This window comes from Apodemus sylvaticus, chromosome 10 (genome assembly GCF_947179515.1).
Source record: "Apodemus sylvaticus chromosome 10, mApoSyl1.1, whole genome shotgun sequence".
Classification (NCBI taxonomy): Eukaryota; Metazoa; Chordata; class Mammalia; order Rodentia; family Muridae; genus Apodemus; species Apodemus sylvaticus.
In genome coordinates, this window is record NC_067481.1 from 56,668,252 (window position 1) to 56,790,978 (window position 122,727).

Consider the following 122,727-nt stretch of genomic DNA (forward strand, 5'->3'; position numbering starts at 1 on the left):
GATTAACAGCAGCATGCAAGTGTAAGCTCAATAAACCCTTTCCTCCCCAACTTGCTTCTTGGTCATGATGTTTGTGCAGGAATAGAAACCCCCGACTAAGACAAATTGGTACCAGCGTAGTGGGTTATTCCTGTGACAACCTGACTTGTTTTGGGAGGACTGTGGAAGGACTTTGGAACTTTGAGCTAGAAAAGCCATTAGGATATTAAGAGCCCTGTGTAAAGTTCTGTAGGACCTTGGAAGACAATGTTAAGAACAGTGTAGAAGATGGAGGCCTGGCTTGTGAAATTTCAGAGGGAAGATTAAAGACTCTTAAAGGGGCCATGTTTTGATTGTGAAGATTCTGTGGTTTTGGTTAGCTGGGGCTGAAGAATCAGCTGTAAGTAACAAGATACCAGAACCACTAAAGCAAACCTTTGTGTTACTGGGACTATTGATGCTGGTTAGCTGGAGCTAAAATATTAGCGGTGATTAAGAAGAGACCAGCATCAATGAGGTGAACTCTTCTGGGAAGTGTTTTCTGAGAGCACAGAGAGTGTGTTCCAGAGATAGCCACAGTTGTATTTTGTGCTGTGGCTGGACTTGGTACTGTGTAAGAGTCACCCAGATGGTACTGGTTTTGAAGGTATGAAGGGATCATGAAGAGCAACTGAGGCTCTTGGCACAGTGAGAGGCCTCGGAAGGCCATTGGTGAAGGTGCCGCCTCAGTTGCAATTGATGGCCCAGGACTTGAATGGGTCATGCATAGGAGCAGAGGCTTGTCACCATGAAGAAAGCCTATGAGAGGCTATTGGTGAAGCTAATTACAGTGGAAGATAGCAGTGTTTTGGAGATGACAGTACCATGTGATGACCACCAAGAACAGTAGCAGCAGTGGAGTACAGGCAGCTGGAGCCTAGAAGACAAGCTGTGTGCTACAAAGGGCAGAGCTGGAAAAGTGACCCAAGTCCTTGGAGGAGCCCAGAAGATTGTGAGTTGGATCCCAGACATTGAACCATTGGAGTTTGAGTTTTGCTTTTGGTTGTGACTGTGCCCTGATATGTTTCCCTCTTGAAGGAAGAAAGTATTTTAGTGGAGCCCACAGTTAAGAGGCTTTGAATTTTTAGAAGATTTTGAATTTTAAAGATATTGGACATTTTAAAGGGATTGAACTTTTAATATATAAAGACTGTGGAACTTTTAAAGTTATTTAGATCTTGGGGATGAATAAGAAAGTAAGGTTTGAGGCTTAATAGTGATGTGTTTGTGTGTCAAGTTGACAAGGGGTCAATTGTACTGGCTGGTTTTGTGTATCAACTTGACACAGGCTGGAGCTATCACAGAGAAAGGAGCTTCAGTTGGGGAAGTGCCTCCATGAGATCCAACTGTGAGGCATTTTCTCAATTAGTGATCAAGGGGGAAGGCCCCTTGTGAGTGGTACCATCCCTGGGCTGGTATTCTTGGGTTCTATAAGAGAGCAGGCTAAGCAAGCCAGTAAGAAACATCCCTCCATGGCCTCTGCATCAGCTCCTGCTTTCTGACCTGCTTGAGTTCCAGTCCTAACTTCCTTTAGTGATGAACAGCAGCATGGAAGTGTAAGCTCAATAAACCCCTTCCTCCCCAAGTTGCTTCTTGGTCATGATGTTTGTGCAGGAATAGAAGAAACCTTGACTAAGACAGCAATCATTAAGAATGTCTTCGTAGACAAAGCTGTAGGATTGCTTATTCCAGTACCATGGCCAATAGTAAAACCCTGGAAACAATTGCAAATGCTGCATATAATAGGAGGTTGGTTAAGTCAGTTAGAGTACACCAAGAACAACTATTTTCAAGCTGCTAAAACTGATTTCACAAAAATGAATCTGTTGGTGTGAAATTCATATGTTTTAAAAAAAGCAAGTTTAAAACATGAGAGTTTTAGAAATAGCCTCTCACGGGCTGGAGAGAGAGCTCAGTGGTTAAGGGTACTTGCTACACTTTCGGAAGGCTTGAACTTCAGTTCCCAGTACCCATTTTGGGGGTGGCTTATAAGTGCCTGAACCTGCAGCTTCAGGGGATCTGATACCCTATTCTGGCCTCCTTGGATATCTGTACTCATGTGCAGGCACACCCCTCCCCCACAAATACACATAAATAAATATTATTTTCAAAGTGTGGCGAATCAAAGCTATAATTTGAATGTATATATCTGTGCCTAAAGCAGAGTAGTACTGTGTGTATACACTGTTACTAGGGAATTAAGTGGGTAATTTCAGAGGCACTAAGATGAAATAGATATAAAATTTCAGAGTTAGTTGCTAGTCCAAAATGCATGCTTCCAAAGGAAATAACTGCTTTATGAAGTCATTCCTTTTGTCTTAAAATAAGACACAATGGATTAAAAGGGAGGAGGGACAGAGGGAGGAGGGAGGAAGGAAGGAAGGAAGAAGGGGGATTGAGAGGCTGGTTTCTCAGGAGAGGACAGCATGAACATTTTTTTTTTTTTTTTTTTTTTTTTTTTTTTTTTTTGCTCATGGCCAGGGTTAGGATATGCTTCCTCCCCGTCATCTCCTGGAGAAAAAAAAATGTGTCCTTTGAGCAGCTTGCTAAGAGTCCACTGCATGTGGGAACCCAGACCAGAAGGTTCTCTATGGCTTTGCCTATCCCCAAACCAGGGCTCAAGGGAAGTAACATTGTGGGAGAAGTGTACATGCCCCACTTCCCAGAGGTGCAGCTGGAGGCTTCAACGGAAGCCTCTGAGGGACATAAAGGTACCATAATAGAAAGAAAACACCTGAGTGCAGCAGTGGCTGGTCCAGCTGAAGGGCCATCAGCAGTGGAACCAAGGCGACACAGGGTCCAGTTAGGCCCTGCGCCCATGACCACTGACCTCCGCTGACCAGCCGGGCTGCAAGCAGCTGTGGTTTTGCGGCACCTTTCACTGCACGGAAGCCACTTCAGAACTCGGCCTCCCGCCAGTCAGGAGAGGCTCATCTCCATCTTGGTTTCAGACTTCAGAGAGATCGGACAGACTGAGGTACACAAACATAATCCGAGGCCAACACCACGGGGGTCTGAGCCCGACGGGCGTTGGCCTGCACCCAGGCCCTGGGCTGTTCGGGGGGCCATCCGGGCGCCAACCCAGCCAGGAGGTTTTTTTGCCCTGGCTGGCGCGTGCTGCCATTTTACCTACAGGATGCCAGAGAGCTCTGGCCAGCAGAACTGGCTAACAGGCATAGCCTGAGGCTAACAAAGCGGGGGTCTAGGCCCCAACAGGCTCTGGACTGACCCCAAGAACTAGGCGGCTTGGTGGGCCATCTGTGTGTCAACCCGCCCAGGAGGTTGTTAGCACAGCAGACTCTCCCAGCGCTTTCGGGGAGCGTGAGCACGCACGCCCGCCATCCTGGTCACCTGGCAGACCCAATTAACAGTCATAGCCCCAGGGGAACTTTGCTCGGACCTTGGCCTTCCAGGCTTTTGCCTGGACTCAGGGCCTGGGCGGCCAGGCTAACCTTGTGTGCGCCAGCCAGGTTGGGGGATCGGCTGCCCAGCGGAGTGATCAGCATGCAGGGGAGGTCCCTGCAGCGTACACCATCGGCACTCCCTGGGGGTGCACATGGGCTCCATCTGGTCCACAGACACAATCTGGGGCAAAGCACACTAGACCTGCAAGGGCACCCAAGAGGAGGACAGCACAGCAGCAATCTGCGACAGGGGAAACCCAGCCATATAGTGTTGCAGTAATAGCCCCAGAGCCCCTCAGGAGGCCCAAACACCAGCCAGGGACAAGACCAACTAAATCCAGAGAACAAGATGGCAAAGGGCAAACGCAGGAATGCTACTAACAGAAATCTAGGCAATATGGCAGCATCTGAACCAAACTCTCCAACATCAGCAAGTCCTGGTTATACCAACACACCAGAGAAACAAGATTTGGATTTAAAATCACTGATCATGATGCTGCTAGAAGAACACAAAAAGGACATAAATGAATCTCTTAAAGAAATACAGGGGAACATGAATAAGCTAGAAACCCGTATAATGGAAACAGAAAAATCACTTAAAGAAATGCAGGAGAATAAGGCTCAAGAGATAGAAGCCAATAAAGAAGAAAGGAAAAAAAAACTTAAAGAAATGCAGGAGAACTTGAGTCAAGAGGCAGAAGTCATGAAAGAGGTAACACAAAAATCTCTTAAAGAATTACAGGAAAACACAAACAAACAAATGATGGAAATGAGCAAAGCCATCCTGGATCTAAAAACAGAAGTAGAAACAACTAAGAAATTACAAAGGGAGACAACTTTGGAGATAGAAAACCTTGAGAAGAAATCAGGGGCCATAGATGCAAATTTAAACAACAGAATACAAGAGATGGAAGAGAGAATTTCAGATGCCGAAGATACCATAGAAACCATTGACTCAACAGTCAAAGAAAAGGCAAAATGCAAAAAGCTTGTATCCCAGAACATCCAGGAATTCCAGGATACAATGAGAAGACCAAACCTAAGGATTATAGGTATAGATGAGAGTGAAGATTTACAACTGAAAGGGCCAGCAAATATCTTTAACAAAATTATGGAAGAAAACTTTTCCAACTTAAAGAGAGAGATGCCTATGAATATACAAGAAGCCTACAGAACTCCAAACAGACTGGATCTGAGCAGAAATACCTCTCGCCACATAATAATTAAAACCCCAAATACACTAAACAAAGAAAGAATATTAAAGGCAGTAAGAGAAAAAGGCCAAGTAACATATAAAGGAAGACCTATCAGAATCACACCAGACTTCTCACCAGAGACCATGAAAGCTAGAAGATCCTGGGCAGATCTCATGCAGACTCTAAGAGAACACAAATGTCAGCCAAGACTACTATACCCAGCAAAACTCTCAATCACAATAGATGGAGAAACCAAGACATTCCATGACAAAACCAAATTTACACAATATCTTTCCACAAACCCAGCTCTGCAAAGAATAATAGGAGGAAAACTCCAATACAAGGAGGGAAACTACACCCTGGAAAAAGTAAGATAGTAACCTTCCTTCTTCAAACCCAAAAGAAGATAATCACTCAAATATAAAAATAACATCAAAAATGACAGGAAGTAATAATCTCTATTCCTTAATATCTCTTAACATCAATGGACTCAGTTCCCCAATAAAAAGACATAGGCTAACAGACTGGATAAGGAAACAAGACCCTACATTTTGCTGCATACAGGAAACACACCTAAATGTCAAAGACAAAAACTACCTTAGAGTAAAAGGCTGGAAGACAACTTTACAAGCCAATGGTCTCGGGAAACGAGCTGGAGTAGCCATTCTAATACCAGATAAAATTGACTTTCAACCTAAAGTCATCAAAAGAGACACTGAGGGACACTTCTTGCTGGTCAAAGGAAAAATCCACCAAGAAGAACTTTCAATTCTGAACATCTATGCGCCAAATCCAAGGGCACCCTCATTCGTGAAAGAAACTTTACTAAAGCTCAAAGCACACATTGCACCTAACACAATAATTGTGGGGACTTCAACACTCCACTCTCCTCAATGGACCGATCAGGAAAACAGAAACTAAACAGGGACACAGTAAAACTAATTGAAGCTTTGGACCAATTGGATTTGACTGATATCTATAGAACATTTCACCCTAAAGCAAAAGAATATACCTTTTTCTCAGCACCTCATGGTACCTTCTCCAAAATCGACCATATAATTGGTCACAAGACAGACCTCAACAAATACAAGAAGATCGAACTACTCCTATGCCTCCTATCAGATCACTATGGTGTAAGAGTGGTTTTCAATAGCAACAAAAACAACAGAAAGCCCACATACACATGGAGGCTGAACAATACTCTACTCAATGACACCTTGGCCAAAGAAGAAATAAGGAAAGAAATCAGAGACTTTTTAGAATTTAATGAAAATGAAGGCACAACATACCAAAATCTTTGGGACACAATGAAAGCAGTGCTAAGAGGAAAACTCATAGCCCTGAGTGCCTCCAAAAAGAAAATGGAGAGAGCATATACCAGCAGCTTAATGACACACCTGAAAGCCCTGGAACAAAAAGAAGCTATTTCACCCAGGAGGAGTAGAAGACAGGAAATCATCAAACTCAGGGCTGAAATCAATCAAGTGGAAACAAAGAGAACCATACAAAGAATCAACGAGTCCAGGAGCTGGTTCTTTGAGAAAATCAACAAGATAGATAAACCCTTAGCCAGACTGACCAAAAGGCACAGAGAAAGTATCCAAATTAACAAAATTAGAAATGAAAAGGGAGATATTACAAAAGAAACTGAGGAAATCCAAAAAATCATCAGATCCTACTACAAAAGCCTATACTCAACACAACTGGAGAATCTGGAGGAAATGGACAATTTCCTAGACAGATACCAAATACCAAAATTAAATCAGGACCAAATAGATCATCTAAACAGTCCCATAACCCCTAAAGAAATAGAAGGGGTCATAGAAAGTCTTCCAACCAAAAAAAGCACAGGATCAGATGGCTTCAGTGCAGAATTCTATCAGACCTTCAAAGAAGACCTAACACCAATACTCTTCAAATTATTTCACAAAATAAAAACAGAAGGAACCCTACCCAATTCCTTCTACGAAGCCACAATTACGCTGATAACCAAAACCACACAAAGATCCAACAAAGAAAGAAAACTTCAGACCAATCTCCCTTATGAACATCGATGCAAAAATACTCAATAAAATTCTTGCCAACCGAATCCAAGAACACATCAAAACGATCATCCACCATGATCAAGTAGGCTTTATCCTAGGGATGCAGGGTTGGTTCAATATACGGAAATCCATCAATGCAATCCACTACATAAACAAACTCAAAGAAAAAAAAAACACATGGTCATTTCATTGGATGCTGAAAAAGCATTTGACAAAATTCAGCATCCTTTCATGCTTAAAGTCTTGGAAAGAACAGGAATTCAAGGCCCATACCTAAACATCGTTAAAGCAATATACAGCAAACCAGTAGCCAGCATCAAACTAAATGGAGAGAAACTTGAAGCAATCCCACTAAAATCAGGGACTAGACAGGGCTGCCCCCTTTCTCCTTATCTTTTCAATATTGTACTTGAGGTACTAGCTCAGGCAATTAGACAACATAAGGAGGTCAAAGGGATACAAATTGGAAAGGAAGAAGTCAAACTATCATTATTTGCAGTTGACATGATAGTCTACCTAAGTGACCCAAAAAACTCCACTAGAGAACTCCTACAGCTGATAAACAACTTCAGCAAAGTAGCAGGTTATAAAATCAACTCAAGCAAATCAGTGGCCTTCCTATACTCAAAGGATAAGCAGGCTGAGAAAGAAATTAGGGAAATGACCCCCTTCACAATAGCCACAAACAGTATAAAGTACCTTGGGGTGACTCTTACCAAACAAGTGAAAGATCTGTATGTCAAGAACTTCAAGACTCTGAAGAAGGAAATGGAAGAAGACCTCAAAAAATGGGAAAACCTCCCATGCTCATGAATCGGCAGGATCAATATAGTTAAAATGGCCATTTTGCCAAAAGCAATATACAGATTCAATGCAATACCCATCAAAATCCCAACTCAATTCTTCACAGAGCTAGAAAGAGCAATTCTCAAATTCATCTGGAATAACAAAAAACCCAGGATAGCTAAAACTATTCTCAGCAACAAAAGAAATTCTGGGGGAATCAGTATCCCTGACCTCAAGCAATACTACAGAGCAATAGTGTTAAAAACTGCATGGTATTGGTACAGTGACCGGCAGGCAGATCAATGGAACAGGATTGAAGATCCAGAAATGAACCCACACACCTATGGCCACTTGATCCTCGACAAAGGGGCTGAAAAATCCAATGGAAGAAAAATAGCCTTTTCAACAAATGGTACTGGTTCAACTGGAGGTCAGCATGCATAAGAATGCGAATTGATCCATCCTTGTCTCCTTGTACTAAGCTCAAATCCAAATGGATCAAGGACCTCCACATAAAGCCAGACACTCTGAAGCTAATAGAAAAGAAACTGGGGAAGACCCTTGAGGACATCGGTATAGGGAGAAAGTTTCTGAACAGAACACCAATAGCATATTCTCTAAGATCAAGAATTGACAAATGGGACCTCATAAAATTACAAAGTTTCTGTACGGCAAAGGACACCATCAAAAGGACAAATCGGCAACCAACAAATTGGGAAAAGATCTTCACCAATCCTACATCAGATAGAGGGCTAATATCCAATATATATAAAGAACTCAAGAAGTTAGACTCCAGAAAACCAAACAACCCTATTAAAAAATGGGGTACAGAGTTAAACAAAGAATTCTCACCTGAAGAACTTCGGATGGCGGAGAAGCATCTTAAAAAATGCTCCACTTCATTAGTCATTAGGGAAATGCAAATCAAAACAACCCTAAGATTTCATCTTACACCAGTCAGAATGGCTAAGATTAAAAATTCAGGAGACAGCAGGTGTTGGAGAGGGTGCGGAGAAAGAGGAACACTCCTCCACTGCTGGTGGGGTTGCAAATTGGTACAACCACTCTGGAAAGCAGTCTGGCGGTTCCTCCGAAAACTGGGCACCTCACTTCCAGAAGATCCTGCTATACCACTCCTGGGCATATACCCAGAGGATTCCCCACCATGTAATAAGGATACATGCTCTACTATGTTCATAGCAGCCCTATTTATAATTGCCAGATGCTGGAAAGAACCCAGGTATCCCTCAACAGAAGAGTGGATACAAAAAATGTGGTATATCTACACAATGGAGTACTATTCAGCCATTAGAAACAATGAATTCATGAAATTCTTAGGCAAATGGATGGAGCTAGAGAACATCATACTAAGTGAGGTAACCCAGACTCAAAAGGTGAATCATGGTATGCACTCACTAATAAGTGGTTATTAACCTAGAAAACTGGAATACCCAAAACATAATCCACACATCAAATGAGATACAAGAAGAAAGCAGGAGTGGTCCCTGGTTCTGGAAAGACTCAGTGAAACAGTATTTGGCAAAACCAGAACGGGGAACTGGGAAGGGGTGGGAGGGAGGACAGGGGAAGAGAAGGGGGCTTACGGGACTTTCGGGGAGTGGGGGGGGGGCTAGAAAAGGGGAAATCATTTGAAATGTAAATAAATTATATCAAATAAAAAAAAAGACAAAAAAAAAAAAGAAAAAAGAAAAAAAAATGCTCAACTTCATTAGTCATTAGGGAAATGCAAATCAAAACAATCCTGAGATTTCACCTTACACCAGTCAGAATGGCTAAGATTAAAAATTCAGGAGACAGCAGGTGTTGGCGAGGATGTGGAGAAAGAGGAACACTCCTCCACTGCTGGTGGTGTTGCAAATTGGTACAACCACTCTGGAAATCAGTCTGGCAGTTCCTCTGAAAACTGGGCACCTCACTTCCAGAAGATTCTGCTATACCACTCCTGGGCGTATACCCAGAGGATTCCCCACCATGTAATAAGGATACATACTCTACTATGTTCATAGCAGCCCTATTTATAATTGCCAGATGCTAGAAAGAACCCAGGTATCCCTCAACAGAAGAGTGGATGCAAAAAATGTGGTATATATACACAATGGAGTACTATTCAACCATTAGAAACAATGAATTAATGAAATTCTTAAGCAAATGGATGGAGCTAGAGAACATCATACTAAGTGAGGTAACCCAGACTCAAAAGGTGAATCATGGTATGCACTCACTAATAAGTGGATATTAACCTAGAAAACTGGAATACCCAAAACATAATCCACACATCAAATGAGGTACAAGAAGAACGGAGGAGTGGCCCCTTGTTCTGAAAAGACTCAGTGAAGCAATATAGAGCAAAATCAGAACAGGTAAGTGGGAAGGGTTGGGTGGGAAAACAGGGGGAGGGAAGGGGACTGATGGGACTTTCAGGGAGTGGGGGTCCAAAAAGGGGAAATCATTTGACATGTAAATAAATATATCAATAAATTTAAAAAAAAGAAAAAAGAAAGAAAGAAAGAAAACACCTACATGCCTACCTTGCCCCAGTGCTGGGGTTGAACCCAGAGACCTGTGTGCCAAGCGAATACACTCTCCCTGAGCTACGCCACCAGCCATGTGCCCTGCCCATGCAGCTTAGAGCCATCTTTAATGTGTCCCTCAGGTAAACATGTCTCTTGCTTTCCTCTGTGTCCCCCTTTCTGCTTCTTTTTCCCTAGAAAGGTCAGACATGACAGAAAGCTCAGGCCATGGAGAATGGAGGTGGGGAAAGAAAACAAGGAAAATGAGCACATTGGTTATGAATCAGGTCTACTGGGGTCTTGTCACAACAGAAGGAGTGTGTCTTTAACGTCAGAAGACACCTGGCCTTTTCCTTTCAGAGTTCCCCCTCTGGGCTGAATTGAACAGGGTTGGACTGTCCCACTGCACTCTTGGTCCCTCCCTCTTGGTGACTGAGCAGTTAGCCTCACCAAGGAGCAGAGAGGACACAAAGCCAACATCCGCACAGGATGCTTCCCAGTGAAGCAGTTCTATGTGCGTTTTATGTTTTATTACTTAAAAAATTCATTCATTTTTCAGAGTTACGGTCTTGACAATGATGGAATTTTTTGTCACTTGGTTTGGAGGGACAAGGCCCAGCTGTGGCTGTGAGTGACTGGAGGGGGTGAGGCAGCCGTGATGGCTACATTTCTCACATCAGTACTGTGGGGTTCAAAGAGTTTGAAGGAGTTTCCCACATTTCCACCTCCACTGTGGGGTGGGAGGAATAAAGATGTGACACAAGAAGTCTGATGTCCAGGTCTGGGGTTATGGTTCTGCACATGAGGCTGCATTTGGCCAATCCCCACTGTGGAGAGGGGAACAGGCTGGGCCTCTCTGCCCCTTAGGGTCTCATCCACTCCCTAATAGTGGGGCGTATCTACAAGGTCTCACTAAGTTGTCCAGGTTGATTTTGAACTTGCAATCCTCCTGCATCAGCCTTCCCAGTATCTGGGCTTACAGATCTATACCAACAGGCCTACTTTGAAATTCTTATTTTTATTCTCATATTGTTTTTGTCAGTTTTGAGTCTGAGTCTTGCTGCTTAGCCTAGGTTGACTCCCAACTGAGTGATCCTCCTGCTTCAGTCTCCTGAGTGCTGAGATCATGGGGTCGATGGTTAATTTTTTGTCGGTTTGACTAGGTTTGGAATCATCTTTAGGTGTCTTTCTACGGTGTTTGTAAGAGGGATAACTAGGGTGACAGTCACCATGAGTGTGGGTGGCAGCACCTCACGGGCTGGAGGCTTGGAGTGAAGATATGAGGGAATCCAGTAAAGTATCTTCATGTGCTGTCTCTGCTTCCTCCTAGGTGATGATGTGAATTTGGCTCTCGTCCCTTGTCCTCTCTGTCGCAATAACCCAAATCCTTCGAAGCTGTTGTTTCTATCCGGCTGGGAATTTTGTAGCAGAGTCTCCACACTCCTATCCATTTATTGATTGATTGATTGGACACAATAACTCTGGTAGCTGAGGCTGATATCAAAAAAGCCCGCTCTGTAGCTGAGGGTGACCTTGAGTTCCTCATCCTCCTGCCTCCTCCCGATACAGTTACTGGTGACCACAGCCAGCTTTGGTTTTGTTATCAACTTAGGTCAACATTTATCTCCTGTCAAGCATTTCAACCCTGGTTGTGCCTTTCTCAACTAATAAACACAATTTGGGAGCGTCTTTATATATTTCCTCAGTTCTAAGATGCCAAGGAGTGTGAGGTGATTGCTGATTCCAGAGATTGCGTGGTGAGAAAGGCCTCTGTAGGGGCTGAGATGCTGTTGCATATGGTCCTGTTTCAGCAGTGTTTAAGACTCTTGGGAGCTGTGGGAACACTAGCATCCAGTAGTATCTGGTAGGCTCTCCCTGAAAGCCAAGTCCAGTGTCAGATGTTTTAATGGTTACTTTTGTTGCAGACCCAGTGGGTACAAGGTAACATAGCCACTGAATTGATTGATTGGTGATGGTCTGGAGTGAGGGCTACATGTCTGGACTTGGAATGTGCAGTGGTTCTCAACCTTCCTAATGCTGAGACCCATTAATACAGTTCCTCATGCTGTGGTGATCGCCCCCAACCATACAATTATTTTCATTGCCACTTCATAGCTATAACTTGGCTACTGTTTGAACCATAGCATAAGTATCTGTGTTTTCCGATGGTCTTAGGTGACCTCTGTGAAAGGGTCATTTGAGCCAAGAGGTCTCTACCCACAGGTTGAGAACCACCACCTTAGTGGTTCTACCTACAGGGTTCATCCTGGCTCTAGGGTACCTGGGCACAATATAGACCACGTGGAAGTCACTCCGTGCTCCTTACTTTTTCTTGACTTGAAACTGAAATGGAGCAGCTGGTGCCTGCGCTTGCTGTCATCAGCACCACACGGAAAGCAGGCGTCACACCCAGCTTCTCATGTTACTTCTAAATACTTGGACTTTATTCCTTTCTGCTTTGCATTTCGGCAGGGTTGGGGGCAGGGTTGGGGAGGGTGAGAGGCACACGCTGTCAGTGAGTTGCAGTAAAAGAGAACAGTGACCGGAACCTTGACAGTTCAGGCTACATTCTTCTGCAAACACCTGTGGTGCATTTCCCCAGGGTCCTGACTTCCGTGTGACTATAACCCGATGATCTTAAAAAAGTAATAAATGAGACGTTTGAAATAAATACACGGCTCTTACCAAAGGGAGAACAGTGGTCCCATGCAGGGACAGAGGATCTGAATAGCATCTTCAATGACAAGGTGCATCTAATATTTGTAGGACCATCTATCCAACCACAGCAGTGGGCACATTCTTTCCCACACTCCCACCTCACCCCCAGGATCAGACTGCATAACAGAGCACAGAGCAAACCTTGACAATCTCAAATGAACTGAATCATACAGGGTTCCTTCTCTGATCAACTTAGAACAGAGGTGGAAATCAATTAAACCAATATTCACAAACATACTTAACTGGGTGCCTTCCCAGATGAAATGGCTTCCAAGTGCTGGTCATTAAACAGGCTAGTCAATTTATCATGGTTGTGAACAAATCCTGTCAGGGGCAATTTATTGGAGGAAAGGTTTATTTAGGTCCAGCTTTGGGAGGATTCATTCTGGCCAGGAAGGCATGGGACAACAGCTGGGTCTGTGGTGATGGAAGTGGGAGGGGGCAAGAAGCTATGGAGGTGGAGTCAAATGTGTGTGTGTGTGTGTGTGTGTGTGTGTGTGTGTGTGAGAGAGAGAGAGAGAGAGAGAGACTAGAAGTTATAACCCTCACATGCTAGTACCTCATGACCTTCTTCTCCCATTTAGGCCCTTCCTCCTAGACCAGTGGTTCTCAAGCCTTTTAATGTTATGACCCTTTAATATAGTTCTATGTTGTGGTGACCCCAACAACAGAATTATTTTTGTTGCTACTTTATAGCTGTATTTTCCTACTGTTACAAAACATAATGTAAATATCTATGTTTTCCGATGGCCTCTTGGGGGTTGTGACCCACACAGGTTGAGAAAAACTGTGACATAGACCTAAATACCCCCACAGCTTCCAAAATAACATTCAAATCATGAGTCTGTGGAGGACATTACAGGTTCAAAACAAAATTAAACAAAAACTTTGTTGAGTAGACGAGAAGCATTGAGGTGCGTGTAGGGTACCAGGGCGAAGGACGCTAGTCTTAGGTTGTGAGAATGCAGATCTCTTGCGGGGGTCACTTGAAGGGATGGAACAGATACAGTGGCCGGGAAGGCTCCAAGAACCTGGCCTGCATCTAGACAAACATTCTACTTGTTCCTTGACTGTCCCATGACTGATAAGCTTCAGGAGGGCAGCTCTCATCTCTTTTCCAACAACACTGTGGTCTTTCAACTGGTCTGATGGGCAAACTAGAGTGTCCTGGCTAGCCCTGGGAAAGACTGAGTTATGGGTTTATGCATCTGTTCATCTTTTGAAAGCTGACCCTAACAAGTCAGGATAGTCTAGTAGGAAATAACTCCAGAGGACACACACACTAAGCTTAATGTCTTCACCTGCCAAGGCTGACCCAAGGCAGACACTCACTGTAACTTCACCCCACCTGTAAGCAGGGAGACGTGCTTCCTCTGATGATTTCCATGAGAAGAAGCAACAGTCTCTGGGAGAAACCTCAGAGACAGGGCACAGAAATTCTCCCAATGGCCACACCATCAGAGAAAGTGCCCCCTCCTCCAAGACTCTAGAAGGTGAGTATGACAATGTGGATCTATTGACACCTGAGTATCAATTGAGTGGCTAGTGGATGGTTAGCTGTGTGAAGTCTATGCTGGATTAAATAACAAAAATAACAGCAGAAAGTGTCATGAATTTGTATAGTAGGGCTCTACACTGCCATCATTAGGAATAACAGAATCCCACTAAACACAAAGGACAATCCAGTCACAAATGCAACAGGAAGGGCCCAGAAGGCTGTCTGACCTAGAGATTGTGAGTGAAAATGCATTCAAGACCAGGAGGTGAGATGGCGGGAAGCAGTGGCCGTGTGTGATGGAGGGTGTGACACATGGAGACGGGCCGGACGAACTCTGACAAGACACATTCAACCTGATCTGATCTCTAACAACACGTGAATGGTGGCCACAGCTGCTCCAACTCCCACCCATGTGCAAATTTATGTTTCTCACAGCTGCACTCCAAAGTGGAGGCTGCCATCACCCTTGATCTATATACCTGGGACATTCAACTCCTATAGCTGAAGCCACCTGTTAGTTAAGTGTTGCAACCAGAACTAGAATCTAGCAGCCTACTCTGGCCTCATATGCTCCAGTATGCAGCATCAACTAAGGGTTTAGCATCTCAAGATTTCTGGAAACCCCTGAAGCAGTCAAACCCAGTATTTTCTAACATCAGGTGGTAAGTCAGCAACCCCTGCCATTCTAACCCTGCCATTCACCTGGCAAGAAAGCTTCTGACTCCTAACGAGAAGTTGACTCCTCTCTATCAACAGATCTACCCCTCCCCATCCTGCCTCCAGGTCGCTTGAGGGCAGAAATGGGCACAGGTCCGGGGAAAAGCTGGCTTACCCTTTCCCAGTCCTGAGATGGCATCTGTGATGACCACCACTTTGTTCTGCACGGCAGACTTTGACCACAGCCTGGATGCCTCCTGGTAAATGAAGAGGAGGCCACTGATCCCCAGCAGCAGCAGGGGTAGCATCAGGACAGCCATGATCCCCATCTTGCTCTGCAGGACAGCAGGATGACAAAGGGTTGGCTTTGCAGAGCTCCCATTGCAATCCCCAGGGCATGGGGGGGGGGTTCAAGCCCACAGCATCCATTCCCTCCCGGGAGGTCCTTCCCAGCTGATAGCAAGGAGCCTGCGATTTTCCCAAATGCTCAACAAGTAGAAATTACTCACCGTGTTTCCACACTGAAGGAGTCCAGGGGGCTTGCCCTCCTCTAAGGCTAATTACAAATTTAATTAAAATGGGTCTGCATTTTTTGGAAGGAAATCCGTGTGTTGAGGCCACTCGCTTGGGCTCTAATGGTTATTTATAGCTCTCAGTTGTACTAAAGGGCTTTTCAGGGTAAATATAGTGCCTATTCTGATATTCAGGGACACATGCTGGCCGGGTCTGATTTCAGGGTTCTTGCCAGGACTTTTAAAGCTCTGCTGGCTGGTGGGACTGTTAGAGTTTCCTCTACAGTTTGGGCTGGGAGTCAATCCCAGGAACTCCTGGGATTGTCAGCACAAATGCCTGGGCCTTTCTTTCCTGTGTGGGGTCCCTGCAGGTGGTTCAGACCTAGGTGGGCATCAAGCCATCTGGCTTTCCCTTCCCGTGTGGGGATGTGGAGGAGAAGCAAGGGAACGCTGGTCCATGGAACGGAACCTACAAAAAGCCAGCTGTGGCACGAAAGAGAACTTTTTAGAGCAGTGGTTCTCAGCCTTCCTAACATTGTGGCCCTCACTACAGTTCCTCATATCCCTCATATCGTGGTGACCCCAACCATAAAATCACTTTCATTGCTACTTCATAACTGTAATTTTGCTACTGTTTTGAATCATAATATAAATATCTGTGGTTTCCGATGGGCTTAGGCTGCCCCTGTGAAAGGGTCATCTGACTGCCAGAGGGGTCACAATCCACAGTGGCTGAGATCCACTGGTTTCGAGCATGCTTCTTGCTTTTGTGAGGTAGACGTTTCTTGTCTCTAAAATGGAAATGATAGTTTTCTGTCGGGCACCAAATAAGATCTTGCCTATCTTGAACCTGGCATAGATTGTGAGCGTGGAGGAGGTAACTATTGCTCTCTTTTGTAATTAAATAATACAAGATGTTAAATAATTTAATTATATAAGGGACTTTAGTTTGACTAAAACTATCAAAACCCCAGCATACAGTTTGTTATGTATTAAAGTTTACTTTTATTATTTAGTCATATATGTGGGTCTCTATGTAAGTATATGCCACCTTTGTGGGTACGCGTGGAGGTCAGAAGAGGGTGTTAGATCCCCTAGAGCTGGGGCTATGGTTACAGGTGGTGGTGAATTATCTGACCTGGGTGCTGGAAACAAAAATTGGGTCCTCTGTAAGAGCAGCAAGAATTCTTACATCCTGAACCATTTTCTCCAGCCACACAATGTTTATACTGTAAAGAAAATGGAGCTGTTCAGAAAGTGAGGCTGGGGTGGGAGTTAGGATTGGGTAGGTGGTAAGTGGAGGATGAGAACAGCAGAAACTGCATTTCTTAGAAAACAGGAACAACCAGCAACATTACAGAGCTCATCTCTGTATTGGCATTTAGTGTGTGCATAGGCAACACTCCTGCTCAGCATCGCATTTGTGGGATCTATCTACACCGCGGGATAACATTGGAACCCATGCATGTTTATCATGTGTGTCCATCTCATGTTTCCCATTTTGTTCTTCTGAGAGCAGGTATGTGCAGGCACCCTGGGGCAGGCGTGCTTTGTATTGTTATGAGACAACAAAAAGGCATTGCGCTGCAATGGAGACGTGATGAGGGATGGGTGGTAGCTGGGGTTAGGGAGGTCCTCAGACAGAGTCTAAGAGAAGGGGTTGAGAGCACAGTTGGGTCTGCCAGTCTGGAACACATCAGGGAAGGTTTAGGCGAGGATATCCATATGGGAGCTATCACAGGTAGGTAGGACAGTCACGACATCTGAGACCTTTGAAGGGACATATCTGAAGGCTGAGCTTTTGGGACTTGGATGTATAGAGGATGCGGACTGGAGGATGAGTCAGAGGAGCGGCCAGTGTTCTGGCAGAGACCAAGGAGCATACATGATCCAGGAGCATATGAAGGCTGTCTTGGGAAGACTGCTGAATTAAATAACCAGGAAGCCATTGGCCTGAGGCTGCTGTGTGCTATGCGTTCCTTGGTAGCAAACTGGCATTGAATTTAGGAGGTTTTAGTTTATTCTGTTTTAGAGGCAAATACAAATTGGGTTTTACCCAATCACAAATAACCAAGCCTATTGCAATCAACTGACTAGCCTATGCCCCCCAAAGGCTCAATTTACTCTCTGGAGTGAATCCAGTGATTTCTCTTTGTGCCTTCCAGGGTCATCTGTAGAAGACTGCTGCTCATGTGGCTGGAACTGCTGAGTTATGAGTCAGGCCCAATTCATGAATCACTCTTTGGCCAAATAAACCCTGTTAAGGTTAATTTAGTTAATATGCTGAATGTTTGTTTTTTTTCTCAAACAGCTGATTATCTGTGTTGGAGATTGCTGCTTGGTCAAGTGAAGACAGGGCCTGAGACGTGACTGTGCTTTTAGTAATGACTGACTGGAGCCTCTCAGGTCAAGGGTACCTTGCATTTTCAGCTCTGCAGTGGACTTACTGTCAGTAGTTCTGCAACACACCCTCATGGCCTGGTGGTTCCCAACCTACCCACACTCCATTGACCTTAGGCTTTGAAACTCATCTTCCATAAACTTTGACATTTGGAGTAAAATGGCTACAATCTTGAAAGATGATTCCAGCACAGCCTACAAGTCCATCAGCAAGTGACTGAAATATACTAGGCCCCTTCCACATTGACTCATGGCCCTGGTAGGACAATAACATGGGAGCCCCAATGTGGAGCTACATTCAGCCTTAGATGGTGTTCCCAGAGACCTTTAGTTGTACTAGTGACAATGTCATCCCACTGCTTGTCAAGAGGGCTTCCTTTCTTTAACATGCACAGGACAGAAAAGGAGCTTTCTAACCACCATGCACTCTTCAGTTCATTAAGGACTCCTTTCAAGGATCTGCATTACTGTCCTTCTTGAGGAAGAAGACAGACAGTTCATCTGTTTTTGAAATTGCAGGGATTTTCTTTCTTTCGTTTTTTGCTATGATGGCATGGAACCTAGGGTCTTGAGTATGATTGACAAGCCACTACCACTAAGCTATACACCAGCTCTGAAATCACAGTATATTCTAATCTGAGCATCAAGAACAAATCAGTTTAGATACATGGATATTTGGAACCATCCTGGAAAACCTGAGGGGAGGGTGGGAAAAATACAGTTTAGGTTGGGGCTGGTTTTACCCACTTTCTCCTTTTTGTCCTAAGCAGAAGTCACACCAGACCTAAACTGCAGACCTAGAAACTTTGGCACACTCAGTTCATCACTGAATCAGACATAGTGCTCCCTCAGCACCTTCCTTCTAGCCTTCCTGACCCTTGCACTAATCCACAGAGAGAACCAAGTGTTCTGCATGATACCAGCTCCACCTGGAGATGGTGAGGAGGTGTGGGGATGGAAGGAGGTCTGCTAGGACCCAGACTTGGCCTTCTGAATTTCAGGTTTTTTTCTTCAGTGGGAATATTGACACAGTGCAAAGTGGTCAAAGTAAGTTGGGCTATCCTAATCTAGAGATCTGAAGCTTCAGATCCCCAACTTTTTTGTGTTGATGGGACACCACAAGTGGAGATGTTCATCTGTGATGCTCTGCATCATGAGATGATTTAAATTACAGCAGAAACTCATTACCAGGCTGTGTGCATAAAGATGGAGATGAATCACACAGATTTCATGTTTGACTTGGGTCCCTTTCCCAAGATACCTTATTTTATATCTGCAAATATTTCAACAAGCAAACAAATGAATAAACAAACAAACCAAAAAACACCAAACCAACCAAAAACAGCCCTGCTCCCAAGTGTCTTGGATAAGAGACACTCCATATTTGACACTGCACCATTGTGAAAAATCAGGATGTAAGACATGGTGTGTGTTTAGTACTTTGACAGGATCTGGTCCATCATTACGGCTATTCAAGTCGCTCCTTCCTGGTAGGTTTTTCTTTATTTCAGTGGTTCTCAACTTTCCTAATGATGTAAACCTTTCTTATAGTCCCTCATGTTGCAGTGGTCCCCCAACCATAAAATTATTTTTCTTGCCAGGCGGTGGTGGCACATGCCTGTAATCCCAGCACTTGGGAGGTAGAGGCAGGCGGATTTCTGAGTTTGAGGCCAGCCTGGTCTACAGAGTGAGTTCCAGGACAACCAGGGCTATACAGAGAAACCCTGTCTCAAAAAAGCCAAAAAAATTTTTTGTTGCTACTTCATAATTGTACTTTTGTTACTGTTATGAATGTTAATGTAATTGTCTGTGTTTTCTGATAGTCTTAGGTGACCCCTTTGAATGGGTCATTCAAATTCCAAAGGGGTCACAACCCACAGGTTGAGAAATGCCCTCCTCTTGTTGATGCTCTTTTCTGTGTCTTCCCTCAGTGGGCAGCAGAACCATTCCTGAGGACATTGGACATGTTTGGCAGAAAGATGAAAGCTGCTCATATGAATATAGGAAATGCCATCTTCTGTAGGTCTTTGAGCTATGGTGACATTCTTGAAGGTCACAGATGAGGATGATAGTGCTTAATGAGGCAATGTGTGTTGTGAGTGTGTGTTGAGTGTGTATGTGTGTGTGTTATCTGCTTTTCTAAACAGTGTTACCCTTTGCCTCACAAGCAAGGTCTCCAGGCTGATATGCAGGGTCAGTTAGCTCGCTATTTTCCTTCTGGCTTGAAGTAAGACTTGATTTGTTGTGTAAGGTGACTCTAACAGATCTTTTGCAATGGGTGCCCTATCTATGGATGGCCTTCATGCACAGGGGGATGGCTGGTAGGGAGAAACAAGGTTGGATAGGCTAGGGATTGTTGGACTAGCTACTGTGGGTTGCTGGCCAGACTGGCATCTGACTCAAGAAACTGTATGGAATATTATCCATCCTTAAAAAAAAGAAAATTTTGTGACTAACACAATATACATGTGCCCCAGGACCTTCTCTTATGTGAAATAGCCCAGTTGCAAAGAGACAAATACTGCATGGTCTAATGTTTGTGAGGATCCCAGATTCCTGGAGGCAGAAGAGACTTCCAGCACTGGACCCAGACAGAATTCTAAATTCTCCCAAGCAGGAGAGATGGCATGGTGCCTTTGGCATTGTAGACACCTGATAAAATTCACTGATGGGTTAACCGAGGACGGAGAGCTTTCAGGTTAAAATGTCCAGTGGGTTTTCATCCCTTGATCTTGGCTGTCTCTGAGACAGGGCCACTGAAATCTTTGCTACTATTCAAAGTCATATATATCCCAAGTAATTTATTTATCGTACCTAAATGTAAGATACATTTATTTATCTAATAACCCATCCAGCTATGAACTCACCAATTAGTCCATTGATGAAATTAGTGATCCATGCACTTTCAATCATGCCCTAGGTGAGGACCAACTCTTTAACAAAACATGTAGAATGGCCCTCTTTACATCCAAACCCACACAGGCAGATTATTTGGCTGTAGAATTCCTGGTTGTTAGTCATAGTCAATATTATTTCCCATGAAATGATTTTTTAGAAGGCTATCTGGTAGGTGTGTGTGTTGATCCTTCACACATACACACACACACATCAAACATTAATTTAGATGTTAGAGATATAAGGAGTAATTTTTACATAGACTCAAAAAGTAAATTTATGATCTGTACGAGGGAAGAGAAATGTAAAGAAATACACTAAAGAATTAAAGTATGGCCGTGCATGTGTCCTGGCAGACTCAGATGGCATGTATTTGAGCAATAGGGTCACGCTGGGGCAAATGTTCCCTTTCTGGAAATGCCTTATGCTGCACACAGGTAACTTAGATACCCATCTGTTTGTGTGCTACGCTTCAATGCCACTACATTTGTCCATTTTAGAAATGGCCTTACTGTGTACTTTGGGCTGGCCTCAAACTCATCATCCTCCTGTGTCAGTATTGGTATTATAGGCATGCACTATCACATCTGGTGCACAGTCAATATTTTTAAGATTTTAAAAGTGAGCAAGTGCCTTCGGAGCTCGAGAATCTGTCTTGACTAGAGCTTCACCCCGATATCTACGTCAGCTGCTAGCTTCTTTGACATCAGTTTTGTTAATGTGACTCCAGAAGATTCATTTCTGCCATGGCATCATCAGCTGTAGACTCCTCATATTCATCCAACAGTCAAGTGTCTCTCGGGGAACATTTCTAAGGATTTCCTCTTCTCTGGGACCAAATTAGACTTAACGCCAGAAAGTCACTGAGGATCTCCCTGCAAACACGTGCGGGGTGATGAGCCCTATGGGAGACTCCATGCTGCGAAGGGCAGAGGTTATCGGGCGTCAGTCCTTCTGTTCGTGGAGGGCTAAGGGCCTGGAGGACACTGATGCTCGTTTCTGAGATGAGAGAAGCTGGGTTTGAAGGACTGTACAACAAAACATGGGACCAACAACTACCAGACAAATGTTCAACCTGAATCCTAAACATGAAGAAACTAGTTTAATTTTTCCCTATTTCTCTTCGATAGTATAACTTAATTTTAGTACAAATAAATTATTGTCTTATTATAGATATCTAGTTTTTTTTCCAGAAATATATTTATTAAGCACATAAATGCAATACAAAAAAATGACTCCTGGGGGCTCGTGAGATGGCTCATCAGGCAAAGAGTTTGCCACCAAATTTGAGGACCTGAGAGTCCCATCCCTGGGATCCATTAGGCAGAAGGAGAGACTCAGTTTTGCAAGTTGTCCTCTGACCTCCACCTGTGAACTGGGGTATGTACACACACACACACACAGACTATATAAACAAATAAATGTAAATTCTTTTAAATTACTCTGGGCTAGGGCATGTTTAAGGTTCTTGAAATTTGGCAGTCTCTATTCCTTCACAGAATGCTCCATGTGCCAGATAACCTGTGGCTTAATCTCATGCCAGTTTAAGACAGGGGATAGAATCATGCAGTGTCGTAAATGAATGTACCAGGAAGTCCTGAGCACAGTGCCACCTCTCTCAAGGCCTGCATGCTTGGCAGAGTTTATTTTTAGATGCAAGAGTGCCTGGCGATTTGACTTAAGCAGGACAATCCAAACATTTGCTCCACTTGACTGTGATAAGATGTCATGCCGTTTCTTCCTATCATTTTCCTGTTCTTCCAAACTGGCTTCCTTATGAGTAGGTAGTAGGAATTTATTTTGTGATTGAGCCCCTCTATTATGTAGCTTTGGCTGTCTTGGAACTGGCTATGTAGACAAGGCTGGTTTTGAACTCACAAAAATCCACCTGCCTCTGCCTCCTGGGTTGTGAGATTAAAGACCTGTGTCTCCAAGACCTGGTAAAGGATATTTTTAGACAACATAATTGATTTTAAAATTTCTATCTTCTTAATAAAAAATCAGAATGCACAGTATGGCCTCATATTTATTGCATCAACTAGAGAAAAATATTCCAGGTTTGTCTGTCACTGAATGTGTGTGGGTAACATATTTTGCTTTTGCTGTAAGGGATGGGGAGTCCTTTCCTTCATCATTTTTTTCCCTTAATATCTTCATGATCCAACTCTTTTTGGGATTATTTATTAAACTCAAAGTCAGAGAAGCCTCAGATGTTTCTTTACACTAGACTGTTAATAGTTGATATCTTCTGTAGACATTATCTCCTCTAAAGATACAGGAGTTGTAGGAGACACGAGAGGTTAAGTCCAGAGAGGGGTAGTGGGAAGTTTACCTATACCATAGTCTTCTGAACTCCACTCCAGTGGTGCCCATTGCGGTAATAAATGCCTGGCATATCTGCACAGGCAGCACTGGCTAGCACATGGACACTTTGCCTCCTGTCCCTGGGGGCTGGTGGGCAGGGACATTCGTGAAGACTTTTCCCATAGGATGGGGAGCCGCTCCTGTTTGCCAAACCTTCTGTGAAGCCCCAGGCTGTGGGGTGTTGTGTTGAGGGTATGGACCCCCTTTCTGTGCCCTTGGCATCTCTGCCTGGGCTGTGGTGTATCTGCTCATGGTCGCCACTGACACAGCCATACAGAGAGCGAAGGATCCCCAGGCAAGGCTGCAACAGAAGGCACAGTTAGGAAAGACCTAGAGTGGAATTCCAGGGCTGCTCTGGGGGCAGCCACCTACTTAGAGGTAGAGACATTGCTGTTACCCATGGGGAATGCTGTTTTGTGCCTTTAGGTCTTAGGCTAAGGTGGGGAGGTTTCCTTTCACAGGTGGATTTTATGTTGAAGGAGATTATAAAGTTCTGCTCTTCATGGAAAATGATAAGGGAGGAGACTGCAGGGTTTATAGGGCAGAATGAGCAACAAACAGTATTTAGGGGACAGGGTTCCCAGAAGATAAGAAGGAAGTCTATTGTATAGTCCCACTGAGTCTTACACACCCTTACACACACACACACACACACACACACACACACACACACACACAGACAGAAGGGAAAAGCTGATCTGAAAACTGTGTTTGCATGAAAAGCAGACCATGGAGAAGAAAGCTGTCCCTCCTCTTTCTCATGTCTAATCTCAGAAGTCAGGTTAGAAGACAAGCAGAGAACATGCCCACCCCTCCTACCCCATAAACAAAAAGAAAAAGAGGCTACGTATACTGGCTGGTTTTGTGTGTTAACTTGACACAGGCTGGAGTTATCACAGAGAAAGGAGCCTTCCTTGAGGAAATGCCTCCATGAGATCCAGTTGTAAGGCATTTTTTTAAATTAGTGATCAGGGTGGGAGGGCTCATTGTGGGTGGTGCCATCCCTGGGCTGGTGGTCCTGGGTTCTATAAGAAAGCAAGCTGAACAGGCAGGGGAAACAAATCAGTAAGCAGCACCCCTCCCATGGCCTCTGCATCAGCTCCTGCTTCCAAGTTCCTGCTCTGCGTGAGTTCCTGTCTTGACTTCCTTTGGTGATGAACAGCAATGTGCAAGTATAAGCTGAATAGACCCTTTCGTCCTCAGCTTGCTTCTTGGTCATGATGCAGGAATAGAAACCCTGACTAAGAAACTAGGTCAGGAAAGAAATAGGCCCTTAGGATAATTAAGCCAGAGACCCAGATGGGAAGAGTTCTAAGAGAACAGAAAACCAAGGAGAAGAAATGGTGAGACTCAAGCTAAGCAGCTTGTCAAGCCCGTGAAAGTAGGAGGAGGGTGGTGGAAAGATGCCCCACTGGGGAATACCCCGAAGCTTAACAGGAAAGCAGCAGAATGGTGTAAAACCTTCGAATGCAAAACAAAACAAAACAAACAAACAAAACCCCCTAAAAACCAAAACCCAAAAAGCAGAATAGAAGAAAAGAGATGGAAGAAAACAGAACAGTGCCTTAACAATGAGGGCAGATGATTTTCAAGATTTTTGGGAATTTGTTTTTCTTTGCTGGATGACCAAGCCCAGAGTACCAAATAAGTATCATTCTGGATATGCAAGAATTAAAGTAGCCACCCTCTCTCCACTGCTCTTTCAACTGCTGATGATAGAGCCTCGAACCCAGTTAAGAAGACACTAGTCAAGAAGGAAGTGACCCAGGTGGAAGGCACAGTGTAGAGAGTCCCAGCTATAAATATTACCATCCTCAGACCAGGCAGACCAAAGCTGAGAAGGGTTTAGAAACAGGTGCATCATGAAGCATGATGGCAGAATGAGGGAGTGATTGCCAAAAGTGAGTTTTACAGACAGGAAAATAACTGTCAGCACCGAGTGAAACTATAAAGATAGTTCTTCAAATAAAAAATTTATTTGGCGCAAATAATGACTAAAAGTGCAATCCAGAACAGCTGGGCTCACAGGGGTAGCCTCTGGCATTTCTGGAGAACAGAGGGAAAAGTTGGTTATTGAAAAAGAAAAGTGGATAAGCTGTCTTGTGTCCATCGGGAGCTGGGACACCGTGATTGGCTGGTGTGCATAGTTGCTAGGTAAGATTTGTAAGCTTGGTGGTACAACTGACCTTAGTGGTTACGGGTCAAGCTTGTGCTACACAGCATGTGTTGGAGGCTGATTCTCCCTATGTCTAGGTTGTCTTAGTGTAACCCACAGGTAATTTCTGTCTGTAATTTTTTTTTTAACTTTTCAGAAGTTCCAGGCACTAGGACAATTATGAGTGAGTGCTCTCAGTGTCTGACTTTCTTTGGTTCTATTTTGTTAGGTTTTGATGCCAGTTTTGAAGTTGGTAACTTACTCCCAGCATTAGAGGTTATTCTGGGGGTGATGATGTGATTACAAGTGCACTGATTTTTAAGATGCAATGTATTTGGGGCTGGTGAAGCAGATCAGTGGGAAAGCACTGCATGCATGAGTCCCTTGGTTTGCTCTCCAGCACTGCAAAAACAAGTAGTTACAAAGAAATCCCCATTGGAGCCGGGCGGTGGTGGCGCACGCCTTTAATCCCAGCACTTGGGAGGCAGAGGCAGGTGGATTTCTAAGTTCAAGGCTAGCCTGGTCTACAGAGTGAGTTTCAGGACAGCCAGGGCTATACAGAGAAACCCTGTCAAAACAACAACAACAACAACAACAACAAAACCCCCCAAACAAACAAACAAACAAACAAAAGAAATACCCATTGGGTCTTGTATGGCATGACTGAGTCTTCCTGTTAGAGATAAACCTTGTGTGTTTTGTCTTTCTTCTAGAAATAGAAGCTATGTTTAAAAGGGTCTAGTTCAGGGAAAAAAATCTCCAATCTGTTTAAAAATCTAGACTTTGTCATCTGCCAAGTAGTTTGTAAATATAAATGTCTTTATTCTCTACAAGCTGAGTCCTTATTGCTGAAAACATAACTTATATACATCATTAAAGATGGAAGAGTTGAGCTGATGCCCAGCTAGAAGCTTCTCTCCTACTGTTAAATGTTCATGGTACTAGAAAGTACTTTGTATGCTAACAGAGAAGAGAGATAATCACTGATATCATCCAGCTCCAAACTCTATGACCTACAAGAGTTACCTGCAAGGTCTACAGTGCAACAGTGTCACAGACGTTATCGGAGTAACCAACTACTTTTTGATTGGACTTAGGTCCCACTCCATAAGATGCAATTCATACCTAATACTGTTAAAGTGGCTGAGAATCTGACTTAGTTTAATCAGTTAGGTCATGAACCCTAGGGGAAAACCTACTACTATCATTCTATAAAATAATACAAGAATGAAATGACTTCTAATGACATACTGCTATGCACATAGAACGGAGCATCAATCAGCCGTTATCAGAGATGTGTCTTCTTGCAGCAGATGGTAATTAACACAGAGACCCACAATTGGGCAGACAGTGAAAGACCTTGGAGCACTCAGTTCCAAATGAGGTTTTTTTTTTTTTTTATTAATCTCTCCCCTGGAGGTTCAGAGATCTATGGGGAAGAAGAGACAGGAAGACTGTAAGAGTCAGAGGTGATGGATGAGAAGTGTCTTCCAGACACAATAAGACTGATGTACCTATGAACGCACAGAGACTGCGACAGCATGCACAAGAGCTCCACAAGTTCAAATTGGATAAGATCTCAGTACTGAGCAGGCTAAGCAGACATGGGCTCTTAGCTCTAACCAAGAGCACGTTTGCAATTGATACTTTCTGGGAAAGGGAAGTCTGTTTTCTCCTATGGAGTGTCAAAGGGTGTGTATCAATCAACATTTCTGGGCAGGCCCTATACACAGAAGTATAGGAGTATTTGGTCAACACAAAATGAAATTTCTCTCTGATTTGTTTTGTTTTGTTTTTTTCTGTATTATTGTGTTTTCTTTACTTGTCTTGATTTTGATTTTTCGACAGGGGTCATGATATTGGAGTAGGCTTGGAGGAAGAAAGGATCTGGGAAGAGTTGGTGGCAGAGAAAGAATGTCATCAAAATATCTTGTATTAAAATTTTAAGTAAGAAACTAAATTATTAAAAAAACTTTAAGCAAGTCAAAATGGGTAATTTTACTCTACAGCTGAGAAGACTGGGTTACAGAAAGGTCATAATACCAGTCAAGAGCCACAGAAGTAGCACTGCTCTATCACAGTGTCTCTTTACCTATAAAAATCTATGTTCATCTTTTCTGGTTCATCGGTGCTCATAACCAAGAAACTTACCAATAAGACCAGCCATAGTCCCATGTTTGAGGCCGCCAATCTTCTGGTCCTAGGTTCACAGTGATTTGAAAACTAGTTGTGTACATCATGTGAGCCACCATGCCCAGGAGTCCTGTGCAAGCAAAGCTTCATGAGTCATGCTTAAGAACACAGCACAGTGGAAAATTTTCTCTACCCTGCATGTGTTGGATGCTGGCAGTACTCTAGCGTCCACAGCTCCTTACATGGTTTGTGCACATATGCATCCTTAAACACTCCATCTGATCTCTCAGCCCCACAAACAGGCCTGATCATAGCCAAGAAGAACATGGTGAATACCAGGACCTGAGCAGGAGTTCCCACACATCCATGGCCCTGATTTTTGCTCTTAGTGGTTGGATTTTATCTTTCTACTTATCATAGCTATGACCTGGGCAAGACGTGTTAGGTTCATCAAACACAAGAGTATATACAAATTAGCTTGATATACATTAACAGAACTTTGTGTGTCCATCTGGAGGCTGGAAGGAAGTCACATGTCCAGGATCCTATCTCGGTGCAGACATTAACTTAAGGACCTTACAAGGCTAAGCTAAGTTGCTTTGAGAGCAGAGGTAGTGTTAAAAAATAAAGAATTCTTTGTGGTACATTTATACCAAGTGCTGGTGATAATTTTTAAGATACCGAAATCTATATAGTAGGTACACTCTTATTTTGTCTTCACCAGAGCCTAGCTATAACCCTTATCTTATAGTAGTTAAGTAACTCTCCTAGTGTTACTTAATATATGCTTGCATATATAAGCAAGTATATATTGTATATGTGGTATACTTACATACTTGTAACAGAGGTTTGGCCTCAGGACTCCTCTGTGCACTCAAGCCTAACCTCTCTGCTCTGTGAGCTCATTGCTATCCCCAGCACCAGTGCAGCCTCTTCCCTGACTATGACACCAACTGGAAAGTGTTTCTCTCCACCTGTGCCCATCTTCTTCCTTTTCAACACTACTTCTGCCCAGTGGAATCAGTCCACTTATCCAAAAGACCAGTCGTTTTTTTTGAGCTGTCCAGTGACTGGAGGGAGCCAGCCAGCCTATTCCATGGCTTGAAGCATCATGTTCTCCCTGGAGTGGGCTGGGAAGAACTGCTCCTGTTAGAAAATACCTGCAAGCACCATGAGGATAGCCACTGAGGCGTCCACGTTGCGCCAGCTGCATCCAGAACCGTAGCAACTCATGCTGAAGCCCAGGAGGACGACACCTGTTAGTATCAGGAAGATATCCAAAACTTCAGCCCCAATGGAGAGCCACAAAACTCCTATAAACAGAAAGGACAGATATGGTGAGCGTTCAAAATCCATAACTGGAAGGTTTGATCCTTTGGTTTTATTACTAACATACTTTCTGTTCTTATAACAAAAGATTGGAGGCTAGATATACTGTAAACAAAAAGGTCTATTAAGTTCACAGTTTTGGATGCTGTAAAGTCCAAACAGCATGGGCCAGGTTCTTCCAAAATTGTCTTAGCTATCTTATTATACTGTGGGCATGGCATCATGGTGGGATTGTATATTCCAAGCAAACATGAAGCCAGAGGGAGAGGCCAGACTGCTCCTCCTCCTTCCTTCTCTTCTCTTCCTCCTCCTCCTCCTCCTCCTCCTCCTAACATACTTTTCATGGGAAGTAACTCAAGGTTAGTGCAAGGGAACTACAGGGATTCCTTTTGAGAAGCACCTCCAATGATCTTAAACCTTCCATGGTTTCCACCTCTAAAGCTCCCTAATCACATCTCAGTTACTCTACCCTGGGGACCGAGCTTCCAGTGCTAAGTACTCCCTGTGGACTCATGTTAGAGGTAAGGATGTAAGACACCTTGCTACTGAAAGCTTTCAATGTGAAGACCAAAGGCATCTTTGGTCTTAGGAACTTGGTAGGTCAAGAGAATCCTAGGGCTTCAAGGAGATGGGTATAAATACTGCCCACAGGTGGGAGAGAAAACATAGATAAAACCCTGGCATAGGACTGCAAGAGATTCTGGGAATGTCCACTTTCCAGCTTAAGAGTCAGCACATTATTTTAATTCCAGTGGAGACATTATCTTTACTCTTTACAGAAGATGCACAGGGGCTGTGAGATAGTTCTGTGGCTAAGAGCACTTGCTACTCTTGAAGAGGACTAGCATTCACCCAAGTCTGGTGAGACAACCGCCTGTAACTCCAACTTTAGGGGATCCCATTCCTCTTCTGGCCTCTGCAGACACCTGCAAACAGGTGTGCAGATTCACCCCCCATCAATAAAAGAAGATACATAAAATTAAATATGAAGGCTGAAGGATCTGAGCATTTAAGAGCTTTGTGTGGGCTCCTGTTCCACCAGCATCCCTTGTTTCCATGCAAACTGCTTGTGCACCCTTCTGGGAGCACAGCTGGAGCTGTGTTGGATGTGGGGTGGAACAGAGGGGATGAAAGGAAAATGGAAATTTGTCAAAGTTCCACTACCAATCAGACAAGACAGCGGATGGGACGGAGAAATGCCTAAGACTAGCACGATCCTCTCTGCAGCTTCATAAAGCTTTTATTCTTGCTGGCCGGGCAGACACCGAGACGGCAAGCACAAACTGAATGGGCGATGGAAATAAGAAAGCACATTCAGGCAATGGTATTCCAGCTTCTTCCTTACCCCACAGAGCTTGAGATTGGCCACAGTGGAAATAGTTATGGTTCAGGAAGTGTAGACTCCACCAGTGTCTTGTCACCTTGTGAAGCTCGCTACCATCTTCCAGCACATCAGGGCTGTAAGGCACCTGAACTAAGCCTCTGTTGACTTCACAGGAAAACCATACTCAACCATCCCATCATCTCCCCCATTTTCAGTAAAACCATTGGAGCTGTTCACATTGTGAGGGACCCTGGCTGTAAGCACAGTGCTTACCTTGTCCCTCAGTGGGTACTATCCCCAGGAAGCACCTGCACCGCTCACCTAGAAGACAAGAAGAACACGGCCAAGCAACAGTCTACAGACAGACAAATGGATAATGAAAATGTGTTGTGTGCGTATGGGAGAAACAAGGGATTCATCCTCTCAGGAACTAACCAGGCTCTCAGGAGAAAGAGGGTAGCAGCCAATAACCTAATCACCTTTTACTAGGTCCCACCTCTGAAAAAAATCCTACTGCCTTAACCACCACACTAGGACCAGGCTCAGGACTTGAATCTTTGGGAGACACCTTCAAACCACATCCCTAGTACATGAAAGGAGTGAGTGTCCTAATTCTGAGGAGAGCTGTCTTTCCCAACAGCAATGCAGGAGAAGCCATGAATAGGGTAAGGGCAGGGGTAGGGCAGGAGTAGGCGCAGGAGGCAGGGGCAGGAGGCAGGGGCAGGGGTAGGAGGCAGGGGCAGGGGCAGGGGCAGGGCAGGAGCTAGGGTAGGAGCTAGGGCAGGGGCAGGAGCTGGGGCAGGAGCAGGGGCAGGGGTAGAGGCAGGAGTAGGGGCAGGGTCAAGGGCAGGGCAGGAGCTGGGGCGGGGGCAAGGGCAGGGCAGGAGCTGGGGCAGGGGCAGGGGCAGGGGCAGGGGCAGGGGCAGGGGCAGGGGCAGGGGTAGAAGGAGCCAGGAGCAGGGCAGGAGCAGCGGAATCCAGGAGTAGATCAGGGACAGGGCCCAGAGCACCAGAAGGCCAGCTGCACAGATTAAGAGAATTCCCGATAGCTTAGAAGGACAAGATTAGCTGGGCCCAGAGAGCTAGACCTGAGTGACCCCTTGATTAATGTGAATCCTCAGAAACGGTGTTCCTTCTGAACAAAGCCAGCAGGATTAAGAAGAAAAATCTTTACAGATCCCATGAAGCCAGAGAGGCGGGTGTTACATAGCTTGGCAGAGCTTGGGAGGCCAAGAGGCATATCAAGCCAGCCGTAGGAGAATGCATACAAGTCCTGGGTGCTCTGCTCTGCCCCAGAATCAAGGCCCCAGGGCTACCCATGTGCCCCTGTCTGAATGTTCTGAGTTCAGCACAACAGCTCAGGGTCTACTCAAGCACATCTCATTCATTCAGAGATTCATTGATTCAGAGATTTGCCCAAGCGAAAGAAGACGGGAGCCTTGACCCGTCCAAGAGCTTTACTGCAAATGTTTATTTCAGAATGTGGTGGGGGATGGGGGGGGAGAGAGATGTAGTCTTCCTTTTAAAGCACCGCAGGGCCCACTTGCAGGGAGACAAGCTGATTTAGATGGGGAACCTTTTCTCAGTCAGGTCCCATGCCACAGAACTGGGGTGCTGACCCACCCTTAAAACCTGCACTTGGTTAGGAACATCTTTCTGAGACCAGAGTCTCTATTGCCAGTGACACCGAGCCCCTTCTACCGCCTCAACACCCTCCCCACTTCTCCTTTCTTCTGTTCTGAGCTTTCCTTTCTTCTGTCCTGAGTTCTGGGTGCTTGTGATGCAGTCAGTGATTCAGTGCTATGTTCTGTTCCTTACCACAAACATGTCTTTGGGGGCCTTTGTAAAGTTCTAAACAGATTTTTCAATGGGAGACTGGAAAATCCAAATCTCTCCTTTTGTAAAAGCAAAGTATCTGTCTGTATTGAGCTCTCAAGAGGATCTGACCTCAAAGAGACGACCCCTTGGGCAAAGCCCAAAGTTCAAGGTCATGGGCAATCCCAACGTCATCCACGTCTGTTACCACCTCCTGGGAGCTCCTTGCATTTGTAACTTTTATTTATTATGATTATTATTTAAATATTTTATTTATTTGTTTTATATATATGATGAGTACACTGTAGCTGTCTTCAGACACACCAGAAGAGGGCATCAGTTCCCATTACAGATGGTTGTGAGGCACCATGTGGTTGCTGGGACTTGAACTCAGGACCTCTGGAAGAGCAGCCATTGCTCTTAACTGCTGAGCCATCTCTCCAGCCCATGATTATTAGTTTTACTGTATGAACTCTCTGTCTGCATGTACACCTGTGTGAAGAAGGCGTCACATCTTACACATGGTCATGAGCTACCATGAATTTGCAGGAAATTGACCTCAGGACTTCCAGAAGAGCAGCCAGTGCTTTTCACCACTGAGCCATTTTATCAGCATCAACATTTGTAACTCCTAATATTTAGCGTTGACTTGCCCTCTGATATGTTAGGTATTAACTCCAATATCAAGTAAAAACTAAACAGTAAACATTTTGCTTTAGGTACATCCTGCAAAACATGGAGAGGATGATGTCTTCTGGGATGGCAAATTCTTTTCTGGGACGATATCTTCCTTCTGTTTTAAAACAATGGCAATGTAGTAACATTTAGAAACCTTATCTTTCTTATACCCAGAAGTATGGGAAATATGAATCAAGGAGCTTTAGACAAATGGTCAGAAAGCATTCACAATAGTTATTAGATTGTGGGGTAACAGGAAAAGTCAGAGAGAAGAGTGCAAAGTCCAAGTTCATCAGTCTCTAGCTACGCAACCTTCAATGGTGCACATGCCCTTCTATAACACAGTTTATCTCTGTAATTTTCATATAAATAATATAAATAATTGTGAGGCCTCTAATGAATTTTGGGCAATACTGGGATGTGTCATACTAATCAGCATTTTTTTGTGGAACTTCACAGAAATATTTTACATGCTAATGGACACTGAGTTTCCAAGAAAAAAATATATAATATGTAATAATTTCCAGTCTTGTCTTAAACTCTCTTTGTTTATTTTCTTTAGAGAACATGCCTGTGGGGTGAGTAGAATCATCCAGTTAGTTCCTTGTTAAAGGCTCTTCCCATCCTGAACTCAAGAACAGAGGTGCACAAAGTTGAGAAGGAACCAAGAAACCCATCCTTGATTTCTACTCAAGATTGTGTGTGAATTACTAAGAACATCTTAAAAATTTAGTGTGTGTGTGCCAGTTGATGTAGGAAAGGCCCTCTAGTACCATCCAAGTAGAAGTGGTGTGTGTGTATGTGTGTGTGTTCCCTGGGTTGCCAAGAATGTCAAGGGGGCGCCCTCTGAAGCCTCTAAAGTGATTCTCAACCTTTGGCAAACCTCTATCTCCAAAAATACTTGCACTGAGATTCATAACAGTAGCAAAATTACAGTTATGGATTAGCAGTGAAGATACTTTAAAGGTTGGGGGTCAGCACAACATGAGGAACTGTATTAAAGGGTTGAAGCATTAGGAAGGCTGAGAACACCGTGCTAGAGGAAAGAGTCCAAAAGAGCTTCACACAGTCTCTCAATGTTGCCCTCAGATCCTGTTTTAGGATGAGGACCTCCCCACTATGTGCACCTTCTCCCTCAGACATCACAAAGATCACGCCAATGCCAGTGCAATGGCTAAGTTTCTCCAGTTAGACTTTCCCTTGACACAAGGGAGGAGCAGCTGTCCTCTCGCACAAAAAAGCCACATGATCCCTGATCTGCACCGAGCCTTCCTCCTGTTCCTTGCCCTGTGCTCTAGTGGCAAAGCCTGATTTGGCCACCTCAGACCAGATCAATTCATTTCTGTCTGCCTGGAACACCCTGACTCCTGATCTCCATCTATTAAAATCCCAGATATGGGCCTTGGGGAGGACAACTCAGCTGATAAACTGCTTGCTTAAAAAGCATGAGTTCGATCCTCAGAACCCAAGTTAAAATGCCAGGCATGGTAGTGTTAGCTTGCAATCCAAATGGTGGGGGAGTGGAGATTGGAGACTCTGTGCGTGGATTGCTGGCCAGCCATTCTTGCTCTAATTAGTGAGATCAGGGCTAATGAGAGCCCCTGTCTTAAAGCAGGTGTCATTTTCAAAGATGACACCTGAGGTTGTCCTCTGGTCTCCACATATATGCACACACACAGCCCCCTTCAACATGCACATATAAATACACACACATTTAAAACTAAGGCACTTGTGGTGGCTTGGTACAATGGCCACCTGCTTTATGAAGACTCTAGACCTAAGTAGCATCTCCTTCGTCCACTAACATGGATGGCTGAGCCTGTCTTAAGCATCACCACACCCTTCCTTGTTTTACCTTTATAGTAGCTATTTTCCAGTGGCTTTTAGCTCTCAGCATGTGGGCCCCTCTGTTAAACCCCTATTTTCCCAGCCTCGTGCCAAGCATAGAAATGCTCATTTGTGAATATACTCCATGATACTCCAACTCTCTTCTATTCAGAGGGCTTTTCTGTGTCCTGGGGTGTGTTTCTCTAGCTGTGATGTGCACCATAATCACCAGGGAAGGAAATTAGAAACACAGATAGATACTCAAGAGAGAACAGAGCTGAGTGGAAAAGAAATGCTACGTTCTGAGGTTGGGAACAGAAACAGCAATTAGAACTCCAGGGAGAGCAAAAATCTGCACTAACAATAAATATAATGAGAACACCCTTTCTGTTGCTAGAATGAGCAAAGTCTAGTCGAAGTTAGTGCCTTATTGAATACAGCAGTGATATTACTTGACCAAGAAGATGGCAGGCATTATGTGGAATATCTTCACGGAATGATACATTTTATTTATTATAATACTAAGTCAATAGCTAAACGACGATATTCATGTTTGCCCTTCATATTGAAACAGTTTCCCCTGAAGGAAGAGATGGAGAATGGTGGTTTTACTCACAAGCCTCTCAAAATGTGTGACTCTTATTATCTCTATATACATATCACCTTAGCTAAACTGCAAAGCAAAACAACAATAACAAACAACTCCAACCAACCAAACAAACAAACAAATAAACAAAGAGCAGGTTTCCAGGCTCCAGCCCAGATCTATTGAGTTAGAGCCTCTGGGGCTGGGTGCCTGGAGGCTTACAAGCTTCCAGGGTGATTCCAATCCTTGCCGTTATACACAGTTGTGGAAATAGATGGAGCCACCCCAGATGTGGGGGGAACAGATTTGGAAACAGAAGTTCTTAAGCCATGTGCTTATGGATGTGGTACCTACAGTTCCCAAACAGAAAATATGGGACTATCTTGGCTATCCTAGAAAAGGCAGGATCAGAAGCCAAATGTAACTGTGTGTGGGTGGGTGGAGGGTGCTGGGGTATCAAGAGAGTATATTTTATACACTAGTATGCTAGAGAAAAGAGAATTTGGGAGGTCCCTTTGGTAGTCTTTCCTAGCATTGGTCATGTGGCTGAATCACACTTAGAGCAAAGGCTAAGGTGGGCATGTGTTTGCCCCTCAGTAGCCCTCTTGGATGGGGTTGGAGGTAGTTATACTGTATCTCAGAGTATTGTTCCTTATTGCAGTCTACTTAGGCTGCAAGAATAATTTTTCACATGCCACAGGGTGGTAAAATAAACATCTGAATGAGAAATGTAAGCCCAAGTGGGGACTGCTAGGGGTGTCCTCCCTTTTCACTCTGGGGTCTTTGCTGTGAAAACAGAGGAGCTCACCAGCCCTCAGCACAGGGCTCAGCCAGCCTGTCTAACAGCATGGGTTGACACTCCTCTGTCTTCTGTTCTTTGTGACTTAACTCTACTCTATGTATTAACCCCGCCCCTATCTTCTCTTTCTTCTTCTCTCAACTTTATAAGCCCCACCCACTATCAACAAAGTCTGGAAGATGTTACTGAATTGGAGCTGACTGACCCAAGACAAGGCTTATTGCGGTGCAAATTCTCTGAGCCCCAGTCTCCTGCTTCAGAGCTGAGGGAGGGACTCAGCTTCAGCCCTGTGCAGGGCTGTTTCAAGGACAGCCTGAGATAAAGGTCCAACTTGTTATGGGCTGGACTGTGATAGATCTGGAGGTGATCTAATAATACTAAATGCTGTGTGTGTGTAGGTGTTTGCTTTGTTTTTTTTGTTTGAAATAGAATCCTCAGTTTCAAGAGGCATTAAAAGAGCAAGAGAGGCTCAGCATTGGAGGGACTGGGGCAATGGTGAAGAGAGCTTGCTGCTCTTGCAGAGATGTTGGCTTTGGTTTCCAGAACAGGTCAGGTGTCTCACAACTCTAGATGCTGGGGATCTGATGCCTTCTTCTGGTCTCTGAATGTACACAGACATACACACACACAAACACAAACACACACACACACACACACAGACACATACATACACAGACACATATACAGACACACACACAGACACACACACAAACGCACACACAAACACACATAGACACAAACACACATAGACACATACACACACAGACACATACACAGACATACACACAAACACACACACACAGACACACACATAGACACACACACAGACACATACACACACAGACACACACACAAACACATACACATACACAGACACACACAAACACACACACAAACACAAACACACACAGACACACAAATAGACACATACACACACAGACACATACACAGACACACACAGAGACACACACACACAGACACAAAAACACACACAGACACAAACATACATACACAAACACACACAGACACACACAGAGACACAAACACAAATATAGACACACAGACACAAACACACAGACAAACACACACAGAGAGACACAAACACACACAGACACACACTCTTACGCACTTACTTTGAAAATTTAGGTGCACACGGACACACATTAAAAAATTAAAGCTGGGCATGGTGGCACACACATTTAATCCCAGCATTGGAAGGTAGATTTATCTTTGTGAGCTTAAGGTCAGCCTGATCTACATTCCAGGACAGCCAAGGCTACAAAGTTATACCCCATCCCAAGTAACAACAACAACAGCAGCAGCAACAACAAATTCTTAACTGTGAGAAAGGAATCTCAGGGATGCAGCTTAAAGGAAGTTAGTGGCCACCTTTGATTCTTGAGGAACTGAGAGACAAGTGGCAGGTAGGCCAACACTTGTGCTTAAAAAGTGTATGTCAGGCACTCCCTCCATAAACAGCTCATGGTTTCCATTTTATAGATGGGAAATTGAGACTCAGAGGTAAAGAACTTGCTTAAGCTTACATAGACAGTCCACGGCAGACCCAAGATTCAGACCCAGGCCATCTGACTCTAGAGCCCCTTCCTGCTCCTGTTGGCCCGGGGACATGGACAGTACTCACCTGTGCTGTTGAGGTTTTCCTCGCAGGACTGCCAAAGCCCTGCATGGAACCTGCGCTGGATAAACTTGTCGTCCCCTGTCTCCCAGATGTACTGGACGGCCTGGCTATCATCGTGCCTTCTGCCCGTGCTGCTGCTGGCCTGGCTGAAGTGAATGCAGTTCAAGCCCCCGAGGAGATCCTGGCATAGAGGTTTTGTCATTCGTCGGATCCCCTCGCACCAGTGGCTGCTGCCCATGGCTGTGAGGGAGAAGGCAAGGGCCAGGCAGATGGGGAGAAGGGTCAGTGTCTGCTGCCACCTCGCCCTGTCCATGGCAGAATGAAGCTCCCAGTGCTAGCGTGAGCGTGGGCCTCCTCTCTACTGTATCACGGTCTCCATCCTCAGCCCTGCCATCTGGCATCCTGGTCCCCAGGGGGAACCTGTGTATATTCCAGCATCTGTGTAAGTACCACAGCCAGAACTATTCTCCTAGAAGAGGTTCAGAGTGGCCTTTCCATCTACCCTAGAATGTGGATGTGTAGGGGACATTGGTACATTTTAGAAACCAGTGGTAAAAGATGCATAATATAAAATTTACTGCCTTTTTTTTTTTGCAGAAAATTTTTTTTTATTATTCGATATAATTTATTTACATTTCAAATGATTTCCCCTTTTCTAGCCCCCCCCCACTCCCCGAAAGTCCCGCAAGCCCCCTTCTCTTCCCCTGTCCTCCCACCCACCCCTTCCCACTTCCCCGTTCTGGTTTTGCTGAATACTGTTTCACTGAGTCTTTCCAGAACCAGGGGCCACTCCTCCTTTCTTCTTGTACCTCATTTGATGTGTGGATTATGTTTTGGGTATTCCAGTTTTCTAGGTTAATATCCACTTATTAGTGAGTGCATACCATGATTCACCTTTTGAGTCTGGGTTACCTCACTTAGTATGATATTCTCTAGCTCCATCCATTTGCCTAAGAATTTCATGAATTCATTGTTTCTAATGGCTGAATAGTACTCCATTGTGTAGATATACCACATTTTTTGCATCCACTCTTCTGCTGAGGGATACCTGGGTTCTTTCCAGCATCTGGCAATTACAAATAGGGCATGAACATAGTAGAACATGTATCCTTATTACATGGTGGGGAGTCTTCTGGGTATATGCCCAGGAGTGGTATAGCAGGATCTTCTGGAAGTAAGGTGCCCAGTTTTCGGAGGAACCGCCAGACTGATTTCCAGAGTGGTTGTACCAATTTGCAACCCCACCAGCAGTGGAGGAGTGTTCCTCTTTCTCCACACCCTCTCCAACACCTGCTGTCTCCTGAATTTTTAATCTTAGCCATTCTGACTGGTGTAAGGTGAGTGACTCTTACCAAACATGTGAAAGATCTGTATGACAAGAACTTCAAGACTCTGAAGAAGGAAATGGAAGAAGACCTCAAAAAATGGGAAAACCTCCCATGCTCATGGATCGGTAGAATCAATATAGTTAAAATGGCCATTTTGCCTAAAGCACTATACAGATTCAATGCAATACCCATCAAAATCCCAACTCAATTCTTCACAGAGTTAGAAAGAGCAATTATCAAATTCATCTGGAACAACAAAAAACCCAGGATAGCTAAAACTATTCTCAGCAACAAAAGGAAATCTGGGGGAATCAGTATCCCTGACCTCAAGCAATACTACAGAGCAATAGTGTTAAAAACTGCATGGTATTGGTACAGTGACAGGCAGGAGGATCAATGGAACAGGATTGAAGATCCAGAAATGAACCCACACACCTATGGCCACTTGATCCTCGACAAAGAGGCTGAAAACATCCAATGGAAAAAAGATAGCCTTTTCAACAAATGGTGCTGGTTCAACTGGAGGTCAGCATGCAGAAGAATGCGAATTGATCCATCCTTGTCTCCTTGTACTAAGCTCAAATCCAAATGGATCAAGGACCTCCACATAAAGCCAGACACTCTGAAGCTAATAGAAAAAAAACTGGGGAAGACCCTTGAGGACATCGGTACAGGGAGAAAGTTTCTGAACAGAACACCAATAGCGTATGCTCTAAGAGCAAGAATTGACAAATGGGACCTCATAAAATTACAAAGTTTCTGTAAGGCAAAGGACACCATCAAGAGGACAAATCGGCAACCAACAAATTGGGAAAAGATCTTCACCAATCCTACATCAGATAGAGGGCTAATATCCAATATATATAAAGAACTCAAGAAGTTAGACTCCAGAAAACCAAACAACCCTATTAAAAAATGGGGTACAGAGTTAAACAAAGAATTCTCACCTGAAGAACTTCGGATGGCGGAGAAGCATCTTAAAAAATGCTCAACTTCATTAGTCATTAGGGAAATGCAAATCAAAACAACCCTGAGATTTCACCTAAAATTTACTGCCTTAAAAGTCAAGTGTTTGGTTTGGTGGCAGTAAGCGTGGTCACATTGCTTGGAAACTTTCATCTCCATCTCCAAAACTCCTTTTAGCTTGCAAAAATCAAAGCTCTGTCCCCATTAAAGGACTCTCCATTCCCTCTCCTCCCGGGCCCTGGAAGCCTCCACTGTCCTTATTGTTTTGGAATTCTATGAGAAGCCGTATAGAAATGCAACAGTGCACTATTTGTCTATAGGTGTCTGCTTTATTTCCCATAGTACAAATGTCCTCAAACCCCATCGTGCCTTAGTAGATGCCAAGAACTCTTTACTCTCTGCAAGGTGGAATTGTATCCCTCTGTGTTTATTATAGCACACCTTGGTTCTCTGCTTATCCCTTGATGCCTGGGTTGTTTTCTTTGATGATTGTAGAGAAAGACATTGGTTTTGAGTGAAGACCAAGACTAACTGGGTGGATGTCTTGATGCCCCCCCAACTCCACTCTTTCTTTCAGAATTAAGGTGGTCCCTTGGTGCTAGATTCCAGAAGCATGAGATGCTTTCTTTCTAAAAAAACAAAATTAGCTTCAAGTAACTCGGTTTCATAATGGTATTTTTAAACATAATGTGCTTCTGTGTTTCACTTTTTCTCCTTCTACATTCTTCCCCATCCCCCCTCCTTCTGACATCCCACCCCCAGGCACCCCCTTTTGACTTTCACGACACACGTGATCTTCTATACTCTCCTTCCGCTCTCCTAACACCTCTTGTGTCCTCTCGTAGCTTGCCATCCAAGCCCACGTGTGTTCTCACAAACCTTTATCCGCATGCGTAAACGTCAGAAGTTAGGATCTGCATATGAGAGTGAGCATACAAGAAACATGGAAGCCTGGGGGGAGTTTCTAGACCTGTTTCTTGCCCAGTCCTAGACAAGAGAGATTACAGAGAACAAACAGGTGCTTAGCCCAGAGACCGAGAGAAGCAAGACACAGGCAGTTTGCTTCAGAGCCTGGACACAGGCAGTTTGCTTCAAAGTTTATGTATTGTGCAGAGTGGGAAGGAACATGTGTGCGATTGGCTGTAGAAATTAGCACCGTCTAGGAGACTCAGAGCCCCGGACCATCACCCACATCCTCACTGAATGGGTCCTTGCAGGAGTAGCAATGTCGAAGACCCTTAGGGGAGGGTAAGGCTAGGCTCCACCCCTTGGTAGCCAAGTCTAGAGTAGGGTTGGGAAGGAGTGGAGCCTCACAAGAAATTCATCTTTTACTTAGGTCTTCAGGAATAAACCAAAAAACGAAACTGTTTTTAGGCTGGGGAAAGAAAAGGCAATTAGAAACTCTAGGAAAAGTCAAAATTTACATAAGAAATTCAATAAGCCTGAAGCCAGGAAGGAACAGAGAGAGGAAAGAGTCTATGTGGCTTCAGACGATCTTGGGCTCCTCATTAAGTGCTGAACAGCTCTGGAGGTGGCCAGATGTAAGCTTGCAGTGACATTTGTGTTTGTCTCTCTCCATCTGTTCTTCCCTGCTGGCGAGGCCAGAGGACCAGTGTTCTGAGCTCTGGTAGCCTTAGAAACCACATGCGTCTCTCACAGACAGGTTTACCGCATTTTGACACTAGATGGCATCCGTCCAGCAGGTAGCAGGGAGAGAGAAGCGGTGTGCAAGCAGACCAAAGCAAGTCCTTTCAGGGGGACAAAACCAGGAAAGATGTTTCTGAGAAACGTTTCAAGAAGCAAGAAGGAATGCTTGTACAAAGAAAGTGCTTTCTCTCCTACCGTTCAACCTGGAACCTCCCCTTTGGTGTGTACAAAATATCTTTACAGCCACATCCAACACACACACACACACACACACACACACACACACACACACACACACACACAGGTTTTCTTCCATCCCTCCCGCTTCATCCCATTCTTTGTGGTCCGGAAGAGATGATCACATTGACTGTGGAAATCACAACAGCATAGAAGCCCATCTGGGAGTCCCTTTCAGACTGATCTTTTTACCATTAAGGTTCGAATTCTTGCCATGTGTGGGTTTTAAGATTTTTAGGGATTTTTATCTAGTGGTGCTCACCTGCTTTCCCGTGAATGTTCAGAATTCTCTGAGCTTAATCAGTTAATGGAAATGAGCTATGGTTTGACTTAGAGGGGGGGGGTGAGGAAGAAAGAAGGAAGGGGGGAGGGAGAGAGGAAGAGAAAACTGCCTTTCGTGTCTCTTGCCGGTCTAGCATTTGTCTCTCACCTTCTACGTGGGTCTTCAATGGAAAGGCTGGATAGAAAGCTAGGAGCCAGGCAGGGAAAGGGGGAGTGAGGGGACCCAGGCAGAGCCTTAGGGACAGAGAAGGCCTGAGAACAGGAACTTGCTTCCAGACCCTGAGTGCGAACGAAAAGTTCCTGACCAGGTAGCTGTGGTCAGGTGACTTGACTGGAAGACTTGGCTTTGCCTTTACTTGCTGTGCAGTCTTGAACAAGCAACCTGGCCTCTCTGAACCCCACTATTTCTCAGCCCTCAGAGGAAGAAGTAATGATACCTTGGGAGGATACTTGTGAGTTCAAGTGAACTAGGGCAGAGGGTGGAAGGTTTTGTAACCATAAACTGAAGTGGGGAGGTGGCGTGTTGGTTAGTAAGTAGCCATGAATACCATAAAAGTATCTGTCAGGTAGTCAGAGCAACACTGTGTTCAGAACACATCGGCCCACTCAGAACACGTGGACAATCGACAGGCACCAGCCTCTGCGCTTCTTACCCATTGTTTCATTATTGTGTGGACATAACAGCACTGAACAGGCTTTTGCTGCAGACCTTGGGTCTGGAGGTGTTGTCTCTGAAACAGGCAAACTGCTCCTGTTACTATAGCATAGTAATAACCTCGGAGCTCAGAGGCAGCCCTGCCCTGGCATAGTTTAGAAAAGTTTGATGTCTTAGAAAGAAATCCCGGCTTAAAAGATGCCTACCTGGCATCCGCTCCCATCCTCTCCGGCCATCCGGACCTCAATCTGGCTTTGTGCGTGGAGTAGAATCCTCGGAATGGAAACCATGCCTTGCTTTTTCTTCTGGGCCTGCTGAAGGGGGTAGGTCTGGGAAAAATCTCCCAAGATTTTAGGAGGGGCAGGCGGGGGATGAGAAACTTGGAGATTCGGTAGATCGCTGGAGAGCAGCTCAGACAGTCGGCGGCCTGCAGAGGACTTGTGCAAACACTTCCTCTCCGGACAAGGAGGAATGCAGGAGGCCACCGCCTGCAGTACATCTTGGAGTGTTGGAGGGATGTGCCTGCACTTGTGAAAGGGCGCCAGGCGGATGAGGCCCCAACCAAGCCCGGCAGTGCCCAGTGGATGCAGAGAGGCGATCCTGCCCCGGGTGCGGGCACAGCCAGTGGGCATCCCTGCGGCCCAGGGGCCCGATCCTCTTCACTCCCACGGGATGCGTCTGCTCTGGGGCCCTGGGAGGCCCTTCCTCGCCCTGCTTCTGCTGGTTTCCATCAAGCAAGTAAGAACAGATTTTTATTCCTCATTCTTCTTGTTAATATTATCAGTTGTGCATGTTTCCTGAGTATAGCAGCAATTTAGGCCCCGTGTAGGCAATTTGGGAAGAATAAAACCATATTAAGAAAACGATGCTCAACCACAACCACAGCATTCTGCTCACTGTTCATAGTTCGGCTGACTTGTTTTTTAAAATTCTCTTTTCTGTGCATTATTTTACACAGCTGAAATGAAGCACAAATTATTTGTATCCTGATCTTTTATATCTTTCTAGATGTTTCTTTCCATGTAATCATTTCTATGCCCTTCTTCCTTCTTTTCTCTTTCCCTAGGTTCCTGTTGCAAATACTTAAAAACTTTCTTATAGTATTCTGTAGTTATAATATTAAAAGATACCAAATCCAAAGACCTGTCAACATAAGCTACAAATCACAGCGACCCCACCAGCCGGAGCTCACCCTTCCTCACATTTGGGGTTACACATTCGATACTTCCTCACCTTAACACGCAAGTTAGAACCGTGAATATTCACACTACATGTATTTTGTTTTCTATTTTTAACAGCAAAGCATATAAATAGTGTGAACACATCAATAGCCATGTAGCTCAGAGTTTGGCATCATGCATCCCGCTTCTATGATCTCATTCTATGCTCTCAGCTGCCCTGCAAGGGAGGCTCTCTTATTAACCCCATTTTACAGAGGGAAAACTGAGCCCATAAAGGTTAATTAACACTACTCTACATCCATCAGTGTCGCCCTCTGTAGGATGGGGAAGAGCTTTTTTGGATGTATTAGCATGTGTCTAACCGTGGTTAAATGATGCCTCTAAGTTAGGGTTTTCAATAGCTTGCTTTCCTCTTATCTGAGAAGTTTAGGAGTTTGTCTACTCCTTCCCATTCTAGGGTCTCATTTCTTCTTCAGGCTGTGGTGGGGAGGGACCCAGGGCCACTCATCTCTGTAAAGAAAGCACCCTGGGAATAATCTTTGCTTCTCACTACTCATTTGCATCTTCAGAATTAAAAAGACCTTGCCTTTCTGCATCCAGGAAGGGCAGAGGTGCCAGGTCTTATACATGTCCCCATTTCCAGCCTTTCTGCCAGAGACTAGACAGGCCAGAAACATTGGTGCTGACTTCCCAAATCCACATTCTCCCTCAGGCTGCTTTCGTTCCTCAAGCACTGTCAACTTGGGGACAACTGGTGGTGTTGGGGATATTGCTGTGTTGGTAGACTCTTTTGAGGAACTATATCCCCAAGGAGCAGGTGACCTCTGTCTGATGTTTCCACTGTTACTGGTGGTTCCATTGTAGGGAGAGTTGATGGAATGTCCTCCCTTGCTTGTAGTCTCTGGGTATCCCTATAAAAACCCAACACGACCAGCTAACTGTTACACCTGGTTCACGGTCTATCCATATGTGTCCAACTGTCCAGCACACACAGCCCAGCTCCAGCCCTGGTCATTTCACTGTAAGATGCCTCCACTTCATCCTGTAGGATGATCACAGTCAGATCATGAGAAGAACGTTCCTACTGAACCCATTTCAGAGATGGGCAAAAATCTCCAAAGAGTTACACGATCGCCTTTCCTCAAGTAAACTCATGAGCTAGGGAGCCACTGTGTCTACTCGGCGGGCTGTGGCCCTGTCTTCTGTCTTCTCTAACACTCTTGGGAGCCGTTGACATATGACTATTTATATATAATAACAGAAGCGTCTGTGGTACTTCAAGCTGGCTGACAATGCCAACCAAATCATAACTTGGCTCTTACACACTGGTGTTTCTATATCAATAATGCATTTGGGGAAGAGGTCTCCTTGCCTCTTGTCACCTGGACTGTGTGTACAGAAATGCTGGTGCTGTCTGTTCTGCAGCATGTGGCTGTGAAGCTGACAAATCTCCTTTTGATTATCCAACTTTAACCTCAGAGTCTTTAGATGTTTATACATTACTAGGCTTTGCGTAGACATTCGTGAAGTTCACTCAGACATGAGTTCCCTGCCTGGGGATATAAATGTCTGTGCTGTGTGTGTTGCTGGCAGGAAGTCTTCATAAAATTCACTTAATGAGAAATTCTCAGAGATACTTTAGTTTCTAAATGCAAGTGGCAAATGTTGCTAACTCACACCCAGCCCTCACCCATTTACATCATTCGGCATTAAATAGAAACTATTATAGGCTCTAAGAGAAACTGAGCTTAGACATTGCTGGTTGGTATATGAAAGGGTGCATGGCTTAATTTTTTTAATTGACAAGGATAAACAGTTTAGTAGTGCATTGTCAAAAACCTTTAAAAATGTGTGTTCTCCCTGACCCAGGAACTGTGATTCACCCCACCCGCACCTTCATCCCCATTCCATCCCCCATCCCACCCTCAGAGGTCTGCCTCCGAGGATTTCCATCTCAATATCCTATTAACAGCATTTGGAAGTAACTTAGATGGTCCATGCTGGAGGATTTAAAAACTAAATCCTACCACATTTGTTCCCTGACTTATGTGTAGCAGTTAAAGGGGTGTTGAATCAAAGCAACCATAAAGCAGTTTTAAGTACATCTTAAAATGGATGCATCTTCTAGGTGGAAAAATAAAGGCTGCAGAACAATATGGCTTCCATTTTTGGCCAGAATAAAACAGAACAGAAAAGGAAGCAAGACGAGGCATGTGCGGAGAGAGAAGGATCTGGAAGGGAAGGTGCTCCCTAAGGATGAAGGTTGTGATCTCCCTTTACTAAGGTTTTGGTTACTTGAGTTTCCCTTTCTCTGTTCTGCAGTGTATTCATTGTCTAACAAAGAAAGATAGGTTTGTGTAAGTGAAGCAATAAAGGCTTTCCTTCCCCACCTCTACCTTAATCTCTTCTCCGCCAGGCTGGTCATGGATACAGGCTATGTATGCAAGGGAAAGGGGATTGACCGTCAGGCTGGACCTTTCCACACACCCCTTCTCCCTGTTACACTGGCAACTTAGCTGTGACCGGCTTCGGACACACCTCACATCTTTCTGATGTGTTTTAATTAAGTACCTGGAAAGACTGGCTGAATTTCTCTAGCTCCTCCCAGCTGAGCAAATTCAATAGCTTTTAGCTCTAATTTGTTTTCTATTGTGTGTTTGTTGTGTATGTCTTTGTGTGCACACGTGTGCACGTGCTCAGGCCAGGGGTTGATACTGGTGTCCTCCCCAGTTGTTCTCCGTTTTGTTTTCTGAGACAGGGTCTCTCACTGGACCAGGCTCTCACTGATTCAGTCAGACCAGCTGGCCTGTAAAGTGGGGCTTCTCTTGTCTCCTCCCCCCTAACTCTGGGATTATAGGCATGTGCTCCCCCAAGCCCTGGCTTTCCACATGGGTGTTGGGAATCCAAGTTCAGGTCTTCCTGCTTGTGTTGTAAAGTGCTTTGTCAACTCCAGATACTGTTTTTTGTTGTTGTTGTTGCTGTTTTGTTTATTTTGGTTTTGTTTGTTTTCTGTTTTTTGTTTGTTTGTTTTTACTTTCACCATTATCATGAGTCCTGGAAAAGAACAAGGGAGCTAGGTGTTTAATTCAGAGACTGATGATTTCACAGTCTCTTCTTTAGGCAGGACTGAGTAAGGCCCCAAGGGCACAAGCAGCCCTTTATGCAAGGAAGAATCTTTCTTTCCCGGCTTTGAGGATTTGGGAAGCTTATTGATTAGCTATTAATTCACCTGCCAATTTTTTTGAAATGGGTCACTTAAGCACCAATTATCGTGTTTATTTCATTAAACAATCTCTTAGTAGACTTACTTGATGCCTCCTGGGTTCCAATTCAGAAGGGATATTATTAGCACGGATTCCACACTCATTATAAGATGAAGCTAAGAGATAGTGCCGACTATTGTGTCCTCTTGCTTCCTCCTTATTGATTAATATCATGGTCCCCAGACTGTGTGTCAAGGTGCAAGGCATCATTGTGCATTAAGTGGGTGCTAAGGGAGATATTAATTTTGGGGGGAAAGTATAACGATCATGGCATGTTCCAGACACCATGCAAATTCTTAGCTCAAGATGTCTATGTCTTGTTCTGTTTTTGTAGTGCTGGGGATGGAACCAGGTCCTTGCACATGTCAGGCAAGCATGAGGATGTGCTACATCCCAAGACCTGAATTTAATAAATTGACAGGGCTTCACATAGCCCAGGCTGACCTTGAACTTACAAAGTTGTTAATGTTGGACTTGAACTTTTGATCCTCCTGCCTCCTGCTCCCAAGTACCAGTCCTTGTAGCTGGGCTCTATCTCATGGTGTCTGCTTGATTTACTATTGGATTGTGAAAGACTTGGTGGTCTGTCTGCAGGTACTGCGGTAGAAAGCAAGTACCAAACAGAACATAACGGAACAGGAAATGAAGGTGGGAATGTCTGAGACCATCCTAAAGTTTTCAAAATTGTGCAATGCCCAATAGGTTCAAAGTTGTTAGGATATAAACATTTACAAACTGTTTGGACTTATTTACTTAACAAACAGGACCTTAGGGGTTTGGTTATTTTTTGGGGGTCTGGGAATGCCTTGGAAAATTACTGAGATAGTTAAAGGTGCCACAAACTGAGACATTTTGGAAACTTATGTACCAATAGTGACAGCACAAGCCCTTTTCCAGAGAGAGAGAGAGAGAGAGAGAGAGAGAGAGAGAAGAAGGGGGGAGGAGAGAGAATGTGTGGTGTGTGTGTGAGAGAGAGAATGTGCGTGATGTGTGTGAGATGTGTGTGTGAGAGTGATGTGTATGTGTGTATGCATGTGTGCATGTGTGAGAGAAGAGTAGGTAAGTGTGTGTGTGAGTGATGTATATGTGGTGTGTGTGTATGTGTGTGTGTGAGAGAGAGAGGGGGGGAGATATTGGAGATCTGTGTGCATGTGTGTGTTGGTGCTCTAGGAAAGTCATACAAGAAACTGACAGATCTCGCTGTGATTGCCAAGGTATTGGGGGAGGTTGGACTAAACAGAGGAATGGGGAGGGCAGATTAGTCTAACAACTTGGTGGTCAAAACAGGTCCCCATTGGTTCCAGATGGGAGTCACTAGTTTTGGGTAGTGGCTGGTTATGTATGCTTAGTTAAATTTAAATAGTGTTGAAGGGGATACCTCCCAGTTCTCCAGAGGCTCCTCCACTCCTTACTGCTGCGCCTATCATATCTTTAACATATCACAAATCCCTTTACTGGCTGGAGAACCGCTGCTTATCTTTGTATCCCTCTATTCCCCTCAGCACAAAGCCTGACACACAGAGTGAGCTTCAGCAGAAGCCTCCACTGAGCAGCAAAAGAGAAAGGCTCTTTGTAAATGGAAGGAGAGGTCTAGGTTCACAGAGAGATGCTGATAGACTCACTCAATTATTGGAAAGCCCCCAAATATGAGCAGTATATCCAAGGTTCTATGTACAGGACAGTCAATGTCAGAAAGAAAAAACCATCCCAAGGCCTCAGGCAGGCATGTGTCTTCTCAGTGGCACCAATTCCAGTCACACACATGTAAATGGTCCTTTCCTAGTCATGCTGTTGGGTTCCGCACAGTGAGATGCTACTCTTTGGGGAATCTGCATAGTCTTGGGAGCACACCAGCATGTCCTTGCAAATGTGGGAAAGTTCAGCCTGACTGTTTTACATTCATTAAAATGTTAACCTTAGAGGTTTTGAAAAAAAATCATAATTTTGTCAAAACAAATATAATTATATTATGGAATAATGCAAAATTCAGATTTATTTTTAAGTAGAACATAAGATGCCAAGGAAATTGTTTCTAGGTGCGGACCACTTCAGAAGGAAATTGAGGACCAGGGTGTGAAAAAAACAAAGCCACAGCTGGACTCACAGCTTTTTGGGAGTGATCTTGTTTTGTTTGTTTTGTTTCAGAGACAGAATCTCACCGTGTAGCTCAGGCTGGCCTAGGACTCATGATTGTCCTGCCTGAGCCGTTTGGATGCTAGGATTTCAGGTGTGCATCATCATGCCTGGCTGTGACCACGGTTTTCTGTGTTTAGGTTACAGGATCTCTCCTTGAGGAGACAATTCGGAAGTGGGCTCAGTATAAGGAAATGTGTCTGAGAGACTTGCGCAATGAGCCTTCTGGTAAGCACGAACGTTAGTCATCTGTGGCTGTGTAATAGGCTGCCTTCCACTGTGGTGGCTTAAAGCAATGATAACCGTTTACTGTCTCTCACAGTTCCCATGGGGCAAGGATTCAGGGTACAGTGGACATGACCTCTTTCTAACATTGCAATATCTGGGATATAGCTGGGAGATTCAAAGGCTGGGAGCTGAAATCACCAAAAGGCACCTTCACATCATAGCTGCTGGTTGACATTAATTCTTAGCGTAAAGTACTGAACGGGGGCCAGAATGCCTTTATCTGGCCTCTCTGTAGAGACACAGCTTCCTTGTACCATATGCCTTGCTTCTTAAGGGTTAGTTTGACCAGCAGCCGCATTCCCTCTGTGAACAGGCCTTTCAGTCCCATGTAATTTTTTTCATGTTCAATCGCATGGGACAATTATAAAGTCCAACCAGGCTCAAGAGGGAAGAAGTATAGACACACTTCTCATGGGAAGATGATAAGATGGTCTGTGTAGGTGAAGCCTCTCTGATTAAAGCAATCTTCCTTGGCATACATAGTGCCTTGCCATCTGTAATGAGTGACTCCTGTAGGCTGGCCTCAGAAGCTATTTAGTTGGGGTGGGGTTCTCTATGTCCTGGGGTGTTAGCTGAATCTGAACAACAATTTTCTCTCTTACAATCTCCACTGTATTTAGAGCATTTGAGCAAATGTGTTGTTGGTTACCCTGTTCACAGTCTTACCTGTCCATATGTTTACAAACTGGCTAAGACCACATATACCACATACAATTTAAAAAAAAATCCAAGCCAAACCAAACCAAAATGAAAACAAAACCATAAAGTGCTTTGACTTATTGTTCTGAGCACCAGGGATCACAGATGAAGGCTATACTTCTTTCTTCTGACACCTGTCAATCATTCTATTCAGTTGCCCAGCAGTGATAGGAGCTATTCAGTTTCCTTGCTTACTTGACCCAAAGCTCACAACAGCCTTCAAACAAGTCCTTACTATCTCTTTGTAAAGACCTTCTTTGTCCAGACTTGATGTCATCTATAAAATCCACTTTTCATTTTAATGGAATACTACTTCTAAGGTCAAAGTAGGTCAGGTCTTCTTTATATGGAACAGACTGTGAGCTGAATGGCAGAGCATGTGTTGTTACCTGGTAACCACACTGCCAGTTTCCCGAGGTAGCTGGGCAAACCTGGGTTAGGTTTGTAGGGTTCTGATGACAGGAACCAGTTTATTTACTCCAAGAAGCCTCTGGGTTCCAATCTAGTAAGAAGAAGGTGGGGGAGGGATGGTGTTTGGTCTGAGAAGGTTTGGAGCACACAATATGAAATGCTTTCATTGCATCATAGTAGGTCTCTCAGGCTGAGTTCTAAGTTTCTAGATACCAAGAACTGATTGATATATAAACTACTTCTTGAACTTGAGATGACCCAAACTCCTATAATAATCACTGAATTAATATTCAAATAGAAAGATATAAGTACCTGGAAGAGTACTAGAGATGTGACCAAGAGCCTCAACTCCATAGATCCACCCATTATTCTACAGTAATTGTATTTTATACTCAAACTGGAGAACACTTGACAATCATTTAATTATGGCACACAAGTCACTTGCTGGACCACCAAACATCTTCTACTGACCCTGAGTTTCTGGGAGGGCTCAGCTCATACAAAACAAAGCAAAACCAGCATGGAAGACACGGTGACTGGAGGTCAAAATAGGTAGACAAAGGCAGTGTTAGGGGCTACACTCAGCTGCCCTGTGTACCTGAGTCACTCTTCATCCTTGACTACTCTAGAGAGAAGAATATCTGTGTTGGTCTATGTGATGGTTATACTAACCTTCAAAGATTGGAAACCAGGCTTCAAATTGCTGAATCTGTTTCTATCAGAAAAACCTATGTGAGAATATTGACATGTATTCTCCTGTCTCTTTTCCCCACAGGCATATTTTGTAATGGAACATTTGATCAGTATGTGTGCTGGCCTCATTCTTCTCCTGGAAATGTCTCTGTTCCCTGTCCTTCATACTTACCTTGGTGGAACGAAGGTAATGAGTCCAATCTTGCCCACTTCTGACAGTTCCTTTGAAGGACAGAGCCTCCTGGTAGAGTAGCCGGTGGGAAGTTAGGCAGGACTCTAGCCAAGGATTTCTCTGTAAGTCCTCACACCTCATAAAGTAAGATCTCAGCATTCCATCTTATTTCATTGCTCTCATCCATTCTAAGTACTAGGGAGTAAACCTAGGGTCTCCCACGTGCTAGATACGTGTTCTATCACTGAACTGTACTCTTCTTGATTCCTTGTTTTCATGTAATTTGTAGACTCTTGTCTCCTCTGCTTACAGGATGCTTTTGGCCTAATGTATAAATTAGAGTCTGGATTCAGCTCCCACAGAACCTAACTGCTGTAGGAAGAATTCAAAGGTTTCAACCTTGTTCACTGGGAGAAAAGGGACATAAGAAAGACCTGAATGATCTTATCTATACGACATAGGGTTTCTTGTACAAAGTGAAATAATTTTAAGATTTTTTTTAAACATCAGCTTTGAAAGGAGTATCATTAAATTGGAGTTGTTCAAACATGGAACTTGGAGCATTCCATAGCTTTCTAGACAGGGAAACCACAGCGTAGGAGACTCCAAGAACATTCCCCCAAATTTCAAAGTGTAGAATATAGGGACCAAGTCTGACTTCTGTACTCCAGACTCTGTGGGATGGTACTAAAGAATTTTCTGTACTCAGAGGGGTCTAGAAGGTTCAGGCAGACAGTCCTCATGGGAATCAGCTCAAAGAGAAATAAGAGCATTGGCTATGGAATCAGGAGCTTGGAAGCCAAAGAATGTCTGTAAAGTGAATTGACTCTTAAGGTCATTTTGAGGAATGACATAGCCTGAACCTAGTAGGCACTCCAGAAGTGAGTGCTAACGTGGAGTCCAAGGTTGAAACCCTTCATGCTTTTGGATCATGCAGGTGCTCCACATTTACTACAAGGTCCTCTAAGGTGTATGGACAGACACAACCTCCAACTCTACCATCTTCCTGATCCTTCCTAGTAGCTAAAACACACAGATCCATTTCAGCATATGAAAAAAAATGTGAACCCAAGACTACTGAGAAGTGGAGTTATAGATGCATTATAAAATTAAGGTACCAATTTCTAGAGTGTACTAAATGGAATTTGATTTGTAAAATATGGGAACTGACTCTCTCATTTGACATTTTTTACTTTAAATTTTAGAGTCCACATGGATTTCTAAAATCCAATGAGATCATGGAGACAATGGAAGGGTTTGGAAAGGAATCTACCAGATATTAAGAGGTGCAGATGAATTCTTTGAGATATGATTACAGGAGTGTGTTTATGTTATACAGGGGAAGTCAGATGGTGGACACGTGGGTTGTCTGGGATCTAGAACTGACCAGCGGGGCTGGGTGCTGATTGTGAAGAAAATCATAATGCACTGTTGCTCTGTAGAGAAGAATGATACAGAGACACAGAAGGTATCGAGGCATGAGAGAGGTGCAAGAGAGATGATTTGGGAAACCATCATTTACAGCATTGGATATTGAATAGGAAGATTCAGGGAGATTATGGTGGAGAGTCTGGGAGCTTCCAGAATGGACCACAAAAAATTGGTGGCACTAGTTTAAGTTCAGGCAGGGTCAGAACTTGGACAAGAGGGAAAAGGTTAAGGAAAATATTTAGGGTAGAATGGATAGATCAGATGGAACAGAAACTGAAGGACAGAAATCAGGAAATAGATTATTAAAAATAAATGTAGGCACCTTCTCTCCCCTGACCCCCATTTAGCACAGCCTCGTGTTTCACCTGGCCCAGTGTTAACTCAATGCCATCTGGGTGGTACCCAACTTTTCGTCCTCTTCTTCTCCCATGGTGCCATGGTGGTGCTAGCTCATCAGCCTCCTCTTATCTAGCTGCTTCCTGGTGTCCTTGTCCCAGCCTTAGACCTGGTCCCCTGCAACAACCTCTATAAAGCTTTCTCAACTGCCAGCCACTATGTTGGCTCCCCATCTCAAGAACCATGATGGGCAGTGTGACCTTCTGCAACTTGTCCCTGCTGACCTGTCTGGCATCCTTCCTGCTTTCTCTTCTTCCCCTCCAGCCAAAATGAATAGCTCCTAGGCTCCTCCATCTATCTAGCTGTTGTTACCAGACACCTAGGTCCTTCCTTACCTTAGCTTCCCTGTATCCTGAAAGAAGTTAGGAAATATAAATTATAAAATGAAAATTATTGATTTACAATTTCCTCCCATAGTGGCAGGAAAAGTCTAATTTTCTTACCATCATGACTGTGGTGACTTACAACTTGTAGAGATAACATCCAGAAACTACATTCATCTAACTAAGGCAGGTCAACCATCCATGCTTGAAGGAAGGTGGGTGAGCTCTAGGCTCCCACCACCATGTCTGTTCTGTTACAGTTGATCAGTTGAATTAATTGTATTCAATTCAAACCTGGGGAAAGTAACGTAGACATTATACCTTGAAATCCCCTATTTATGAAAAATCTGAAGGCTCTTATGGGATGGTGGATGTGCACTTCTCGCCTGGTTCAGACTTAGCAGAGTGGCTTGTCTCTTGGCCCATTCCTTTGTGAAGTGCAAGGTCTTTTGCACCTTTCTTTGGAGGGAAGTTTCAAGTTTGGGTTCCTATATGCCTGTTAAATACACCAATTTTGCAGTTGAAAAGAGGTGTCTGCCTCATGGCCCAAAGGAAGGACATGAGCATCTCTTTCTTTCCCACCAGACTCCAATGTATTCTTTCAGTGTGGGATCATGGTTACATTGTCCTCATACCATGATGGTTGCACAGTCCTTATCCCATTATGGCTGCATCTCATGATGTCTGCACTGTCCCTAGCCTAGACCTGAGTTCACTCTTCTGCCCAGAATTCCTCCTTAAAGCTCTGCCTATAAGTCCAACCAGGCCCCCAGTTTTTTTTTAAGGGTTTGTTTGTTTGAAGGCCCCCAGTTTTAATTGTGATTGATAAATAAAGGTACCAACAGCCAATAATTGGGCAGAAGAGATATAGGTGGGGTTGAGGTTTCATGGCTAGGGAAAAGAAGACCAAGAAAAGAGAAGGAGAAGGAAGAAGCCACTATGGAATAAAGGAGGAACATATAAAGAAAAAAAGACAACCTTCTATAAATTAGCTAAGCCATAAAAACATGACCCTGAGGGCTACCCAACTAGAGTTAAGAACAGCCCAAATAAAACATAAAAAATAATAAGTAATAACTCAAGATGAGTCATAAAAAGTTAATTCTAATAACATGGAGAGTAGGCAGTCCCAGCTATTTTGCTACTTATGGCATTTGTAAATATAAAGGCTGTGAGTCTGTCTTTCTTCTGGGAACTCAACAACCAAAGGTTGGGTAGAAACCCAGGGTGGGGATTTTTTAATATTTTCTTACTACAAATTCTCGCTCGTTCCCATCCTTCTAGAAAATTCCTCCATCTTCTCCTGTGAAATTGATGGAGCCCTGTTTACTCTTAGCATTTGTTTATGTGCACTTTCCTAGCTCAGCTTTGAGCTGCACCCCCAGCAGAGCATTTTGAGTGTCACTGACAGCCCAAATACCAAGTGGCATCATCATCATCATCATCGTAATTTTCTCATTGACCCAATATTCAATAAGTACCCACTGGGTACCAAACACTGGAATATATTACCGACCAAACCAGATTAAAATCCTTCTCCTAGGGCTTACATTGTAGTAAGAAGGACAGACAAGAGTCACAGGCATCCTCTGTTAAGTATAGATGTGATATACTGTAGACACGATGAAGCTGGAGATGGAATGGGAGGATTGGGGTTAGGGCAATGGGTAGCTGAAGGACAATCCAACGGCAAAGTGATACTTAGTCTAGACTAAGTATTTGAATCAGGAGGGGGCCATGTTCAGGAGAAAACACAGAACAAGCAGTGCCATGCTGTTGAGAGTAGCATGCCCCCAAGAAGGGGAGAGGATAGCCACAGACGGAACTAAGGAGGAAGGGAAGCAACATGAGGTGAGGGCAGAGAGATTTGGAACCTACTTCCTACAAGCCTTTGTGCATGGCCACAGAAGGACTCTCACTAATCCTTAGAAAGCCATTAAAATAGTTTGAGCAGAAACATGACAACTAGGTTATCCATAGTTGTGAGAGCAATGCCACCAGCAAAGTTAGCAATGAACCAGGGAAGATATAAGAGTCCTAATTAGGAAGGAAGTGGGAGGTAGAAAGTAGAGTCAGACCCAGGATCTATGTGACTCTATGACTTGCTAGCAGAGCAGGTTAGAGGCAGAAAGAGAGAACAGAGACGGTTCTAAAGTTCTGGGCTAAGGGGTGTCAGGATGGGGGCAGATTTGGAGAAGGCAAAGAGTGTGGCTAGAGCCTGTTGTCTGAGACGTCTGTTGGGCGAGTGGATTTACTTCACATGTATTGTAGGTAGTGATCAATTAAACCCATGATTTAAGTGATTGGCCCATCATCTGCACACACGGACACTCTCACTCAATCTTGCCTCACATACAGAGGACAGGTAGCAGTTATGGACCCAGTTCCTGATGACGAAATCCACAAGACTCTGAGAATGTAAAGCTGGATTCAGGACACCAGCTCAGAAGTTGGCTTATCGTATTTCAATCCCAGAGTCAGTGCATTTTGCTCCCCCTTGTGTTCTCTTCTTCATGGCGCCACCTCTTGGACATTAGAGAGAGATGCTTCACTGAGCATGCCCAGATTAGCATCTCCCAGTAGACTACCTTACAGGGCTAATCTCTGAGTCACTGGGAACTTTTAACTTTGGAGACACGTGTAAACACTATGGACATTAGAGGATCATGGTTAGTTACAACATCTAGAGGCTTCGTGGTTTGTTCCCATCCCAAATAAACAGTAGGAATGCTAATGAGCTCCCAAACGGAGAAATGAAACCCTCTTCCCTGGGATTTTCCACAGCTTTTTAGCTGAGGGTGAGGACCTTCCAGTGTGCTCAGGGAACTGGCTGTGTGTTTTGACCTTTCCTCTAGAGCCTTGTTTACTTTCAGAGAGCCCAGGAAGGGCCTACAGACACTGCTTGGCTCAGGGGACTTGGCAGACGCAAGAGAACACCACAGATATTTGGCAGGACGACTCAGAATGCTCAGAGAACCACAGCTTCAAACAAAACGTGAGTCTGCCAGCTTGTTGATAAAGCACCTAGGGCTGAAACGTGGTGCACCCCAGGGGATGGCCAGATTTGTGCGACACGAGACCTTTCACCAGCACTTCTGCTCCAGATTCCTAAGAAAGGTCCCCAATCACTAGAACAACTCCCATTGGTGGCCAGGAAATTGACTCTTCTTTGAGAAGAAATGCGAAATCTTATGGCAAATCTTAGCCTTTGCACCTGATGTGTCCCATGTCAGAAACAAATTCACCAAACAACCCAGCATTCAGGTTTCAGTTCAGTTGTCTCCTAGCAAGTGAGATAGATGGTCCATGGACTTGTTCAGAGCAGCCCAGTGGCAACATCTACCACGTACCTCATCCAATTACCCTATTGTACCTGCCCCCCCCTCTGATATTTCTGTAGATGCTTGTGCCTTATCTAGCCCTGTCTCCAAAACACACATTCAGTAGCAGTTGTAGACTTAAGAGCCTGGAAGGATGCAGGAAGACATAAGGTTCTGGGGCCAGACTTGATCATGTATCCAGAGTCTTCCTCTATTGGCTGTGAACTTGCAAAAGTTATTTCTCTCTTGGTGCCTCTGCTTCCTTCAGCATCCCAAGGGGATCATATTTGCTGCATAGGATCATCATGAAGCTTCAGGCAGTCAAGGGACATAAATTTTGTAGGAAAGTCTTGGCGTGTAGTGAGCAGACTCTAAGTAGGAGTTATGTTCTATCTCCAGGATCTAAAGAAGACACTGCTCAGTTATTCATCCCAGAAGCTCAGCAAATGCAGAATAAAACCAAGCCACGCTGCACACATTTTCTTCTTTTCTCCCTTCCTCTCCTTATTCTTTCTCATCATGTCTCCTTGACAGTGTGTGTGTGTGTGTGCGCGCGCGTGCACGCGCGCGCGCGCGCGCGCGCACGCACACACACGCATGGCCAGTTCCACCAATTTTCTTTCTGAGAAAGAATAGGAATCTATGGTGTGTGTGGTTCTTGAGGACACAAAAAAGGGTCAAAGAAACCCTTTCTTATGGAATCTGGTGGAATCCATTGTCAGCAGCAGGAAACAGAATTCCAGCACAATTAATGTTTCTTCTTTGTGAAGCATTAACCTGTAATTTTCTAAAACTCTTACTGGAAACCCACCACACAGGGAAAGAGTAGGTACTAAACTTTCTGTAACCGCAGTAGCCTCTGATTTTATTTGATCAGAGCATAATTCCAGAAAAGGTGTCTCTGGGGCCACCTCACAAAAGAGAGGGGAGGATAAAAGGCTTCTTTATCAACCTTCTGAAATGTAGCTTGAGAATTGCCAAAAGGGTGGATATAGCTGATGCTAAGACAACTAAGGGCTTGCTCTCCCTTGAGAGCTGGTGCCCACTCTTGGGTATGTCTTCCTCTGAGCACCCCTTTTGTGCTTAAACCTACATTAAAATATCTAACAAAACCCCCAATTGTATGCCACTGTACTGGCTATTCCTGACATTCCTTTCAGCATCAAAGCCCTGAATCCTGGTAGGCTGGTCCCTAGAAGCTTTGGAGAACTCCTCAGACTAATGGGGGTGACAGCATGGAGCTGCCACTCTGTGTCCTCACTGCTAATACATTCAAGAGTGGATTCTGCAGCCCTTTGGGAGCATATTTTCTTTACTTTCTCATTGGGTCCCTAAAGCAACCTATTTGTCCAAATGTCTGCTCACCCACGTTCAAGGTCAAGTGTGAAAGGAAGCATAGGAGAGAGGAGGAGGTATAGGGGAATTAGATGGACAGGGTATATCTTTATTTTTTCCCATTTCCAGCCATTTCATACACAGTAATGAAGCACCTCAGACACAGATACAGATTTTAGGGAGCTTCAAATAGTGTGGGGGTACACAAGCAGGGTGACTAACTGATGGAACAAAAGTATAGGATGCTCAGAGCCACAAAGAGGGCACTGATGTAGCCATGGGAAGGCAGAGAGCAGGAATGTTCTTGGCAGAAGGAAAAGCATACACTCAGGGTTAAAGAGCGGGGAGGCATCCGCTTCTGAGGAAAGATGAGAAATTCAGCATTGCCCTAGAGCTTGCTGGCCACTGCCTGGGATGCTGTCCTCTGCTTTCCTGTGGCTGGCTATCCCACACTATCACTGTTGACCTTCATGGTTTCTTTTAAGAGGTCACTAGGAGTGTTTCTATGTAGAGAGGAAGAAGACACACATGGGTCTGCAGACCCCTAGAGAGCAGAGTCCATCTTTACTGTTCAGAAGATTTATGCATTGTAGGTTGAAGTACAGAGGGCCATAACTCAGAACAGGCATTGGTATGATGTCTGTGGCAGGTTGGAGAATGGTAGTGCTGGCTAGGCTGGAGGCAGGAAGAGGGAGATGAGCCAGGAGCTATCTTAGTAACTGCCTCTGGCGTGAAGAGAATGCATGTGAGAGAAGAGGGAAGATGGGATGCAGGTTGTCAAGGAGATGATCTGCTGATGTGAAAGCATAGATCGAAGGGTACCAAAGTCTCTGGTTTCTGGCTTTGACTTATGAGATGTGAAACGGCCCTCACTGAGATTGGGCATGAGAAGAGGCCTTGCCCTTTGATTTCTCCTAGGTTCTAGTTGTTCCTCTACTGAATCCTTTGTCATCTTAACTTGAGCCAGCAAACCATCCTTCTCTATCCATTCAATTGTGGTTAACCTTCTTCATTATTTAGTTGGAATTTGAAATTCCTTTCAAGAAGTGTGTGTGTGTGCGTGTGTGATATGTTTGTGGGGTGTGAGTACTATGGAGACACTCATGGCAGTCTACCATGGCAATATATTTGACTTTTGCTACTGAGTTCCATGTTCTAGCCCTCAGAGTGTTTTCCCAGGTACAAGAGAGTCCTTAGCGAACTGTTTGGTTTCATCTCACTAGAGTATGCATCTCTCACTCTGGTTGTGACTCGCTTTCTTTAGAGCTAGGGGAGCTGGCATGCTCTTGGCTGTCTTGAGTATGTAGGTTCCTATTGGGCATGAAGGGCCTTACAATGGACTCTCCACATCTTAGGATGCTCTTAGGAGCCCCTTTAAATCCTTATTTCCTGCTCAAGTTGGCAGAACTCTATTTTCCCTATAGAATTTTACTGTGTGACTGGTCCCATCTCTTAAAGCGCTCAAAGTGACACGTGGTTTATCTCCAGACTACCTGGTTTATGCCAAAATACCAAAGCTATGCTAATTACATACTTTGAATGAAGCCCACAATGTCTATTTCTTATCATCAAACTTATATTTGTAAACTGATTGAGAAAAAAACTGTCATTATCATATTAAACATTACTCCCAAGCCCTAGCCTATGCAAAACAGGCTTTATGTATAATAGACACTTAACACATACTGAATGAAAGACTCTGAATTCTGAATCTGCAGTGGAGCCTGGGTCTCAGTACTTTCCCTAGGTAATTCTTGTATGCGGTTTATTGGCAGATGCAAAACCCACTTTGGTCTTCTCTGGCAGCATCGTCAAGTCAGTGAGTAGAGAGAAGGACTAGAGGCTTCTCTGTAGAAAGATGAGCACACTGACTTGGGGTGTGTGCCCATGACTGCAGCTCTTGGTAGGTTTAATTAAGCAGGAGGATCTTGAAATTGAAGCTACTCTCAGTGGGCTACACAGCCAGACGCCATCTCAAAAATAATATTCCCCTGCAGAGAGAGAGGAGGTGGGGAAGAAGGGTACCACCTCCTTCCCTCTGCAAATTGTTGTATTTCTAAGAATTCAAATACTTAAAACCAAAAGGCTTCTGGCCATGTTTACCTGTGTTTCATAGAGTGGGCTGAAATTATTCCCCAAAAAGGGCAGTGTTAGTAAACCTTTGCCCCTCAGAGTTTTGGCAAGCAAACTGTGTTATATTCAGCTAACAACACACTGGGAATCCTTATGTATGTTAAGTGCATTTCTTGGCTCTGTGTGTGTGTGGTATCTGTGCATAAGCACAACACTATGTTCAGAGTTGTTTGTTGTGGATTTCTATTTAGTAGTATGGGGGTCAGTTCTTAGTTCATCTTTAGACTGTTTTCTTTACTCTTATATAAAGTGATTTCTATTTTCAAATACAGAATCTAATTTTTATACATTTATCAGTTATAAATGTACAATATAGTTTAAAATACTTTAAAATTTATGGTGTGTGTGATGTATACCATACCATAGCACATACTTGATTGGAAACCAGAGGACAACTTGCAGAAGTCAGTTCCCTACACCTCCCCCTCCCCCCATTACCCTCCTCCCCCATGTCAGTCCCTGAGACCAGACATGGGAGCAAGTGTCTTTTCATGCTAAGCCACCTTACTGGCCCTGGGGTGCAATTTTAATATACAGTTGTGATGGTTAAGTCTGGTTGTCGCTTAAGTGGATGGAGATCTCCTAAGAGATTGGAAAAAACATATTTCTGTATATGTCTGTGAGGGTGTCAGAGTGAATTAACAGAAGGAGAGAGACATGCTCTGAGTTTGGGTTCTGCCACCCCATAGGTTGGGAGTCCAGGTGGGGTAAAGGTGAGGAGGAGGGGGAGAGGAGAGAGCTAGCCAGTGGAGGATCTGCTGGCTTGGCTTTCCAGCTGTCATGATGCGATCTACTCCCACCCCTCCCACCTCCTGGCCATGAGTCGAGATCTCATTCCTCCTTCCAGTCCCTTATTCTGTCACAACATTCTGTCACAGTGACCACAAAACTCTTAACAGAAGGACATTTCATTGTAGTGACAAATTTAAATTATTAACATAATTTAACACTTAAAAAGCCCATTGTAACCTCCCAGCATTTTATCTTGAAACATTCAAACATCTACAATTATGAAAAGAAAAATAAAAATATCCACTACCTAGATTCAAATATAGTTACATTTGGTCATAACTGCTTTCACTATCTTTCTGAGATGCTGGAAAATGCCCTTCAGACGCTGTGGATTTCACCCCTAATGCTTCATCAGATACCACCCAGTACTAAGGGAGTTATTTCATGTGGACACACTGCCATGATTCCAATCAAGTAAAATCCACAGCTGCTCTGGCGACAGCCTGGAGTATGCAGCAGATAAATAACAAAGACAAGGTGAGTGGTGGCATCCAAGGTCATCTTCTTACCTTCACACGTGTGCCAGGCACACTCCCTTCTCCTCCCGCCTCCCTGTAGGCTGCTGGGATCACCAACACTGGCATTACTTGTCCAGTTTTTCTGTCGGTTCAACCCAGGTCTGTGTATTATGCTTACTTGGGAAGCATATACTTCTACCCACTGAGCCATCTCTCCAGTCCCACTGATATAAAAAAAGGCTCTTTCTTCATATGAATATGCGCGCACGTGCACACACACACACACACACACATGCACGCACAGATAAACACATATAATCAAGACTTCATATTAAGAGCTGTGATTTATATTTAACATTTAAGAAATGTTGTTTATGCTCTTTATTTTACATTTATGTTGCTTTTACTCTTTCAGTGAAATTTTACTTCTTATGACACCATATTTACCTAGTTTCTGGGATTAGTTTCAAGATTAAGGTAGTAATATTGTTATTGACACTACAAAGCTCTTTTGGTAAAGCTTCAGGTGTCTCCGCAGATCTTTTCTTCTCCTAGACTGTGCCTTGAGCAGAGAGCATCATGTTCCAATGAACCATTTTCTCTTCATGGTGGGCTGATTAGCGGAATGTGACGTTTGGCTTTGCTGGTTTTGCCTGTGTTTGCCTTGTTCACTTTTCCTTTTGATTTTGTCTTTTAATAGGCAAGGCATCGGCAGGATTTGGAAACCAATTTGGTGTAAAAAGATATTTAGTTTTCATTACTGTTTCCTTTATCCCCTTCCAATGACCCGTATTGACAGTCACTTTTATCTTCTGGCTCATTCTTCCTCCTTTCCTCCCTCTTTCATTCCCTTGCTCCATCCCCTCCCTTCTCTCTCTTTTTCTTCTTCTTCTTCTTCTTCTTCTTCTTCTTCTTCTTCTTCTTCTTCTTCTTCTTCTTCTTCTTCTTCTTCTTCTTCTTCTTCTTCTTCTTCTTCTTCTTCTTCTTCTTCCTCCTCCTCCTCCTCCTCCTTCTCCTCCTCCTTCTCCTCTTCTTCCTCCTCCTTCTCTTCTTCTTCTCTCTCTTTCTGTCTCTCTCTCTCTCTCTCTCCAATGTAGGGTCTAGTTATGTTACCCAGGTTAGCCTCAAAATTGTGGTGACCCTTAGCCTCTAAAATTCTATCATGCCCAATTCTTTTGTTAATTAAATTCTATTCTGTGCTCCTTTTTGTAAAACTAAGCAAACATGTAACTCCTCCCTTTTCTTTCATGAAGGCAGTATTTTTTCACTTAAGAACACATCCTACAAATAATTCTATAGCAGTTCCTAGAAATAGATTGTATAATAGATACATCTTATAGCCGCACGTATCTACCGTACTTTGTTTAGCTCTGACTTTGGGCATTTAGGCTATTTCCAATGTTTTACCTTGTACATCCACATTAGTTTAGATTTATGGTAGTGTCTTCTATAAGAATCTTAGAAATCACTGGCTTAAAGGTGTAAGTACATTATGTTGCCAATGATTGCTAACATTCCCTCTGTAGGCGTTAGGCCATTTCCTTCCTTTGGCAATGCACGAGGGTCCATTTCCATGCTGGATGAACATTACAAGTGGCATTTTATAAGGATGCGAATGACTGAAGATTCACCTTTTGGTACTAAGTGTGTGCTGAAGACCAGATGTTTTAGACCATTCAAGAAGTAGCCAGAATGTGGTAGTAACCTAAATGACATATTGTAGCATATGCTATTGGTGCCCTGCCTGTATCAGTTTAGTCACAAACCCTAACTTCTCACCTTCCTGTCTTTGCTGGGTTTCTGGTAAAATTCATAGAAGAATCTCCAGGGATCCCGTGCTTTCTGAAGTGGATGACTATACAACATTCTGGTTCTCTGTCTTGACGTGATGACTCTGAGGCCTTCACAGTATCCCTGGGGAGATGTTCCATTGTGACAATTGGCTAGATGTTGTACCCTTTGTGTGTCTTATCTGATTCCTCCTTTCTCCAATGGATGGAGTGTTTTTGGGTTTTTCTGCTTTTTAAATTTGCAGATGATGTGATAGTATACTTAAGCGACCAAAAACTCTACCAGAGAACTCTTATAGCTGATAAACAACTTCAGCAAAGTGGCTGGTTATAAAATCAACTCAAGCAAATCAGTAGCCTTCCTATACTCAAAGGATAAGCAGGGTGAGAAAGAAATTAGGGAAATGACACCCTTCACAATAGCCACAAACAATATAAAGTATCTTGGGGTGACTCTAACCAAATAAGTGAAAGATCTGTATGAGAAGAACTTCAGGTCTTTGAACAAGGAAATCGAAGAAGGTCTCAGAAAATGGAAAAATCTTCCATGCTCATGGATTGGCAGGATTAATACAGTAAAAATGGCCATCTTACCAAAAGCAATCTACAGATTCAATGCAATCCCTTATCAAAATCCCAACTCAGTTCTTCATCGAGTTAGAAAGAGCAATTCTCACATTCATCTGGAATAACAAAAAACCCAGGATAGCTAAAACTATTCTCAACAGTAAAAGAACTTCCTAGGGAATCAGTATCCTGGACCTCAAGCAGTACTACAGAGCAATAGTGTTAAAAACTGCAAGGTACTGGTACAGTGACAGGCAGGCAGATCAATGTAACAGGATTGAAGATCCAGAAACAAACCCACACACCTATGGCCACTTGGTCTTTGATAAAGGAGCTGAAACCATCCAGTGGAAAAAAGATAGCCTTTTCAACAAATGGTGCTGGCTACACTGGAGGTCAGCTTGTAGAAGAATACGAATTGATCCATTTTTATCATCTTTGTACTAAGCTCATCTCCAAGTGGATCAAAGACCTCCACATAAAACCAGACACACTGAAAGTAATAGAAAAGAAACTAGGAAAAACCCTTGAGGACATGGGCACAGGGGAAAGTTCCTGAATAGAACACCAATAGCTTATGCTCTAAGATCAAGAATTGACAGATGGGACCTCATAAAATTACAAAGTTTTTGTAAGGCAAAGGACATGGTCAAGTGGACAAAACAGCAACCAACAAATTGGGAAAGGATCTTCACCAACCCTACATCCGACAGAGGGCTAATATCTAATCTATACAAAGAACTCAAGAAGTTAGACTCCAGAGAGCCAAATAACCCTATTAAAAATGGGGTACAGAGCTAAACAAAGAATTTTCACCTGAGAAGCACCTTAAAAAATGTTCAACATCATTAGTCATTAGGGAAATGCAAATCAGAACAACTCTGAGATTTCACCTTACACCCATCAGAATGGCTAAGATTAAAAACTCAGGAGACAGCAGGTGTAGGCAAGGATGTGGAGAAAGAGGAACACTCCTCCACTGCTGGTGGGAATGCAAGTTGGTACAACCACTCTGGAAATCAGTCTGACTGTTCCTCAGAAAACTGGGCATAAAACTTCTGGAGGACCTTGCAATACCACTCCTGGGCATATACCCAGAGGATTCCCTGGCATGAAATAAGGATACATGCTCCACTATGTTCATAGCTGCCCTATTTATAATAGCCAGAAGCTGGAAAGAACCCAGATGTCCCTCAATGGAGGAATGGATACAGAAGATGTGGAATACTACTCAGCAATTAAAAACAATGAATTCATGAAATTCTTAGGCAATGGTTGGAACTGGAAAATATCATCCTAAGTGAGGTAACCCAATCACAAAAGAACACACTTGGAATACAGTCACTGATAAGTGGATATTAGCTCAGAAACTCTGAATATCCAAGACACAATTCACATATCAAATGACTCCCAAGAAGGAGGAAAGAGAGGTCCCTGGTCCTGAAAATGCTTGTTCCAGCATCGTAGGGGAATACCAGGACAGAGAAGTAGGAGGGGTTGATAGGAGAATAGGCGGAGAGAAGAGGGCTTAGGGTACTTATGGGGAGGGAGGAACCGGGAAAGGGAAAATCATTTGGAATGTAAACAAAGCATATTGAAAATAAAAATTTTATATATATATAAAGAACACTCATTAGAAGGACTGTTCTTCCAGAGGTCCTGAGTTCAATTCCCAGCAACCACATGACGGCTTACAACCATCTGTAATGGGATCTGATGCCCTCTTCTGGTGTGTCTGAAGACAGCTACAGTGTACTCATATATATAGAATAAATAAATAAATAAATAAATAAATAAATAAATAAATAAATATTTAAAAAAAATTTCCCAACAAACTGATTGCATCCCGATCTTTGTCTCAGAGCCTGTGTTTTAGAGACAAACTGAAAGTGGTTGCCTAACGCATTCCTGAAAGTTTCAAACACACATCTCTGCTTTTAGAAGTTATCTAGGGATAGGTAATTCTGTTATTTGATAATTCCCTGTTTAGTATCTCAGTAACATGCCAAGGTGATCCAGTAAAGTCAGAGTCTTCGCTGCTGAGGAAGAGCAGCGCTCTTTGTAGGGACACATGTGGAAAAGCTTGTGAGCAGAGCATCCATGAGCAACCCAGCTGAGGGCTCAGGAGGGCTCAGCCGGTAAAGTGCTTGCATGAGGTCCTGCATACATTTTCATTCCCAGCCGCCACATGATCAGGCATGGTGATATGCCCTTCAACCCCATCACTCAGGAGGCAGAGGCAGCCGATCTCTGTGAGTTCAGGGGCATGTGATCTGTATAGTGTGTTCCAGGCTAGCAAGGGCAATACAGTGAGACCCTGTCTTTTAAAACAATGAGTTTAAGGATATACACGTGTAACCCCAGTGTTGAGGGGATAAAGATTTTTTTTTTGAGGCTCATTCGTCAGGCAGTTTAGCTCTAGTCTTGGTGAGAGATCAACCTTGCTTCAGAAAATAAGTCAGAGAGTGTTTGAGGAAGCCATCCAACATCAGCAGCAGGCCTCCACATGTGCCTTAGAGTGTACTTTAGTTCATATCACACACACACACACACACACACACACTCACACACAAATACACACACTCTCTCTTTCACACACACATGCACATACATTCTGTGCATATATGTACACACATGCAGAGAATAAAATAAAATAAAAAGTATCAATAATAATAGCAGTGATATAATTGATGTCCCATTTGTGATACAGTTCCAAGTATTGCAATAATAAGAGTGGTCAATAGCAGCGATGTGTTTGGGGAGGACTTCAGAGAATTAGGTGTATATTTGAGTGTCAGCAGGTACTTATGGAGGTTAGAGACATCAGATCCCTCACACCCTGAACTGGTGCCACAAGTGGTTCTGAGACACCTGGTGTGGGTGCTAGGAACTGAACTCAGGTCCTTTGCAAGGTCAGGCTGCTCTCTTAACCACTGAGCCATCTCTCCAGCCCCAAAGGCTTTCTATAAGAAGCTGATCGTAGACAAGAAGTCAAACAGCAGCAGCTGGAGGACCCATGGGACTCTAGGGTTTTTAATGAGGTCCACAGAAAATAATTCTGGATTAAAAATGTAACTGGAGTTATTTTTAAAGCTCAAAAGTTTTGCATCTAGACTACACTGTCAGAAATAGTAAAGAAAACCCTTAACATAAAAAGAAAAATGTGCCATGTGGACATTTTGATCTATACAATAGAATGAAGATCACTAGAAAATAGCATATGTAGGAGACAACTTCCTTATCATATTTTAAATATCCTCGAAAGGGAGATAGCTAAGGCAAAAAGTAATAATGATCTATCAGGATCCTATGGGATATGCTGTATAAATGGATGGATAGTTATTAATAGCAAAATGGCCAGGGCAGAGATGTGTCAGTATACCACGATGAAGTTTTTAAATTATGCATCAAATTGTAAGTTATTCGTTCATGGCAGAGCCCAGTAATTTTTAAATGTTTGCTATAAATCTCAAAGCAGCCACTGAAAATGAAGCACACTAATCATGGAAAGACAGACTAAAGATACAGTCAATTCAAAATGGGACAGAAAAAGAAGAAAAGAGGATAAAGAAAATATGAGACGAAGAAAAAGACCAATGGATTTAAACTCAGCCTGATAAATAGCAGCATTAAATATAAATGATCTAAATATCCCAAGTGGGTAGATTTCAGTGAGTGTTAAGAAAATGCAGAAGAATATTGTGGAATATGCTATCTCTATGACAATCACTTCAAATACAAATCTTAAGGGTGAAAACATAAAAGATTGGAAAAAAAAACACAAGTTATTGTCTTAGTTACTTTTTAAATTGAGGTCATAAGGCACTATGACCAAGGCAATTAGCAAAGGATAGCATTTCATTTGGGGCTAATGTTTTTAGAGGGTTAAAGTCCATGATTTGGAGCAAGGGCACGGTGCCAGGGACAACTGAGAGAACACATCTTCATCATCAAATTGTAGCTCAAGAGAGACTGAGACTGGGGATAGCCCGAGTCCTTTGGAACCCTAAAGCCCACCCACAGAGACACACCTCTTCAATAAGGCTGTACTTCCTAGTCCTTCTCAAATAGTTACACCGAGTGGACTACATACTCAAATATGTGAGTCATTGAGAACCATTTTCTCAAGCCATTATAACTGAAAATAAATGCTAATTAAAAGGAATGGGGACTTTTATATTGAATATTGATATCAGACAACATAGACTTAAGATCAATGAATATCATCAGAATATGGAGTACCATGTCAACTGGTGTGGCAAACATCCCCAAACTTGGAAGATAGAGGTAGATGGACTTCTGTGAATTTAAGGGCAACCTGGTCTACATAGTGATGGCCTGTCTATGAATACAAATACATACATACATACATACATACATACATACATACATACATATCATGGTAGTGAGGATACACAGGAGCATCAGGAGCATACACAAATAAACAACAACAATAATAATAACATCCTGTTAACGGGTTTTCAAAGTTCATGAAGCGAAAGCTGACTAAATTTAAAAGAAAAATAGAGAAAAAGCTGCTATGAATTCTACAAAAACTTCCCAGAATGCTGAAAAGGAAGCATTTGTTAAGTCACTCTATTAGATAACCTGGACATAGACAAAATTTCACCAAATTCAATTAAACAATATGCCAGAAGAAAGAAGGGTCATGACCAAATGCAATTAAACCATTGATTTAACATCTAAAAGCTATCATAATTTGTCATATCAACAGACCACAAAAGGTCTTCACCTCAATTGACTAGATGCCTCAAATAGCATCTCTGTCTAGGATTCAGTTCTTTCTGATGTAGTGACTCTGTGTTGAGTGTTGGGCCATGAGTCCAGCCATGGGTAAGACTCAGGTGGGCTCTTACTCGTGGGGATATTGTGATTTCTGAACTGTGCCACAGGCAGTTTGGGCTGCCTATTTGGGTATCAATGAAGTTGGGAAGGAAAGGTCTAAAAACAGGCTGGGAGCCTAGAACATGTCTAGCCCCATGGTAGCTCTGGGCATGGAGCTGGGGCCAAGGTGGGGTGCAGACGTCAACCTGGTGGTAATTTCTCTTTCTGTGTCCAGATGGATCACTACACCTTGCTATCCACCTTGCAGCTGATGTACACTGTGGGCTACTCCCTATCTCTCATCTCCCTCTTCCTGGCTCTTACACTCCTCTTGTTCCTTCGGTGAGTACAACCACAACATGTGGTCAGACATGTGTCCTGTAATTTGCTTGGTGGCCATCATTAGGAAGCCGCAGAAGGGCATCATCTGCTGGATGATGTCATGGATCTTCAGAGCAGGATGCTTAAGATTCTTGAATACATCCGTTCCATTTTGTAAATGAGAGCACAGAGAATTCCAAATGAGAAGCATTGAGTCCTTACTGGTGAGAGGGGCAGTTGGATACAAAGAAAGGACTTGAAGCAGGACTCCAGACTGCCTTTGCCTCTGTGCATAAGTTCCTGATCATACCCTTTACCACCATAGTGCCAGCAAACCACCGTTCTGCCAGAGACATCGCTTACCCACAAGAATCCCCTTTTTCCTCAAAAGTCATGGCAGGCCTAGGATTTAATGAGGCCTGTGGACCCTGGCCAACTGTCAGCCACTGTAATTCTCTTAATCTGAATTAAGACTAATTCTGATTCTAGAAGGTTACTGTTAGTTGTTTTGGAAAGGAGAAATGACTTTTATAGGACCACACAGCTGCTGGGTGACAGAGCAAGGGTCACAACCAATCAGTCCATTGCACTGTTTCAAAATCTAAAGCTCTAGTGCACTTTGCTAAACCACTTTAGATGTCTCCTAAGTGAGACAGTAATGAATCCTTGAGGAAGCTCTCCAAGGAAGTTTCTCAGTCAGAGGCACTGGTAAGTATAACATGGCCAATTGGACATTCAGTACTGGTTCAGGAGCCTGTATGAAGACACTGGAGATATGAGAGGTAGATTGCCCCACCTGGGCTCACCTGAACTTAGATATGGCTTTATTTGTCTTGGCAACCTCATGACCTTCCATGACTCCAGGAGCAGACATGACATCCTACTGGAGAACACTGTAGCTTTTGCAAGTTCCACCTCCAATACCTACTAATGATATGCTAACCCCTTTCTTCATGCACTTAAAGTCCCAAGCCCATTGCAGCAGAAAATCACTGCCTGATCCAGCAGGAGGTAAATGCATCAGGCTTGGCTTGACCAACTGTCTGTTTCACTTGAGCCTCCTGGTCTACCTGGGGAGAAGCATCTATACATCATAAAACTCAAGAGTCCACCTCCATTTGGAAGTTCCAAGGAAACAGGAGAAAAGCAAGTGGGACGGGGTAGGGGCTGCATTGAAAGCCCAAAGGTGGAAAGATAGACTTGAGGATACACAGTTAAAACAGTCTGAGTAACAGAGTTAGCAGCAGACCCTGGGTAGAAGTGATTAAAGCTGACAGTGTTTCTGGACACCTATTACATTGCATTTTATATGAGTTAATGGATGTGAGCCTCCCCTGGCCTCTGAGAGAAATGCTCTAATTCTCAGAGACAGCTGAGCCTTGGAGAGCCAGATCCAGTTCTCAGCATTTGTAGCCCCGAATCTCAGCTCCACCACTCACTGCCCAGGGACTTTTGATTTACAAAATCAAGGTTACAAAAGTGCCCATTCCTCCAGTGGCAGCAAGAGGTGAAGGTTTCATAGGTCCCTGTATTTAGGCCTGGCATGCCACACATGTATCTAAGGAGCAACTTCTTGCCTCATTTCCCAGATGGGGAGAGTAGGGCACAGAGAAGCAAGAACACCTCGACCAGCAGTCTGTACTGTGCACCTCCGTCTCTAGCGACAGATGCACAGGCGGTCAGGACTGCACTCCCAGCCCTTCCTTCCCAAGGGAAGAAACTGTGTTCTTTTTGTGCAGAAAACTGCACTGCACACGCAATTACATCCACATGAACCTGTTCGCTTCGTTCATCCTGAGAGCTCTGGCTGTCCTGGTGAAGGACATGGTCTTCTACAACTCTTACTCCAAGAAGCCTGACAATGAGAGTGGATGGATGTCATATCTGTCAGAGGTAATCCCCTCCCACATGATGGGGCCAGAGTGGGGAGGGGGATAGACTGGGGAGAGGGGACAGAACAATAAATATCTGATAGACAGACAGTGTACTGCTTAAGAATCCAACCTTCCAAGAATGGATCCTGAGGCTGATGGGCTTACCATGGGTGACTTCTCAACTGCAAGCAAAAGACTAGATCAACCTTTTGCTGAGAAAGGCTCTCACTGTGTAACCCAGGCTGGAACTTATGATCTTGCTGCTTCTGTTTCAAGAGTACTGGAATTGCATGCGGGTGGCACCATGCCCCTATATTAGTGGGTTTTAAGTTATGGGGATGCAGAGATGGCTCAGTGGGTCAAGCATTTGCTGTGTGGAAGTATGAGAATTGGAGCAAGCTAGCTAGCTAGGCTAGCTAAGTCAGGAAGCTCTAGGTTCAAGTCAGAGACTCTAATGTAGTGTATACAGAACAGCACAACCAAAGAAGATGGCTCATGTCAACCTCTACACACACAGGCATGCATCCTTACATAAACATGCATACCCACATGCACATGTGTGGGTATGTGTATGCACACACACCGCATACACACGCGTAAAAAAGGTTTGAGTCGATCATGAATCTTTTACATTTATTTGTGTGTGCAGGAATGTATGTGGGAGTCAGAGTAGAGCACAGCTCAAAGAGTTGAGTCTTTTCTTCCCACCATGTGGGCCCCAGGGATTGAGTTTGGGTAGTCAGGATTAGTGGCACGCGCCTTCACCTGCTAAGCCAGCTCAGGGCCTTTAATCATGAATCTCATATCCAGAATTTCTGTTTTTCCCTAGTGTCTGTATTACCTTTTCTACGAGTTTGTCTATGCATTTCAGGCATTTCATGGCACGATTTTGCTCATGACCTTCTCTCTGGATTTTCTTCAAGTCTGTCGGGTCTGGACTCGTCTTCATTTTCATTTCCTGTATCGATTATTTACCTTTGCTGTCTTACTTTCACACCTTGGTAGCTGTCACTAGAAGTTTTTCAATTTTATTGGACTTTCCCAAGAACAAACTCTCGGCATTATTGAGACCTTTTAGTTTATAGTCTCATTGCATTCATTTCTACTTTTATTATTTCCTTCCATGGAATTTCTTTGGATTGACTGCTGTTATTTTAACAAACTTTTCTCATGAGAGAATCTTCAACTCTTTTTTTTTTTTTTTAAGATGGTTGCACTTAAGGGTAGAAGTTTCATGCCAGGTCCAGGTTTGATATTCACTGCATATTACAAAAGTTGGCAATCAGTGTTTGTTTTTTTTTTGTTGTTGTTTTTTACATTCAGTTCAAGAAACACTTCTCATTTGTTATTTGACATAGATCCATGTGACAATTTGCAGTCATGTGAAGATTTACTCAGTCACTACGGTTCCTAGCCTCGTTGACCTGAGTGAGGCTGGAGAACACACTTTCCAAGCTTTCATTTGGGCTATGGATGAGGGTAAACTCTCTCTGATTTTGTTTTCTCTTACATTCATTCATTCATTCATTCATTCATTAATTCATTCATGTAATTTTGTATGCATGTGTGTGTACATCAAGTGCATGAAGAAGCCCCAAACAGTGAGTAGAGGACATCAGATCCCATGGGGCTGGAATTATACAGATCATTGTGAGGCACCATGTAGGTGCAGTGAAACAGTCCAGGTCCTTTGTAAGAGCAGTACATGCTCTTGACCACCAAGCCATCCTTCTAGACTCCATTTTATCTATTTATTTAAGTCTAAATATGGTGCTTACTTTGTGTAAATGAAGCCCTGGGTTTCCTTGCACAACATGAACAAGAAGCAGTAGCTCATAGCTGTGAACCCAGCACTAAGGAAGCAGAAGGCAGGAGGATCAGAAGGTCAGGATCATCCTTGACTACATAACAAGTTTAAGCCCAGCTTGGGATACATCTCTCTCTCTCTCTCTCTCTCTCTCTCTCTCTCTCTCTCTCTCTCTCTCTCTCTCTCACACACACACACACACACACACACACACACACACTAAATAAATAAATAATCAAAAGAGCATAGAACAGTGGTTCTCAACCATCCTCGTGTGACGACTCTTTAATACAGTTCCTCATGCTGTGGTGACCCTCCCCCACCATAAAAAGATTTTCATTGCTATTTCATAACTGAAATTTTGCTACTGCTACGAATTGTGATGTAAATATCTATGTTTTCTGATGGTCTTAGTCAACCCCTGTGAAAAGGTCATTTGACTCCCAGAGGGGTTGTGACCCACAGGTTGAAAAACACTGGCCTAGAGTGTTAAAGAAGTGACTGCTCTTTGAAGGCTCCATGAAGCTTCCTTACCAGCCTCTTTGAGGTAGTTAGCAAGGGCTCAGGAAGCAGGGGAGGACAGGTGTGGGTGTATGCATACTGGGGGAAGTTTTGCTCATTCAGGTGCTGAGAATGCCAGGACTTACTCAGGTTCTGCCTCTGCAGATGTCTGCCTCCTGTCGCTCCGTCCAGGTCCTCCTGCACTATTTTGTGGGTGCCAATCACTTGTGGCTGCTGGTTGAAGGACTTTACCTCCATGCTCTACTGGAGCCCACAGTGCTTCCTGAAAGGCGGCTGTGGCCCAAGTACCTGGTGGTGGGTTGGGGTAAGAGACACAACTCCCATTGTTCTCTCCCAAGGACCTATCAGAGCGTGGGAATCCATCAGAGCCTTTGGATGGAGCTAGAAATCCCAACTAGAGGATGACATCTGGAGAAGATCATTTCTCAATGACAAGGGTCTCTAAAGAAAATTTGTGTGCACTCATGTACGTGTGCATTCATGAGCATAGTTGCTCTATGCCAAATGTGCATATGCAAAAATAGATAAATTTTTGGTGTTAACCACATGACCTCTTTCCCAGCTGCATCTGCCTGCTCACTGTGCCATGCTAAAATATCTGTGTGCTTTGATCTGTGTGGTTTGAACAACAGACACTGGTTTCTTTGCTATGGAAGCTTTGAGTCTAATGTGCTTGTGTTCTGGTGAATGCAAAACTCTTCTTTCCGTGCACAAAACTGCCCTCTTAGGCTCTGTCTTCTCATGGTGGAGGGGAGAAAATGAGACCTCCAATCTCTTTTCATAACGGCACTAATCCCATCATGAGAACCCCAACTCAGAACACCTTCTAAACCTAGTTACTCCACATTCTCTATTATCAAATACCACCACAGTGGTGACAGGTCTTCTGCACAGAAATTTTGAGATGACAAAATACATCAGTCTATGACAGCAAGTATTTGGGGAAAACAAAAGTTGTCTTTTATTATTGTCATTATTATTATTATTATTATTATTATTATTATTATTATTATTAAAGTACTAGCAGGGTATCCTGATCTGGAACTCTGGTTTTCACAAGTCCTTGGTCAATTAGAGGCTACAGGACTCAGAGAAAATAAATGGAGCCATGAGATTCCTCATAGAAAATTGAAGCTCATGAATTTATTCAAATATATTCCAAATATATTTCTAAGTGTGTAAATTCATTGCGCATTTCACTTGCAACAGGTGGCAAGCCCTTTCTCCCAGGGCCCAGTTTCTCTTACAGTAGAGCTGTGGCTGGTCTTGGCGTACTCTAAGCCTCACCAATTCTCACAGTCTGTGATTCTATGCTTTCTTCTTCTTCTTCTTCTTCTTCTTCTTCTTCTTCTTCTTCTTCTTCTTCTTCTTCTTCTTCTTCTTCTTCTAACCCTTTGTACCTGTCATGCTGGGCCCTATCAGACTGGTGTGGGAACAGGGGATTTGGAAAAAGCAACTCCTAATTACTTCTCTGCTTTCTACACAGCCTTCCCCATGCTGTTTGTCATTCCCTGGGGTTTTGCCCGTGCACACCTGGAGAACACAGGGTAGGTAATTCACCTGGTGTCAGTCTTTCATGGACCAGCAATTCCCAGATATGCCCAAATATAAGAAATGACATCACCTTTCCAAAGAGACTATCCAAATTCTCCTACTCTGTCCTTCTAGAGCACAACAGGAGTGTAGAAAAGTAGTCGAAGGTCTTATAGAAATCTGTTAGTTACACACTTAAATTATTAAAAGATGTCTGGGCCAGCTGTGGTGCTGGGTATGTAAGGATGGAAGCACCAAGTAGTTTCTATGGCTTTGTTCACATGGGAGAAACCAGCAACTCTGATGCACATGGAGGGAAGAATGAAGACACACAAAGTGGCCCTGCCATATTGTGAAATACAATGCAAAGGCCAAAACACATCAAGAGACACAAGTTAGTTCTGAATCTTCTAACTTGTAGCAACTGAATCTCCTAACTTGTAGGAACTGAATCTGTGCAGATGTTTTAAGCCTGCTTCTAAATAGCGTGTACTGTGGGATCCATGTCCCTTCCAGATAACCACCAGCCAACCTTCTTATTTATGTATGGGTGTACACATATATTTCTAAGTATATAAATGATGTGTGAGTAAAGTACTAAGGGCCTATAACCCGGGGCTTTTGTTTGCATGCACATGGGGGAAAGTGTGGAAGGGTCTACACAGTACACTCCGAATGATAAAGAGCAATGCCGTGGTAAGAAGCGAATGGTTCCCCCCCATCCCTCCTCTTAGGAGATGGACTAGTAGACAGTTAATCTTCAAGGCAGGCAAGCATCGTTCTTCTACAGGGTATGTAACTTGGACTTTTATCCTCATCTCATGTGTCTCCCACTCCTCATCTTCTTCTTAGGTGTTGGGCAACAAATAAGAATAAGAAAATCTGGTGGATCATCAGAGGACCCATGCTGCTTTGTGTAACAGTAAGGCCCATCCCATCTACCCTTCTTCAGGGGCATCTCTTTATTCTTAATTCCCTTCTAACTCTTTAAACCTCTGGTCCATGACAGAACCATATGACATTTTTAGCAGTTTCTCCTGGGTGAGAAATTAGAAATGTCATCTGGTTCGGGATCTAAAGTCGTGGTAACATTGTAAGCTTCCATGTCTTTGGATTTTTAAATGGGGACTTGAAGTAATCTCTGTGATCTTTCACCAAAGGGCTGTGATAGGGAAAGGGCTGCCTGTAGCCTTGGAAGGTTCCAGAAACTATGGAACGACCAATGTGTGTCTTTGGATGGTTTGTTTGAGACAGGGTCTTGCTGTACCGTGGCACCGACTCCTACCTCATGGCAGTCCTCCTGCCTCAGCCTGCACCCTGATTAGCTTTTATCTTAAAGTCATCAGCTAGTGTCAGGGGTGGGGGTGGGGGGAAGCCAAAGAAACTACTTTCAGAGGAAAAATAGGAAGCGTCAATGTTACTACAAAGAGATCATGGGCAATGGAACAGATGTTACTGGGTTTTTTTGAGGTGCAGAAACTTGCAGGGCAAAGAGCTGGACTGGCAAAGACTGATCTGGAGGACCCACTGAACGCACACCCCTGAAACCTTGTGACCTCTGTTGGCCAAAGCATCTTTAATGGGGCCCCAAGTATATAGACATATATATTACGTCTACAAACCAAAAATCTATGGATAGTGAAGTATAAAGAAATTTATTTTAAAAGAAGATCCTTGGCACTCACATGATTTGGCAACTTGACAAAAGCAAGTTTGCACATTAGTGAGATCAATGTGCTTGTCTGTTTTTACATAAAGAATTAAATCTTGGCTGAATAGTTGGCAGTTCATTTTCAATGTTTTTCAGAGTTGATATTTGTTAATGTTGAGAATGTCACACTTCATATAAAGATATAAATATGTAGTTCAAAATAGCAGAAGTATGTTCAGGGCTATTTTAGAAATTACTGAAGACTCTTCCCCATCCCATGCTGAAAATCACATAGCAATTTTTAAAATAAAACTGAAATTAGAAACTGAAACAGCAATTTTCAGAAAGGGTTATTTATTTATTTTTTAAGATTTTAATTAGTGTGTGTCTGTGTGTGTGTGTGTGTGTGTGTGTGTGTGCGAGCGCGCGCACATAAGTGTATAAGTGTAGGTGCCCTTGGAGTTAGAAGAGGATGTTAGATCCCCTGGAACTGGAGTTACAGGCAGCTGTGAGCCACTTAATGTGGGTGCAGGGAATTGAACCTGGAAGAGCGGTAAACATTTGTAACTGCTGAGCCACCTTTCTATTCCTTCAAACAGCAATTTTAAACAAAATATTTACAGTGCTATAGAATGATGGTAGAGAAGTGTGAAAAGTCCCTTTCCTATAATTAAATCGTCATTTTTTTAAGAGAAGAAAACATTGAATGTAGAGTAAAAACCCTGCAATTCGTAAAACACAACAGTCCTAAAGCTAAGCTGAGGTGTCTCAGACAGTGGTCATTGGTGTGTGCAGTAAAGTGTGCACTGCACATGTGGTCTTCAGAAACAAAGTTGCTTCAAGTTTTATGCTGCAATATGGGCAAATACTACCAGAAACACATTGGTCACATGCACTGAATTTTGAATTAAGTTTTTGGTTGTTGTATGTTCTGAAACCCTTTATTATCACTAACATTTTGTGACCTCCTACACTGGGTGATGTCACCCCTTATAAACTTGTGACCCCCTTATGAAGTTTAGGAAGCTGGGATTTAGAGAGAGGATGAACTTTGTTCAAGAAGCCGGAGGGGTACCAGTCCCAATGAGCCAGCCAGGAGTCGAACCTGGAATCTTCTGATCCGTAGTCAGATGCGTTATCCGTTGTGCCACTATACCCAAGACACAGTTTGCATATCAAATGACTCCCATGAAGAAGTAAGGAGAGGGCCCAGATCCTGGATAGGCTTGATCCAGCATTGTAGGGGAGCACCAGGATAGAGAAAAGGGAGGAGGGTGATTGGAGAATGGATGGAGAGAAGAGGGCCTATGGGACATATGGGGAGGGGGGAACTGGGAAAGGGGAAAGCATTTGGAATGTAAACAAAGAATTTAGAAAATAAAATAATAAAATAAAATAAGAAAACATTGGAAGAGCCCCCCCCCAAAGAAGCTGGAGGGGAGCTGCAGGGGGCTAACCAAGAGTAGACTGACAGCTTTCACTGATGGTTGGGTAGATCTTCCTGCCCATGCCTGAGTGGCCACTGGGTATCTAGCATTGTGTTCCATGCCATCACCAAGAGGAGGCTGGGTGGTCTATTTGGCCTCCTTTAGTAGATAGCATAAGATCTTGAAAGGAAAAAAAAAGAATTTGTAAAAGAGTGTTAGTTTCTGTCAACAAGTCAAGGAAATTCTTTCCTTGGATCTAGCTGTGATCTTGAGGAAAAATGTACATAGAAATGGTAAGAGAATCAAGGATATGGGGGAGGGCAATTGCAAGTGACATGGACACTGTTGCTATCTTCCCTCTGTTACTTGTCACTTGGCTGAGAATGTCCCAAATAGAATTTGACCACACATGTCCTACTCACAGGTCTCTGAGCCCTTACCTCTCCAATCCTTTAGTTTTCCACTGTTCTGCTCTCTCTGGGCACACTGTCCCATTGGGGTCCAGCACCCACCTCCTGTCCAGGCACCAGTACTGCTGCCTGGTAACATTTACTGAGTATTTCCAACCAATGCCAACTCTTAAGTGCTTGATTCAGTGAACTCAATTAATCTTCTCAATGAGCCTACAAGTTGGAGCACTATGGTATTTATGTTTTGGCAAGGACACTGAGGAGCTGAGAGTTATTTGCCTCCATAACTTCATAGACCAAGGTAAGTTGGATGACTGAGGGACAGTTCCCCCTATTGTTCTTTGAGACAGACTCATTGCCTCCAGGCCTGTACCTGGGATGCTTATGGCCCTTTCGGTCTGTAGTCTCAGACATCCTGGGTCCCAGTTGCTTTCCTCACCGTCTTATCCACTGGAGGACCTCAGTGTTCATCTTTCAGGTCTTGGGTCAAGCACCTTGGTCATCTTCTCTATGCCTCTTTGTCAGGACATTTATCCTCCTCTTTCTGGATTCCATATTTCCTGGCTTCTGCTCCAGCTCCAATACATTTCAAGTATTTGTTTAAGATCTGCTTGCTGCCATTGTAAACCACTTTCTAGTCCTTCAAGCAGCCAGCTTTAGTATATGGTGGCCCTTTGGGAAACACATTTAGTAGATGACTGGAATCCACACTCTTAGCCCTGAGAGGTGTTTGTTAACCAGGCAGAATAGACCAGCATAGAAACTACCAATTCTCAATTAATTGAGAGTCCAGGCTTTGTCTGATTAGACTGCTGAAATGAATACCATCATTTTCTAGTTGCTCTTGGAGTTTCCTGGATGTCTTTAAGTTTCCCTGTGACATGAGTCCCACTGTAACACTTAGGTTTCATTGATTTCACAAAGGCCTGGGGAATCTAGTTTGTAGCCGGGGTTGAAAAGCATCTGGCCACACCCTTACTCTTCTAAGAACAGTCCTTGGACCAACAGCTTGAGCAACAGATTCTAATGTGCTTATCATCAACTCAGATTCTTGTCGCCCTTGACTGGAAGTATGGAATCAGAATCTGTATCTAACAGGATTTAGATTTATGTTAAAATGGATGAAGCTGTCACAAATGTGGTTCTCAAAATGAACTGCAAATTAGAAATGCTGTGCTGCCTGAGACCAGTCACAACAGAAATTATGGGGGAAAGGACCAGACAGCTGATGCTTTAGAAGCTCTTACGTGACCCTTGTGCACAGCCAGGAACAATCACCTTGCTGCTTCTGCCTTCCACAATGGGCTGACCAGTCTGCTGGTTTCTGTTGCTCTTTCCTATTTCCCAGAATAGCATTTCCCCCTAGCCAGACAAGAGCATATTTTCTTTGTCTTCCCAGTTTGGATAAAATGATCTTCAGTTGCTGCTGTTTCTGTTACTCCAGTTATGATCGGATCCATATTTACACTAGACCACAATGGGCTCCTGGTCTTTTTATCCATCCCCTTCCTCTTGCCTTTTCCACCCAGTGACTCCATCACCCATCACCAGGCACTCAAGCCACAATGTTTGGTGTTCTCACAGATCCTGTCTTTTTCCTTCTTGGAATAGCCACTCAGATTTCAAGTTGGTATTATTTCTTGAAGGTCCTTCCAAGTCATCTCCTTCTCAGTGAATTTACTACATTCCCCCAGCCCTCCTGTGTAGTCTGCAAATGCCTCTCAGTTCATTGCCCTCCTTCTTATTCCTGGCCTTGTATCAAGCCTCCATACTGCTGTCAGAAAGACTGATTTGGAGAAAAACCCAACTACATCTTCCTTCTGCCCGCAACTCTTCAATGAGTCAACCTAACACTCAAAGTTGATCCCAGACGCTTTAATGTGAGAAGTGTTGCTTGTCTTCCCTGACCACAATCACATCGTGTTTTACCTATATGGAAAAACTTGAAGTTTTCCTTCTCAGGTGGGATGTTCTGTTTCTTTACATGACATCTGATGGCTCCATATTCCTCCTTGGAATTTAATATTTCAACTGAATTTTCCATTTCATCAACTAGTAAAAGTCATCAGACATGCCTGGAAAGGAGCATTTCTATAAAGGTCTTAGACAAGATACTGGTTAATTACTATTGTCTGTGTCTGTAGGGATTTGACCAAGAGGAACTGACCTAGAATAGAATGTTCTATTGATAAAGAAAAGACTATTTGTTACAAAAGACATGGGCCATGGATTTTATAGCTGATCATGTGACCATAAATTGTCACTCAACTCATTGGACTAGCTATAAACCCAATCTAAATGAGAATTCACTGATAACATGGGAAGAGCCTTGGGTCTCCAAATGACAGCTTGGAACATAGATCTCCACAATGCACTAGATTGTGACATAGCAATACTGTGCATTAGCAATACATAGCATAGGAAATACTGTGTTAAGAAAAGAAATTCCTTGACCTCCACATATATTCTATTTAAACAGAAATTCTAAAACAGTGGTTCTCAACTTTCCTAATATTGTGACCCTTAACACAGTTACTCATGTTATAGTGACCCCCCATCATAAAATTATTTTCATTGTTACTTTTTAACTGTAATTTTGTTACCATTATGAATTAGAATGTAAATGTCTTATATACAGATGGAGATGGCCTTAGACAATCCTTGTGAAAGGGTTGTTTGACCCCTGAAGGGGTTGCAACTCACAGATTGAGAACCACTATTCCAAAACAACAAAAGCATGCCAATCAAAATTGATCAATACTCATTATTTCAGATTCCAGGGTACTTATCAATTTTCTTTCATACTTTCCACATCAGATCTGGAGGAAGGTGTACACTTTCAGAGGAAAGGTCACATGTATGTGTGGTGAACAGATTACTGGGACCCAAGGGAGCCTCCTATTCTAGGTTCAGGATCCCTTCTCAGCATCCCATGTCATTGCTGCCTCCCCAAGCTTTGTATTTGCTGCACAAAATCTATGTTGAAGAAATATATCATTTTGGACACTCAGGCACATCAGCTGACTTTATCTGCTGCTGCTAGTGCTATGATTCTTGTTTTCAAGACATGATTATTTATTTGCTACCCTTGAAGACTTATTTTTGACTGGACTCAGACTTAGCAGTAGAAGCTGTCAGCAAGGACAGCCTATATCTCTTGGCAATCGGTTCCTGGAGCTTTTCATTCGTTTCCTTCATTCTCTTGGCCAAAAGTTTAGTGTATTCTGCAGCCTCCTCCTTGTTTTCCTTAGTGAGCTGTTTCTTCAGAGCAGTACATCAGCATTTGTGTTGCAAGACACATGAAGTAACAAGACGATGAATCTTGGGTGCTTTGGTCCTGGGCTTCTTACTTTCTTTGTTTAAGGGGCTTTCTGATAACACTGGCAGACATCATCTTCTTTGGAGAGATTAAAAAGCTTTTGGATTCTACTAGCTCTTTTAGGTCCCACTGACAAAGCACAGTAGTATCTGTCAGTCCAGGGATATCCTTCTCTCCTTTCTTTACAATAACCAAGTTGAGAACACTTAGACTGGCATCTACAATGCATCCACGAACAGATTTGTGCTTCCTCTCTCCAGTTTTCCTTGGTCTAAGAATGCCCATTACTCAACAGCAGGTGCACTCTGCCATGGGTCAAAAATGCCTTGCTTCATGGGAAAACCTTGTTTGTCATTCCCACCACTGATCCGGACCATGTAACCCTTCCACTCATCACCAAGAGCATCAGCAGTTGCTTCTGTGGCCATGAGCTTCTCATAGAACGTATGAAGTTTGCATTCATCTTCTACTTCAATGAATTTCTGACAGCCAGTGGCAGGGAAGGACATATTCAGATTCATCTTGACACAGCCAACCACCTCTAGTGTTATGATTCTTGTGTTTCAGAAATGCCTGTGCTGTGGCAAGTGGGGAAATTCAGATGTTTACCAGAAAAAGAAACAGGAGATTTCCCACCTTCTTCCTGCATGTCTTTTCATAAAACTGTGCTGCTTAAATTAACCTCTCACCCTTGACTCTCCTGTCAAAGTTGAGTCATACCAGAATGTGGTGTGTTCTTACATCTTAGTCACTACCACCTGCTAGCATATTTTTAAAGCCTTGATTAGTTCACTTGTTCCAGGGTGGCCTCATTAACTAGTTACATTGAGAAAGGTTGTTGGATCATTATTCTGTTCCCTGTAACTAATCATCTGACCATCTGTATGGCAAGAACTTCAAGACTCTGAAGAAGGAAATGGAAGAAGACCTCAAAAAATGGGAAAACCTCCCATGCTCATGGATCGGTAGAATCAATATAGTTAAAATGGCCATTTTGCCTAAAGCACTATACAGATTCAATGCAATACCCATCAAAATCCCAACTCAATTCTTCACAGAGTTAGAAAGAGCAATTATCAAATTCATCTGGAACAACAAAAAACCCAGGATAGCTAAAACTATTCTCAGCAACAAAAGGAAATCTGGGGGAATCAGTATCCCTGACCTCAAGCAATACTACAGAGCAATAGTGTTAAAAACTGCATGGTATTGGTACAGTGACAGGCAGGAGGATCAATGGAACAGGATTGAAGATCCAGAAATGAACCCACACACCTATGGCCACTTGATCCTCGACAAAGAGGCTGAAAACATCCAATGGAAAAAAGATAGCCTTTTCAACAAATGGTGCTGGTTCAACTGGAGGTCAGCATGCAGAAGAATGCGAATTGATCCATCCTTGTCTCCTTGTACTAAGCTCAAATCCAAATGGATCAAGGACCTCCACATAAAGCCAGACACTCTGAAGCTAATAGAAAAGAAACTGGGGAAGACCCTTGAGGACATCGGTACAGGGAGAAAGTTTCTGAACAGAACACCAATAGCGTATGCTCTAAGAGCAAGAATTGACAAATGGGACCTCATAAGGTTACAGAGTTTCTGTAAGGCAAAGGACACCATCAAGAGGACAGATCGGCAACCAACAAATTGGGAAAAGATCTTCACCAATCCTACATCAGATAGAGGGCTAATATCCAATATATATAAAGAACTCAAGAAGTTAGACTCCAGAAAACCGAACAACCCTATTAAAAAATGGGGTACAGAGTTAAACAAAGAATTCTCACCTGAAGAACTTCGGATGGCGGAGAAGCATCTTAAAAAATGCTCAACTTCATTAGTCATTAGGGAAATGCAAATCAAAACAACCCTAAGATTTCATCTTACACCAGTCAGAATGGCTAAGATTAAAAATTCAGGAGACAGCAGGTGTTGGAGAGGGTGCGGAGAAAGAGGAACACTCCTCCACTGCTGGTGGGGTTGCAAATTGGTACAACCACTCTGGAAAGCAGTCTGGCGGTTCCTCCGAAAACTGGGCACCTCACTTCCAGAAGATCCTGCTATACCACTCCTGGGCATATACCCAGAGGATTCCCCACCATGTAATAAGGATACATGCTCTACTATGTTCATAGCAGCCCTATTTATAATTGCCAGATGCTGGAAAGAACCCAGGTATCCCTCAACAGAAGAGTGGATACAAAAAATGTGGTATATCTACACAATGGAGTACTATTCAGCCATTAGAAACAATGAATTCATGAAATTCTTAGGCAAATGGATGGAGCTAGAGAACATCATACTAAGTGAGGTAACCCAGACTCAAAAGGTGAATCATGGTATGCACTCACTAATAAGTGGTTATTAACCTAGAAAACTGGAATACCCAAAACATAATCCACACATCAAATGAGATACAAGAAGAAAGCAGGAGTGGTCCCTGGTTCTGGAAAGACTCAGTGAAACAGTATTTGGCAAAACCAGAACGGGGAACTGGGAAGGGGTGGGAGGGAGGACAGGGGAAGAGAAGGGGGCTTACGGGACTTTCGGGGAGTGGGGGGGGGCTAGAAAAGGGGAAATCATTTGAAATGTAAATAAATTATATCAAATAAAAAAAAAGACAAAAAAAAACAAAAAAACAAAAAAAAACATGGCATACATACAATAAAAAAAAAAAAAAAAAAAACTAATCATCTGACCATATTGAACACCCAGTTGAGTGGGTTGTTTAGTCAATCAGTTGAATGGATTATCTCTTGACTTTATGATGTCACAAAGTCAAACTATCATTTACTCTCAATGACTCCTCTGATAGGCTAAGAATGTGACAATGTTGAAAAATGGGCAAAATCACTTCTCATTTTCCCTTGTCTGTCTTTAGGTCCTCTGTCTCACTAGGACCTAAAGTACCTAGAGCTCCAAGTCTCCCTAGACATCAAATCCCTTCTATGCTGTTCTTTGCTGAAGAGTCGAAGGGTGACAATCTCCCCACCCATTCCATCATCTGCCATCAAAATCTCTACAAAGTGAAGTGAGGTGGCATTATCACCTTTGCACATCCTTTGTCCATTCCTGCTCGATGCCTCACAATGTTTCCAAAAACAGCTGGAGGGTCCAGGCCCTAGAAGGGAGTTTTATACGTTTGAGGCTCTGAGTGTTCACTGTCTTGTCATAAATTCCTAAGGGAGATAGCTCCATTCTGGGAAACATTCCTCATCTATTACCTTCTCGACCGGTACACAAATGGAGAACCTATCGTGCAAATGTGGCTGTGACTCTAGACCTCTGGAAACCCAGAGGGGCTCAGGTTCCATGGTAACTGGGGCTGACAATCCACGGGACTGTGGAGAGATGCTTCCTTCATGTGGCCCTTGGTTAATGCTCACTTTCTCTTGTCTGGTCTCTGGGAGACATGGAGAACAGTAGATCCACAGGCCCTTCATTTCCTAGGAGACAGTCACAACTGCAGTCCATTGGCTGAAAGATGTATCTTCCCCGTTAAGCTTACTTTGTCAGAAAAATGCCCATGTTCTACAAGTTACTAAGCCAAGCACACAGTGTTTTCTCGTTGTGAAGAGAAGCAGATATCCCATTAAAAGGGATACATCACTTGGCTATGTTTCATTTGAGATTTATTTTTTTAATTTCTGGTACTAAATATCCTCTGGCTGGGTACTGCCTTTATTCCTGTTGACTTATGTTTTAGAAACTCTAGCTTTCTAGCACTGAGCACTGAATTTCTGAGGCTAGTGGAGCACACAACATAAATATGGCTATTTACGGTGCATTCTATAGCACACATTTCAGTCTGCAGGGTTTTCCTTCTGCATGCAGAAACTAGTATTGCGCTAGATCAATGTTTGTAGAGATTTTATTCCTTGACTTGTCCTGATCACATTTTCTGTCAGTTCTTTCCTGTCTTAGAAAACATCTGCCACAAAACTCTCTCCCAGCACTCTAATGGTTTCTTCCTTTTCTACTGAGGTTCAGGCATGGACATGTATCTGCCTTAAGGTGTCTCATCTGTTTGAAGCTTTTAGACACACCCTCCTCGCAGCCTCACTAGAGCTCTTCCTCCACATAGGGTCCTTCTCTGGGTGAATGGTACTACCACACAGCAGAGGGTTACCATGAAATGTCAGCTCATCTTTGGTCTCACATTCAACCAGTAACAAAGGTCATTTGGCCCACACTTGATAGTTTTACATGAGTCTTTTTTCATTATCACTGAAACTCCAGGGCAGCCGCCTGAGATTGCCTGTATATCATCTTCCCCAGGAACTCCCCACTGCTCCCCACCTCCAGATTTACCCTTGACTAATCCATTCCCCCATCACTGTTGCTAAAATGGTCTTCCTGAAAAGTAGAGGTTCTGATCTCATCAGGTCATATGCCTGCTTAGAATTTATGCCTGGTTCTCTACTACCTTCCTGAGAAAACCCAAGTCCTTCAGATTGACCATGTGACCATGGAAACATCCTGTTGGTTAGCCTTGCTTTTTTAGTCTCCTCATCAACCATGCTTTCTGTGTTCAAGTTCACACTTAGCTTATACCCAACAAGTATAGCCTATACTCAACTACTGTTTTTATGCCCAGCAGACTCATGATCTCTTCAGGAGTTAAAATATCAGCCAGACATGAGGCCATAGAAAGGTCTCTTTTTAAAAAAGAGTACCAAGGAATTTCCGACAGATTTTATTGTTGCTGTCAAAGCTAGCCATGACGTCTAGATTTGCCCCACCTGTGATAGTTGTGGGAAATGCCATCGAGAGTGGAGGACACACATTGCCCAGTGAGTCCCACTGCGAACTCAAGTCACAAAGCAAGAAAGCCAGAGCTCCTTACTGAGAAGAGGCAGCATACTGTTGTGTTTAAATGAAGCTAACTCTGGGCGTAATCACCTGCTCAGCCACTGCCTAGTTATGCAAGCTCCAGTATTATACTAATCTCTATGCTGTATTTCCTCATTGTTTTATGGGTGCTCATGCACACACACACACACACACACACACACACACACACACTGTGACAACTGCAGATGGCTGTTTTGAAGAATAAATGAAAATGTATGTGGCAAGTTCTTAGCCCAAAGCCTGAGTGGTAAGCAATCAATAAGTGTTACTTAATAATAATGCTTGTTTGTCTTGAGTATTGAGTGCTAGACCTGAGCTAGGCAGGATAGACTAAGTGACACTTCAAGTTCCCTCCCTGACTTTCAGGTCAAAGAGCCTTTGGGACAATGGGACAACCATAGCCACTTCCTATGTGATGCGCTAACTGCCAGCTTGCCTGTGGTTCACAGGGACGAAGAGCTGATGGACCTGCCTAGGGAACCTTGATATCCACTGCATGTGGCACCCACCCCTTAGTTACCTGTATCTGCCTTTTGTTTTCAAGGTTAATTTCTTCATATTCCTCAAGATTCTCAAGCTTCTCATCTCTAAGCTCAAAGCTCATCAGATGTGCTTCAGAGACTACAAATACAGGTGCGTGACTGGCGGCCAGAGCTCGGCAATCTGAGGTTATCTTGACTTTCCTTGGTGTCACCCGAGACTTGGAAAGGGAAGAACAAAGTATCCCTTATCATTCTCATTCCTGTGGCCAAATACTGGGCAAGAAGCAGCTTAATGAAAGACTTATGTTGGCTCCTGGTTTGAGAGACTAGAGTCCATTGTGTCGGGGAAGGCCCAGCAGCGTAAGCAGCTCACGTCCTTGGTGGTGACTGCTTGGAGCTCTTCATCACTTCTCAGGAAGTGATCACTTCTAGATCAGGAAGAAGAGCTTTCCCAGAAATGAGGCTGGGATATAAATTTCCACAGTCAGCCTCTCTCGTCCTATGTGTCCTAGGCCACATGACCAAAAAGGCTCTACAAGCTTCTAACAGAACACTACTATCTGGGGAGTAAGTATTTAAACAGACAAACCCATAGAAGGTATTTCACTTTCAAAGTATAGCATACAGATTGTAATTGAATATTTGTCTCTTAAGGTGAGGTAACAGAGGAAAGCACTTAGGAAGAGGTGCTAGGGGGCTTGTGAGCTTTTTTGCCAATGATTATGCCCTTCTAACCTCATGAAAATGATATAAGTGCTAAGCAGTCAAGGACATATTAATGCCCTGTCAGGAGACTGCAAAAATAAATGGTCATCTATAGCTGTGATAAATCACCATGACCAAGGCAACTTATAGAAGGAAGAGTTTATTGGGGGGATTACAGTTTCAAAGGTTTACAGCTTATGACCATCACGGCAGGAAGCCTGGCAACAGGCAGGCAGGCAAGCAGGCATGGCACTGTAGCAGTAGCTGAGAGCTTACATTCTGTTCAACAACCATGAGGTAGAAAGCGAGACCCTGGGATTTGCATGGGCTTTGGGAACCTAAAAGCCCACCCCAAGTGACACATCTTCTCCACCAAGGCCATATCTCATAATCCTTCCCAAACCAACTGAAGACCAAGTAGGAAGACAGATGAGCCTGTGGGGGTCATTCTCAGTCAAACCACCATCATGGTCTAGGAAGCTAGAAAGTCTTGTAGGCAAGACAGTTTGTGTCCCTTGTGGGGTGATTTAAGGAAAGACATGTGTAGAGTCCATAGAACTACAGTTGTTACACAGTTCCCTTAATTTTTTTGTGTGTGATTTACCTTTGTGGTATCTTGCCTTTAGTTCCCTGTAGTGACAACGGTCTCCATTCATAGTAAATGTCAGGTTTTTATTGAGTGCAGTACTGCTATAAAAATAATGAATGAATGAATGAATGAATGAGGAGTGAATAGCAGGCAAGGCCCTCTCCCTTCATTTTTAGTTATTCTTCCAGGTGGCAGGTCAACTTTGCTATGGCTGTAAGGGAATGTTTTAAGTGTATGTTTTAATCTTAAAACAAAACAAAACAAAACAAAACAAAACAAAAACAAAAACAAAAAAACGAAGTTTGGGATTTTAGCTCACACAGCAGACCATAAGCAAAAGGTGGGAGTGGACACCTCCAGCCATGTCACTATTTCTAAGACCAACTTTGGTGATGAAAAGTTAGATTTCCCCCATTTACTAGGCAAACATTCGCTGGATGCTGCCAGTGTGCTTGAACAAAAGGTGAGTACGACCTGGGTCCCATAGCATGTTTTAACAGTGTGTGTGCTATTATAGCAATGACTGAGACATTGATATGGAGCAGACAGTGGGGAGAGGGCTGGCTACAACCCAGTTCCTTCACTGACATTAAATAAGCTTGGCCCCTGTTGCCTATTTTCTGATGTGTGAAATGAGAGAGTTGTGACAGACCCATCTCCTATGGATTGTGGCAACTGAAAGACATTGTCTATGGGCAGCCAGTTTGATCAAATATAGATAGCATTTGCCCTAGACCCAGACCCTAAGCCCATCTTCCCAAGACTCTTACTCCAACAAACCTAGAAGAGTAAGCCTACTCTATTCAGGAAAGCGTGCATGCGTGCACATGCACACATATACACACACATTGCATATATATAATGCATATATATTATACACACATATAAACACACATTGCATATATATAGTGCATATATATTATATACACACAGACACACATAGACATACACACACACACACACATATAAATTTGTCACTACTTAGGTCTTTCATCCAAACATTTGGCAGAAACCCTTAGCCTTGGGGAACTGTCCTGGCCTGGGCCCCAGGGAGTCATGCTATCTTTCCTGGCGCCTCTAATCCAGACTCCAAGTGGCCAGGCAGCCTCTTTGGCCCCATTCCCAAAGTTCAGCCTCCTCACACCACTGTTCTCAGGGTAGCACTCCAAGATAGGCAGGGCTTCCAGAATCCACTCAAGGAATGCCACCCCTTTGATAAGCAAGTGCCCTGACTACCAGGGTACTTGGAGAAACTTCACAGAGGCAAAGACTTACAAGAGACAAAAGTGGCACAGACAAGACTTGTCATTGCTGTGGGTTCTGTTACTGTGATAAAACACCATGGTCAAAACAACTTGGGGAGAAAGGATTTATTTCATTTTATAGCTATAGTCCATCATCTGAGAAAGTTAGGGCAGAGGGCCCAGAAACACAAGGCAGGTATCTGGAGGCAAGAACTGAGGCAGAGGTCAAGGAGGAGGCTTCTCATTGGCTTATTATCCTGACTTGCTCTCTATTATAGCACCCAAAGTGATCAGCTCAGCAGCAGCACCTCCCACAGTGAGATGGGCCCTCCCAAATCAATCATCAATAAAACAAACAAACAAAGAAACAATAAAAAAGGCCTTTTCCATGGGCCAATCTGGTAACTGTATGGTCACAGTTGAGGTTCCTCATTTTCAAATGACTCTGACTTGGGTCAAGTTGGCATAAAACTAACCAGCAGACATGAGACCCAAAGACTGACATCTATGGCCTTGTTTCCATTTCAAGTTTGTCATGTTTTCTGGGGCCTTTTCTAGACCTTCATTGACTCCTAATAGTTTCCTAGTTTAGCTACTATGAGCATATGCTGAGAGCTGGCTTGAAACACACCTTTGTGGGCTCCATCACTGGGTGGTCTGCTCAGGAAGTATGGGTTAGAGTCTTACCATGTGGCTTCTTTAGAGTTTTCCCCAGAAGATTCTGATAGACAGCCAGAGTAAAGGACACTTTAGAGACTAGCACATGGAAGTCCTTCTTGGTCCATGGTGAATGTGCTTCTATAGAGCCTCATTGTGTGACATTGATCTTGGGAAGGGTAGGTTAAGATGCTGGGGGAAGCATGTGGTTGGGCAACAATCAAAGGGAAATGCTTTGAGGGAGGAGAAAAAATAACTTGGCTGACATATGCAATCTGTCTGGAATCTGCCTTTTCCTCTTTCCACTCTTGTTCAGGGAAAGTGCTTAAGAAAAAGAACCTTTGTGTGAGTCTACCCAAAGTCTTCCCTGGGGTGAGGCCTCACCCTGGGGCATTATCTTGATTGTTGTGTTTTAGAAGTCTGTAGAAGTCGGAGGTAAGGGGAGCGTGTTCCTCTTTAAGTTCTCACATGCTGCAAAAGGTTTTCTGCAGTTAACCGAAGACTTGCCAATCTGCTTGGTGAGCACTCTGTCAAAGCAGAGTAGTGATATTGATGGGTGCCCAAGAACCCACTCCAAGCCCCTACCCACAGCACTTTAGGTGGTTCATTTCAGCAGCTAGTTTCCATGGAATCAGGTGGGATATGTCTGAAAATGTCCTCTTTTGGTCCTTTTCGCTGACATTTTTGGTTGGCCATGTCTTTTCTACTGACTCACTCTTCCCAGGGAGAGCATGACCCAGTTGACTGGTACGATCCTACTAGTTTGTAGAATGTGGAACTTATCTCTGAAGACATAGGCATGCTCTCTCATTCTGCTCTTTGAGCTGGAGATCCCTTGACGAATTTGTGAGCTTGTTTGTCCATTTTGCTCTTGAGAGGCCATGCTAGCTGTCCCATCAGAAGGCATCGTCATGCCTGACCCTCACTGCCCTCTTTATGCACCCCAAGTTAGTTTTCCACGAAAGCCCTCAGTGGGATAAAGAGAGGGAGAGGGGCATGGTGTCAGTGTATGAGATATGAGGCTGCCTCCAGCTCTCAGATTTGGGGAGATTTTAGAGTGCAATGCTTAAACTCTGGTCCCTGTCCAGGAATCTATTTTAGGAAGGTTTAAATTAAACACATGTAGACCTTACCCACGAGGCAAGTTTCTAGGAGCAAGAGAAAGCTCTGGCTTCTTAGATTTCCCCATGGGCCTCTCCCATCAGGTAAAGGAAACAGTAAGTGGATCTACTATCTGACTTGTAGCGGGTAGGTTGAGGCAAGGATGAAGGGCAAGCACTCAGAGGCTAACTGACCCTCAGCCTCTTCCTGCTTCACCGTTCTCCATGGCTCCCCACAGGGAGATAGCTCTCTTCCCCTTTATGAATATTCTTGCTCTCCATGTGATATGTGTGTAGCCTGAGCTCAGGGTGAATTTACAGGGAAGAATGATTTCTGCACACACCCATCCTGTTCTCTTTTCTGAGAGGAGTTTCCGGTAAGCAGCACAAGGGAGAAAGCTTTTGCTTTCACTCACAGAGACCTTGGCTTGTTTGATTAACTGAAGAAAAGAATACAAATTTAGAAGTTTTGTGTGTCGTGGGAGTCTCCTCAAAGCAATGAAGACACAGTGATCAAATTGTATTGTTTATGCTAGGCTTGACAAAGGATGGACAGTCACGGGGAGATATATTGCTGGACAAATGAGGCATGGTCTGATGATAATGAACTGAGAGATGTAACAAGAACTGTGAGTTCAGGTCCTTCCCTGTGGTTTGACATCTTCAATAATAAGGATGCTTCTTTCCTGTGGGAATAGGGAAGCCACCTTTCAAAGGAGGGTCTAGGGACATGCTTCAGGGAAAGTTCAGAAAATCTTTCTTAGGTTACACGAATTGCTACAGAAGAAGGAGTCAAGACCACAATGATCTTCCAACTTCTGCAGTTTTATCAAATTCCTTCAGCTTATCCCAGTCCACCCACCAAGTACCACAGTTGAGTGTTATATCTAAACCCCATCAGCCACAGACCAGTGATATCACAAATGGATGGTAAACTGACAAGCATCATTGAAGTTCCCCTATGAGTGTATGTATCAAAGGTTTGGCCTCTGGTCTGTGACACCCTTTGGGGACATGGTGTAGATGGTTTAAGAGGTGGAGTCTAGTATAATGAAATGGATCCCTGGGAGGGGATATTTGGGAGTTGACATCTTCCTCTTAACGTTTTGCCTGCCAGTCATCATAAGGTGTGCAGGCTAGCATTCCACGTGCTCTCCACCATGCTGTGGTATCTCTATACAGAAGCCCCCAAAAGGAGGTCAAGCGAGCATGGATTAAGCCTGACCCCAAACAAGTCTCTGCTCCTCTGTTCGTCACATGTGTCTGTCACCATGATGAAGCACAGACATTTACAGGCAGGAGTCCTTTTAAAATGTCAACCACTAAGGTTGGTGGCACAGGTCTGGACTCCTAGCTCCTAGGGAGGCTGAGGCAGAAGGATTGCAAGTCCAAGGCTAGCCTGAGGTGCAGAGTATGGCTGGACAACTTCCTGAGACCCTTTATAAAAATTTGAAGTAAAGGGGGGTGTGGGGTATTGTTTGGTCAGTAAAGGGCTTGCGGTATAAGCATGGGAACCTGAGTTTGGATGCCCCACACATGTGTGAAAGATGGGCAGCTATGGGCCCAGTGCTGGAGAGGAGGAGACAGTAGGATCCTAAGGGGTCACTGGCCACCACTCTAGCTGAATTGGCGAGTTCCAGACCTGGTGAGAGACTGTCTCAACAAATAAGGTGGAAAGCAATTGAGGAAGCATCAGACGTGGACATTAGCATGCATGCACCCCACCTCCACCCCCACTCCCATCCCTGCTCCCCAACCCCCTGACACCCTAGTACTGTTCCTGTGTCCTACTGCCTTCAGTTTGAGCTTTCTACTCCCTCTGTACATGCTCATGTACCCTGAGCATATGCTTAATAAATATTTGTTTAATCCTCAAAGGACTGCAACAAACTGTACCATTTAAATAAACAGCCAGCTATGGATGAGAAAGCGGCGTACACACAGCCATAAGAGTAAACGTCTGAGACTATTTATGGCTTTCAGCTGGGCTGAGACACAAATTGTACTTTTGTCTAAGGAGACATTAGAAGGGTGTGAGTAGTGGGGAGGTCCAGCCTTAAGCAAAAGTAGTCTTCAGGTCAAATCCTAACCTGTGCTCTTCATTTGGCAACCTTTGAGCAAAAGGGGTCTTAAAAACATTCCTGTATATTCAAACCAACAAAATAATCCTTTGGGGCAGGGCTTGGTGGTAGAGCCATGGGCTCAGCACATGTGAAGCCCAGGTCTCAATCTTCAGCAATCAAAAAAGGAAAGAAAAAAAAGTCTCCCTGGAAATATTCTTTCCTAAGTGGTGCCCATGTGGGTGTGTGTGGAGGCAGAAGTGGATCTGAGCTCCCTCCAGGAGAAGCACATAACTAGGGTGAGTCATTCACCTCCGCAGTTGTGGGTTCCCCTGATTGTCAAGGCTCTGGGGACAACCAGCCCACATGGGCAGGTGGAGTCCCTTTTGAATGATGGCTATAAAGAAGTAAGATATTTCACTGCATGGGTGACCGTGCATTTGAATGGGTTTCATAGGCAAGGGATGGAGTTTTGGAAAACTGACACTAGCTTTCTGAATCTACCTCCTGTGTGTGTGTGTGTGTGTGTGTGTGTGTGTGTGTGTGTTTGTCTGTCTGTCTGTCTCTGTCTGTCTGTCTCTGTCTGTCTCTGTCTCTCTCCCTGTGTGTGTGTGTGTATGTGTGTGTGTTTGTCTGTCTGTCTGTCTCTGTCTCTCTGTCTCTGTCTGTCTCTGTCTCTCTCCCTGTGTGTGTGTGTGTGTGTGAGAGAGAGAGAGAGAGAGAGAGAGAGAGAGAGAGAGAGAAAGAGAGAGTTGGGGGAGGGCCTTCCTCCTACTCTGACTCTTTAAAGACTTGGGTTAAAAACACATTACAAGTAAGCTCTGTTTCCCCCACCCCCACCCCTAACCCCCACCCCGTGTGGATTAGACACCAGTTTAGTTTGTTTTCTCTGAACATGAGTCACCTTTGCTAATTTTGTTAACTTCAAATCAAGAAGCAAATCAGTGGTAAAGTGAGGCCCTTCTCAACCTCCACTACTCCTCAGAGTCCACTGGAATTCTGTAAAACTTCACACTCTTGGGGGACAGCCTCCCAAAGTTTGGCCTCAGGGTGTCCACACTGGGACCTAGAACGATGCCCCTTAGTGGACATGGGAGACCTAGTCCAGAACCCACCTGAGGCACTCACATCCTTTCATTATACTTTACTTTTTAAGTTTTATTTTTCCGTGCATACATTTATGTGGGTGCATGTCAGATGTGTGCAGGTATCCATGGAAACTGGAAGAAGGCATCAGCTTCCCTGGAGCTGGAGTTACAGGTGGCTGTGAACAGACCTTGGATCCCTTGGAAGAAAAGCAAGCATTCTTAATTGCTGATCTAGTTCTTCTCTGTGTCTATGTACTTTAAATCATCTCTGGATTATGTCTAGTCTATGAAGCAGTGTGAATGCTGTGTAAATAGTTGTAGTGTTGCAATGTCTAGAGATAAATGATAAAGAAACAAATCTGTGCAGGTTCAATATGGACACAATTGAAGAAATCATGCCAATCAATCTACAGTTGGTTGGAACTTCGAGTAGAATCTATGCATTTTGAAGACACACTGTGTGTGTGTGTGTGCGCGCGCGTCCATATATATGTATATGTATACGTGTGTGTGTGTGTCTGTCTGTCTGTCTGTCTGTGTAGATATATATCTTAAAGACCTTGGAAGGAATTTTAATAGCCAGCCGTGCTTGGGATTCACCAGTTTGGAGCAATTGGGCTCCAGCTGTGCACTTTACTCGTGGGTGGTACAAAGGAATGTTTGTCTTTGTGTGTGTGTGTGTGTGTGTGTGTGTGTGTGTGTGTGTGTAGACTATAAACAACCACCAACCTCCACACTGTGTACTTTAATGTGCTTTACGAGGAGGACCAGTTTTCCATTTCCTGTGGCTCCTGCTGTCACAGGATTGAGGGACAGCTGAGGGCAGGCCCCACTTCCAGGCTGGGGATAGCCCTATGGTGTCTATGTGGCCCTGGGAAACTCATTATCTTTCTTGGCTGAGGTTGACATTGGATGTGCTGAATTTCTGGGGAGAGAAAGCAGTCTTAGGACCTGCTAGCCATGTATTTGGAGACTTGTCAAACTTGGGTGGTATCGAAGGGTGGCAGTTGCTCGAGTAGAAGTGTATTTATTATCCATCAGACACATCAATATCTGTAGGCGTGATATCCTACTGGGGATGGTTCCTTCATTTGTTCTGTAAATGCTCCCTGAGTACTTGCTACATACAGGGATACAAGAGTAAGTAAGGTCACAAAAGATGAGCTCTCTGTTCATCAAGAGTGGAAGATTTACAGTAGAGATGTGCACAGTGGGTGGGGCACGTTGCATTGTCCCAGGGAGGCCCTCATGACTGATACTTGGTATCTATTGCAGATTGGCAAAATCAACGCTGCTCCTCATTCCTTTGTTGGGGGTTCACGAGGTCCTCTTCACTTTCGTCACTGATGACCAAGTTCAAGGGTTTTCAAGACTGATTCGACTCTTCATCCAGCTGACACTGAGCTCCTTCCACGTGAGTAGTCTGACTCATGCCTTGGCTCAGAGAAGAAAAATACACAGGGTCCAAACAGAGAAGTGAGCAGAGCTGGGGACCTACACACTTTCCTAGCATCGGCGGGCTCTATTGGTGAGGATCTGTGACATTCAAGGGTGTACAGATGGGGAAGTGTTGCCCAGATCTGCCGGCATAATTCAGTGACTCAGAAGAGAAAATCGGTCTTGTTCCTGGACTGTAGTAGGTGGTGTGACTCATGATCATATTGACTGTGTCGCCTTGAAGCCTTTTATTAAGGGCCTATTATTTGCTGTGTTATCTGCAGAGCATCGTACAAAACAGACCATTTCCATGCATCCTGTGACATGTATATACTGCACACGATACTACTAGGATAGGGAGAAGAGAGTCCAGATCACGAGGCACCAAATCCAGACAGAAGTGTGTGCACCAAAACTAGAAACAGGAGTTCAGCTTTGTTGCCTGGACGCTTTGTTTAACTAGGGCTAACTGTCTATGAACTGACAGTGTAGTGTGGCCTTCAACCGTGATGTTGGAGTCAGGCATCGAGATAAAACATGGGGCTAAGCTTTGGGGTGATGGCCCTGGCTTCTTCACACCCTCACAAGAGCCTGAGTTGGGGCTAGCTTCATTTGATTTGACTTCCTGGGTCCTCTTTTTTTCTTTTTCTTTCTTTTTTTTAAACTATCAACCATGATTCTTTCTTCTATTTGGTCTGAGGGTCTTTTGATCTCTGCTTTCCACACGTTCTCTCCTTGTTCTCTCCACAGAGTGACTGCTTTTTATGTGGCAGCTCAGGGCTCCCAAGAGCTTGGGAAAGGGGGATGCTAGCATTTTAATGCTGAGGTCTGGAGCTGACATCTTGATGACTTCTCTGCCTTCTGCAGTTTAAAGCAAGTCTAGAGTGTCCTGGCCTAGTGAAGAAGGGTGAGACTGAGGAGGGGTGTGGATGTAGAGAGGCGTGGCTCAGGGGCAAAGGCCAGTAAGGCAACAGACCTCAGGCAATAGTATAGGCATAGTCAAAGTCCCCATACAGTAGTAGTCTTAGAATTAATCAACTTAACTGGGCAGTGATGATACACACCTTTAATCCCAGCACTCTGGAAGCAGAGGCAGATGGATCTCTATGTTTTTGGAGCTAGCCTGGTTTACATCTATAGGGTGGGTTCCAGGACAGCCATGGCAACAGAAAGAAACACTGTCTCAAAACAAAAACAATAAAACAATCAACCAACCAAAAAAAAAAAAAAAACAAAAAACAAACAAAAAAAAAACCGCAAGCAACCAAAAACAAAAACCCAAACAAACCAAACAAAGAAACAAGACCACCTCTACCCCTAAACCAAACCAACCAAACAAAAAATGAATTAACCAATTTCAACTTCAAATTAACCACTTGATGTTGACATCAAACGGGGCGTCTGTAATGGAGAAGAAAGAACTTGGTGAAATTCCCTCCCCAGAGAGCCACAAGAACTGGGATGTATCTCAGTTGTTGGAGAGCTGGCTCAGTATGTGTAAAGTCCTGGGTTTGACTCCCCCCAGCACCACATAATTGTGTAGCCTTGAGTGTAACCTTCAGTAACTAATCCCAGCAGCCAGAAAGTAGGGTAGGGGATCAGAACTTCAAGGTCAGTCTCCATTACAGTGAGTTAGAGACCAGCGTGAGCTACATGAGATGGTACCTCAAAAAAATAAAGAAATGTCAGAAGCTACATCCATAAAATCTTACCTGTGTGACTACCTTAACATGATCTGAACAAGGACAGCAACAGACATGCTACATGGACGGGGGAAAGCCCACGAGACCTCAATCCTACACGAAGAACTACAGGCAACTAAGGAATGCTGAGAGTGGGAGATAGAGTGAGTCTTCCCCCGGGGAGAGCACACTAACTGGTTATTCAGTACCAAATGGTCATCCCTGAAGATACAAATATGAGTAATATTATGCAGACTGAGCAGGTTGTGTTTAGGAACACATACACACACACCCTACCACCACCACCACCAACAACAACAACAGGACTGATGGCAAAGTATATGGGGACCTTACAGTGCAAGGTGGTTAAACAAAATTCCTGACCAGTCATTCGCTTCCTGTTCAGCTAATATAAACAGGGACAGGACACTTGACTTACAGGTAAGTGCCCAATTTTTCTAAGAGGCTAAAAATGATGATGTGCATGTGTAGGTGCCTACATGAGTCTATGTATGCACCATGTATGCAGGTGTCTGAAAGGCCAGAAGGCACAAGACACCCTGGACTCAGACACGACAACTGGAGTTGTAGGCAGTTGTGCATCCCATGGTGGAGGTGCCAGGAACTGAAAACCCAAATCTTCTGCAAGAGCAGTAAGCATTCTTAACTGATAAGCCATCATCTCTCCAGCCCAAGAACCTACATTTTAAAAATTAGCACAGATACCAATGGCTGCATATGTAGGGAGGTAGATATCAGGACGTAATAAAGTTACTAAACGGGAAGTCAGAGCACTCAGTGGTGAGGAGGGGAGTTAAGATAACAAAGTACCGAAAACCCTACTGAGGACTGTGGCTCATGCCAGTCATCTCAGTGCTCACCAGGCTGAAGGAGAAGGGGTGTTAGGAGTTTTGGGTCAGCCTGCTCTACACAGGGTTTTCCAGACCAGTCTGAAGTATTGGGCAATACCCTGTTTGATCTACACTTTTTGGAAAAGAAACACACACTGACAACAACAGCATTAATTTTGGGATCCAAAGTCAGAAGACAAAAACAAAAACAAAAAAACAAAAAAAAAAAACCCCAAAAACAAAAACAAAAACAAAACAAAAAACAAACAAACAAACAAACAAAAACCCCAGGAATGTGTGACCTGTACTGAGGAAAAAAGTGACATCGGTGACAATTCTCCAAAAAGTATGATGACTAGAATGGAGATTCCGCAGAACAATGTCCTCTCAGAACTAAGGTGGCAGAAGGAAGAGAGTGAATGTGAAGACAGGTCTGCTGAGATGATCCCGTCGGCTTGACAGAGAGAAAACCGTAAAGAAATGACAGAGCTTCGATAACCCACATGATGCCCCAGGAAGCAATATGTGTGCATGGGGAGTCCCAAGAAAGCTGAGACAAGAAACAGGAGGGAAAATGTGCAGAAGCCATGCTCAGAAAGTTCCCAGACTGGATGAAACACTGAATCCATATGCACAATGGCCTGAGAGTAGCATCAAACAAAGGTTATTTACATTCAGAGACCTTGAAGTCAAAATGCTCAAAGTCAGTGGAACTCTGTGGTTGTAAGTTTGCAATCCTAACACTCAGGAGGCTGAGGCAGGAGGACCACACACTCAGGGCCAGCCTGGGTAGGAGGAAAAAATCTTATCTCACAAACAAGATACAATCTTTAATATGACAAAAGAATAGCAACTCTGTATACCATTGAGCCAGCCAGAGGAGCAGAAAGGCAGAGGCGTGGTAGGGTGCCAATAGGGTAAATAAAAAAGTCAATTAATAGCTCCAGCGCTTGCAAAACTGTTTCAAGATGAAGGTAATATGTTCTCAGATAGATAAAGACTGAGAGAATTTGCTGACTGTCCCACAAGTGGTTTCAAGGGAAGTCCTTCAGTCTGGAGGGGAAAAATGACAATGTACAATAACTCAGATTCACAAGAAGTTAAAACACTGCCAAAGGTAGATATGTAAGTAGCAGAGACAACATAGTTCATTGATTTTTTTTCTTAACTGATTTAGAAGACACAAGATGATTATACAATATATAATCATTATGTTATTAGGTTTGTAACAAAAAATCACATATACATCACAATAATAGCACAAGGAGGAATGAATAAATGGAGATATACTAAATCTTCTATATTTTACTAAAATGAAATTACTATTAATATAAAATAAACTGTGACAAGTTAGGATGCATGCTGTAGTCCTGAGCTATTCAAATAACTAAAACGTAGCAAGAACACCCTCAAGGGATTGAATTGGCTTGCTGAAAAGCCTGTGTGACACTCCCTCAGTCTGAGAGGAGTTATCATACCCATCCATCCGAAAGACGAAAGCTGAGGCACAGAGAGTGCGCATGTGCTAACAAAGTCAAAGATGGAAGTTTGATCTAGAAGTTACCCTTGCCTGTAACCCACCATGTCACAGCCAGCGTGTCACATAGTACATGGTGGGTATCCAGGGCGTCCTGTAAAGATCGTAACCAGGAGGCATCAAGTTGCCTATCCACAGTCTTCAGGCCTCTGTCACAGGCACTGAGATCCTGTGCGGAGAGCAGAGAAAGCCTGCTAGCCCCTTCATTCTCACGAGTCTCAGGGGCTCAGCAAGCAACTGAACATCACATTTCTTTCCCTCCTGTTGGAGCTAAACTCTCTGTGGCTTTAAGCTGAGGCACCAGACCCATTGGTAACCTTTTTCCCATTATTGAAACATGTTTAATTTATTTCAATCTTTTGGAGGGGATTTCAAAAGCTAAGACTTAGTGATTTGACTTTTCCTGGGTGGCTTGGTTCTAATCTTCTGCAAAATGTAATCTCAAAAGAAATAAAAGCAAAACATAAGCAAATCCTCCTGCTGTTTGGTGGCCTTTTGGCAGACTGGTTAACATAAGTCCCAAATCACCTGATAGCACACGTCTGAGGCAAGCTCAGGGCCAGATACTCATGTGGAGATCATGGGACCAAATGTCTACGAAGGAAACTTCACTTACCACACTCCTTAGGCCTAGGGGATGCTCTGGCCTTTTGTGTAATAAATTACTTATGAACTTTTTGGCTTAAAGAAGTAATCGCTATTATTTTTGATGGTGCTGTGTGTTGGGCTGTCCAGGCTTCATAGGCACATAGTCCTTTTGATACATACAATTTTGGCTGCTCTGCAAACACCTGAAGGTTCCATCAGGCTGGAATGCCGGTCCTCAATAGGTCATTCACATGTTGATGCAACCTATTGGCCAGGAGTTCAACTAGGACCATTGATCAGTGAGCTTCATTTTCTCTATGCATCTCACAATATAGCAGATAGATTCTTGGAGCACCTCAAGAGCAAAAGTTCCAAGAGGGAGCAAGGGGGAATCGCCATCCTCCGAAGGCAGAAGCTCAAAAGTAAATACCTACCTGGAGTGATGCTTCGCCACGTTATGCTGGTAGACGGTCACAGGGTCATCTTGGGCTCAAGGAGGGAAAACAAGATTCTGGTTTTAACATGAGGAGCAGCTTTAGCCTACTTAATGAGGAGAAACACTGGAGCTCTCTTTGGAGAAGGGTTGCCACAGTGTAGTCCAGCCACCCGCAGAAGCTCTGCTCACCTGGCTGTACTACTGAGGAACATGAGGATTCACAGAGATGCGGCAGCATGTTCTGAACTAGGATGGAGACAGAAAGTGCTTGGCTGTAGACAGAGGCTCCCCATATCTCACCAAACATAGATGAATTGGGGGAGGGGACAGATGTGGAGAGTCATTTTGGTGCTTTCTTGGCCATCTTGGTGACCTTATGAAAGGGATCAGTGAGAGAGGTCATTAGTTCCCACAGCTTCCCTCCTCCCTTGCTGCCTCAGAGTCTCCTTCACTCTTCAAAGGTTTGCTATATGGAGAGCTTCAGCAGCCTCCTGTCATCATCAGATCTTTGGAGAGACTGCCACATGTTGGGGAACACGTGAAAGTCATGTGTTCTGTGGGACCTGCTCTCTTCGCGCTTGCTTTATCTGGAACAGGAGCCAGACTGCAGGATGTTCCGAAACCTGTGAAGTGAAGACACACTTGTCATGTGAATCCTATTTTAGCTAGCTTTGTGAGGATTCTGGCATGCCAAGCGCCAGCTCTTCTTATAGTGCATGTTCAGAGGTAATTATTAATGTTCCTGTGACCCCACAACAAGCTGTGAGCCTCTGATTCCATTGCATGTGTGAAAAGGATATGGCGTATTACCAAGGCTCCATTCAGCAGCAAAGCTACACACTCTCCAGGCACAAGAAGAAAGGGAAATCCCACATTTGAGGCAGAATCTGAGCTGTGAGGTTCCTGGCATTATTCAGAGGGACAATGGGACAAACATTATTTATGTTGGTAAAGGTAAGAAGATCAGAGACAACTCCCTTCAGGGATGTATTCCATTAGCAACCATCAAAAGATACAGGAAAGCCAGGCATAGTGGTGCATACCTATAGACTCAGGATGGGAAATACTGTGGTAGGAGTTTTGGACCACCTGAGCTACATTGTGAGACCAAGTCTTTTATAAATGTATGTGTGTGTGTGTGTGTGTGTGTGTGTATGTATGTATGTATGTATGTATATGTGTGTATATTATATATACACACACGTATATATGTATATATGTATGTATATATATGTATGATGTAGATAAAGTCGGCCTTTCATTGTGACCCTTCAGCTGGGATGTGCCATATTTGTGGGGTCTGGCATTTTGAGACTATCCCTTTAAACGCTCAAGTGCTCTGGACCTATGCATATCTGTTACAATATGTCAAACACACAATGCATACTCCACAGATCTTTACATCAGTTAGGGAACACCAAGACATGCATTCTAAGTAGATATGAAAAGAATAGAGTATAAGACATGCCATCACAGTTAAGAAGTAGCTTGACATTATATGTGACAAAACTCTTATGACAAAAGCCCAACTCATTCATTCATTCATCCAGACATCCATACATTCAGTAATACATAATACAAAATACATAATATATTTCTATTTTTTACTGGTTGTTTTATTTATTTACATTTTAAATGTTATCCCCCTTTGTAGTTTCCTCTCTGCAAACTCCATATCATATCCCCCTACCCCCTGCTTCTATGAGGGGGCTCCCCCACCCACCCACCTCACCGCCCTAGCATTCCCCTATACTGGGGCATCAAAAAGCATTTCTATTACATGCTACATATTTGGGGGGGGGGTTGAAGATCTGGTAGTGAAGTCTAGATATGGATGCTACCCTCACATATGACAGAGAAAGGCTAATAAAGGACAATATCACTCCAATGCTTAAAGTTGGACAGCTTGCAAAGACCTCTTCATGGTGATTTTTCAGCTGCTATCTGGATTTTTTTTTTTAACAGAGCTGAGGACCAAACCCAGGGCCTTGCACTTGCTAGGCAAGCACTCTACTACTGAGCTAAATCCCCAACCCCTGCTATCTAGATTTTAAGAAGTCAAATTAGGTAGAAATTTGTAGAGGGAACATCTCAGGAAACACACAGTGTGAATGGGCTCAAGGAATATGTCAGCTGTGTGGGTGGTATCCACACCTTTGTTTAGGCCCCTGTCTAAACATATTGAATGACATCTACCCAGGGGTCAGGTTTTATAGAATGATGGTGTATGATTTCTAAGGCTAGGATTCATTCATAGAAAAGAGTAAAGCATCTGCCTGGCTCACCCTCTCTGGGAAAGTCAGGTTCCCCATCAACTCTCTGGACAGTGACCTGGGACCTACTGCCTTTAAGATAAGTGAATCTGAACATGAACAGGGATTCTGAACATAAACACCTTTGCCTGGGACATATTCTGCAAGACTGTTGGAATATTAATTGATAAATAACCATTGTTGTATAAAGAGGACATCCTTGTTTCTATGACTGTGACTATGTTTTACTGTGAAATCAGGAAATTTCTGAGGTGTGGGCCAATTTTTCAAATAACAATATGGGAGCTGAAGAAACAGCTCAGCAGTTGGGAGTGTTAGTTGCCTTTGAGAGGATCTGAGCTTGGTTCCCAGTATCTACATCATGTGGCTCAGAACAGCCTGTAACTGCACCTCTAGGGGATCCAATATCCTCTTGTAGCCTCTGTAGGTAACTGACCACACACACCATTTTTTAAAAAATGTTTTAAAAAGTAATGATTTGAAGATGTGGTCTACAACAATACAGTCAGAGTTCCTAGAACAAACTCACCAGCCACATAAGCCCCAGTATTTTGAGTCTATATGTTCAGTAACTGTTGTGTGCAATTTGGTGACCAAAGCAAAAAGGATATATTGTCATATGCTTATCCTTTGGCTAAAGGTCTGGCAGTCTCTCACTGGACATTAGCATCATCAAGGTGGCTGGGATATAGTGACTGAGAGAAAATGGGGCATGAGATGCAGTCGGCACCACAGAGGCCCAGAGCCCACGTCACCTCAGACCGTCTGTGCTTAGGAGAGTTTATTTTGTGCTAAGTGAGATGAGAAACCGCTGGTGGGAAATAATCTGTCATTTTAAAGAAAATAGTTGGACAAGAGCAAAGGGTGTTTATTAAGTTGCATAAATAATAATTTCAGGACCAGTCATAACTGGATGTAGGTCCACAAACAATTCATGGGCAATCCGTCTCTCACCATCACTAGTCTCAGTGGTTGGCTTCATGCCCAGGAGGCCTTTCTTTCTGGATCATGAGAAGATGCCAGCACTATCTCCAAGTTTACACTGTCCATAATTATAATTAGTATGGCAGACTCAGAGAGGGAGAGCACAATCTCTTTTTCTAGTGAAAAGAGCTCTGATTGGCCTTGCCCAAGTCACAGAACCTGTTTGGGCCAAATATTACCATGATGATCATCCTAAAACATGAGAACCTCATGATTGACAGCTATGCCAGAAACTCAGGGAATAAGGAGGGGAAAGAATACAAGTTGGCAGCACTTGGGAGGCAGAGGCAGGTGGATATCTATGAGTCCATGGCCAGTCAGGACTACATAGTGAGACCCTATAATAAAGAAAAAGAAGGGGAAGAAAAAATGAATTAGTCAATGACCATCATAGAAAACTAAAAATGGAACCATGGTCTTTCCTGTATTTGTTCCATTGAATTAATGACCCAGAGTCTTGGGAGGCCAGTTATTATGGACTTAAATGTACCTACCAGCACCCAGGAGGCCACTTATGTGGATAGTGGGTATCAAGATAAGAAGAGACACCAACTAGCAGGACTAATTCCATTCCGTGTAAGCACCACACAAAAACCTCTTCTCAGGGATCCTCAGACACATCCCCTACTAAGTAGGAGTTCACACTATATTCTCCTTTTGTTCCAGGGATTTCTGGTGGCCTTGCAGTATGGCTTTGCCAATGGAGAGGTATGTTTTCATGTTGCCATTTAGTTTCTGGTGAGGCGGAGGCTACAATTCTAGGCTCCCTACTGGTATTTGTGTGATTGGATGACTGCCATTGGCATGTATTGGAACAGACTTTTTGTTGTGAACATCCATTAGAGAGAATAGGAGGCAAATTAATCTCACAAAGGATGTTAGGAATGGTGTGAGAACCTCAGAACCCAGCCCTTGGTCTGTCGGGTAGCATTCAAATGTGAGGGAAGAGGCAAGCATGGACTTTAGGGTCTAAAGTCTGCACCCAAACATTGACTGACTACCCAGAAGTTCTGTGGTTTAGTCATTTAGCGTCAATGTTCTCATCTGGAAAATAACAGATGCTCTGGCATGCTTAGCACAAAGAAAACACTGAACACCGGGGAGTTATGCTTTTATTATTTTTTAATTTAACTTTTATTGCATTCTGTTTTCTCTGTGTGCTATTTAGTTTTCTGCTACTGTAAGAAACACTTGAGATAATCAACTTACAAAGACGGCAAGAGCTTATTTGGCTTGTGGGGTCAGAGGTTTCAGTCGATGGTTGGTTGCCTTTAGGCCTGTGGTGAGACAATTTATAATGATGAGAATGCATAGTGAGGTGAGAGGGGGTAAGAGGGAAGAAGAGAAGGGAGGGAGGGAGGATGGGAGAAAGGAATGAAGGAAAGAGTTGGAGGAGGGAGAGAGTGAGTTCATATTCCTCTGCAGGAATAGCTCCTCCTCAATAATGTAACTTCCTTCTCTTAGGCCTCATGTCTTAAAGGTCCTGCCACCTCCCGATAGGACCAAGGGCTGGAGCCTAAAGCCTTCAGTTCGAGAGCCTCATCTTTCAAGTATAAACACCTGGGGAAAGGCAGAAAGCACCCCACCCCCACCCCAGACAGAAGCCAGGATGGTGTTTTCGGGAGTCAGTGGTTTCCAGCCCCCTTTCCTCCTTACATAGGTCCCCTCCAGGGGGTGGGGGTGTGGCTGTCTCCTCCAGTGGAACACAACCCTGTCAGCAGCAACCCCCCACTTCTGCTTTGCTCACTGCTGTTTCTGTGTCGCTTCTTGCCTGCCTGCCAGGCAAGTTTCAGCCAAAACACTGCTATGAACACCGCCTGAACACTGGAGCGCCAGCTCCCAGGCTCCCATCAAAAGGCGGAAGGGAAAACAGAAAGATTTTAAACTGGCTTTACATCTAGGGCTAAGCAACATTTCATTCTATGAAATAAATATTCTGATCAGCAGAGGAGAAAAGTGATTGTTTCCAAGTGACTTTTTTTTTTTTGTAAGCCAGTGTCCTGACTAGGGTCTCTATTGTTGCAATGAACCATGACAGAAAAAAAACAAAAACAAACAAACAAAAAAACAAACCAAGTTGGGGAGGAAAGGGTTTATTTGTCTTACACTTCCACATCATCAAGTCCAGTCAGGACAGAAAGTTAAACAGGGCTGGCCCTGGGGACAGGAGCAGATGCAGAGGCCATGAGGGGTGCTGCTTACTGGCTTGCTCCTCATGGCTCGCTCAGCCTGCTTTCTTATAGAACCCAGGACCACCAGCCCTGGAGTGGCCCCACCTGTTATCGTCTAAGCCTTCCTTCCTTCAATCATTAAGTAGGAAAATGCCCTACAGGCTTTCCTACAGCCCGATCTTATGGAGACATTTTCTTAATTGGGGTTCTTTCCTCTCAGATAACTTTAGCTTCTGTCAAGTTGACATGAAACTATCCAGCACAGACAGACACAGGGATTTATGCAGAGAAGTGCCCAGTGAGCATGAGATTACTCTAGGATCTTTTTGGAGAAGGGTTACAGTAGAGGGTCCTTCATTACTATGTGAGCTGAAACTGGCCTCTTTGGGAAATTTGTCTGGTAACTCTTTTAGTTTATTTTGGTAGAGTAGAACCTTAGCATGAGTGACTCCATTTTGATCTTCTGCACAGGAATTTAGACCTCCTCCAATGCTCGTGTAACAGCCTTTACCACAGTGCCCTACTGCTTCTGTCTCATAGTGCTTTCAGTGTCTGCTGTGTCTGTGTCTTGCTTGTCTTTGCTCTGCTCTACCATCTAAAAGGTAAGTTTCCCATGGATAGCCCCCAGTAGCCGCTCAATAAATACCTGCTAAATAAATGGATATGTTGAACAATGACTCCAAGATGGTGACCCCACCTTTGTCTCACCTGGCAGGTAAAGGCGGAGCTGAGGAAGTCCTGGGGCCGTTTCTTATTAGCTCGCCACTGGGGCTGCAGAGCCTGTGTCCTGGGGAAGAACTTCCGGTTCCTGGGGAAATGTTCCAAGAAGCTGTCGGAAGGAGATGGTGCTGAGACGCTCCAGAAGCTGCAGTCCTCAGTTTGCAGCTCAGACTTGGCCACTGGGACCCTGGGGAATCATGGGGCACAGCCTCACCGGGGCTGTGGAGCTTGGCCCCGGGGAAGTAGCCTATCTGAGAGCAGTGAGGGAGACTTCACCCTGGCCAATACTATGGAAGAGATTCTGGAAGAGAGTGAGATCTAAGGCAGGATCCATCACCACAGCTTGGCAACTGAGGACCCCTAGGGAGGATGTTGCTGAACCCTGGGTCCTCCTCTTCCTACTCATTATCCCCATTTTGATGTGAAGTCTCTCCTGGGTCATCAAGTTCTGTATCAGTGAGTCTGTGTAATGTCCGCAGTCCCTCCTGTCCTCGTCACCCTACCGGCCCCCCTGCCATGTGTATTTTCCAGAATGTCCATTGGATTGGGGGGGGTCCTTGCCCTAAATTCAAGTGAATGGAGCTCAGCATGAAGAAAAGTCACTTATTAAAAAGTGTCCAGTTAGTAGCTCCTTCCCGTTCATTGGGTGTGGCTCCCTTCTAGGAATGGGAGTAGGGTACGCTGGAACCCCACAGGAAGCTTTGAAGTATCAAGTTCTGAGGAATCCTGGCCAGTCTTCTAAGAGAGCAAGTCTGATATGAAGATCCATTGGAAGTGTTCAAGGGCACTCCTCACCTGTGGCAACACCTAGGCAGGGTGGAGGGAGCAGCTGCTCTGCAGTTGCTGCTCTCCTGGGCATACCATTCTCACAGACAGGTATCCCAGACTTCTCTCTTCCTTGCTTCTCTTCCTCTCCTATTAAGTCTCATCTCCCTTTCTCCATCTTAGTTCTGTTTGGGGTTGACAGAAGTTTGTATGTGTTAGTTTCTGTCCTCATTGCTGTGGCCAAATATCTGACAAGCAGCAATTTAAGGAAGGAACTGCTATGTGGGCTTAGAGTAAGAGCACAGTCCACCAAGGTAGGGAAGGCACAGTGGTGAGAGTGGTCCTAGTGGGGGCTGTAGGATCATGAGATGGCTCATGAGGTGAATGTTACCGATGTGGGTGTGTGGGCAAGTTTTTGTCAACTTGACACAAATCTAAACATCTCTGGGTCTCTTAACTGAAGACTGTCCTCCATTACGTTGTCCTGTAGGCTGGTCTATAGGAGCATTTTCTTGATTAATGATTGATGAGGAAGAGCCTAGCCCACGGTGGGTGGCACCATCCCCTAGCAGGTGGTCCTGGGTTGTGTGAGAAAGCAAGTGAGTGAACCGTGATGAACAAGCCACTAAGAAGAAGTCTGCTCCTCCTGGAGTCCATACTCTGACTTGACTCAGTGACTGGAATGTGATGTGGAAGTGGAAGTGTAAATTAACCCTTTCCTCCCCACCTTGTTTTTGAGCAGACTAGGACAGGAATCCGAGGGTGGGCTACTGCTGTGACAAACCTGATTGATCCTTTGATATGCTGTCTTGGGGAGGATTGTAGAAGTGTTTGGAACCTCAGGCTGGAAAAGCTGCTGAGTGCTCAAAGCGTAGTGAGCTTTACTGTAAAAGCTGGACAGTTAGAGTGTTGAGGGAAGCACAGTCAATGGAGGCCTGGCTAGTGGGTTTTCAGAGGGAAGCAAAGACTCTCTCTGGGTCATTTGAGGTTTTTTTTTTTTTTTGAGTCTGTATTTTCTGGTCAGCTGGGGCTGATGAATCCACTTAATTAGAGAGCAGTACCATTGAGATAGAATCTTCTGGGAGGTGTTCCTTGGGATAAGAAGCTGTGGTCTGGTGGGGAGCCGGTCGTTATATATTAGGCTAGTGGCAAACCTGGGCAAACCAGGAAGAGAGGCAGCAGATAGAGGCCAGTACTCTGCTCTCCTCTTTTGTTTTGCTCACCTGGAGGGATGGTGCTGCTCATGATCTGGTAAGCCTCTCTGGAAATGTCCTAAGGCACAGTGAAAGGTGTGTCTCCTAGGTGATTCTAAATCCAGACAAGCTGACAGTGAAGATCCACAACCACACTGTCTCACTGTCTGTGGCAGCCACAGATGCTGGGAGCCTTTGGAATGTTGCCATTGGTCCTGTCCTCTTCACCCTGTCCTCCTGAACTCAGCTTCTACCAGTCCACTTGCTCTTCATTTCTAGTGTTAGGACTCCCCTTCCATACAGAGTTCACCATTAACCCTTTTTCTTCATCCTACATCGGTACTGAATGCTCAGGTAAGGGAATAAGGTGAGGGAGCCCTGTCTGAGTGTGAACTAGCTGAGGGTGGCAGGGGAAGTCCAGGGCTCTATAGCTGCCAGGCTCTTTGGGCCTTCATGTCAATGGGAAATAAGCTGGATTTGACCTGACCTACAGAGGCTGAAGAGGGACAACCAGCCAAGGCCAGGCACAGTTACACAAGTCACAAGACAAGAGGAAGCAAGGTGACTGAGGGAAGAACTGTTGATGGGAAACATTGTGTAGATGGCAAGGAATGATGCTTTTTAGTGGGCAAGGTGTATGTGTCCATGGCTGGGAATGTTGTCTGGGTGAAGTATGTGTCCGTGGTTGGGTGCGTTGCCTGGGTGGGGTATGTGTTTATGGTTGGGTATTTTGTCTGGGTGAAGTATGTTGCTGTGGACAGAAATACTGCCTTGATACTTCTCAAGCAGGGCTGCCAGGCTCAGCAAATGAAATTTAAGGCATTCCATTATATGTGAACTTCAGGCAATATCCATGGATAATCTCCTTATGTAAGTTTATCCCATGATAGACTTCATCTGGCACTTGAGTCTGATTGTACATTGTGTCTGACCTGGTTGTTGTCTTAATAAGGAGACTTGAAGAGAAGGCCAGAACAAGGGCAGACACTGAAGGTGGTCAGTCACCTCTGATAATCTCAGTGATAAAATAAGTTGTAACTTAACGCAGTATTTTCAAAACATGACTGTAGTCCACAGCCCACTTCTAAGGATTGGATGCTGGCACCAGGGCAGGGACGAGTGTGCAGCAGATGAGGCCACAGAATGCCAGCATAGGTTCGAACTATGCCTTTGTCTGCAATGCTGAAAAACATGTTCCTTTTATCGATGATTTTGATGTTGAATGATTGCATTAAAATATTATTCATTAAAATCTTATTTATCCTGACTATGGAGCTTTTTGGTATCCTTTACATTTTACGCTATCCCCAGCTGGGTGGGAACAGAAGCAAAGACATTAAGCAAATGCATCACGAAGCAAGGGTTTTGGGTATCTAGATTTTCAGAATTTATATTAAAAATACATGTCCTTCCTCAACCCCTCCCCCCCTTATTTTTTTTTTGCAAATGTCCTTGCCCTGTCCTTGAGCAGGCAGCTACAAGAATGATGGGGACACATTCTTGCTTTCCTGGCACGTGCCCAGCCCAGGGCTGGTGTGGAAAAGTGGCTCATTCAGACATGTTGGCTGAGACAGGGTTAAAGTGCCTCTGGGGAGCATCAGATGTTGCCGAGAGCCAGCTACGTGAGATCTTACCAGGAACAGGGAAAGGTAGTTTTCCTAACTAAGGGAAATGTGTTTTCCTAAGGCATTTGTAAATGTCTTCCCTCCACCTCCTGCAAATGGAGTCATCCTTCCACAATGCCCCCTCTTGCTGTGCCACTGATTAAAACAAGTTTACTTAAGTTGCTTTCGTGCTGTCCATTCCTTGTTCTCATTGGGCTGGAAGTCTGCCACCCGCCTGGGGAATCGCTTGCGCTGTTTCTGAACAGAAGTGCGAAGAAAGTGTGTGGACTTTTTTGAACGGGCCAGAAGCAGAGGTCGGATGTCATTTTTCCAAGCTAGCCCTTGAATCACGCAGTGTCCTTGTTGCCTACAGGTCTAACCTGCTGCTCATAATCCAGGCACTGGGTGATGAAACTGGGCCTTACATTTGCTAAGCAAATGCTGTACCTCTGGCTTCCTTCCCCAACCCTTACCCAACACCTCCAAATTTAATTTCTTTTAAACAGTATTGCTATGTAGCCCAGGCTAGCCTGAAACTCAGTATGCAGTCACTGTGGTCTTGAACTTCACCATCCTTCTGCCTCAACCTCCTGAGGGATGGGAGTACTGCCAGGTGCTGCCATTTCCTGCGTGGAAACCTTTTAAACAGAGTAATGGCTGAATCTGATTCCGTATATTTTGACTGGATACCCAGTTAGAAGCATGGATCTAGGCATGACTGGAGCTGATTGCAGATATTCTGAATGAATACCCCGAGTCTGGAAGCAAAAACCTAGATATCTACTTCCACCTATAGAAGCATTTTTTTTTTACAGAGGCCAAAAGTGGGGCCCATCTAGGTACCCATCACCCCCTGGATCCGTGGTAATGTCTAAGCCTGATGAGGAAAGCAAAGTTATAGATCAATCTAGAAAAGCTGCTTCTGATGATAAATGTTACTTCCTCCATGGAGTTATTCTACAGACCCTCCTACAGAAGACTCTGCAGCACATGGAGCGTCCTATAACCATATCTGTAGTATGAAATCTGGTGTCTGGAGGTAGCAATGGTACCAGGCACTAAGGGACTTATTGGTGAATCTGTGGGAAACATGAAGACTTTATGATTAGACAGCCTGTCCTTTTAGATTCAAGTGATAGTGATACCCAGACCTCAGACAGAGATAAGAAACTCCCAATCTCATACTCCACCAGGAAGCTTAATGGAGGAAGGGATAGAAAGAGGCATGGAGTTCCTAAATCACCATGGGCTAAAACTAAATGGCCCTTTCTCCTCCCTGCACTGGCTCCCAGGTGGCCCACCATCCCTACACTACAGAAACATCTTAAACAGCTAATTCTGCCCATAACCCCCTCATCCCTGAATTGCTCAGGCGGTGGTGCTGTGTGTTGTGCCTCTGTTTCACTACAGATAATGAACAATGCCAGGATTCATGATGCTGTCATCTCCAGAACCAAAACTTCTGGGAGCGTCCTGGCATCATCAGAGAGGCTCTGGTATGTAGCTCCTAAGTGCTGTTCTCACTCCCCGGCCTCAGTGTTCTCACCTGCTCTGCAGCCGTAGCAATACTTCTGTTCCCTAAAGTAATACTTACAGAGAGTTCCACACCACACCTGACTCACAGAGAACTTGCAAGCACTCATTGTCACGCTCTCTTTCTCACAAGAGTAGTGTCTCTGGGATGGTGCGTGGGACAGCACTATGGATAAATTGTGGGAGCAAGAAAGGATCACCCCAAACACCAGCAAAGGGAGACGCTCCAGTCTCCAGTTGTGTACAGGTTGGGGGTGGGTCAGAGTATTTATATATTTCCCTGACCTCATCTTGGAAACGGAAGCTAGAGAATCAATGGGCTTTCTACACATTGTGTCTGTGGTCTTAGAGAAGCCACGTGAGGCATTCTTAATTGTTCCCAGCCCCGGCACTACAAGAAAACCATGTATACTGACTGGTACATGTCACTGGCCCAGCCTCTGCTGATCAACCGGCTAACCTTGGGCAAGCTGCTTCTATGACCCTATGTCTTCCGTTTCCCTGTCTTTACCACCAGGGCCTTGGGAGCATCTATGACTCCTTCACTGCTCCTTTATCCAGGCAAAGCTTCTGTTCATCCCCTGAAATCAATGCCACCCCCAGGCTTTCCCATCTTGGTCGCTGGCACTATTTAGCCAGCCACACCCATTGGCATCCTTGTTCCTCTCCTTTCTCATGTGGTGTCAATCACAGGATGCCATCTCCTGCAGCTGTTCCTTCATTCCTCTGTCACCCCTGAACCCTGGCCACCACTGTCACCTCCTTGCCCCCACCCCCACCCCAGTCTTGCCCATGGATCATATCCACCTTGCTAGAAGCTTGCTTGTGAAAACAGACTTTTCCTAACAAGTGACAAAGGTGTGACATTTCAGGACCACAGTTCTCTAGAAACAGAGATGCCCCTTCTTGCTTCCGGGGCTGTGTCAGTCATTCTGTCTGAGATGAAGCGTTTCCCTTCCACCCATCTCCTGTTACAGTCTGTCACGAGTAGGTCTGAATGCATCACTTAGTTGGAAATTTCTTTGACCGTTTCTGACAAGCCAGTCCCTCTGGTATTACATATTCCCTCAGTACTCTACATGTCACCATGGTAACCTGATGGTGCAAGTCCATCAGGCTGGTAGAGAGGCTCATACTCATAATGTTAGTTCAAGAAAGACTTAAGCAGGTAGATTTTCTTGAGTTCAAAATCAGCTTATGCTCCGGGGTGAGACTTTCTCTTGAAAAACCAAGCCAAAAGAAGCAAGATCTATCACCTGCCCTCTGGACCTTTAGCTCCCAGGAGAGCTGGACTCGGCCACATGCATCTCCTTCAGCACCCCAGCTGGCTTAGAGTTGCACTTTGCACTCGCAACAACAAACTCCTTTTGCATTTATTGGAACCTGCTGACCTAGCAATCCTCAAAGGAGCTTAAGCAGGGCTGACATTTAGGACTTCTACTCCTAAGCTTGGGATTATCACAGGGCTACCTGGGCAGGGGAAGGAGACAGGTAGCATGCAAAGGATGGGGGAGGGGGACACTGAAGACAAAAGGAAGCAGGAATTGTGTCTTGCTAAGGACCTTCAGTTGGCAGGGAGAGGTTGGGTTCCCCACCTCTCCAGACTCAGGGTGTGCTGTGTGCAGGCTGACACATGCATGCGCACACTGCAGGTGCTTGTGTGGGGGTGGGGTGGGCGAGAGTCGAGCGGTGCCCATCACTGTTTCTTTTCCTTTATCCTCTCCTTCACTTTTTGAGGTTCAAACTGGATCAGTCGCAGAATTTCCTTATTGGCCAAGGTCCCCTCGATGAATTCCTCCTCTGTAAGTTTATCTGTGTAGTGGAGGAGAAGCATCAGTCAGGACTGGCTGTCTCAAACTGCAAAATAAAGGGTGATACCAAACCTCCACACCCAGCAAAACTGTTCAAAAATCCTGAATGCTCCACATTGCCAGGGACCCACACTACCCTCCCAGATACCAGGACCCACTCCTATACTCCATACCTTCTGTGTGGGCAGAGCTCTGGCATTGCTGGTCATTACACATTGAAATCATCAATGATTATAAATACTTCTTTTTATATGCTTTTGTAATTACCCCATATCTCTAGCCCAGACTGAGAGGCAGGGCACAATCCCAGTGCAGCAATAGGAACTGTCCTCAAGGGAACGAGGAGAGGTCAGGGGACAGTGGCAATGCCACTGGCTTGCAGAAAAGTCTCTTGGGTGACCACAGCACCCAGGCAACCTTGTGACACCAGGCGATACAGAATCTGTCCTCTGCGACTGCTTCCTTTGCTTGCAGTCTCTCCTCTCTCACTCTGTTCTACCTCATTTGGGATGAGGATGGGGAGAAAGAGCCTTTGCCCCCAGCCATTGGCACGAGTGTGTGTGTGTGTGTGTGTGCACAGTCCAGCCAAATGCATGCCATTGTACCCTTCCTCTGTGTGCTTCATGCAATTGTTCTGAATTACAAACTTTGCAGAGGGAGGGGCGTAGCAGGAAGGGGAGGGACGTAGCAGGAAGGGGAGGGGCGTAGCAGAAAGGGGAGGGACATAGCAGAAAGGAGAGTGAGACAAAGCTTGTCAGGAAATTCCAGGTCTTGTGGGAAGACATTTCCACATAGAAAGAAATATAAGACGGAGCCTCTTTGTTCTTGGTCGCCCTCGTGATTCTCAGCCCACAGTGTTGACACAGTGCTATAGAGCTGATTCCGTTTCCATTGGCCTTCGGGCATCCCTGGTCTTGGTTGGGGTTGGGCTCCAGGACACTTCTGTGCCTGCGTCTGGGTGGTGACATTTGGAATTCAAGTTCTAACTGCCCCACCAGCCTCACTCCAGCAGGAGCTACAGCCAGTCTTCGAACAGCAGCAGTTTTCAGATTCACAAAAAGTAGCAGAGAGCTTGACACATGGACTCCAGCTTGACTTGGTAGACAAGCGGACTCAAAAGGGAAGAGTCAGGAAGCCATCTTACATAGCCAGCATCCGTGATAGTGAGTGTTCAGGATACAGGTGCCAATAGGGCTAGGTGCAGGATGCAGGAGGGGAGCGTCTAGGTACACTGTGGAAGGCCCTTCGGGGGCCTGTGAGGACACAGCTGGCACTGAGGATGGGCTCCACTGTGCATCCTGCACTCCCCTGGGCGAGTCTGCTTGCCTCACCCTGCTCCTGCCCCAGGGACTTCCTCTGAAGTCATTGTTTGACTCTGGAGTGGGGATGGATTAGCTCCTCCTTTGGTTTGCATCCTGAGAAGAGTGCCCCTCAGAGGACAAATGAGGGGCTAGCACTTGCCACTCAGATGTGCTTGAGCCATGCTGTGTTGTATTTACTGAGACACTTTGGGTTTTAAATAACTCTCTTAAAAAAATAAAAGAAAATTGCATAACATGGTACCAATAAGCTTCATGTTTCCACAGGGAAAAATGCAAGAGCTCTTCAGGGCTGTTCACCAGTCCTTGTCTCCCGGTGGAGCCATGTCCGTTCCACTCAAGTTCATTATCCTAGCTCCATGTGACAATGAATCTGTAGGGTCTGTCTGGAACCAAGTCAGTCTGACTCTGTGTCTCTGTATCTGTCTGTCTGTCTTCTCCCTATGTGTGTATGTTGTATATGTATTGTGTGTGTTGTGTATGTGTTGTGTATGCGTGCGTGTGTGTGTGTGTGTGTGTGTGTGTGTGTGTGTGTGTGTTGGACCCACCAACTCCAGTTGCCACATTGTGGAATTCATCCTTCTCTCAATTTCTAGAGATTGCTTCCAGACAGCCACTAAGTGGACCAGAGAAGCCCAGTGGACCATGGACTTTACCAGCACTGTCTTAGACTAAGCCTACGACTATCTTACCAGCCCTTCCTCTCTATCTTCCATTCCTGTCCTGATTCCCTGTTTGGGGCCAGGTCCCCATGACGTGGACTTTCCCAGCCCCTTCATCCCTCCCCAGTTTCCCTTGGTGACTGTCCTCCCAGGAAATTTCTAGCAATGTAATGGAATCAAATTCCTTCTGGGTGACAGTTTTTGGGTCATTCAAACTAATTTCCTAGACAGTCTTGAGATCTCTCCTGGGTGAGGCACCATGTTCTTTCACTTCCTGTGCAGGGAACATCTGGAATGCAGCCTGGGGAGAGAAATGGTTGCATTCCCCTGAACTTGCCATTGTGTACACATGGCCAAGGAGTCTGCAGACTTTGCAGAAGTGGTCCTCAAATCTGGGTTAAAAGTTAGCAAAACGAATACCCCAAATACTCATGATGCAGGAGGATTACTAGTTTACTGCCTGCCAACCTGGGAAACAGTGTTTTCCTTCCTCCTGCTAAATGCTATGTAGTGGGAGAGTTTTGTAACAGAAGTATGTTGATATCCCTATCATCAGCATCACCTGTAGGGTAGCAGTAAGACCTAACCCTTGCTGATGCACATGGCCAACCCCTGCTCCTGACCTTTGAAGATAGCTAGGACAAAGTGTGGTGACAACATGTGTCCCCCAGTTCCGCCTGGACCCTGTGGCTCAGACGAGAGAATCCTGCTGGGGTCTCCAGAAACCAGAGGCTGTAAAATCAGAGGTAATGAAGACAGAGGAACTTACCGTCATCTTTCTTTCCAAAGAATGCCCAGATCTTCTCAGCCCGCTTTTCTGGGGTGTTTTCATCATCTGGGAGGTGCTTCACATCCTCAGGCTTGATCATTTTGAAGATAGCCTGTAGCAGACCGAGGGAAAGACCTCATCACAAGGAGCAATGAGGGCTTGGTGGTCCTGTGAAATCCATGTTTCACACAATACACAAAAGTCTACCAGAGATGGATTAAAGACTCAATTTTCTACCACAGACTATATAATTCCTAGAGAGAGTTAAGCCTCATGACATCAGCTATTATAATGATTTTTTGAGCTATTAGGATTATATTAAAACTTAAGAGGCTTCTACACAGCAGAGGAGACAACAAAATAAGATAACCTTGGGATGGAAGAAAATATTTACAAGGATGATAAGGATTAATTTAATAAGGGATTAGTGTCTAACATATCTAAAGAACAGCTACAACACAATGCTAAAATGATAAATGACGCTGAGGGTAGTGACGCACACCTTTAATCCTAGTACTTGGATGAAAGAGGCAGCCTGGTCTACACAGGGAACTCCAGGCTAGCCAGGGCTACATAGTGAGACTCTATCTCAAACAAACAACAAAACCAAGCACCCACAAAAGCAGGGAAAACAATGGGCAACTGAATTAAAAATCAACAAGGAATGGGACAGACATTTCTTTAAAATGGATAAAAAGAGGGATTGGCTAGCATATATCTGAAAAGTGATCAACTTCATTAATCTTTAGGGAATGGAAATCAAAACCACAGTGAGTTATTTCTTCATACCTGTTGAGACAGATACTCTTGAAAAAGCTTGTCTTGTCTGTGTCTCTTGTCAGATGGGGCTAAGGATATGGCTCAGTACTAAGGCTCTAGCATGTAGGAAGCCCAACCTTGATCTTCTGCACACAACTACAAACACTCCCATCTCAAACACAAAGACAATAGGCAAATGTTGGAGCGGATGTGTAGAAAAGGAAGCCCCTGGTCATTATTGGGCTAGCACATTATGCTTTCTCTTTCTTGGTGCCCAAACAGCCTGAAGGATCAGATAGATGCCCTCTAAAGCAAGAAGGTTACAGTCCAGATGCCTACCACAGCCTCACATGTTCTGCTGAATCAAAATTTCTGGGGGCTGGGCCCTGGTATCATCAGCACCTTTGAGAACTTTGTGAGGGAAAATGATTGTGGAAGAAAATTTGCATTTTCATGTAATGTTTGAATTTTCTGAATAGATAGCACAATTTTGGTTAGGAAAAAAAAAAAAAACAAGAAATAGAAATTTCCCAACAATAATTCACGGTAGACCTGAGTTTGAAGTTTGGGGCTACTACCACAGACCCTGTCTCCCACAGACTTGAGAGAATCAAACCACAGCATCAGCTAGGTCTGTGAGCTATCTTAGTTCTTCATCGGGGCTGACTTATGATCATAAAGGCTAATGTCTATTGAACACCCCCATTGCTTTTGTAAACATACTTTTAAAGATTAACTTGAAAAGAGAGCTTTACAGAATGGGGATTATTGATCCCATTTTACAGACAATGAACCAACCCAGAAATTTCTAACTTGCCTAAAGTTATCCACGACAGCAGAGATTCTAACCCCGGCAGCTCAGTTCTAGGACCTACATCCTTGCATCATACCCAAATGTGCTGGGGAGGGGAAAGGGAGGTGTGAACAGGAAGTCTCTTCAGGACACGGAAAGCCTCTCAGGTACCCTTCCTCTCATGGAGAAATCCAGAGAAAGGCTGAGCTTTGGGCTCATAGATTGCCTTTAGCCCCTTCTCTCTCCAGTGAAGAATAAAGCCAGAAGAAAATGCTCCTGGTCTATGAAATCAGAGAAGTGGACAAGGTGGCCCCTACTTATCCTTCTGATAACCAGGTTTCTTGGATTCTACTGGCTCTGCAACTCCAGGTTGAGCTGAGCTCATCAAGGACGCTCAAGGCTGTAGATCCTTGGGTGTTAGTCAGGCTCAGGGCATGGCTAGGTGCATTGACATGAGGTGCTGGGAGGCTGCAGTCTCTGATCAAGGGCCCTGCCTCCCTGGAGACTCAAGGCCATTGCAGAAGCATAGTAACATCTGTGAAATTAGCTTGGACTTCTAGAAGGTCCACAGCCATAAGAAGTGCCCTTGCCATCAGTGCTAGGACAAGAAGGACATTAGCCCTGGTAGGTCAGGGCAGCAACTTTATAGACAGCACACACATCCCCAGAAATGAAATAAAGTACTCCCAGAATTCCTCTTTCCTGATCCACTAGCACCATGTCCAGGCATGATAGCTAAATACTGGCAGTAACTGGCTATCTGTTTCACCTCTCTTCCAATAGAGGGCTGGTTGGTGGTTGGGAGGGAGGGAATCAAGCCTTCAGGGTTCTGGGAAAGGCCATAGAAACCATCAAAGCCTCACCCTGGACCCAGGGAGGGTATATGCATTTCCCACGGTCACAGAATGAGTTGGTGTCAGAACTGGTCCAAGAAGTCATCATTTCTGACTTCCAGACTGATGCTCTCACAACGACCTCGTGACTCGGGACTAGCAAGGCCTCACCCACTTTGCTCAACCTCGTCTCGCCTCCCTACTTCCTCCCCCTGCTCATTTCCTTCCTTTTATTTCTAGAAGAGCATCAACCAAGCTCTCTTTAGGTGGCTCTGAATTGGTCCCCATCCCATGCCACTGAGGGGCCCCAAAACTAACCCAGGGGAGGTTGCTCTGTAGGCTTTGCCCCACAGACAGTGAGAGTGACACTTGCTGGCTCCTATTCCAGGGATGTCCTAGTCTGCCCCCAGCTACAGGCTTTGCTATCATGTTTGTGGTTTGTCCTAATAAGGGGGGGAAGAATCCTGCAAGTAAAGCTATGATTACAAATGCACCAAAAATTAGATGAGATATGAAGAATAGCGTTCCTTCCATCAGGAATGGAATTTGGAAAACAAGTGACAGGGACAGGAAGAATTGGAAGACAGTGGCTTTAAGTGCCATGGTGAGGGGAAAATCAAAGTTCTCTAATGTCTAAAATTACAGGAACACTTGAGTGACCTTATGACATTTCCATAGGGTAGAATTTTAAGGGCTCTTAGATATACTTTTAACCTGGCTGTGGTGATTTACACCTGTAAGCCCAGAACTTGAGGGTAGCCTGAGCTACACAAGGAGACTGCTAGGAAAAGTAGTTTCTGAAGAATTTGTGGTGGTATAGAAAAATATTCACGATAAGAGAGTAACAGGAAATCATGCGAAAAATCACATGTTAATATGTTAGGATTCCAGATTTGTCTTTAAATACTGGAAAGGCATGGAGCAATGTCCGGGAAGTACATCGGATACAAACTTTAGTTTTAGGCTGCAACATTACCTTTCTTTTGCATCACCTCTAAATTTCACAGACAACTTATATATTAGGTTAAAAGTTAAACTATTTGTGAGACATCAAAATTACTTAGAGCCATTGTAGACAGAAAGAGGATGAGGCAGAAGACTCAACTGTAAAGTCTGGGTGTGTGTGAGAGAGTCTTGGGGAGCCCTGCCTAGGGGTCCGCCATACCAGAATTAGGAAGTGAACACAGTCAGGACCGGAATCTAGACTCTGTGTCCTCACTGTGCTCTCTCTCTCTGTCTCTCTCTGTCTCTCTCTGTCTCTCTCTCTCTCTGCTTTCTAATCGAAACATACATGTTTTACTATTGTGGAATCTTGAATGTGCGTTGCTGAAAGAAGTTGGAGACTTTAATGAAAAAAAGGAAAATGTAGGAGAGAAGAAAGAGGAAGGCAAGAAAGGGAGAGAGGAAGGGAGAAAGGGAGAGGAAGGAGGGAGAAATATGACGGAAAGGGGGAGAGGAGAGCAGAAGGGAGGAAAAGAACAAGAGAGGAAGGAGGGAAGAAGGGTCTAAGAAGAAAGACAACAAAGGAGGCAGAAAAGAGTGGGAGTGGGAAGTGGGTCAGGGAGGAAGGAAGGAAGAGGGGAATTTTAAATGGTATTTACTAGAAACACCCAGATTGTTGGTTGGGTTGCAGATGACACTGTAAGGAGGTGCCTGTCCTCTCTCTATTCCTCTCAGCGTGTTGGAGACCCCTCACCTTGTCTCTCCCAGCCCCTGGCGAGCCCCAACTCCACCGGGCTACACAGCATCTGCAGCCTCCTCCCCATCCCGCACAGACAGCAGGAACAGAGACACACTGACCATGACGATCTCCAACACTTCGTTTTTGCTGATGGTCCCATTGCCATCTACGTCGTAGAGCGAGAAGGCCCACTCGAGCTTCTGCGTGGGCTTGCCCGCCGTGGTCATGTGCAGAGCAATCACGTACTCCTTGAAGTCCAGCGTACCATCGCTGTTGGCATCGAAGCTGCGGAACACGTGCTGCGCGTAGGCCTTGGGGTCGGAGTCCGGGAAGAACTTGGAATAGATACTTTCGAACTCCTGCTGTGTGATGCGGCCGCTAGGGCACTCCTTCAGGAAGGACTGGTACCAGGCACTCAGCTCCTCCTCTGTGAACTTGGTGTTCAGTTGCAACTCCTCTAGGATCTCCTTGGACAGGGCACCGCTCTTGCTGTTCCCCATGGTGAGGGAGAGTGGGCGCCGTGGGGGGCGGCAGGGACAAGTGTGGTTGCCTGGCTAACAAGGCTGGGTGCTGCTGTGGGGTGGAGACCTAGGTGCTGATGGATTAGGGGGGATTTGCAGTTAGTGCCCAGTCCTTGGAGGGAGGAGGGGCACCGAACCCTCCTGAGATTAAAATAAAGAGACAAGAGCAGGCACTTACCTTTCCTGCACCTGCTGAGAAGAAAGGAACAACAAGGGACCCTTGAACCCAGCACCCTCTGGCACTCAAGCCCCCAAAGAGCCACACTGCTTCCTGTTTGTCTTCCCCAGCTGAGGGGGTACCTATGGGACCTTGTAATGCAGTGGTTTAGGGGTTGAGGGTCTAAGGCAGCCCTGCCACTTAACCTGTGTCTGCATGAGAGCTTTTCTAATCCTCTCCCCAGTCACATCTGGGTCTAGACTTGGCCTTCTCAGCAAGGCCTTTCATCCACTCTCTGATGGTGTCCTCCCTCACCTCTGCTGGTAAACCCCAAACTGTCTGCCAGAGTGGAAGTGACGGATAGGGAAGGCTTGTGTTCTATGGGGCGTCATTCCCATGGCCAGAACAGTACAAAATAGCTCAAACTGGCTGGAGGAGGAGCTGAATACACACACACACACACACACACACATATACACACATATATACATACATATTCATACCTACTCATACACACATATATATGCACACACAGAAACAAACACACATACATATGCATACAGAGACATAAACACACATATACATATGCACATATACACACATACATGCATATTCATATACACATATACATACACATATACATATGCACATATACACATATATTGACACACATGTACATATACACATATTCATACATATACACATATGTACACATATACACATTCACACATAGACATACACAGATATACACATTCACACATATTCATACGCACATATACATAGACACACATGGACATACACACATATTCATACATATATACACATACACACATTCATACATATGCATACACACATATACATGTACACACAGACACACACATATATATTCACATACACACACACACACACACACACACACATACGGTTCCAGACTTACTATGAGCTCCCTTAAATGTTTTTAATCTATCACAGTTTAAATGTACCAAAGCATGCCACAGGAGATTATTTCTCCAGGATTTGTCCAACATGAGTGTTCTGAGCAGCCTGGGGTAGGCAAGCCTGAGTTACAAAGTCCAGTGTGTTGGATGAACTTCCGGTGTGTTTAACATAAGACGGGGTCATGGGGACCTGGGTCATGGGGACCTGGGTCTTGGGGACCTGGATCCATTGTGAGTCTCCACTGTAAGTCAACCACTGTGGTTGTTGTTCCTAAGAGACAAAGGTAAAATAAAGCTACCTAGGAGGAGTGGGCGAGCTGACCAGGCAGGTGGCACAGGACAGAAGGCCCGTCACATTGGCAAAGGTGAATGCATCGTTTGAGTATAGTCTCGGGGCTTGTAATACTTAGATG

General features: G+C 44.2%; 4 protein-coding genes and 1 pseudogene across 4 annotated transcripts in view; 1 reads left to right on the forward strand and 4 right to left on the reverse strand.

Moving 5' to 3' along the window:
* Dhrs7c (dehydrogenase/reductase 7C) overlaps positions 1-15,473 on the reverse strand; it is a 26,793-nt gene extending 11,320 nt beyond the window's left edge. Inside the window, exons 1-2 of the mRNA XM_052195770.1 lie at positions 15,363-15,473; positions 15,029-15,188 (exon numbers count right to left, since the gene is read on the reverse strand). Of these exons, the coding sequence (XP_052051730.1) occupies positions 15,029-15,182 (154 nt within the window). The 5' untranslated portion in view covers positions 15,183-15,188; positions 15,363-15,473. The remainder of the gene's footprint in view (positions 1-15,028; positions 15,189-15,362) is intronic.
* A 7,602-nt stretch (positions 15,474-23,075) lies between these two features.
* On the reverse strand, positions 23,076-37,622 carry Gsg1l2 (GSG1 like 2). The gene is made up of 5 exons (XM_052194979.1): positions 37,313-37,622; positions 30,239-30,286; positions 28,473-28,625; positions 27,331-27,442; positions 23,076-23,325 (listed from the first exon to the last, which is right to left on the reverse strand). The coding sequence occupies exons 1-5, from the start codon at positions 37,620-37,622 to the stop codon at positions 23,076-23,078; spliced, it is 873 nt and encodes a 290-aa protein (XP_052050939.1).
* Positions 37,623-43,081: 5,459 nt separating this feature from the next.
* Glp2r (glucagon like peptide 2 receptor) lies at positions 43,082-107,583 on the forward strand. The gene is made up of 13 exons (XM_052195722.1): positions 43,082-43,162; positions 49,142-49,229; positions 51,175-51,279; positions 56,288-56,409; positions 68,890-68,996; positions 70,715-70,868; positions 73,323-73,482; positions 74,665-74,725; positions 75,564-75,633; positions 86,917-87,005; positions 95,573-95,711; positions 104,752-104,793; positions 106,972-107,583. The coding sequence occupies exons 1-13, from the start codon at positions 43,097-43,099 to the stop codon at positions 107,296-107,298; spliced, it is 1,530 nt and encodes a 509-aa protein (XP_052051682.1). The 5' UTR covers positions 43,082-43,096; the 3' UTR covers positions 107,299-107,583.
* Positions 81,296-82,039, reverse strand: LOC127694233 (40S ribosomal protein S6-like; annotated as a pseudogene).
* A 6,030-nt stretch (positions 107,584-113,613) lies between the features above and the next one.
* Positions 113,614-121,198, reverse strand: Rcvrn (recoverin). Its single transcript, XM_052197500.1, has 3 exons — positions 120,818-121,198; positions 116,633-116,744; positions 113,614-113,883 (listed from the first exon to the last, which is right to left on the reverse strand). Exons 1-3 carry the CDS (start codon positions 121,196-121,198, stop codon positions 113,768-113,770), a joined length of 609 nt encoding a protein of 202 aa, XP_052053460.1. The 3' UTR covers positions 113,614-113,767.
* Between the last annotated feature and the right edge of the window lie 1,529 nt (positions 121,199-122,727).

Excerpts from the sequence above, each read along its gene's own strand:
- Rcvrn (XM_052197500.1), bottom strand. The coding sequence starts at position 121,198 with ATGGGGAACAGCAAGAGCGGTGCCCTGTCCAAGGAGATCCTAGAGGAG. Across the intron at positions 116,745-120,817 it reads AAGTGTTGGAGATCGTCATG|GCTATCTTCAAAATGATCAA; the intron begins GTCAGTGTGTCT and ends GGTCTGCTACAG. Across the intron at positions 113,884-116,632 it reads CTTTGGAAAGAAAGATGACG|ATAAACTTACAGAGGAGGAA; the intron begins GTAAGTTCCTCT and ends TCCACTACACAG.
- Glp2r (XM_052195722.1), top strand. The coding sequence starts at position 43,097 with ATGCGTCTGCTCTGGGGCCCTGGGAGGCCCTTCCTCGCCCTGCTTCTG. Across the intron at positions 75,634-86,916 it reads CCATGCTGCTTTGTGTAACA|GTTAATTTCTTCATATTCCT; the intron begins GTAAGGCCCATC and ends TTTGTTTTCAAG. Across the intron at positions 95,712-104,751 it reads TGACACTGAGCTCCTTCCAC|GGATTTCTGGTGGCCTTGCA; the intron begins GTGAGTAGTCTG and ends CTTTTGTTCCAG.
- Gsg1l2 (XM_052194979.1), bottom strand. The coding sequence starts at position 37,622 with ATGGACAGGGCGAGGTGGCAGCAGACACTGACCCTTCTCCCCATCTGC. Across the intron at positions 28,626-30,238 it reads AGTACCCACTGAGGGACAAG|GAGTTTTGTGGCTCTCCATT; the intron begins GTAAGCACTGTG and ends TTCTGTTTATAG. Across the intron at positions 23,326-27,330 it reads GACTATGGCTGGTCTTATTG|CCTTGCCTGGGGATCCTTCG; the intron begins GTAAGTTTCTTG and ends CTTCTGTTGCAG.